At 37.7% G+C, this 121,896-nt stretch overlaps 7 protein-coding genes, 1 long non-coding RNA gene and 1 pseudogene across 16 annotated transcripts; 3 read left to right on the top strand and 6 right to left on the bottom strand.

Moving 5' to 3' along the window:
• Positions 1 to 273: 273 nt before the first annotated feature.
• hlk (hulk) lies at positions 274 to 41,062 on the top strand. Of its 5 annotated transcripts, XM_089729620.1 has the most exons (28): positions 274 to 542; positions 10,453 to 10,635; positions 14,651 to 14,791; positions 15,025 to 15,057; positions 16,264 to 16,446; positions 16,930 to 17,073; positions 17,323 to 17,505; positions 17,744 to 17,875; positions 18,170 to 18,484; positions 18,654 to 18,968; positions 19,103 to 19,417; positions 19,803 to 19,991; positions 20,383 to 20,523; positions 20,888 to 21,208; positions 21,656 to 21,838; positions 22,102 to 22,152; positions 23,063 to 23,320; positions 24,972 to 25,103; positions 25,849 to 26,172; positions 26,683 to 26,871; positions 27,083 to 27,220; positions 28,015 to 28,113; positions 28,652 to 28,966; positions 29,046 to 29,202; positions 29,992 to 30,158; positions 36,297 to 36,623; positions 37,421 to 37,600; positions 39,154 to 41,062. In XM_089729620.1, exons 1-28 carry the CDS (start codon positions 365 to 367, stop codon positions 39,339 to 39,341), a joined length of 5,481 nt encoding a protein of 1,826 aa, XP_089585746.1. In that variant the 5' UTR covers positions 274 to 364; the 3' UTR covers positions 39,342 to 41,062. The 5 variants fall into 5 exon arrangements, with proteins under 5 accessions (XP_089585746.1, XP_089585745.1, XP_028043779.1 ...); XM_028187978.2 differs by lacking the exons at positions 22,102 to 22,152; positions 23,063 to 23,320 and having other exon boundaries at positions 277 to 542; XM_089729619.1 differs by lacking the exons at positions 15,025 to 15,057; positions 22,102 to 22,152; positions 23,063 to 23,320 and having other exon boundaries at positions 276 to 542.
• On the top strand, positions 30,308 to 31,826 carry LOC149502280 (uncharacterized; annotated as a pseudogene).
• Positions 41,063 to 42,425: 1,363 nt separating the features above from the next.
• On the bottom strand, positions 42,426 to 53,735 carry LOC114253298 (2-acylglycerol O-acyltransferase 2-A). Its single transcript, XM_028188122.2, has 5 exons — positions 53,478 to 53,735; positions 49,041 to 49,268; positions 47,973 to 48,416; positions 45,940 to 46,139; positions 42,426 to 43,046 (listed from the first exon to the last, which is right to left on the bottom strand). Exons 1-5 carry the CDS (start codon positions 53,504 to 53,506, stop codon positions 42,889 to 42,891), a joined length of 1,059 nt encoding a protein of 352 aa, XP_028043923.1. The 5' UTR covers positions 53,507 to 53,735; the 3' UTR covers positions 42,426 to 42,888.
• A 3,237-nt stretch (positions 53,736 to 56,972) lies between these two features.
• Positions 56,973 to 65,906, bottom strand: LOC114253280 (2-acylglycerol O-acyltransferase 2-A). The gene is made up of 5 exons (XM_028188088.2): positions 65,802 to 65,906; positions 61,713 to 61,940; positions 60,809 to 61,252; positions 59,566 to 59,756; positions 56,973 to 58,802 (listed from the first exon to the last, which is right to left on the bottom strand). Exons 1-5 carry the CDS (start codon positions 65,852 to 65,854, stop codon positions 58,645 to 58,647), a joined length of 1,074 nt encoding a protein of 357 aa, XP_028043889.2. The 5' UTR covers positions 65,855 to 65,906; the 3' UTR covers positions 56,973 to 58,644.
• Positions 65,907 to 77,255: 11,349 nt separating this feature from the next.
• On the bottom strand, positions 77,256 to 80,657 carry LOC114253413 (uncharacterized). 2 transcript variants are annotated; one of them, XM_028188287.2, is made up of 5 exons: positions 80,606 to 80,657; positions 80,225 to 80,464; positions 79,424 to 79,561; positions 78,103 to 78,304; positions 77,256 to 77,506 (listed from the first exon to the last, which is right to left on the bottom strand). In XM_028188287.2, exons 2-5 carry the CDS (start codon positions 80,436 to 80,438, stop codon positions 77,350 to 77,352), a joined length of 711 nt encoding a protein of 236 aa, XP_028044088.2. In that variant the 5' UTR covers positions 80,439 to 80,464; positions 80,606 to 80,657; the 3' UTR covers positions 77,256 to 77,349. The 2 variants fall into 2 exon arrangements, with proteins under 2 accessions (XP_028044088.2, XP_089585748.1); XM_089729622.1 differs by having other exon boundaries at positions 80,602 to 80,651.
• Positions 80,658 to 82,534: 1,877 nt separating this feature from the next.
• On the top strand, positions 82,535 to 107,028 carry ash2 (set1/Ash2 histone methyltransferase complex subunit ASH2). Its single transcript, XM_028188280.2, has 10 exons — positions 82,535 to 82,834; positions 83,073 to 83,251; positions 83,836 to 83,983; positions 91,332 to 91,528; positions 97,248 to 97,465; positions 98,360 to 98,537; positions 102,071 to 102,227; positions 102,851 to 102,974; positions 103,168 to 103,422; positions 104,208 to 107,028. Exons 1-10 carry the CDS (start codon positions 82,686 to 82,688, stop codon positions 104,310 to 104,312), a joined length of 1,710 nt encoding a protein of 569 aa, XP_028044081.2. The 5' UTR covers positions 82,535 to 82,685; the 3' UTR covers positions 104,313 to 107,028.
• LOC149502279 (uncharacterized) lies at positions 85,173 to 90,281 on the bottom strand. 2 transcript variants are annotated; one of them, XR_016323508.1, is made up of 4 exons: positions 88,510 to 90,281; positions 88,111 to 88,221; positions 86,732 to 86,852; positions 85,173 to 86,640 (listed from the first exon to the last, which is right to left on the bottom strand). It is a non-coding gene; the product is annotated as an uncharacterized LOC149502279 (long non-coding RNA). The 2 variants fall into 2 exon arrangements; XR_016323509.1 differs by lacking the exon at positions 86,732 to 86,852.
• On the bottom strand, positions 107,025 to 108,594 carry LOC114253412 (bolA-like protein DDB_G0274169). Of its 3 annotated transcripts, none has more exons than XM_028188286.2 (3): positions 108,509 to 108,594; positions 107,740 to 107,933; positions 107,025 to 107,373 (listed from the first exon to the last, which is right to left on the bottom strand). In XM_028188286.2, the coding sequence occupies exons 2-3, from the start codon at positions 107,917 to 107,919 to the stop codon at positions 107,224 to 107,226; spliced, it is 330 nt and encodes a 109-aa protein (XP_028044087.2). In that variant the 5' UTR covers positions 107,920 to 107,933; positions 108,509 to 108,594; the 3' UTR covers positions 107,025 to 107,223. The 3 variants fall into 3 exon arrangements, with proteins under 3 accessions (XP_028044087.2, XP_028044085.2, XP_089585749.1); XM_028188284.2 differs by having other exon boundaries at positions 108,431 to 108,586; XM_089729623.1 differs by having other exon boundaries at positions 107,740 to 107,858; positions 108,431 to 108,576.
• Positions 108,595 to 118,463: 9,869 nt separating this feature from the next.
• On the bottom strand, positions 118,464 to 119,525 carry LOC149502278 (uncharacterized). Its single transcript, XM_089730089.1, has one exon. It carries the CDS (start codon positions 119,490 to 119,492, stop codon positions 118,695 to 118,697), a length of 798 nt encoding a protein of 265 aa, XP_089586215.1. The 5' UTR covers positions 119,493 to 119,525; the 3' UTR covers positions 118,464 to 118,694.
• Between the last annotated feature and the right edge of the window lie 2,371 nt (positions 119,526 to 121,896).

The raw sequence follows: 121,896 nt of genomic DNA, 5'->3' as shown, positions 1-121,896 counted from the left end.
ATACATTGAAGACTAATTTAAATATATTTTTAAATTAATTGTTGTCTTTCATTTTGAGTTTGGCGTCTCAAGATATTGGTGGACACACTTTAGTGCTTTACGTTTAATATTTACGGTTGTTTCGTTCAAAGGATGTTGGCAAAGTCGTAATAATTTACAAATAATCGAAGCTCATTTAGTAATGTAAGAGGCGAGCAGGAGGGTACGATCAGAGCACTTGGACTGTGAGACGAGACGCAGCGTCAGGGATGGGATGTATCAGTAACGGCGTGGTCGTCGTGCGCATGCGCGGGGCGAAGGCGGCGCGGACGAGGCGGTGCGCCGGCGCAGGGCGGGCGGCGGTCAGTCCGCGCGCGCCCTCAGCATGGCTCGGTGGCCGGTCATTCTGGCGGCAGTGTTGCTGCTCGCCGCCGCCGCCGCGAGGAAGTCGCCCTCCGCGCCCGCGCCCCCGCCCCCGCGACACGAGCCCCGCATCGAGGAGGTCACAGCCAAGCAGCTCGACCGGGTACTGGCCGAAAAGGACTTCGTCGCGGTCTACTGGTGTAAGTGGCTGGCTCGCGGCCAGAACGTCATTATGCAATATGCCCACGGAGACAATAAAACTTGACCCGGCCGCTGCGCTCGCCGGCGCCGCCTAAAATGGTTCCGAGGCTCGTTTTCCCCCGGCCCGAGGTCGGGGCGCCTACGCTCGCGCCGTGAGCCGCTGAAATAAACTCTGTTGCGTGATATCGGAGTTCTGAGTGTTTTCATTTGTCGCCGCGCCGAGACCGAGTCTGACTCCCGGCTGAGGTGTCGCATTCCTCGCGAGGAGCCGTGGAGCGGCGTCGGCGCTCTGAGCGCGTCGCCCGACACCTGCAACATTAAAATTTTGGCTCGACTCGAACTATCATCTCTAGGACGTCCCTACTAAAATTATTTAATCTTTATTAAACACAATACATACGGCTCTTAAAAATTATGTCCTAAATGTATAAGTACTCATGTCAAGAGTTTTCTGTCTCTGTTAAAATGCAAATAATAATTTGAGTCTTTACAAGCAATGCATTTAATAGTTGCATTTACAATGTAAACAAACAATCTCGCAACACAGTTTCATTTACCACTGGAATAATTAAAAATGATAATAGTAAATCGAAGAAGTTAATCTATTTAAAAAAAAACTTAATTCTCAGACAGTCACAGGATTCATCCTAAACACATTTTGTTACGATTGCCTTAAAATTTTGAGACTTCAGATTCCTTGAAGCATATTGTTCTATTTCCGAGAGCGCGTGGAGTACTCGTACTGCAAAATACTTTAGCGTTACAATTCGTCAGCCTTGATAGCATTGTCGTCATAAAACGCTTTCTACTCAAACAAAAATAGTCCCCGGTCGCCTGGTAACTTAGTGTTCGAGAAATACTCACGAAAATGAACCCAGCTACAAATGTTTCTATTGGATAACATCCAAAGCCACGATATCTGCCTTTAATACAAAGAATAATTAAAAATTGAGGTAATTTCGTATCGGCAGCTAAAATCATAGCTTTCCTTTTCTGAGTAAATGTCGAAATACTATAACTTTAGACGGTAATCAATGTCAATATTAGTATTATGTTTGACGCACTCGTGCTCTGCTGATATAAACATACATTTATAACGGTCGCCCCGTCCTTTAAACCGAAACGCATTACTGCTTCCCGGTAGAAATAGGCAGTGTGTAGGCTCATAAGGCGCCCTTCCACCAGTACCAATGTGTCTCGCTTCGAATTAAGTTTTAAAAAGAATCATTCCTTGTCAAGTTAACCTAAAATTCCCAACAATATTAGCATTGCTAGGTGTCTCGCAGATTGCTACACCTACATTTATTTAAATTACAAATATGTGCTAAATATTCGAGCGCTGGATTCAAGATTTACGCCGCCTTACTTCTCAAGATGAACAGCATCTGATCGCATAAATTCCTAGAGATATACAACGGGAAAAAATAGACCAAAATGTGATCCAAAAAACAACTTCTTAACATTCTGAATTCGGAGGCAATAATTTCTAGTAATTGTTTTGTCCTGAAAACAAGAGAAAGTTATTGCTGCTACTGAAAAATTTGTACAGCGTCCAAGTAGATCGCTTAAGTCCCACATGATTGAACTCCTAAATGATATCCAAATACAGGCTCTATGTATTGTGTTCAATTTCTGTTAATTGAACAAAGCCCCCGAGAAGTTTGAAAACTACAAAACCTTATTGAAATAGTTCAATTCATTTGGAACTGCCCTGGGCTTGGACCGAAGCGCCCGTGTCGTGGCACTGACCTATTCGTAGGTATTTATACGATTAGGTATGCCGTGTTTATCTCACACATGCACCATTTGTTCAGAGTTGGAAATTGACTGATGGTAGGTAAACGTCTATGGAAGATTTATTTTCTTATAGTATAGTTGGCTGGACGAGCTCACAGCCTACCTGATGTTAAGTGGTTACCGGAGCCCATAGATATCTATAACGTAAATGCCGCCGCCCAATTTGAGATATGAGTCCTAAGGTCTCAGTATAGTTACAACGGCTGCCCCACTCTTAATCCTAAACGCATTACTGCTTTACAGCTGAAATAGGCAGAGTGGTGTCACCAACCCGTGGAGACTCACAAAAGGTCTTACCATCAGCTCAGCAGTTCAAGTTTGTTTGAGTTTCGCATTTAAAAAAAAATCATACTTCTATATTATTTAACAAATAAAGATCAGACGGCGTAAACTATACTATTATTGGCAACAAAGTAGATAATTAAAATTTCTAAAATGAATTCCTATAAAATTTATTAGCATTCTGTAATCTGAGATTTTATTTAATTTATTCAGTGGCGTCGTGCTCTTTCGTATGAATTCTTGCTGGTATACTTTCACCTCTGTTCTTTTATTTTTATTTTTTTGCGTAAACTTGTGACGGTTTACGGAACAGCTGGAGGTAAGTGATTACCGGCGCCCATAGATATCAGATCGTGAATCCTATCGCCCGCCTTGAGACATGAGATCCAAGTCTCATTTGTATACTACAACAGTTGTCCCACCCTTCAAACCGGAACCTATGAGTACTTACTTCGCTGCCGAAATAGGCAGAATGGTGGTTGGTACCTACTCGTGTGGGATTACAATCCTCCCTACCAGTAGTAAATGCTGATATGCGATCTCAGTACGATGGTATTATACCCAGAGAACGCCGATGTCTATTTTCTGGTGAATCTATTTTTCTGACCTGCGGGATGTGATGGGGTGATGCCATTCTAAGCCAACACTAAACAGCCGTAATATTTGTCGTTTGAATGATGACATTCAAAGCAGTGGAAAACAAAAGAATCTTTGTTATTTCTATTTGGAATCCAGAGTTTGGATGTACTTGTTTGTTTCTTCGTCTTGTGTATTTTTTCGGTAGGTACACAGAATCCAGAAGGATCGGATATCCCAGCTTCTGTTTTTTTTTATTTATTGCTTAGATGGGTGGACGAGCTCCAAGCTCACCTGGTATAAAGTGGTTACTGAAGCTCATAGACATCTACAACGTAAATGCTCCATCCACCTTGAGATATAAGTTCTAAGGTCTCAAGTATAGTTACAACGGCTGCTCCACCTTTCAAACAGAAACGCCTCACTGCTTCACGGCAGAAATAGGCGGGGTGTTGGTACCTACGCGCGCGGACTCGCAAGAGGTCCTACCACCAGTAAAATGTCCGACATCCGTGAAAACATTTGTTTTGTACTGACGTTTCGTTGGTAGTTCGAATAAACTGAAAAATATTTTAAGCGTAAACAGAAAGCTACATAGCTACTATACATCCTCAAACACAGTTACAGTTCGACACGGAACGCATTCTTTCAGCACAGGTCATCGTTCTCGTCGAACCCGTCGCTTGCGACGAAGGGTTCGACGAGTAAATTAACCCTCAGGCATAGCCCACTGAGTTTCTCGCCGGATGTTCTCAGTGGGTCGCGTTTCCGATCCGGTGGTAGATTCTGCGAAGCACGACTCTTGCTAGAGTTCGTGTTAGCAACGTCGCCAGGTTCGAGCCCCGTGAGCTTACCTACTAGTTAATTTCGACGCTGATATAGCCCCTCAAGGCTATCAGTTTAGGTAGGAAAAAAATTATTTCAGCAACCGGCCAATAGTCGCTTGAATACTATTCAAATCCAAATCTAAAGTTAATACGTTAATATTGAAAAGAGTAGAGAATTGCCTTATAGCCAATAATAAGCACAATTTACAGTGCTGCTGATTTAAATTTACTCTTAAGTGCCAACGATTGTGCAGAATGTTAGTGCCCATCGTAATAATCGCCTGTCGTATTAAAGTTGTTCCCAACTCTGAGTCATTCAATTTCTTTTTGGATCAAAACCATGAATCGCGATCATGTTGCTATATAAAGGATTTCATAATATGATCACTCAGCGAATCTGAATCAAATGATATAGAAATCAACTGTGAGCGGTTTTTAACCATTATCACGCGAATTGCATCGGTTAATTGAAAAGTAGGATAGGGGACAAAAAAAATGATGGGGTTGGCATGATGTAGACGCATGTCGCATCGACTATGGCCTTAATGTGAACTATCCCTACCATTAATTTTTGAGAAGAGGGTGATGAGAGAGATGTACCCCGCACTAAACGCTTTACTCTCCCCAGTTTGCCTTTTCATGAGTTCTGTCTCATGCGGGGTTTGGACGTGGGTAGTTGAGCGACAGGAGGCTTTAGTCGGTTCGACTCCGACATACCCAATCGCCATCCCCAAAATCCGACGATTTCCTCCTGACCAAAAACCAAACAGTACAATATTTAAAAAGTAAAATTTGGAATAGCAAAAAAATTTTTTATATTATAATTTTGTCATATAGAAATAGAAAGTAAATAGAAGACAAAAATATTTCGTTTTTTGCGTGTTTTTATTAGCACACAGAAAATCATAAAAACAAAACTTTTTTAAATTATATCCACAATTGCGATATTATTAATTAAAGAAAAGCTAAAAACAACAGAAATCAAATTTTCCAAGACAAAAAATAACACACTTGAAAATGGAATTAACAAACATAATAAAATGCATATAAAACATAAATCTACAAATAAGACAACAATAAAAATATCAGCAAATTACATTAATAGCAAAATACCAAACTTTTTGTCGCCAAAGCTGAACTGGCACATAAATGATATTTAAGGAAGTTACACGGACGTCTTAAAGCCACTATTTGCGTATTTCCACTACGAACTACTACTACGCATGGGAGGGAATCTGGTTTTTAGGTTGGCATTAGTATGGTTGACAGAGCGTCTTTACAGCAAGATACGAAGAGTTACCCAAAGCACTCACGCAGAAAAATGGATGCGCTGGGATTGTGAAGAATAGAATTGAGGAATGACGTGATTGTTTCAATGACACTAAATTGGCCCCTAATTCCAGCTCTTTTTGTCATTACATTGCTCGATCTGACTGACTGATCTGACATCATTAAATTACTGGTGGTAGGACCTCTTGTGAGTCCGCACGGGTAGGCACCACCCCTCGCATATTTGTACCGTGAAGCAGTAATGCGTTTCGGTTTGAAAGGTGGGGCAACCTCTGTAACTATACTGAGACCCTAGAACTTATATCTCAAGGTGGGTGGCGCACTTACGTTGTATATGTCTATGGGCTCCAGTAACCACTTAACATCAAGTGGCTTGTGAGCTCGTCCACTCATCTAAGCAATAAAAAAAAACTGATGTTTTATACGTCCGAGATTATATCTCATATTAATATTGATATCATCAAAGCCAGTGCAGGTACAGGGGTATTACAGAGTATTGAGTATTCTAATTATTCCTATTATACTGAATAATTAAAATTTTAACTATGTAAGGTTTTTAATTAAATAAATAATAATTTAACTTCTAGCATTCTTATGTTATATTATGAACAACTCGTGTGATGTTAAGTGATTGCGGGAATTTATAAACATCACAACGTGAGCCGTACATACATTGAAGTCTCAACTGTGTGCTTAGTGTGAGTTTTTTAACGTTCTCGATAGCGTAAAAGTTAACATAAATTTGTATGCAGTTGGAACAGCGCACCTAGCGGCAAACGTAGGCAAACTTTCTAACTCCATACAAGTTTAAGATAACTTTTACGTTAGCGAGAACGTTAAAAAACTCGCACTAATCACACAGTACTCGTGTCGTATGAGTCCCAGTCTTTAAGCCGAGACGCATGACGCATGACGCCTAGCAGCAGAGGCAGATGGAAGCTAGCTACCGTGTACATCATTTAAATTTCATTATTATACTAAACTAGCGACTCGCCCTCGCTTCGCTTCGGAAAATGTAATTTATTATTGATTTCTCCAATATTTAATGAATGTTATTATACATATAAACCTTCCTCTTCAATCACTCTATCTATTAAAAAAACCGCATCAAAATCCGTTGCGTAGTTTTAAAGATTTAAGCATACATAAGGGTATAGGGACAGAGAAAGCGACTTTGTTTTATACTATGTAGTGAAGTACTCATACAGTTTAATCTCCCGTCGTTTTATTATCATTAGATTAGTTCCGATGTTTCTAACACTTCAAAGTGTTCCTGGTCGCGCTAGTTTTAATTATATCTACGAATCGCGAGAACCGAAGAAAATATTCGAAATTTATTATTTAATTACATTCTCATACCTTCTAAAGAATATTTAATGAACCATTTTCCCCTGATAGCGCTTTCGCTGATAGCCTAAGGGGCTATCTATTCCGGCTACACCCGGACGGGTAATTGAGCTAACGGGCTCTCTAGCCCTAGCAGGAGTAGTGCTTCGCAGAATCCATCACCGGATCGGAATCGCGACCCGCTCAGACGATCCGCCCAGAAACTCAGTGGGCTGTAATTAATGAACGTAAAAAGCGATTGACACACAAACAGACATACGGATGTGCGATAAAGTATAGCCAACTAAAACGAAATTAGGTCAAAAAATGTAAAAAAAAAATACGTTTATTCATCTCGTCGCCGATCCAGAATCCGAGATGGCCGGTGATAAATAAAAACACAGAACGAACGTGTAACAATTAATACAAAATTCTAGAGAATGTGCCAAACCCGATGCGGATTCAATCGACTCAACGTTACAAGGAGACGAACACGAACGGAATGAACAAGATAAAATAAATTTAGTTTACCTTGGATTTTAATCTGCGTTTATTTTCATCGGACGGAGTTATCTGATTCATAGGTAGTCCTGACCCGGCTGTGACACTACATAGTTGTTTGTTAGAAAATTTTCCAAGATTGAGCGTTCACATTTGAAACAACACGTCATGGCTCGATTCATTGGAGTAGATATTTTGACATCCTCTCACAGCAGATATGAACACGAATAACAGAAACAATTTGTAGGCAATCTTATACATTGATTGTTTTTTTATTAAAGCAATACAGTGTACAGTGGTTATAGAACGTGTTAGGGATTGTGCCCAGTCCTTCTGAGTTGGCACCACGACTCAACCTGCGTTCTTCTCTCTGGGATCTTCTGCCTCAAAGCAATAATACGTTTCGGTGTGAAGTATCGTATAGATAGTTAATCCAATACAATTGACGCTTATATCTCATGCCTAGTGCGGCTACGATGTCCACAGTCCGCAAGTTGCCCATTTCGATGTTAAAAATAAATAATTTTTTTTTTTTTGTTTACTTTGTGAAACGAATCTGCCCACAATAATACATATCTTCTTGAAACTGATTTAAAAAATTATAAACATTACAAGGAACTAATAAAGATGTCTTTTGAGATGCTCTGCAACGTCTGGGTGTGTGTAAACATTGTGTGAAAATAAGAAAAATTTGAGAACCGCTGTTTACTCTACGATATATACAAGGGATAGAATATTACGCTCAAAATAAATACGACCCATTTCCGCAATGAATTAGAGGCTCATTTGATTTTATTTAGGATAATTAAGATGCTGATATCTTGAATTACGTTTGATGATCAGCATTTTTGAGAAGTGAAGTCAGTATTAGAAGGGATTTGAATCAGGGTACTGAAACAGGTGGTAAAATAAAAACTAATATATATAAATACTGCCTAAGCTACCAACAACGCTCCGACGACGAGGTGTCACCATTGTGGACACGACCTGGACACGGCGGAGCATACGCTCGCTGTCTGCCCCGCTTGGGAGGTGCAGCGCCGTGTCCTGGTCGCAAAGATAGGACCTGACTTGTCGCTGCCTGGCGTCGTGGCGTCGATGCTTGGCGGCGATGAGTCATGGAAGGCCATGCTCGACTTCTGCGAGTGCACCATCTCGCAGAAGGAGGCGGCGGGGCGAGTGAGGGAAAGCTCTCCTCACTACGCAGAAACCCGCCGCCGCCGAGCAGGGGGTCGGGACCGGGGTCGTATCCGTGACCTGGCCCCCTAAGAGCTAGGGGTCCCACCCGTTTTGTGCGTGGAGGGACCCAGACGTGGGGTGGCGTGCTCTGCACGCTCACCCGCAATAGGAAGCCGGGTGATGGTAGACCGCGTTCCCCCGACCGCTCTGGGGGAAGGTGTAACGCGGCGCCATCAAAGCGGGCTCTCGGCCCGCTGAACGAGGGAACCGGTGGTCGTGTCGCTGGCGGCCACCGGTCCGGCGTCCGTGGGACGGTGGGATGGATGTAATGTGCTCTGCGTCAACCCTGTCCCGCCGTTTCAATAGCCCCGACTGGGCTCCGGCCCGGTCCGAGGTAGGGCGCCGGTTGTGAGCGGCAGGAGTTTTTAGTGAGGTTCAACTCCCACATACCCCACCTGCCGCGCGGGTGGGGATCCGGCGATTTTCTCCTGTGGAAAAAAAAAAAAAAAAGCTACCAACAACGCTGCGTCAGTAAACTGATTAAGTAATTTAGCATTATCCTCTTGTCATATTATTATAGAGATTATAATCGTTTGTAGGCTTGTTTGATGCCGTTACCATTAAGACTGGCGTTTCACAAGGTTCGGTTTTCTCGCTTTTCATCCTGTATATCAATGACATCTATTAATGACACCCATTGTTGAGCACAGAGGAAGCGCGATTTTTGTTGTAGATGAAAGGCGCTAGTATATCCGGTCATCGTTCTCGTCGAACCCGTCGCTTGCGCCGAAGGGCTCGACGAGTAAATTAACCCTCAGACACAGCCCACTGAGTTTTTCGCCGGATCTTCTCAGTGGGTCGCGTTTCCGATCCGGTGGTAGATTCTGCGAAGCACGGCTCTTGCTGGGGTTCGTGTTAGCAACTTCGTCAGGTTTGAGCCCCGTGAGATCACCTACTAGTTAAGGTTACGCTGAAATAGCCTCTCAAGGCTCTCAGATTGGGTAGAAAAAAAAAGCTAGTGTATGATATCTCGCTTATCGACTCCAACCGGAGACAAGAACTTTTTCAATCCTCGGGTAACGGCATTCGGCAAAGTCCAGTCCTATTTGCCTATCGCCATATAAGAGCCGTAAGGTTTCAAATATGATTACGTGATAGTAACATCGAGGCCAGTTTCATTAGTGAAAATATTAAGAATTGTGGTTTGGTTAATAGTAAGAGCGGGTGTTGAAAATATGTTTGTTTGTTATGATTTTAATGAAAATGATTTCGTTTATGAATATTGCATCATTTAGTCTCATGTCTGAACCATCTACTATCTTATAGACTTATGAAGAATAAGATATTTTATTGGAAGATTAAATGTATATTATGCTGCAAACTAATCGTGCGAAAACTGGAAACCTTAACTCCGTCGTCTCAAGTAGGGTAACGGGTGTCATGAGCTATCATGAGCTTGCTCTCCCCCAGCTCGGCCTACTGTCCTGGTCAAACTGGAAAGGCCTTCGGGCCACGGTAATTCTTCCACCCAATAATACCAAAAAAAAAATTAAAGAAAAGGATTTTACTGATATAATTGGGGATAGATACACTGGGGTTGATTAATTTTTTTTTATTGCTTAAATGGTTGGACGAGCTCACAGACCACCTGGTGTTAAGTGATAACTGGAGCCCATAGACATCTACAACGTAAATGCGCCACCCACCTTGAGATATAAGTTCTAAGGTCTTAGTATAGTTACAACGGCTGCCCCACCCATCAAACCGAAACGCATTACTGCTTCACGGCAGAAATGGGAGGGGTGGTGGTACCTACCCGTGCGGACTCCCAAGAGGTCCTACCACCAGTGATTACGCAAATTATAATTTTGCGGGTTTGATTTTTATTATACGATGTTATTCCTTCACCGTGGAAGTCAATCGTGTACATCTGTTGAGTACGTATTTCGTTAGAAAAAATTGTATCCGCCTGCGGGATTCGAACACCGATGCATCGTTACACACGAATGCACTGGACGTCTTATCATTTAGGCCACAACGACTACAAAAAGTCGTCCTACCACCAGTAAAAGGTTTAGAGTAAAACTAGTGAGGAAAAATGTGTTAATCATAATGTTATGTTATCCGACAGACGCAAGGAGCTGTGTGACGTGCGACAAGGTGCTGGATGAGTTGGAGAAGATCGACGACGACACGGACACGTTCGGCGTGGACTTCGTCAAGATCAACGACAAGCGGCTCGCGAAGCAGTATGGCATCACGAAATTCCCCGCCCTCACGTACTTCCGTGAGAAGGAACCGATCATTTACGAAGGCACGTTAACATCATCTATACTAATCTACTATAGCCAATACGCATCATAACACGAAAGCCCCCAATTACTTTTCAAACCTGACGCAATGCTCCTCATTAGAAATAGGCAGGATTGGAAAATTATGGTTTCCATTCGATGACGAACGCATAGGTTTTGTCATTTTAGAACGTGCCCTTGTGCATGACCCACAAAACTGTTTAAATCTATTTATATTATAAAGAGGAAATATTTGTTTGTTTATATTGAATAGGTTCCGACACTGTTGAACCGATTTGAAAAATTCTTTCACTGTTCGGAAGCTACACTATCCCCAAGTGACATATTCTAGAATCTTTTTTTTTTTAAATTAGGGATCCTTACTAAAACTCCAATAATGTAACCCAAGGTGTAGAATAATTACCTAAAATATTCTTTACGTCGCGTGCCCTGCGAAAACTATTGATGATAGAATAAAATAATGTACTACGACTCTGTAGAACACATTATTATTTACAAAAAGTGTCGAGACAGCATATGTCTCTTTTATGGTACAAAAGCGAACAAATATTCGACATTTAAAGGCACTCCAATATTTTATTTTTGGTTTCTTGAAATAGTATAACAATTCATAAGCACACTGGTCAAAACAAGGAGTTAGACCACAGAATGCACTTAAAATGTACTCATTAACCTCACGGAGAAGTCGTTATGTCTAACGAACAAACAGCTGTGAAGCTTTCGTAAATTAGCCAACGCCAGATCCGCCATTAAACTAAAAAACTATGTTTACCTACAAACAATAGATCAAAGAGTGTATTTGTAGGTAAGATTGTCTTAATGCCAAGGTTGCACTGAGGTTTTGTTAACTAATTTGGATCGCAGAACGTAATCTAACGGCTTTGGACTAAATTCGTACCGAAATAGAATGAAAATTGGGTTGATTAGGCCATGTTTAAAAATGTGACGTTGGCATTAGAAATTTGGTCGTGTTTGAGTGGTGACAAGGTGGTTAGCGATCAACGTCGGGTAATCATTCTGAGAGCGTGTTTGGTTTTAGTCTGGATGTTTAATATAAGAATAAAAATTAAGTATGTATGACAGTCTCTGGTTCTCATAGTAGTAGATTGGTTGGCTAAGAGAGTTGAGTAACTTGTCTCTGACTATTCATTATTATTCAATTTTTTATTGCTCTAAATGGGTAGACATGCTAACGCTCCTCTTTGTGTTAAGTGGTCAGCGTAGCCAATACAGATCATAACGTGAAAGCCTCCGACTACCTTTGAAACCTGAAGAAATTAGTGCAATAGGCAGGATTGGAAAATTATGGTTTTCATTCCATGACAAACGGTCATTTTGGAATATGCTCTTGTGGATGACCCACTTCTTTCTTTTTCTTCTTAGTCGCATACTTCATTCCTGAAGGACGTGTCCCTGAGAGCCCTTCGTGGCTCTTTGTACCATCAGCTCCCATTTCCTTCGGTTTTCGGCTTCTCTCAGGGCGGTCGCAACAGAGAGTCCAGTGAGCGCAGTTATCTGATCTGACCAACGGCTTGGTCAAAAGTGTTTCAATTATTATTAATTACACAATAGTGTGTCCATTGGATATTAATTTAGTATCAGTCAGAAAAAATATATATTAATTATTTATCCACTTCACAAACGTGGGCTTCACAATCAGAACTAATCTGCATATTCCTATAGTTAATTTTTAATGATCACTCCAAAATAATAGAACAAAATGTAACAACGTTGGTAAGGATAATGTGCACGTGTGACGCGTAATTTTAATTAAATTTATCCGTACATTGAAAGCGCTGGGCGTCTTCGAGCCCGCACGCGCTGTGAGAATGATTCCGTATCATTGACGAATGATTTATGACGACGCAGATGCCAGAGTTGTGTTGACACCCGCGCCGCACTCATGACGTAGTCATTGGATCCAGAATGCAGTGTAGAATATGTTTTTATTGTGACGAGTGCTAAAATCATGTATAGCGGCTCACAGGGAATTGGGTACTCATTATAATAGGAAAAACAGCGTTTTTATCCTTCACATATCGTCTTCTCGCATTAAAACTGTATAATCTCAAAACTTACTAATTTTACAGGAGAGTGTTTTAAAGGTTTAACATGTGATATTTTTAATACTAATCATCTTTGCAACATTTATTTTTTATCTTTTACTAGTAATTACATTATCTGTCTCTCAAAGTAAGATAAAATTATGTATTAATTTTGTTAATAGCAGTCAAAATATAGGTGAACTAAAAAAAAAAAACTAAACTACGCTCTTTTGACAGTACTTTTATGAAAAAAATACTTACTGGTGATATTAAATGATTCTGCATATTAACTCAATTTCGTATATTTTTGGAAATTGTACACTTTTAATGCGAAAAAACGATATTATAACATTTATTACTGCAATATGCTTTATATGTTTTCGGTAAGCAGCGGCTTGGCTCTGCCCCTGGCATTGCTGAAGTCCATGGGCGACGGTAACCACTCACCATCAGGTGGTCCGTATGCTCGTCTGCCTAAAAAGGCAATAAAATAAAATTTACATTGATATAATAGCATTTTCATTCAAATTCTTAAAGGACTATGTGTCTTCTACGTGCTGCAATTCCCAAATTATCTTTTAGAACACGAGTCGTGGTTCAGAGTAAACCTAGCACACGATAATGTTCTTTTTTTAATTTCAGACAGATTTTTTCGGATTCCTTAATTCATTTTTACTTTTATTGTTTTCTATCATAAAAATTACAAAGAAAAACATAATTACATCAAAAATCCAAGTCTGTGAGAGACTATTGCCTAAATTAGACCCAATGTCTGTAATACCAGCTCTTAGATTAAAATGTGTTCTGATTAAGCAAATAAATAGATTATAAGTGTTTTGCAAAAATGCAGTGTTAGTAAGGTGTCAATAGTACTATCGTCTGTCTTCGTTTTCGGAAGTGGTCTCCGAACACCCAGTATACGTTTAAATATATACATATACAGATAAAATAGATAACCAGACAAAGAGCAAACAAACCTGTTCATCACATGAATGTTTGCTCGATGTGGGTGTCGAACCCGCGACCCTCGGCGTAACAGTCAGGGACGTTAAGTATTGCAACACCGAGTCAGTCAACAGCAATATTCATTGCCAGACTTTGTATAAACCTCCACTCCCAGCTCTGCTGCTCCCTTGTAAAGGGTTTGCGGTATGATGCATTCTTCTACCTGGTCACTCACGAAACCCAATCAACTGCATACTATATTCAGATGACAGCAGTTATCTTAAATCAATAATCTAAAGACAGTAATCTAAAGACAATTTTGTGTAAATTGAGTGATACACATCGACAAAACTAGAAACAGAGACCCTTGCAAAGATATAACTTTGAAAATACTGTTTAAATGGTCGGTAGCTTGAGCTCAATGCCTAACTAATGTTAAGTGACTACCGAAGCCTTTATTTGGGTTTACCCATTTCAGCAATGAAATTGTAGAGCATTCGAACAAATATTTTCCTAGGTTACAGGAAACAGTTAGCAGGTTAAATGTAAAATAAATTAGTATTGTTCTGTATCCACGTTTGTTACGTGGTTAGTGATTATAACTATTGCAAGGAAGCATCCAAGTACGATTCCCGGTTAAGGATATTGAAGTGGGTGGGATTAAGTCTTGTAATACTGAGGCTGTTCAATGTGGTCACAAGAAAACATTGTGACGTTTCAAACGGCCGTCTGGTGTAGTGGTAAGTGACATGGTCACTACACAAGGGGGTCGCGGGTTCGAATCCCGCCAAGGGAAGATATTTGTATGATAAATATAAATGTCTTTTCCAGGGTTATGGATGTATATTAAATATATGTATGTGTATAATAAAAATCTTACATTTATATCCGTTATCTGGTACCTGTAACACAAGTTCTTTACGAACTTATCACGGGACCGGTTAACGTGGTGTGGTTGTTAGTAAAAAAAAAAAAAAAAACTAGATTTATTTTATGTCAGTAATTTCAAGATACGTTTTAATTTTAGGAGATCTCATGGACGAAGAAAGTGTTCTGGATTTCCTGACGAGCTTAGAAGCAATGGACCTTCCTGACCGGATAGAAGAGGTTAACCAAAAGATTCTGTCGAAAATTATCGAGGAGACAGACTATGTAGCAGTGCTTTTCTGTAAGTATTGGAGTGCTTTTCATTCGAGTCACTATGAGTTTTCATTCATTCAGATACGAAAAAAATGTGGTAAACCCGAATCATTTTATTTCAACTAACAATTTCTAAGATGTCAATTTTGTTTTTAATGTATGTAGATCTATTGATTCGTTATTCGTCGATTCATTGTAATTGTCGGTAATGGGTAGAAGAAACGTTTGTAAATTGTGTGTTTGACTGTGTTTTTGGCGTAGGTCCGGATCACAAAAGTTGCGGTCCCTCAAACAGTAAGTAAGAGCTGGGGCTGGCGTGCCTGCTGTGAGCTGTCGTTGTGGCTGTAATTCTTCTCGCTTACTAGAAACAGATTTACGAATGAGACGCGCTTTTAGCTTGATACGCGAATTAAAACGTCTGCATAAATAATTTGTGAATATGGAGTGTCCACGATCAGTTTACGAATAAGAATATTTATTTCGAACAAACTTATGATTTAAGTACAGGTGCTCACAAACTAAGCACGCATAGTATTTATGATCTACAGCTCGATCTTTAAACTAGAAACAAAATAATAACACTCCTTACGGTTGACTTGGCTCAGATATAGTATAATACAGCTTAGAGAGTAGTACAACGATTGATTGATCGCACTCGTAAATCATTCCAAAGAATCAAAACGTACATATAATAATTCTAAAGTATTAATATTAAATATCAATAGTACTGAACCACGGGGGCGGATACTGATTGATGAATCAATCTAGTAACGGTCATAGTTTCATGATTAGTTTTTCTACCAATCAACAGGCCATCATGTCTGGACTGGAAACATTATGTCTGGCTGGTTTATAGTCTAGAACCAAAAACGTCTGCACTATCGCTCCGCGTGAGCTATTTTCGCAGCTCTAATTCCGTCTCGGCAGCAAGCCGGGATTGACGAGCGATCCGATCGTGATTACGCTGTCAAACGTCGCTTATCCGAATGCAAAATGGATTTACAGATCCCGCTAATGAACAAACGCTACAAAGTAGTCTTAAAAACCCAACATTAACAGTAAAAATATCCGTATTCTTGATGACCTTGACCCAATTCTCTGATGGAAGGCCGTGTTCTGACAACTGGCATTTGACGACGGTCATCTATTTATAATCAACAGCAGCCAAACGTTCAAAACATCTGACAAGCTTCAAATCGAATACACAAACAATGTTTAAGTAGTACATTTCAAATATCCAAGAACAAAAATAGATGCAAACTTCGAGTCTATAATAACATCAAAAACGATTCCTGCTTTACGTTTTATTCCAGCACAAGTGACTAGTAAAATGCACGAAACACGCTTTTATTTTCAAATGTTCTCTCTCACACTGTTTCTCTAACACACAAAAGTGGATGTTTAGGCGATGCACTTAACTTCACTGCTTCAAGGAGTTGCCGGAGCATGATCCCAAAGAAAGCCCGCCACTTAAACTCATAGATTAAATCGTATTTCCAGACAAGCCGGAGTGTAAGAAATGTGCGAAGGCTCTACAAGAGTTGGAGAACATTGACGACGAGGCCGACCAGCTCGGGATTGGTTTCGTGAAGATCCACGACGAGGAATTGGCCGAGGAGTACAGTCTTGGAGAACTGCCAAGACTGGTCTACTATAGGCATCAAATACCTATTATCTATGAAGGTTTGTGAGTCATTTTTACGTTCTCTGACGTTTGGATTGCGAAACCGGATAGCTGAATCCAGACTCTTGCTACTGGTTTACGTCAACTCCTCTTGATACGCTTCAACTGCCACTGATTGAAAATTTGGTACTTCTAGAGAAATATTAGCTTATAAACCATGTAATGTATTGTCTGTTTAGTTTGATCGCTTCACGTGATTGTAGCCTGTATCTGTTGTAGAATCTTAAAATAACTTGAACTAATCCTTGCCTTGGATTCATCTAAAGTTTAATTTAAGCGTATGCTATTTTTTAAACCGGAATACATATTGTATCAAATAAATTATAGAACTCGTGTGACGTAGATACATTAAGTCCGACTTTAAAATAGAGTATTAATGAAAAATCTATTTTGTACAACGGCTCCGCTAAAATTCCTCAAGAAATGGATTTTGGGTAAAGTTTACTTGCGGTACTTAATACGGTATATTGGGTTGGTCTCAGGTGAATTGAGCAAGGAAGAGGACGTGCTGGAGTGGCTGATTGCCAACAAGTCTACTGGCGATGAAGAGGACGTCATCGAAGACGTAACAGCCAAGACCTTGAATACTCTGATTATCAACGTCGATCATCTTGTTGTACTCTTTTGTGAGTATAATCTGATGCTTTCCTTTCATCGGCTTACTTTGTACAATAAATATTTGGATTAATTAACATCAAATTTCTTATTCATAATTAATAGGCTATTCATGCAATTATGTGGTGAGTTTGTTTACCTATTGAATTGAAACTTTTGTTTTATGATTTTGAAATTATATATTTTTTTGCAAGAATTTACTCCTTGTTTAGAAGCTTTATAAGTTTGATTTGATTTGGAGATTTCTGTAATATTTCTAGACGACCACGGCGACGAAGAATCAATGACTGTTCTGAATGAGTTGGAGAAGATAGACGATGATTGCGACCGTCACGGGATCCAGTTCGTCAAGATCGACGACCAGAAGGCGGCGCGAGCTTTCGGCATTGATGACCTACCCTCCATCGTCTACTTCGAGAAGCAAATACCAAATGTTTATGACGGTGAGTAAAAGTTTTCCAATGAGTTTTCACTAGAACTCACTTTCACTAGGTTGTTACTATACGTCTTCAGAGACTAAATTGCTTCAAAATTCACCAGGCACTTTGCGACATTAGGTCGAATTTTCATTGATATTGTAGCAAGCCAGAGGGAACGCCTTTCTTGTTAACATTGCCACAAGTCGCAAAGAGTTTTATCAAATTCAAATGTAATAACCATTATATTAATTATAATTTGCAGGAGACCTTGAAAACGAAGAAGAAATCTTAGAGTGGCTTGTAGACCAACTAGAGAAGGATGAGATTGAAGATGTCACCGATGAAATGCTGGACCGGCTCATCAAGGACGGAAAAACTGTCGCCGTGTTGTTTTGTCAGTATAATATTCTTATTTAATAGCATAGGTACTTACAGTTACTTAATTTTATGTGGTACCTATAACCCATGTAGAAGTTTGAAGTCTTCTTTATCTTAGAATCACGACCAAACTTTGAACCGGCATAACTCTTTCATGCAGAAATAACTAACAATATTTAAAATCCGAATTAGGAGAAGACTATGTAGGAAAACAAAATGGATGTACTAGTCCTACAGATGCGGATAGTTTATCCGTATTCTTAAACTCGTGAAGCACAATGAAATGAAAACTATCTTTGTAATTCAACAGATGATAACAACGATCGTAGGTCACAGAAAGTTCTCAACGAATTGGAAAATATCGATGACGAATGCGATCAGCTCGGCATTGCGTTTGTGAAAATTGACAACGACGAGGAAGCCAAAGAATACGGCATCGAAAAGATACCGACGCTTTTGTACTTTGAAAAGGGAATACCCACGTACTACGAAGGAAACCTTGAAGAAGAGGAAAAAGTATTAGAATGGTTGCAACACCAAGCCGAGAGCGACGAGATCGAAGACATCACCGACGAGATGCTGGACCTCATCATTGAGAAAATGCCGTACGTGGCCGTCTTGTTCTGTAAGCATTTTTCTTCATTCCACAATTCTAACATTGTCGCGCTTGAAACGATGCCAGGTTTTTATTACCTCACGGTTCCATTATTAGATCGCTAACTCTATATTTAAACGTGTCTGTTTTATCAAGAACTGACATATAAATGAAATACAGTTCTTCTAATTAATTTCAGACGACAAGGACCAAAAGAAAAGCCAAAAGGTCTTGGTTGAGTTGGAGAACATTGATGATGAATGCGATCAAAATGACATCGCCTTCGTGAAGATAGATGACGACAAAGAGGCCAAAGAGTATGGCATTGAAACCATCCCTACCATGGTGTTCTTTGAAAAGGGTATCCCACATATTTATGAAGGTGATTTGATGAAGGAAGAAGAGCTTCTTGGATGGTTGCTGCATCAGAAACGGCACAGTGAAATCCCTGAAGTCACGGACGAAATGATGGACAAACTCATCGAAACAACTCCTTATTTGGCGGTTATTTTCTGTAAGTCGTTATTTATAACATTATCTTCAAATTAATAAAAAATCATAGTTACATTTTATAACGAATATTTAACCTAATATTTATTAATAAAAAATATTGCAATTAAATATTTCATTTGGTAAATAATTTTACAGATGACAAAGACGACAAGCAAGACATCAGGATCCTCAACGAACTTGAGAACATCGACGATGAATTAGAGAAAGAAGGCATCGTTATTGTGCGAATGGACAACGATGCAGAAGCCAAAGAATACGGCATAGATCATCTGCCCACGCTGGTCTACTTCGAGGAGCACATCCCGGCGATATACGAAGGCGACCTCATGAACGAAGACGAAGTGCTGGAATGGCTGATCGAACAGAAGAACAGCGCGACCATCGAGGAAGTCACCGATGAGATATTAGTCGATCTTATTGAGGAACACGAATATGTTGTTGTGTATTTCAGTGAGTTGTTTGGTTATTATAGTTATTCTCATTCGTAGCGCCTCCTATCCACGCAACTCGGTTGAGCGTTTGATTTGCCAGCCACATTAAAACTCTAAGAACACCCATCTATTCAACAAATTAAAAAGGGCTAAATGGTTCTAATGTATGACAAATATTAACGCAAATACTTAAGGTATGAGTTAAATGTTTCATTTAAAAAAGATGTGACTAAAATTAAATTTGTGACATTTCGTCCTGTTAGCCACAAGTGTCAGCCAACAAGTGTCTTCTTTCCGGATATCAGTCCCTTATTTGGTTTAGGTCTGCCTAACCTCGACCCTGCTAAAAAATTTAAGAAGATTCAATTCTAGAAAATAGTTAATGTTTTATTTATTTATTTAAGGCGGTAACTGCGAGGAAGGCGAGGAATGCGACAACATCTTGGATGAACTGGAGAATATCGACGACGAGCTTGATGAGACCGGCATTATCTTCGTGACCACCGAGGACACCAGCTTAGCCAAGAAGTACGGCATCAAGACGTTCCCGACCCTCGTGTTCTTCAGGAACAAGGACCCGTTAGTCTACAAAGGTGAACCGTTTCTATGTCTATAAGCTCTCGGGATCACCTTCTAACTTCTTCGATATTTTGTTTGGCCACATCTATGGCGGAGTCAATTTCAGACTATAAGGTTCATTACCTATTTAAATAGTTCACACTAAAGAAACTTTATAAAATGAAGCAACTACGAATTTATAAGCTTTATGAATAGACAAAAATCCATTGGGCTTAAATTCAACGTGTAAATTAGCATAACTGAGCTATCCCATTTACTTCTATAAGACACACTACAGAACAAATGTTTAAAATATAGCTACTTATAGATAAATGGTAAGTGATTCATACAATATCTACACATAACAGAGACTTGGAAAACTTGTCTATTAACGTTTGTTTTTCTTAATTTCTTTTCATGAAACAGGTGACATCGAAGACGAAGATGAAGTATTGGCGTGGCTAACCGACGAGAACACATTGGAAATTCCTGGCAAAATTGAAGAGGTCAATTCTAAAATGCTTGAAAAGATTCTAGAAGAGAACGATCACGTCGTTGTATTCTTCTGTAAGTTTCTCATTTCAATTTGTGAGATCTCATCCACAATATATATATGTGTTTGTTTGTTCGTAATCTATATGCTCGCACGTATTTTATTCGATTTTTATCCTTCCCAAATTCTCAGTCCAATTCTTACATTGCACGCTATTAGTAGAGCGTGTTCTGAGCCAGCATGGCTTGGTACCGCAATCTCAATTATTTAATTTGCACAGTAATGATGCTCTTCTACTCAATAAGCTCTGTTCTGCTGTACCTCGAAGGGCTTTTGGAGGGACAGCAACCCTTGCATCCCAAAAAAAAACTTCAGTAAAAAAAGCTCTTGATAAATCAAATATATCTGAATTGAATGAACATCATTGCTTCTTTACAGACAAAGAAGGTGACAAGAAGTCTCAAAAGATTCTAAGCGAATTGGAAAACATTGACGACGAGTGTGAAGAAAAAGACATCGACTTTGTCAAGACATCAGACAACGGCATCGACAAGGAATACGACCTCCCAGAATTACCAGCCTTGGCTTTCTACAGGCACAAGTTCAGGACCATCTACGAAGGAGACTTGATGCACGAAGAAGCTATCTTAAAGTGGGTTTTAGATCTGCACGATTCACAACCGGATATCATTGAAAACGTAGACAGGAAGACTCTGAAGAACCTAATCAATGATGTTGAACATTTGGCCGTTTTCTTCTGTAAGTTTTTATTTCATTGTGTAACTTTTAAATGAATTGTGAGCAGGAACAAATATTTTGTACAGGTAATATCCATAAAACGATAGTTAAGACAGTAAATAAACGCGACAAAAAGAAACTTAAAAGTTAAAAATTTTTTTCAAGGAAAAGTTTTTATTTATCAATCATTTAAAGTAACTACTCTATAGCGATGCGTCGCCGCCAACATTTGGTTTGACCCACCGCTTTAGATGTACACATCAAAACTGTATGTATGTACACGCAAACGCAGTTTTGCCAGAAATTTAAGATTTGTAAAATCTCCTAGTTTTAGATTTTTATCTTGAACGTATTTTTGGTTTTGATTGATTTTTATCCTTCTTTCTTTGGCGAGCTAATAAGAAAATGAACCTTAGATCTTTAAGTTAACAAAGTAACCAATTAGTAAGTTGTATTTCTCACTTACAGACAGTGAAGACTGTGACACGTGCGACGACATCCTGGTGGAGCTGGAGACTATTGATGACGACACTGACAAGCACGGCATCCAATTCGTAAAGTCAAAGGATTCTAAGCTAGCTACCGATATAGGAATATTCAGTTTCCCGGCTTTGGTTTATTACGAAACTGGTGTTCCAATTATGTACGATGGTAAGGATTCCACCGACAGGGAGTCGAACGGTTCAGTCTCCTGGTCCACCTCTGACCCTGAGATGAACCTTTCCGCGGAGACTGGCCACGCGTCGAATGTTTCAAAATTTACTAAAATTATCAGCTCAGATTTGACAAACCGTTAACAGTGTATTAATATTGGTAATGGTTTGATCAACAATTAAGTTTGGTTTGCTCATCTGCCGAGCTAAACTGACCGATATGTGTTTACATGTTTTAATAACACCATGTTCTATTTATAGGTGACTTAAAGAACGAAAATAAGGTTCTCCAGTGGCTTGTAGATCAAAAAAGTAAGAACCCACATCCGCATAGTAAAATAATTATTTAATTTAGCAATAAAATACGTGCATGACATCATTCTCTATTGACTTTACGATAGTAATAAACAAACTGTTATTTATGCCTTAAGTGCTGGATGTTTGAGCTGTGTCATTTTGCATGACAGTTACTAATGCCTGCAGGTGAAGATAGCAACAGACGTAAAAATAAAGCTAGTATTCAATCGAAGACCAATGCAGATGATGATAGACCTTCGGGGCATCGGCGCACGAGCGAGCACGATACCGCCCACGCTTCGCAACATGTGAGGCGCGAGCGTCACCAACACTTGGGCGCTGACAGGAGTGCGCCTTCCGGAACCGATAAAGCACTGAGAACTGCCTCTCGAAAACAGAGCAAAGCTAATGGTGATGAAGACAACGGGGACCACAGTGATAAGATTCAACTTCAAACTGCACACGTAAAGGAAACTGAGAAGAAAACTAATAGCTTTTATTATAGTTTCTTCGAGGACGACGATGATGATGATGATGATGAAGATGATGAGGAATATGACGACAGTGATGATGACAGTTTCTTTGCTCGCATAAAACGAATGTTCACAGGTAACGAATATAACGAGTAGCACTGGCCCCGAGAGATGAGCCCCGCACGGAGATGCCCCGCCGTCACATCTGCATGGTCGATATGTTGTCCGCATGGAACCCACACTTCACTCTAGCTATCGCCTGCAGTCATTCGCGCTTACCGATTTTAAATGTTTTCAATTCTTGTACTTACTAACAAACTATTTAGACTTAATGGCGCTTCAGTAATAGCGCGCAAATTATAATCCCAAAATATGCACAGTATTAACTATCAGATAACTTATATATTTGTCGTGTAAATACGGGTTGTAAACAAAGATTTTATTGACTGCAGGCGATCGCTGTTTCTACATTGGATTGGGGGCGAAACCGGCCGTCCCAAAAATGACTTACGAACCATACCAGTGCTGTCCCACTAAAGTTCAGAGCCCGACTAAAGTAGCCAAGGCCACGCCGACCAAGGTGCCACCCAAGAAACTGGAGAAACAAGAAAAGGGAAAACCCAAACAGCAGGAAAAGGAAAAAGAAAAGCCGTCTAAAGGGAAAAATAAGGCACTCGCCAAGCCCGACAAACCTTCTAAAGGGAAAAAAGGTGTAGTGGAAGAGGACAATATTTGGTGGTGGTAGAGACAGAGCTATCATGGATGTTGTAATTGAGTTCGATGAAACCCAAGATGCTAGAGATAAGGAAAAATTGCCTTTAAAATCAAAATGACATCAGGATTGTGTTACTTCACTGAATTAAAAATCGACAATAGTCACGCTTACTGCGACCTCTCTTACAACATCCATACTAGAGCTACAGTCTACGTCAGTGGAAGAATGGGCTGTGCACGCGAGGCATCAAGTGGACACGAATGTTATCTTAATCCTAGTCTGTGTCCCCTATCAACCTTTTCACCTCTCTATAGAAATTAGTTCATTCTAACTTTGCATCGAAAAATTGTTGTTGTAATAACATAACTAGCTTCTCGAATAACCTCGTGTCCCTTGAACCCCTGCGAGCACTCAGCAGGGTTGTCGTTACACTGCAGAGGGACTGTTTCAACAACGGCTTCTGCCGGCTAAATTGTGTAGATGCACTCCGAATTAAATTTGTCGAAAAATCGTCTTAAATACCAATAACATTTGAATGAGTGAAGGCTCAATATTGGAATAGTGATTTTAGGATCTGCTGTACAAATCGTTAATTGATTGTAAATTGATTCCAATATTTAGAATTTTAATATCGAACGATGCAAAACCCAAACCTGTGGGCATTTTATCTTGTATTTTGCCGTGTCATCTTGAAAGACTTATGATTGTTGTAAGGATTTCATGTTCATATAGTTTTCTAGTCTTCATTGAATTTCATTATTGTAATTATTATCTTAACGTTTAAATGGAGTCTTCAAAGAGAAAACGGTTTAATTTCAGGCAAAATAGATTAAGATTTTTTGAAAAGCTCAGAGCCGTATTTCAGAATTATTATGAATTACTTGAGTAAAAATTCATTACCATTTTTATTTTTTATAATTAATTATATTGTTTAAATGCTGCACACGATCACAAAAGCGGTTCGTTTCCATGTTACCGTGTTGCTTTAGATTTGGTCGTGGCTTTTTTTTTCCTTCTTAAGCTGATAGCCTTGAGAGGCTATGTCAGCGTAACCTTAACGTGTAGGTGAGCTCTCGGGGCTCAAACCAGGAGGCGTCGCTAACAGTGGCCCTAGCAAGAGCAATGCTTCGCAGAATCTACCGCCGGATCGGAAACGCGATACACTGAGAAGATCCGGCGAGAAACTCAGTGGGCTGTGTTGGCTATGGGTTAGTTTACTCGCCGAACCCTTCGTCGTAATCGACGGGTTCGGCGAGAACGGTGACTGGATCGTGGCTTAGTGACCGTGTGCAGCGTCGACCGGGACAGTGCCGGCGCCGTGAGACTGTCGTCTCGATGTGTAAGTTGCGATGTGTGATCGGTAATCCGCATGGATGTTTATAAATTATATATATATGTTTCGTTGTATTTTTGAGTCGGCGCTGTAACTTTTTTTTGTTAAATAAATGCATTTTTCTATAAAAATTGTCATTAATGAATTCCGAGACGAATGATGTCAGCATGCTGATGGCGTACTAGTTATACCCGCGCATGAATTTTGTCGGATTTGGATCGGTGAGTCTCTTCATTTCCAATGGATGTGGTTTCTTATGAATGTGATAGAATAGTAAATCTTTTAGCTGAAGATAATTATGAAAACTTTTTAGGAGATCTTTTGGACGAATCTGAGGTACTCGACTGGATGGTGAAACAAAAAGAAGATGAAAGCATTGAAGAAATAGACAGAGATGAATTGTTCAAATATATCGAAACGAAAGAGTTTTTAGCCGTTATATTTTGTAAGTGATTTCAATATAAGTTTGTTCTTGGGCAATGTCCGATCACGACAGTTCTGTCAATATCATCATGCAGTAGTCAATATAAACGCCGTTTGATTATGCTGTGTTCAAAAATCAACAAAATTCTCGGTTTGGTGTATTCTTGTGTGTTTATAAGTGATTTTATTTGATCCATTGCGTGGATAGCCACATTACATAGTTATCTAAAGACTTTAGCTAAATCCTATATATTATGTACTTATTTATATGTTTCTCCTTTTACACTTTTTTTTCGTTTCGTCACGTTTCAAATCACAACGGTGCTAAAGAATTCACTTCAAAAATATCTTCGGTTTGATCTGACATTTTAAAATAATCTTAATCCTTTTTGTACCGGGTGTAAGACAACCGACACTGAAAACAAAGCTAGCGCTGGTGAACTTTGACTCAAAAGCGTAATAAAAAAATTCGTTGCTATTTTTACTAAGTTTTCTCTCATGCACTGTAGGTAAATTATCTGAATTCGCGGTTTGCGTTACTACGATCTTGTACGAAGCAATCTAACGTCATCTGCTTCCATTTTACATAATCCATTATGAGCAACTGAGCTTAGCTAACGAATATTTTTAGTGCATAATTTATATCAGGAGCGATTGAATTCCTCCCTGTAAAATAAATAGGCAGCGTTACCTATATATTACCCGTTATATTGCTGTTACGTAAATACTAAATGGTAAATTGTAAAGTTCTCTTCAAATCAACTTAGATAAAGAAGACGACCCAGAAAGCCCAAGAGTTCTGAGGCACGTGGAGCTGATAGATGACGAAGCGGCTCAGTACGGGATAAAAATCGCAAAATGCAGCGACAAATTGATGGCCAAGAAATACGGCTTCCGCAATCCGCCGGGCATTACCTATTTCAGAAAAACTAAATACATTAATTACGATGGCGACATTGACGATGAAGAAGAGATACTGGACTGGCTGACGAATCCAGAAAACATGGAGCTGACTGATCACATCGAGAAAGTTAATAGGAAAATGTTTCAGAAGATAAGACAAACGTCGGATTACGTTGCTGTGTTCTTTTGTGAGTGTGCAACATTTTTTTTTTATTTTTTAATTGCGTAGATGTAATTTCCGATCTACCTCGTGAAAATTGGTCATCGGAGTCCACATTTCAACGTGAGTACTTTTATTAGGAATAGGAATTAATTTTAAATTCTATTCGAGGTATAAAGAAAATAATTATTCGGGTATACATTTTTTATTATGATTTTTTTATTGATAAAAAAAACTACTTTACAAAGTTATCAACTTTATTTTATTCACAATGATATTTATAAAATATATAATGATAATATACAAAGAAACAGCTATTTATATGAGTAATAACCGTCATCACGTAGATTATACAATAGACACTGTATAGTCATCATACTAAGACCATACATAAATAATAAAAATCTTACGTTACGGACGTTTTTTCCCGGTTAGGGTACCCCTTCGCATCGTCCCATAAGGAACTTCGTTCCAAAAAACTTTTAAATCTTAAAAGCAAATAAACACGAGCCTGTATTGCACATACCACATGTTTTAGACAGTAATGACTGCAAGCAATGCCCTAGAGTGCTGGCCGAGATAGAGCATATCGACGACGACGCTGACGCTGCAGGAATCAACTTTGTGAAGATCGACGACAGACAAATGGCCAAAGAGCACGGCGTGTTCGCGCTGCCGGCCGTCCTGTTCTTCAAGCTGGGCTCCAAGGATCCTGTTATATACGCTGGTAATGATCACCTCATGTTCATAGATGGAGCAGCGACCTTAAGCAACCGTTCGTTCATTGAATAGTACGAGCTCACAGTTTATACTATGTATGTAACATAAATGAAAGTACATAGTTGTTGAACGTCAAAAAGTCTGTCCTAATACTGTCCTGCCTCTGCCCTAATACTGTCTTTTTTATTTAGCGTACTTTAAGGTACTTTAATTTGAAGGTGATCTATACGACGAGCAGCAACTGTTGAGTTGGTTGCTGACCCAAAAAAATCCAGCCGGAGACGTGATCGAGGCTCTCGAAGGTCAGGAGCTACTCGATTTGATACAAGAGTCAACATCATTGGCGGTTTACTTCTGTAAGTACCAATAGAAAAAAGAAATACTGCACACTTCTACTCTACACGCATTCACATTTTAACACAACGCTAAATTTCCAACGTTAAGTGCTTCATTCTAAAACGACTGTGATCTACTGGTGGTATACCTGTTGAGACCTCACTCGAGTCGTTATCTCTGTCATGCCTATTTTTGACGCGACACAATAATCATCAGTCCAAAGTAACATATGGATTTTCACCCCAAGACGACTCGAGGTGGCTTTTTCTCGTTGCTAATTTTTATGAGTTTCGGCAAGAGACTTTAGCTGTTGGCGCTTCTAATCTAAATCTAAAAAGGCTAGTAACAATAAGATCTAATGCACACCGTATTTTGATTTTCAAGTAATTTTAAACTGCGCAATGTGTATGGCTTTTGAAATAAACGAATAAGGTCGTGTTAATAAAATCCACAGAACAAAAAAATGTACGAAGTACGCGGGATCCAGTACCGTCGCTTGGCTAGTCTATGCCGCACAGACGGAGAATTACGATAATTAATATTTAACTAAGATAGCATATCCACCAACCGAACAACTCGAAGTCAATGCTGGTCGAATACCTAAACCCATGGGACATCGCGCCACGGATGCCGCTTCCAACCTTCAGACATATAATCGATATCTCAACTGCATTGGTACAGCGATGGTTCAAGCGGAGCACCAAGATGTTTCCCGGCTAAGAAGATAGTAGTGACCACCTGTGGGGCCGGTGACGTGCCCTGCCCTCAAATGTTAGAAAGTAACATTATGCTTATTAATCATTACTTTTAATAGGGAACAAAACGATGTGCGAAATATGCAATTATAGAGCTATGAGAAAATTGAAAAAGAAAGAGAGGGAACTTCATGAGGATGAAGGACTGGAAACAGAGGGTACATCTATCCCCCTTGGAATGTCTTCACGTTTACTAGATGTAGTCTCTTCAACTCCTGCATGTTGCATGGACTGCACTAGACTATCATTTATTGGAACTGTTATATCCTCCTCTAAATTTAGTATTAGTGCATTTAGAATCCCACAAAAAATATTTTTATGATTTTTTTTCATAGTGGCACCAAGCTTAAATGCGTTTTCGTTATTGAGAAAAAAACGTTAAATAAAAAAGGTTTCTACTTCACGTTAAGTTAAAAGCCACAAGTACTTGAAATAAGCCGTAAAGAGTTTTGCGTTAGGTGGCGACTTGGCTGCACTGTTGGCATTACTGTTTTCAATTCACGACCGCAAGCATTTACGTATGTACGGGCTGTGTTCTCGTCGGCCCCCGATGTCAATATTATAAGTGAGTTAATTGGTCACAAAAACAAATTAAATTGATTTCATTTAGATAACACTGAAACAGTGCTTCCGCCACTTGTATTAACTCACAGATTTTCGTAACACTATAACTGGCAATAGATCTGGAACTTCCAGACGGTCCTGACTGCGAGCAGTGCGCCGGCATCTTGGAGGAGCTGGAGAACATCGATGACGACTGCGACAGACACGGCATTAAGTTCGTTAAGACCCAAGATTATTCCATAGCCGAGTCATACGGCGTAACAGACTTTCCAGTATTGGTCTACTTCGAAAACAACATACCTAATGTGTACGAAGGGTCTCTGACTGAGGAAGAGGAAGTTTTACAATGGCTGATTACACAGAAGACTGAAGATCGTATTGAACTTATTACTAGGGTGATGCTGGAAAAAATGGTTGAAGAAACGCAATATCTGGCCGTTTACTTTTGTAAGTCATGTTGTTTATGAAACTGAAAATTATAAATAAGCTACAGTTGTTATAGATATTGAAAGCAAATTTATTTCAGACAAAATTAATTGCCACATATGTGAGCACATACTCGAAGGCTTGGAGAGCATTGATGATGAATGTGACGTATATGGGATACATATGGTCAAGATCCAAGATCCGCAACTAGCCAAGCGATACTCCATCAAAACTTTCCCTGCTATGGTCTATTTCAGGTATAAAAACATATTTTTACAAATCATCAAAAGATTATCAACTTGATGGTCAGTAGCTCCCCTTCGTCGAGTCCACCTGGAAGCGTCCGTGGCATACTGGGTTAAGCATGTTCATTCCGAGTGCTGAGTTTTTGTTTGTTACTCAGGCCATATTCATAGGCTTAAGCATTACAGGCTACTGTCGACTGCAATAAAAAAAACCCAAGGAATCGGTATAACTACATACCTAATGCTGGTCACTATACTATTTCCATTTCTTTATTTTCTCGATGACAGTTCTAATTTGATAGTTGTAGTGTTGTGACCAAATAAGTAATAACATCGATCGCATATATTTTTTACTAGCGACCCGCCCTCGCTTCGCTTCGGAAACATTAAAACACACATGAAACCAAAAAAAAAAAAATAAAAAAAAAATTAAAAAGTAGCCTATGTTCATCAGGGACAATGTCGGCTTCTAATGGAAAAAGAATTTTTCAAATCGGTCCAGTAGTTTCGGAGCCTATTCGAAACAAACAAACAAACAAATCTTTCCTCTTTATAATATTAGTATAGATGTTTTGAACATAGACAAAGACAAATACCATAAAAACAATCAACGTTACGTTACGTTTATCGATAGCTCCATCCCTATCAGCTTCTCCAACTCTGCTATGACCTTGTACGTGCGTGCACATAATCTAGAAAAGACGCACGTTCAAATTTTCACAAAAGTTGTCCTTGAGAAAATAAAGAAATGGAAATTGTATAATAAAAAAGTTAATAGTAATTATATCGTTGGTTTGGCAGGAACGGCAATCCGTTGCTGTTTGAAGGTGACCTACAGAACGAAGAGTCTATCCTGGAGTGGCTCATCGATGACGACAATCGGGAACTAGCTGATGAAATTGAGTCCGTCAATGATCGCATGCTGGAGAGGCTGCTGTACGAGTCACACTTGCTCGCTGTGTTCTTCTGTAAGCTAAGCTATGCTATTATTATTTTCTTACTGTCTAAGAGACCGTGGACTTAAATACAAAAATTTATACAGTTACACGTACATTATAATTCGAAGTCAAAGAATTTGAAGTCGTCCTGGCCTAAAGGATAAGACGTCCGGTATTCGCGTTGAGCGATGCACCGGTGTTCGAACCCCAGACGGGTACCAATTTTTCTAATGAAATACGTGTAAAGAAAAACCTTCATAGTCTAAAACTCTTTAGTTTTATAAAAAGGATTTTTCTTAAATGTCATTCAGTGAAGTTTGACATTAAGTAAAAAGAAAGTTCAGTTTGTTAATATAATAATTTTATTAAATTAAGGGCTTTAAATGTTGTTTTCTCATTATACACATAACAGAAAACGCAATTAAGTCTTTTATTGTTTATTTATTCTGGAGTACCCAATATCATTATAAAACAACATTTTTTGCAACACCATGAATAAAATGGAAAAATTAAGGTTTGATTTTGCTGTGAAATCAACGGAAGATGGAAAATCAAATGTTATATGCATAACTTCAATTGCTACACCTGATGGACAGATTTTTGGGATACCAACCGAATATCAAAATGCCAACTTTCATGAAGAAATTACAAAAACTTCAAATTATGCAAAGGTAAAAAAATCTTTAAACAAAAGACACCAAACCAGAAAAGTATGGATTACTTTGACAAATGATATGTCAAGAATTTATTTAGACGAGGATCAAAATTTACAATTTGATGATTTTTATTTGGAAGAAATTTCGGAGAGCAATGCTAAGTCTATTGACGATTCGAATCAGAACGTTGAAAAATTATTAGAAAAAATGCTTGAAGAAAAAATAAATAAAACGGAAACTCAAAATTTAAACAAAATTTCTAAGGAATTCATCATTGAAAATTTTTCTGGGAGAAATCCAAACGCTTCACAATGGATTAAAGATTTCAATAAGGAATGTGAGCGTTTTAAAATAATAGAAGACAAAAACAAAATAGAAATTTTAAAATTTTTTTTGGAGTACAGTAGTGTAGATTGGTATAATTGATGTTAATGAAATTGAATATAGACTCAGAATGGAAAAAATGGGAAGAAAATTTTTGCAGGACATTTGCAAGCAAAGGCTGGTCACCCGTTAAATATGCTCTAGCTTTCAAATATCAAGTTGGATCTTTACTTGACTATGCTTTAAAGAAAGAAAAATTGTTGCTAGAAGTCAGGAAGTCGATTGATACTGGGACACTCATAGACCTGATAGCATTCGGATTACCTAATTATGTTGCTGACAAAATAGATAGGGAAAACATACAGGGAACAGAAGATCTTTATAACGAAATCGGAAGACTAGAACATCTTGTAGGGAAAAATAAATTTGATAATAAATTTGATATTAAATATTCCGATACTACATATTATTATAGAAAAAATAAAGAAATAAAACCTTGCTTAATATGTTTAAAGGAAAAAAAAGGTAAACGTTACCATCCCGAAGAAAGCTGTTGGTTTAAGGAAAATAATAAAAAAACAGTTGTACGAAACATAAATAATTCTGAATTGGAAATCGAATTAAATGAGAAGAATCCAAAAAACTAGAGGTGCCACCATTAATAAAAGTCAAGTTAACATTAAATGATACTTTAAAAGTATCTGGAATTTATGATTCTGGGTCAAACGTGTCTTTGATCAATGCAAAATTATTGAAAATACAACCCAAAGAAAATTCAGGTGATATAGAAAAAGTTAATTTGAAAATTATTAATGGTGAGAAGAAAACAAAAGGTATTGTAACATTAAAAATAAAAATCTATAATATTGAAGGTTTTATGGATGTATTTATAATAGATAACGTCAACTTTAATTATGATTTTTTAATTGGTTTGGATTGTATAAAAAAATTCAAACTAATACAAACGGAAGAACTAAAAATTAAACAATGCTACAATTCAGAAGAAAATCTGAAAGATAAAAAAAGCTATAATTATTCTCCTACAACTGTCGAAATTCCTAATGTACTAAGTAACAGAAATGAAGGAGGTTTTTCAGAACCTGAAGTATTAAAAAAAGAAATTAATTCTACATACAATGGTGAGATTAACTTTAATGAACACATAAACTCGGAAGGATTTGAAATAGTTGTAAGCCATCTTGATGCCTACCAGCAGTCGGAAATTAATAAATTAGTAGAAAAATACAAAGCAGTCTTCGCCAAAGATAAGTATGACGTGGGGACAGTAAAAGATTATGAAGCTCATATTGACTTAATGGTGGATAAGTATTGTTTCAAACGCCCCTACAGATGCACGGTTGAAGATAGAAAAGAAATAGAAACCCAAATATCAACACTATTAAAAAGAAATTTGATCGAGGAGTCTTACAGCCCATTTGCTGCTCCAGTAACTCTGGCATATAAAAAAGAAGATGGGAGAAAATCAAGACTATGTATAGATTTCAGAGAATTGAACAAAATAATTGTACCCCAATTACAACCATTTCCATTGATAGAGGATTTGATGGTAAAAACTGTAAATTGTAAATATTTTTCAACCCTTGACATAAATTCAGCTTTTTGGTCAATTCCAATGAAAATTCAAGACAGATACAAAACTGCATTTGTTACACAAGAAGGCCATTTTCAATGGACGTGTCTTCCATTTGGAATAAAGACAGCGCCTGCCATTTTCCAAAGAATATTGAGTAACGTAATTAGGAAACATAAACTTTCGAGTTTTGTAGTGAATTTTATAGATGACATTTTAATTTTTTCGAACACTTTTAAAGAGCATTTAATGCACCTATCAAGACTATTGGAAGCAATACTAACAGAAGGATTTAGACTGAAATTTTCGAAATGCAGTTTTGCAAATAATTCCGCCAAATATTTAGGTCATATAATAGAAAATAATTCAGTTAAACCTCTAAAAGATTACTTAACCGCTGTAAAAAAGTTCCCAGTTCCAGAAACAAGAAAAAATATACGTCAATTCTTAGGAAAAGTAAACTTTTACCACAAATTTGTACCTCATAGTGCAATTATACTAGACCCGTTACACAATCTGTTGCGAAAGGATGTGAAGTTTATCTGGTCTACAGAATGTCAGAAGTCATTTGATAAAATAAAAGAACTGCTATGTTCAGAACCAGTTTTAAAGATTTTCGATCCTGAATTACCGATAAATATTTACACGGATGCAAGTATCAAAGGAGTGGGAGCGGTGCTAAAACAAGAAGAAAAAAATGGTATAAGTAAACCTGTTTCTTATTTTTCAAAAAAACTAACAGAGGCCCAGAAGAAAAAGAAGGCAATATATCTAGAATGTCTGGCAATAAAAGAAGCTGTGAAATATTGGCAGCACTTGCTTATGGGAAGAGAATTTATAGTATATTCAGATCATAAACCATTAGAGAATATGAATGTTAGAGCCAGAACTGATGAAGAACTAGGGGATTTGATGTACTATTTATCTCAATATAATTTTGAAATAAAATATTATCCAGGAAAATCGAATCAGGAAGCTGATTGTTTGAGCAGAAATCCTGTTCTAGAGTCTTATGAAAACACTGATGATTTTTTAAGAGTGGTAAATTTAATAAGCCTAAATGACATAAAAAATGATCAGAACACAAATACAGATCTACGAAATGGAAAACATATCTTCGAAAATGGAATATATTACAAGTTAAACAGAAGAAGAAAAAAAATCATACTTACAGAAGAATTTAGTAAGAATTTCATAAAAGCTGTTCACAACAGCTACTGCCATATAGGGAGATCGCAATTAATAAAAAAAATTACGCCTTTTTACGAGGCCAAAAATATGATCGCAAAAATTAAAAATATTTGTGAAAATTGTGAAATTTGTATAAGGAATAAGTCAAGAAGAAAGTCAAGATTTGGATTAATGTCACATTTGGGTCCAGCAACACGTCCATTCGAGATAGTATCTATTGACACAGTTGGAGGTTTTGGAGGGTCACGATCTACAAAAAAATATATGCATCTTTTAGTAGATCATTTTACAAGATATGCATTTATTTTAACATCTAAGAACCAAAGCTCTGGAGATTTTATAAAACTTATACAAAGTGTGACACAAAACTATAATATTGACATAGTATTAACAGACCAATATCCTGGCATAAATTCGAAAGAATTTAAAGATTTTCTGAAAAAGGAAAATATTACAATGGTTTTCACTGCCGTAGATGCACCATTTTCAAATGGGCTTAATGAAAGATTGAATCAAACTTTAGTTAATAAGATTCGATGTAAAATTAATGAAAATAATAAAAAAATAGCATGGACATCGATTGCACAGAAATGTGTGGAAAAATACAATGAAACTGAACACATGGTCACGCGGTTTGCCCCTAAATACCTTTTGGAAGGTAAAAATGTGGATGTTTTACCACTGGAACTAAAAGCAAATGGTACAATTGAAGATCTTGAGAGAGACAGAAAATTAGCTTTTGAGAATACAGTTAAATCTCACAATTATAACAAAAAAGCATTTGATATTAATAGAAAAGAATGTGAACTGAAAGTTGGAGACCAAGTTTATGTAGAAAATGGAAATCGATTAAATAGGAAAAAAAATGGATGAATTGAGAATTGGACCCTTCAAAATTCTAAAAAAGATTTCAAATTCAATATATTTAGTTGATATCGGACACAAAAAAATGGAATCGAACCTCTATCACATTACAAAATTATCTCCAGTATCAGTTCCTACATGAACAATTACACGTAATTGTTTCCCTAAGGAGGGGAGATGTAAAGAAAAACCTTCATAGTCTAAAACTCTTTAGTTTTATAAAAAGGATTTTTCTTAAATGTCATTCAGTGAAGTTTGACATTAAGTAAAAAGAAAGTTCAGTTTGTTAATATAATAATTTTATTAAATTAAGGGCTTTAAATGTTGTTTTCTCATTGTACACATAACAGAAAACGCAATTAAGTCTTTTATTGTTTATTTATTCTGGAGTACCCAATATCATTATATACGTACTTAACAAATGTTCACGATTGACTTCCACGGTGAAGGAATAATGTCGTATAATAAAAATAAAACCCGCAAAATTATAATTTGCGTAATTATTGGTGGTAGGACCTCTTGTGAGTCCGCGCGGGTAGGTACCACCACCCTGCCTATTTCTGCCGTGAAGCAGTAATGCGTTTCGGTTCGATGGGTGGGGCAGCCGTTGTAACTATACTGAGACCTTAGGACTCATATCTCAAGGTGGGTGGCGGCATTTACGTTGTAGATGCCTATGCGCTCCGGTAACCACTTAACACTAGGTGGGCTGTGAGCTTGTCCATCCATCTACGCAATAATTATGTTGAATCTTATGTTGATAGGGCTAAATATTTTAAAATGCAAACATTGAGTGATCGCCGCGATATGTTAGGTTTATGTTTTTTACATCAAGTTATGAGCGGTACTGTCGACTCCCAATCCATCAATAAATTCTCTTTGAAGGTGCCATCCAGGTTACCTCGTCGCCCCGTTGCTCTTTTCAGCACCCGCTTTAGCAGAACCAATCTAGGCAAGCACTCACCTACTCCTCGTCTAACTAACCTTTATAATAATCTAGTTAGAAAAGTTGAAAACCTTGACATATTTGGCGATTCCCTTCCAATATTCAAGAACAAAATTATAAAAAGTTGTTGTTGAACCTCAGCCTCAGCCTTGGTCTGAGTACTCGGATATTACTGTCCTTGTTGTCTTTCTTTTGTTTTTAATTTTTATTATTATTAATAGTATTGTTAAATCTCTATTGATATATTAATGTAATGCATGCTGTGATTGCCTCTAATTAGAGTTGCAGTTATCAATTGCTCTATACATGTCAATGTTATTTTATGTCTTACTGTAAACCCTGTCGGTAATCCTTAAATAAATAAATAAAAAAGTCCCAAATGTATTGCGACTCTTCCGCCCGTTAAACCCACAAGCCCTTCACGTTGAGATATGTAAAATTAAAGCGTTATCAGAGTACATTTAAATTAGAAATTAATATTTTATTTTAGAAGATAAACTCTTTATACTGATAAAACTATTCTTGCTTATAATCTTAATACGGAAATAATAGAAAAACCGAATTCACTACAATCATTTTGGTTTTTGAATTTCTAGATGACGATGAAGATTGTCCCGAATGTCACGAGATCCTAGAGGCTCTGGAACAGATAGACGGCGAGGTGGACCAGTACGGCATCGACTTCGTGAAGATCGCCAGCCCGGAGGCCGCGGCCGCCCACAACATCATCAACATACCCTCGCTCGTGTACTTCCGGAAGCAGGTGCCGATGCTGTACGACGGTGACCTGCACCAGGTCGACAAGGTCCTGCAGTGGCTCACCTCTCAGGACGTCTTCGAGATTAAGAACGAAATCGAAGAAGTCAACAGGAAAATGTTAGACAAACTCTTAGAGGAGAACGAGTTCTTGGCGGTTTATTTCTGTGAGTAATTTTCTAATTTGAATGACGACGACTGGAAGTTTCTAGTAATCGACGCGAAGTCAAATATGAGGCTTATTTTATTTTCTCACTAGCTGACTCGGCAGACTTCGTTGTGCCTCAATCGATAAATAAAAGACCTAAGCTTTTGTGTAAAATAAACTTAAAACAAACAAAAGAAATCCGTACGACGGAGGACACATCAAAGGGAAAACAAAATTGTTATTTTTACTAATATTCCGAGCATTTTCATATTTATAAACCTACATACATTTTCTTAACTCAGTTATCATATTAATTTTATTAAGGAAAGTGAAAGATACGTCAAAAGCACATCTTGTTACTAATAAGTTTTACATTTATTATCTCTCAATTATCTTTAACAATATGTAAGCTAATGTTACGCGCTGGGGTTCGGGATAAATAAAAATGTTCCACCAAAGTACAAGTTAACACTGTATTTGTACTTAAAACACTTCACAAACACTTTTAAATTCTGAATTCACTTCTTCCGCTTCGCTTCAGGTGATCCGTTCGCTGTTTCGCTTTGAGTAGTTCCGATTACTAATTAACTGCGTGCCATCTCTGCAACGCTTTTATAGCCGATACCACATCCCTAGAATTATCGAGAATATTCCACACATCGCTAGTATTGTGTTTCCGCTATCTGACAATAGATGGCGTTGTACTTCTCGGGCGTTCTAAGTGCTACTAAATCCTTCAATATTCATTCGACTATTCGGCGATAGATGGCGTTACTATTACCTAATTAATATACCTAAATCAATAATAAATTTCAGATGAGAAGTCAACAGAAAGTCGCGCGGTTCTAGACAAGCTGGAGAACATTGACAGCGAAACTGATAACTTGGACATAACCTTCGTTAAAATGCAAGACCCGAGATACGCTCGGAAGTGGGGGGTGACTAAACTGCCAGCCATAGTCTACTTCAGGAAGAGATTCCCCAGCATCTACCGAGGTACTCTAGAAGCTTGTGTCATGACAGATGAGCACACGGACTACCCAATGTTAAGCGAGTACCGGTGCTCACTGACACTCCATGGAGCTAGAGCACAGTGGTGACCGCCGACGTGTGCGCGAGAGCACGGCGCGGCCTGAAGAAAGCTTCATATAATTTTTATAATTAAAAGCTTCCTACATTTATTAATAAGTAAATTTAATTTTTATACTAATATTATAAAGCGGAAGAGTTTGTTTGTTTGAACACGCTAATCTCAGGAACTACTGGTCCAATTTGAAAAATTCTTTGAGTGTTAAATAGCCCATTTATTGAGGAAGGCTATAAGCTAACATCACGGTAAGATCAATACAAGTGGAGCATCAATAAAGAATGTTTCAAAATAGGGGTTTAAATAGCTTCCATAACATTTCATAATTCAAAAATATTTTCACTTTTCACTTTCTACGTAAATGAAGTGGGGGGGGGGGGTAAAATTTAGCGTTATGCCAAAGTATCTATTCCACGCGATCGAAAGCGAAAGCTTGTATAATATAAAAAAGTACACTTAAACATTATTTGAAAATTGATTTCGATTATCTGTCGTAACGATGACCGGAATTGGCTCAAACACAGTGTACAGTGTGCTTAGTGCGAGTTAATTCAAATTTGTATGGAGTTCTTCTCTAAGGGACTTTTACGCGATCGAGAAATTAAAGAAAAACTCGTACTAAGCACAATGGTCGCTCTGCGGGCTCACTGTTACCTAAAGATTTTGATCTAACAATTCTATTGCTGTCTCCTTCACTAAGGTTACCCCGAATATAGAATGAAAGGAATAACTGCAGCCCGAACTGAAAATAAACATATCAAGAAGTCAACGTTTCCCATTTCATAATTATAACTGGTTTTACCATTTAATTTCGCGCCTTTATTTTCGTTATATTATTTGAGACGTTTAAAACACCTTATAGTTCCCGTGGTCGCGGATGACTACGAGAAATGTAGTTTTACCGTAAATATAGTTTTTATTTTGTCTATGAATTTCTAAAATTGAAGATAATTACTCATTGCCTCGTACAAAACTAGATCAATTGATTGATTATTATTAACTAGCTTTTGCCCGCGACTTTGTCCGCGTGGAGTTCACAAAATATAATGCTTTATTTTAGAATTTGGTTAGCTTAAAAAACGTTATAGTGAGGCAACCTTAACATATAGACATATGCTGTCGCGGACTTTTTTTAATCTTTTAAAGGGGAACGATTCTGTCATACATTATTTTAGCGAAACTTTAACTGTTTCTGCAGCGGAAGCTCTCAAAAGGTAAAAATAACCCCAATTTTGAAACATTCTTTATTGGTACTCCGCTTGTATTGGTCGTAGCGTGATATTATATAGCCTTCCTCAATAAATGGGCTATCTAACACTGAAATAATTTTTCAAATCGGACCAGTAGTTCCTGAGATTAGCGCGTTCACACAAACAAACTCTTCAGCTTTATAATATTAGTATAGATTAAGATTTGCAACGCGTGCGAACATTAATGAGTACACATAGACGTGTTGCTTCAGGTGACCTCATGTCAGAGGAGGAGGTCCTGGAATGGCTGCGGAAGAACAGGTTCCGTCAGCCCGAGCTGAACATATTCATGTACGCGCTGCTGGCGCTCTCCGTGGCCTTCATCATGTACACCGCCTTCCTGCTGCAATGCTTCAAGGCGACGCCTCCAGCTCAAACACAGCACCCGAAACAAGCGTGAGGTCTGGTCGGTGTCTCACGGTGGCCTTGTCCGTGAGGCCTGTTGTGTTACTGCATCGCTCCTTCGTTACCAATGATGGTATTTTGGAAGTTCTAAAATTGAATGTTTGTGTACAATTTTTTTAATTCTTGTTAAATGCGTGGAGCGGTTATTTCTATTAGATTCTTTGAATTATGTTAGTTATACAAGTTCTTGGGATCAAATTAATAGGAAATAGATTTATTAGACATCGTGTGCTTCGCAGAGAACTGTTGTAGAAACAAAATGGCCATATAATGTAAATTGATGTTGTTCGAATGTCCTCTTTAAGACTGTCTTGTTCTTCAATAGCTGAATTTATCTTTAAGATTAAGTGTTCGTTTTATTTTTACCTTAAGTACTTGTATTATTTTGCAAGGTGTAGGAGTACCTTAAATTATTATCTTAATTATTTTTTCTCGAATAATGTCTTGAGCAACGACAATAGAGTCATAACATAGATATGTTAACATAGTCTATTTCAAAAGTGTAATTCGTTTTACTTATTATTTTGTACACTTTGTGTTTAGACTATTTAATCAAATAATTACTGGCGATGGTTTGTTTTACCCCTTGGTTTGTCGATATTTGTGAAGGATTACAAGTTTTGGTCATCAATAAAACAAAACTTGCGACATAAATATTTATAATCGTAATTATATTAATAGTCCCTCATTTTGATCCACTTTCATACCACTTCAAGACGCGTTGTTAAAATTAGTTTTAATATTAGCGTATTGGTCTTCCGTGAATTCACTCGCAAAGTTTTCTTGCTTTTGTATTTACGACTGTAAATGTATGCTGCAGAAATTAGATACGTTAATTTAAGAAATCCTGAATTTTTTTTTCTTTTACGTCAATTTCTTAGTTAAAATGTCCAAATTACTTGTATTTTTGTTGGTTGGAGTTCAGTTTCTGCGTGTCTGTCCAATGGGCGGGACTTGGACGCCCGCGTGACCGTTTCACAAAAAATAAAACAGAGTGAAATGGGAACACGCCCGAAACATTCTATATCATTCCCGCTCGTGTATAATATCGATTTTTAATTATATTTAAACCTTCAGGTTATACTCGTATGTATTATATCATAGTTTCATTTTAAGATCGTGTGAAAAACGCATGAAAAACGACAATTAATATACTTTACAACTATGACACATTTGACAGGTTGCATGTTTTTTTTTTAATTTGACCACACGTAAGTACATTATTTTGAGATCTATCACGCAATTTTGCTAAAAACAGGCGTTTTAAAAGGAAGATCTCCGATCTACTGTTTTGACAAACTGAAGAAGATTTTAAAATACATTAAATTTCCAATTTAATAACTCTTTCATCACTTTCATACCACAACTCCGAACGGATCCAAAACTATTGTATTCATAATCTCTACGACTCAATCAATTTGATTTAATATTTGTATATTTATAATTGCGTATCAAGCAAGTATTCCGAATGCATAGGTGCTCGGACAGAGGTATCGGAGTTGCTAGGTTCCTATTAATCTGATATAAAGTTACACAAAAAAACCTTATAGCTAAAAGCGTTTAAAATTAAAAATTGTTTTATAGTAACATAAATAAGTAATGTACGTCGGATCCCGTGTGACGAGCTCAATCGAGTGAAGCGTCTACATCTGCGCTGTTATAATTATAATAATGTATATAAAAATTGTAAATATATAAATAAATGAATGTAGTAAATTCGTTTTTTTTCTATTATTTCCGTATTAAGAGTATAAGCAAGAATAGTTTTATCAGTACAAAGAGTTTATCATCTAAAATAAAATATTAATTTCTAATTTAAATGTTTCAATTTAGCGTATCGTTTCAATGCTGCAATTAAGATATAAACAAGACGATAATACGAACTAACTTGGCTTACTATGATAACGGATAATTTTACATATCACAACGTGGCTTGTGTATTTAACGGGCGCAAGAGTCGCAATACATTTGGGACTTTTTTTTTATTGCTGAGATAGGTGAACGAGCTCACAGCCCACCTGGTGTTAAGTGCTTACTGGAGCCCATAGACATCTACAACGTAAATGCGCGACTCACCTTGAGATATGAGTTCTAAGATCTCAGTGTAGTTACAACGGCTACACCACCCTTCAAACCGAAACGCATTACTGCTTCATGGTAGAAATAGGCGGGGCGGTGGTACCTACCCGCGCGGACTCAGAAGAGGTCCTACCACCAGTAATTACGCAAATAATAATTTTGCAGGTTTGATTTTTATTACACGATGTTATTTCTTCACCGTGGAAGTCAATCGTGAACGTTTGTGAAGTACGCATTTCGTTAGAAAAATTGGTACCCGCCTGCGGGATTCGAACATCGGTGCATCGCTAGATACGAATGCACCGGACGTCTTATCCTTTAGGCCACGACGACTAAAATCTGCCATCGACCGCCATCTCATATTTCAAGGCGGATAGGATATTTTCGGGAAACATCCGGTAAACATTTAACATCGGATGGGAACGAACTATGAACTAAACAAGCCACACGCCCTATCAACAAACAGGTGCTGGATTCCTAAAATCCACAGGTTTTAATAATGCGATATTACTATTACATAATAATCGTGGTAGTGATTCTGTGTGAATTACAACGCTATGACTCCTTGCCACCAGCACTTATAGCGGTAAGAGCAGTGATTACCTTTACATCTGATGCAACAGCCTGACAAGTTTCTCAAAGCAAACAACGAGAAAGGCCAGAAAATACTATTAAAGCCTCGTCAGGAAAAGTACGCGATACGAAATGGCCATCGAGAATGATGATTATTAACCTAATGACTCCTAATAACCAAATGAAGAATTCGTTTTTAGCGTTTTTGTTAAACATAACTAAACAGTATCAATTTTTAACCAAAATATTGTTAAGGTGGCGTGAAAAATGACATCTTATTTAATAAACTAATCGAAAAAAGCAAGCTTGATAATAAGCCTGATTACCTATTCTTCTTAGGACCTGACTCCGTTTAGACTGGCGCAAGAGTAGAGTACATTTTACAGGTAATTCAAAACCTCCATTAAAAAATAAAAATCATCCAAAATTTTATTAAAACTATAATAAAAATTATTAACGATACAAAATAATGTAAAATGATAACATTAATCAGTCTGTAATTAAGGCACATACATTGCTAACACGTCCGTTTTTACTTTCAAGTTTTTAAACGCTTCACATGATCGCGACAGCCGCATGATGTCCATGAACATAAGCTTACATTAAACGCAGACTGATATAGATATGAATCAAACGTAAGATAAATATTTTCTGTTTCAGACGGTACTTAATTCAAATTTTTTTTCATACAAGTTTTTTTTTATCATTTTAGAAAATAACAGAGCTCAACATTCAGTGGACAGCATTAAGAGAGATCTTCGTCCAGCCGTGGGCTGTTGCGGATTATGATGATGGAACACTATCATTAAAAGCCTTCTTGTAAAACATTCCTAGACTCAACAATTAACAGTTACTTTGTGCCGAAAAATTTAATTGTGATATAAATTCAACTAGGTGATAACAAGCTGCACTTCCTCGTGATTCTTCAAGTACTTGGACTTCTCGTTCTCGAAGAGCTGGACGAGTCGCTTCGTGAACTCCGCGTGGACCTCATCCACTTCCTCGTCTGTGGGCTCCAGGTTCCTCGTCACCTCCATCGGAGCACCCACTGAAAGGAAATACTTTTCTTTATTTTGAGATGCATTTCATATGGTTTTATTAAGCCATCTGATATACAAAATTGCATTATGCACTAATTTATGTAACACCACACTCGCGTAAGTTATGACGGGCCTTATGCAATCTTTGTAAAGTGTTATTTTGTTCCGAAGGGACATTTTACTCCGCTTACAGATCATTGGATAAAGTCGGCCGAGAGTAAACGTGGCACGGTGGCGGACTGATTTAATGTGCGGTCGGAATGTCATCGATGCATCCAGGATCACACAGGTCGTTAGTAAAAAAAACAAATAGGAGCGGAGAGAGAACGGAGCCTTGCGGGACTCCAGTCGTGAGTGTTCGCGGGGAGGAGCGGGTTCCCTCGATTCGATATCGAAAAGAGCAGTTCGACAAGAAGTCCCGTATGATGAGCACGAGACTGTCCGGTACGCCCATGTTGAATAGTTTGAAAATCAAACCGCTGTGCCAAACTTTGTCGAACGCTTTTGCGACGTCGAAGAAGAGGGCTCCCGTGTATAACGGTTTTGGTCGGTTAAGCCCTACGACAATGTACTCCGTGAGGCCGTGCACGCATGACGTATTGCTTATAAATACGAGTACCACCATTCTGCCGATTTCTGCCGCATATAGCGACGAGTTCCGGTTAAAAGAGTTTTATACTATACACGTCGACTTCGACCTTGTCTAATCCTAAGTGTATTTAATTGGTAATTAGTAGCTTTAGTTCTTTACACATAAACTAAACAACACGTGCTAGATATGAACGAGCAAAGTCTAGATTACTATGTCTAGGTTACTAAATGACCTTATCTATGTTATTACAAATACGACGCGCTGGCAACAGAGATAAATAAAGGTTGTTATTGAGATCTGCAATATTATTTTGTAAAATGTAGGTATATGTATTTGCATTGTAAAATCTTTCGCTCCCTAAGCTTAGCAGTCAAAAAGGATTTATCACAATCTACTGGTACGGTCGCCTTATCTAGAGTAAAGTAAATTACCTACATCTTTATTGTAGAACGATAATAACTTCAAAAAGAAAATATGCGATATTTAAAGTATAAGCTGCGGTCTTAATGTTAAAAGTGATATATTCTGAATATTACTGGACCACAATCAAGTATAAAGAATATTGATTGCGGTGTACCTACTACATAATAATATGTACAATACGCAATTACTTAACTAAATGAACAGAGAACAATTACACCCTATTGTTTAAATATATCATTCCGAAAGATGTTAACAGTGCAGTTACTTGCGGTAGTACTGTTAAGCTAATCAAATCAAATCAAAAAAAATTATTCAACTAAATGAAAGTACATACTTGTTGAACGTCAAAAAGAACTACCGCCAATTCACAAAAACTAGCCTCCGTCCTGAGAAGAACTGGCAAGAAACTCAGCGGGCATGTCTTTTTTTATTTAAATATCAGTTTTTTTTTTTTAATATTAGATTTTTTTTAGAATATTGATATTCATATAATAAGCTGGTGTTGCCACACTGTCGATTTTATCACCGATTCTCAATTTAGGTTCACCACTAAGATGAACCGGCGAGAAACTCAGGGATTCCTTTTTTCTTTTGCACACATTATATAACTGAATAAATTCTTCATCAAAACTAAAACGTAAATGAAAAACTTATTTCAATAATAATAAAATTAATTCTAAACTTGTCCGAAATGTAAGTTAAGGTTTGGTACCTTTGCCATGTCCTGGTGAAACTGGAAAGACCTTCGGGCCACCAGTAATCTTTCAATCATAAAAAAAAAACTTTGCCATATAAAGAGTCTCGCTACAAAATTAGCAAGACTGTTTTGTGTGATTTAATTAAGTCATTGTGATATTGAATCTTATGTGTGTGTACCCTGTGCAGAGCATTAAATTAAAATGCTAATAGAATAGCTTTTTAAATTACGTTCATTTGATTGTAACAACCGCAACACAACACTTTAGAACACGGGAATTACAAATTCTAATAGGTAATGTTGCAATCCTATACTCGGCGATTAAACCGAGTAATACATCAGCGTATCGGTCCGTCTGTCTGTCTGTCCGTCTTACTTTCAACCCACAGACGTTCACTACTAGACACAGGTCTCCCCCAAGTCAAGCCACAACGACCGGACTAGGGTGGCCTTCGTCCAGCGGATTCCCGCGACCTCAACGGGTCGTCGGTGCGACTCAGGGGATGCCTTCCCGCGCTGCGTCATCCGGTACGCGGTACCATCACCACGATACATCATCACAGACATTTAACGAAATGAAACTAATATATTTTGAAAATCAAATTACAAATACTTTTTTTTTTAATGAGCGATTACTGGTTGCCTAGAGGCCTTTCCAGTTTCACCAGGACAGGTGGGCTACCTAAAGCTCAGCCAGGAGGGGTCGGATTTGCTAATAGCTGCTTGAGTGCTTCCAAAGTAGACCTATCAACTCAAGAGCAGCTGTTTCGCGAATGAATCTACTACCGGATCGGAATCGCGACCCGCTGAGAAGATCTGACGAGAAACTTAACGAGCTGATGCATGGGTTAAGTTGCACGTCGAACTCTCTGCCGAGTTCGACGAGTACGGTTACCTGGGTCCCTAAGCCTGCTCCTAGTGTTAGAGCTGAAAGCGTCTAGTGCAAAGGTTATTGAATCTGATGAATCCGTAAGAACGTGTTGTTTCAAATACTATTAAGTATAACAAAGCTTTCAGCCAGTACAACAATCAACAATTGTCAACAACAATCGCTTTCAACAATATTCTCGTGAGCTCGGCCGGTCCATATCCAGTCTCAAGCCTGCTGTTCTGCAGCATGGACGAAGAGAACGCACGCTGGCACTGCAGTACAAACGCGAGTAGGAACAGGAAAACGCAAATAACTCACCAACAGTTGTAACGGGACTCCTGAGAGGTACAACCCCGAACGAATACTGGAACATGCCCCTCCCAAGAGGGAAGACCGGTGACACTCCAGTTATCTGACGTACTTTTTCTTGTATCCTCCTCAGCAGGCTGTTCTCGGGGTTATTGAGAGGTCGGAAAACGTCAGTTTCACCAAACGAAAAAACGGGTACAAGGGACGCTCTGGAATTATAAAATTTTATGTCAAACTAGCTGACCCGGAAGACTCCGTAGTGCCTCAATCGATAAATAAAAGACCTAAACTTTTGTATAAAATTAACTTCAAACAAACAAAAGAAATCCGTCCGACGGGGGACACATCATAGGGAAAACCAAATTGTTCTTCTTCTATATCGTTCCCTCACTACTGAGGATCGCGACCACATGCGATGTACTTCCAATGCACCCGATCATGGGTGGCATGGACTGCATGGTATAAACTACCACCGAGTGCTTCTCTTGCTAGATCCGACCATCTGGCTGGTGTTCTGCCCACGGCGCGCTTGCCTTCTATTCGACCCGTAATTATGAGCTTCTCTAATTCATGTCTGGAAGACCGCATGATGTGTCCGAAGAAGCTCATAACACGTTCCCGGCAGATAGAAGAGAGCCTTTTTCGGATGTCTAGCTGCCTTAGAATGGACTCGTTTGTTCGCATGGCAGTCCACGGTATTCGCAGCATCCTCCGCCACACCCACATTTCAAAGGCATCGATCTTTTTGATATCCCGGCTTTTTATGCACCATGTCTCCGCCCCGTAGAGGAATATGGGAAAGATCAGTGCCCGCACCAAGCGCACTTTGGTTATACATCGGATGCTACGATTTTTTCATATCTTCCTGAGATTTGCCATCGCACTTTTAGCCATTCCGGATCTTCGGCGTATCTCCCCCATGCAGCCACCCTCGGATGTTATTTGCGACCCAAGATATATGAATTCTGCTACTTTCTCGTAGCCACTGAGTGCATCAGAACGTGGAAGAAGTTGCGCTCTATCTATTATCATTATTTTGGTCTTGGAGTGGTTGATTTTAAGACCGAGTTTAGCACTTTCTTCCTCCACACGGTTCAGCAGAATTGCCATTTCCTCCTCATCTGATGCAAGCATGGTAGTGTCGTCAGCGTATCTCAGGTTCGTGAGTGTTTCACCGCCCACGGAAATACCGCCATTCCAGCCTTCAAGTGCTCTTCTCATTATGTATTCGCCGTAGATATTAAATAATTTGGGTGACAGAATGCAGCCCTGACGTACTCCACGTTCTGTATGGAAGGGTTTAGATCCTCGATTATCCAGTTTCACGAAGCAAGAACCATCAAGGTACAGATTCCGTATCAGTAGTGTGAGATGAAATTGTTACTTTTATTTAATTCCGATATTTTTATATTTATCTACCTTTTAAACCTTCTCTGGACTTCCACAAAGAATTCATGACTAAAATTAGCCAAATCGTTCCAGCCGTTCTCGAGTTTTAGCGAGACTAACGAACAGCAATTCATTTATATATATAGAATAGATAAATAATGCAATGCAATTTAACCATTATTTAAAGATTTGAGTAGTTTTCCTATTTATTTAATCTGTTAACCCAATTGAATTACGGCAATTTTAAATTTTATTAACTCTTAGGTATACCTACTCCCTTATCGTTTCGACCTTTGCTTTAGCTTTAGCTTGCTTTAGTTAATATTAGATTATATATATTGTATTATTATATTTATAATATCCTACAAATATTTTTCAGAAAATTATTATTAATAAGCTAATATTTTCGGAATGTGTTGTACATTAATACGCAAAATCAGATTTTATTATTGCTATGAATATTAGTCCGCAGGGTATGTGCAGACATATAATATTATTATTTCCTATAGATTCTAAAAAATCTAACTTATCAAAAAATAATAAAAAATATATATGTATAAGGACAAAACAGCTATGTAGCATTCGGATTGTTAACCGACTTTCTTGGTTCTAATTTAGATAATTGGGCCAATGCTAGCATAAATATGACATACCCTGACTTCATAGCGATGCGAATAAATCCCTTTCGTCGGCTGAGAATGATTTTGTACTTTCCAGGATGCGAGTCAAGCGCCTCAGCGGCTCCTCCTACCATTATAGCCACACAATTCCCTTGAAACCTCTTCGGGTTCAGTAGGTGGAGCAAGCTCTCCTGTGACGATGCACAGGTTCCTAAGGAAAGAATTAAATCCCTGAAGAACGGGAACAGGAAATGTCCCCCGAGCACTATTAAATGAGGCGTCAAGCCCGGGAATAACTTGTGGAAGTTTAAAGCGTTCGTGGCAAATGAACAATATGCTCCTGACGACAACACTCCGTGAGGGTAGCAAGCGAAGAGGTAGTTCTTGGATGGCTCCAAATCTGCCGTCTTGACTAATTTGATAGGGAAGTAATCGCGGAAATAGTTCCACCAGCCCCAATTTCTGACCCACTGTATTCTGTAATAAAATACACACCAAATAAAATTCACGGAAATACTGCCTGTGCCGCAATTAGGGCTTATGTCCAGCACTGAATTAATTGACTTAGAGTTATGTTGATATTTATTGAATAAAAAAAATACAATTTAATAAATGCACTTCTTTGAATAGCTGTTTTTATTGATTGCACGTGTGGATGAGCTCACAGAACCCCTTAATTTGAAATGGTTATCAGAGCCTATAGACATCACTAGGCGAGTGTCGCCATCTTGAGAAGACGGCGTTTCAATCAGGTGTATACTGGCGTCTTATTCTTTAGACCACGACGATTTCGAAATTATTATTTAACATTAAAGAAACATCCTTTATATGTCATTCAAAAATATGATGGTAAGACATAAAATATATGTTGTTTTTCACAGAGTTAAGCTTGTCCATTTAGAAAATTTTCACCAGAATTTTTTTATATTGCTTAGATGGTTGGACGAGCTCACAACCCACCTGGTGTTAAGTGGTTACCGGAGCCCATAGGCATCTACGACGTAAATGCGCCACCCACCTTGAGATATCAGTTCTAAGGTCTCAGTATAGTTACAGCGGAAAATGAACTATTTTGAATACGTAATAAGGTTCTGAACTCACGTTCGACCACCCTTGTGGCAGACGTCAATGTCGTTTAGCATCCAAGCAGCGTACAGTATTCCAAGCCACCAGTAATCAGAGTACAGCAATGTGAGGAAGAGGTACAGCAGCGTGCCTTGTCCGAACAGCGCCAAGCACACCCAGGCGGTTGCGGCCAGGGTCTGGAGACGCCGCGACATGGGCACGTTGAGAGGAGCCCATTCTATCCCCACACTCCGTGATATTTTTCTATGGAAACGAAACGTATTATAGAGATTTATTTCTATTACTTGGTACTACCATTTTTACTGGTAGTAGGACCTCTTGTGAGTCCGCACGGGCAGGTACCACCACCCTGCCTATTTCTGCAGTGAAGCAGTAATGCGTTTCGGTTTGAAGGGCGGGGCAGCCGTTGTAACCATACTGAGACCTTAGAGCTTATATCTCAAGGTGGGTGGCGCATTTACGTCGTAGACGTCTATGGGCTCTAGTAACCACTTAACATCAGGTGCTAAGCACGTCCACCCATCTAACCAATAAAAAAAACTTTTTTATTGCCTATGTAGGCAGACGAGCATACGGCCCACCTGATGGTGAATGGTTACCGTCACTCATGGACATCAGCATTGCCAGGGACAGAGCCAAGCGGCTGCCTACCATTTAATACTTTCCACAAGCCTCGCTTGAAGAAGGGCATACTTCTAAAATACCTTCATCAGAGTGTCTGTGCCCAGGGACCTTGGATACAAATCACATACTATGTATAAGCTTATACTGGGAGTGACAAAACTATTTCTTTCCGTTTGATCTCGGTAAAACAGACTGCTCTCTTGGTGTAATTGCTTATATTCAATAACTGTATCAAGTTTCATAAGAAGACGAGTAGTTTAGGGATATGTAGATGAGAAACATACATACATTTATTTTTATTTCATTATGATAATAACAACTGGGGACAAAACATGCACGGTCATCCGGCCCTAATTCAGGATTCCCTGTGTCTTGGCTACCAGAGACTGACTTATATACGTTTAAGTGTATGAATATATAGATAAACTAGCTGTACCCGTCCGCTTCGCTGGGCATTTAAAATTAACAATATATTTTTTGTCATTATTATTAGGGAGTAGAACACTCATATAAATATTAGCCTATCCATTAAGTACATGTATTTTCTACATGGATACCAAGTTTCAAGTCAATCGGATGCACGGTTCAGTAGTTATAACGGAACAACCGTAAAAACCACTGTAGATTTATATATTAGTATAGCCAGACAAATAGCAAACAAACCTGTTCATTACACGAATGTTTGCCCGATGTGGGAATCGAACCCGCGACCTTCGGCGCATCAGTCAAGGGCGCTAAATACTGCACCACCGGGTCATTATGCAAATAGATACTTCGTGTCAGTCTAGCCATCAATTTAATTAATAAATGGCTCTGGCTGAAGTTCAAAGAACACGTTAATTAAACTGTGGAACGAGACGCAAGTGAATGTTCGTATCGCGAACTACCTTGAATATAGTCAATGGCGGTGTTCAAGGGAATAATGATGTACAATTGAAGCCGTCAGCGCAAAAATGGCCTAAGCTTAGCATAGCTATTATGGAGCAATGAGGTTTAAGTTTTCATGAATTTGAATTTGAGTAGACAAAAAAACAAACCGCACAAAAATAATGTTTACAAAGCCATCTGTGTGCTTAGTGTGAGTTTTAAACGTTCTCGATAACGTAAAAGTTAATTCAAATTTGTATGCAGTCGGAACAGCGCCCCTAGCGGCAAGCGTAGGCAAACGCTCCAACTCCATACAAATTTAAGTTAACTTTTACGCTATCGAGAAAATTAAAAAACTCGCACTAAGTACACTGTTATCTATGGGTGAAAGTATGGATAGGGCGATTTTGCATCAAAATATATTATATCAATACATTTTAAATAAATATAATAATAATAAGCATGATTATGAAAAATTGTGGGTTAGGCCACTTTTGCGCTGACCGCCTGAATTATTATGTGCTTCGGCCTTAGGTATTTGAAGTGCCTTTCAATCGCGAGATTACTGATCTGTGACTAGACATACGTGGTTACCGAATGCCGTTAGCTTCTGTAAATCATGTGAGGTGTGTTAATAGTTGTCCAAACAAGTGTCTTCACGGGTACTGTAGCCATGAGCCTCTAAGTAATAACAGCTTATTCACATTGTCGATATTATAAATGAAGGTTTGAATTTAAAACCGTATGCTGTTTCGCCAACATCATCATTATGCGTGAAATCAGGTACTCTAAATAATGCTAGCCCGCTGATCGTAAATCGACCTTAAGCTGACATCTTAAAATTTAAAGTCATGATTTTTATTATCACTATTAGTAACTTTTTCTTTGGTTTCCTTACTAAAGTAAAAGAAAAAACTAATTGTTTCCAATTGCTTTTATTGACATCTGTATAGCACTTAGCAAAACATTTGAAATTCATCTCTTCTTCTTAGTCGCATACTTCATTGCTGAAGGTCGTGTCCCTGAAAGCCCTTCGTGGCTTTTTGTACCATTAGCTTCCATTCCCTCCGGTTTTCGGCTTCTCTCAGGGCTGTTGCAACAGAGTCCGGTGAGCGTGGTTATCTGATCTGACCAACGGTTTGACGGCCGGTAGGTCTTTTCCCTTCTACCTTGCCCATCACACCCAATTTTTCAAGGCTTAAAATTTTCAAGGTTAAAATTCATAATTATCTTTAAATTTCATTTTCCTCCAACGAATTTTGAAGAATTTATATTTAATTTATTTCATTGCAAAATAATTGACCTTTACCCTTATTTTCCTCGTAACTGTACTCTCGATAATTCGTTGGCGTAACGATCATGAGTAATAGTGTGGAGTAAGTATGGATATGTCTCCTCAAATTATTTTAACTATTGTAGCGAAGGAATAAAGGCGTGTTATGATACAACGGAAAAGTATTAGATTGATGACTGGCTATCTTGTTGATCAAATGAGATACATCGCATATATTACACTTATATTATAACAAGCTGGGCAGAGGCAATCACTATGTGGTGCTTGATAATGAAAAAATCAAACACAAACATTTTTATAGATATCTCTAGAGCAGGAAGAAGATTAATAAAATAATAAAAGAAACACAGAGAAAACGGAAAACAAAAAAAATCGTGCCTTTTCTATGAAAAACTCTATGAGTTCAAACACTTATGTTGTGTTTAGTTAGAAAATCTGATGACATTATTGTAATAATACAGCCCATGGTCGAAATTGAATGGATATCCGTTATTTCTGATAAATACTTTTGGGTTAACTTGTAAGAGCCTCTCCCCATAAACTACAGATTGAAAATGCGTGTCTTTATCATAAAAATACAAAGTACGATGAACCTTTGAACACACACAAAATTTATCAGTAAAAATTTAAAAGGTACCAGTTTGTTTGATAAGCTATCAATATTAATTCTATATATGTTACAAATTGTGAAACGTTTTGGCTACGACACGCTATGATTTGATTTGGCGTGTCCCCAAGATAGCGTAAGTTTGAAAGTAATCAGAGATACCAATTCTACATTAGGTATTTCAAAAAAACTAGCATCATTTTGTTTTGTTATTAGGACAGTAAAATCTGTAGCTCAGTTCATCTCAAGAGGTAATAGAGGCTTTTAGAATCTACCGTCAAAATCCGAATTCCAGCCATATAACAAATATTCTACCTTCCAATCCGAAATAAATGACTGTTCTGCCACAGAATAACATAAGACGCGGTAACTTCAACCATACGAACTCATCTTAAGATCTAGTAAACAATTGCCGTGACAAATACAAGATTTTTGACAGTAACTACAAGACCGGACTGGATTGAATATCGTTCCTCACCTCTAGTTATGAGGTCGGAGTCTCAAAATATCACAATAAAGTTTATTCTACCCTTTAAACGGAAATGCGATAGGGATGCACGGTACCTAACTACTCGTATGGCGGTACTGGCACCAGTTTTGTTACTTAGCTGTAATAATTATCAGCGTCCGCAGTCTGTACACAGTTTATTTACATTAAGAGGATAGGCGCGAGGCCTCGCTGTGGATGTTAGCGTTCACAAACAATACATCTCCAAACAAAAGTTCATATAAAACACGGATTGAAACATATAGCTTCGTAGCAAACGTTGCATTACAACTACAATATGAAAACGAAAGAACTCGATTTGTATTTATCGTAATCACTGTTCAAAACTTTAATTTAATATTATTGCGTTCATCATCGTGTTAGGATATTGTGCACTCTTGGGATATGTACATTTAGATACCTGTCATAATAATAATAATGTCTGTCCTCTATTTATTCAGGCTCACATGAATATAACACGTTTTTAAATGTTTGCAGTGTAAATAACTAGTTCACACACCATTTCCAAATATTTTTAAAACAACAACTACATAATTATTTCATTTTACATACCTAAACATGTCAGCCGCCGTTTCAAGCATCCCAATAACAATAATTTATTTCATACACGTTGACTCGCTAATAATGAACACGCGGGCACACGACCGAACATTTCTTATCTCGGCGGACGACTGTGGGACGGGCCGAGGACTAATCTCGAATCATTTGGTGTCTAACCACATTGATTGTGTTGTTGTCTATGGGATTAAGTGTTCACTTGTACTTAAAGGAGTCGTTTGACACTGTACTGACCTCAACTTCAACCATAAAATTTCTTCGACCATAAAAAAACAATATCTTATTACATCCCACTAGGGTTACCAGCTACTTTTTTTACCTACCTATGCTGATAGCCTTGAGAGGCTATTTCAGCTTCTCCTTGACGTGTAGGTGAGCTCACGGGGCTCTAATTGGGAGTGCTGCTAACACTGGCCCTAGCAAGAGCCGTGCTTCGCAGAATCTACCACCGGATCGGAAACGCGACCCACTGAGAAGATCCGGCGAGAAACTCAGTGGGTTGTGTCTATGGGTTAATTCGCTCGTCGAGCCCTTCATCGCAAGTGACGGGCTCGACGAAGACTGTGACTTGCTTGCTGCTTGCTGCTTGTTACCACAAGCACCGTTAATGGATCGGTAGGATCCGTAATGACGTGTTTAGGGCGACGTCGACTGTTTACCATTCGGTCTACAGGATTGGGTATGAACTAGCTGCAAGACTATTGATACGTAAGCATTCAAGACATGAGTGAGTAAATGAGTCTTGTATTTTGTATATTGGGTGACAAGCTTACAGTCCATCTGGTGTTCAGTGGTTCCTAATGCCCATGAACATAGCAGCATGGATACCTGCAAAAGCTATCCCACTCTCCGAACTGGAACGTTTGACTGTTTCGCGGCAGAAAAAAGGGGGATAGTGGTAACTGCTCGTGCGGGCTTTCAATAAACCTGAACACCAGTAATAAAGGGTTTATATAAACTTCCCTTGTAATGTGTATATTTTTAATTTTGTCCACGTGACTGTAAGAATCATTGTCGCTCAGGGACAAGAAGGGTGCTGAAGCCGCAGTCAGCCCGCCACCTGTCGGTAATATGACGAATACAAAAATAACATTCTGATTGTTAGTATATATGTGATGTAGTACATATTAACGAACGGCGGTAAATTATGTAACATCTTGACAACACTTGATCAAACAACAGCATTTAAATCAAACACGAAATTTATAATACTATTCAAATGCAACTCGTCTGCATTTGAATAAATCAAAAATAAATTATCAAAATCCATACAAATATGTGTTTGTGATTGACAGTGTTTTGTTGACTTGTTATACAATCTAATGTAATATATTATGTGGTCATATAATTTTAATACTCGTATATCATGTCAATTAGGTCGAGTTAAGAGAACAATGAGTTAGTAAAATGAGCTGCGGTAAACCAAAGATTAAGTAAAAACCAAATTAACAATAAAATGAAGGAATGCCTCGGAAACAAGGTTCACCTAATAGTTTCTAAATGAAACTAACGGGTTTTTTATTGCATAGCTGGGTGGACGAGCTCACAGCCCACTTGGTGTTAAGTGGTTACCGGAGCCCATAAACATCTACTACTTAAATGACGCCACCCACCTTGAGACATGAGTTCTAAGGTCTCACTTTTAACAGTACAACGGCTGCCCCACCCTCCACACCGAAACGCATTACTGCTTTACGGCAGAAATAGGCAGGGTGTTGATACCTACCCGTGCGGACTCACAAGACGTCCTGCCACTAGTAAATGTAGTAAAATTCAGAATAATTGAAGCCCTCACAAGGAATTTCGAGGAATTGGGGGCATCTGCGTAAGATGAGTCGGCTATGACCTGCTCATTCTGCTTCGAAGAGTTCAACCCTACGCAATACACACTCCGTGAGCCTGACGGCCAATAATATAAATATAAATAAATAAATAATATAAATATAAATATTTACTAACAATCACGCCACGTTAACTGGTCCCGTGATAAGTTCGTAAAGAACTTGTGTTACAGGTACCAGATAACGGAAATAAATGTAAGATTTTTATTATACACATACATATATTTAATATACATCCATAACCCTGGAAAAGACATTTATATTTATCATACAAATATCTTCCCTTGGCGGGATTCGAACCCGCGACCCCCTTGTGTAGTGACCATGTCACTTACCACTACACCAGACGGCCGTTACGTTATAAAAACAAGAATGAGCGTCTAGGGCAATGGTTACCTCTGCCAATATCAATCTGGGCCCTAACTTTTATACCTAATTGCAGTGTTTGAATATCAGTAGCGGAGTAGGTATAAGGAAGCGATACAAACAATGCTCAGGGTCGAAACGACAGGCAATTGTATGCCTTAAGATATGAGAAAAGATCGAGTTTTTATGTATTATAGTACTAGCCGTACTCGCCCGCTTCATTGGGCATTTAAAATTAACATTATTATTTATCGTCGTCAACATTATTATTTATGTGGTCGTCGTGGCCTAACGGATAAGACGTCCGGTGCATTCGTGTTGAAGCGATGCACCGGTGTTCGAATCCCGCAGGCGGGTACCAATTTTTCTAATGAAATACGTACTCAACAAATGTTCACGATTGACTTCCACGGTGAAGGAATAACATCGTGTAATAAAAATGAAACCCGCAAAATTATAATTTGCGTAATTACTGGTGGTAGGACCTCTTGTGAGTCCGCACGGGTAGGTACCACCGCCCCGCCTATTTCTGCCGTGAAGCAGTAATGCGTTTCGGTTTGAAGGGTGGGGCAGCCGTTGTGACTATACTGAGACCTTAGAACTATATCTCAAGGTGTGTGGCGCATTTACGTTGTAGATGTCTATGGGCTCCAGTAACCACTTAACATCAGGTGGGCTGTGAGCTCGTCCACAAAGCTAAGCAATAAAAAAAAAATAAAAAAAATTCTCATTATTATTAGGGAGTCCAACACTCATATAAATATTAGCCTATCCATTAAGTACATGTATTTTCTACATGGATACAAGTTTCAAGTCAATCGGATGCATGGTTCAGCAGTTATAATGGAGCAGTAATGCGTTTCGGTTTGAAGGGTGGGGCAGCCGTCGTGACTATAAATGAGACCTTAGAACTTGTATCTCAAGGTGGGTGGCGCATTTACGTTGTGGATGTCTATGGGCTCCAGTTACCACTTAACACCAGGTGGGCTGTGAGCTCGTCCACCCATCTAAGCAATAAAATAAAAAATAAAAACATCCGTAAAAACCACTGTAGATTTATATATTAGTATAGATTCTCGTGTCCTAGTCACAATAAAGTGAGCAGTTGCAAAAGAGTCACCTCAAGACGGACCGCTCCGCGTATCAAAAATGAGCCCATTTTATGACGACATCAAATGACAGTGAATTTTTTTAATGACGTTGCTCATTCGTCTGCGGGTGACTGCGCTAATGTCGACTACACACATTGGGCCACTAGGAAATAATCAAAGGAAAATACACATTTCAACAAGAAAACATTTATTAAATTTCTCTTTCGTTGTGCTTCGTTGTTAAGTCACTATTAATAAGAGCGTGTCTGAAGTTAATATCGAAACTACTAGAAAATAATTCGGCTGTGCCCGGCTTTGCTGACCTCCACGGGTGACGGTGACCACACACGGTTAAGTGGGCCGTCAGCCCGTTTGCCAAAAGGCCAAAAAACGATATTAACCAGCTTCAAGTTCGTTACAATAAATGTTTGTAATAAATACATCAATAGCACAATCACACCCAGACTACAAATAGTTAAGGTAATTAGTGCGTTATATGTGTATTCCTCGCTTGTGTCAACTGATGATTACTTAACAGAACCGATTCTGGCTACAGCTCAGTGACCCCTCGTTCCAAATCACTAATCCTATCGCGGTTCTAGTTATTGTTGGGCGATCAATTAATTAAGTGAACATATAAATATCGAACTTTTTTATTGGTGGTAGGACCTCTTGTGAGTCCGCACGGGTAGATACCACCACCCTGCCTATTTATGCCGTGAAGCAGTAATACGTTTCGGTTTGAAAGGTGGGGCAGCCGTTGTAACTATACTTGATACCTTAGAACTTATATCTCAAGGTGGGTGGCGCATTTACGTTGTGGATGTCTATGGGCTCCATTATCCACTTAACACCAGGTGGGCTGTGAGCTCGTCCACCCATCTAAGCCATAAAAAAAAATCTTGAGTTTAACATACAAGTATTACCACTACCACAGCAAATGGGCCTTTCCCGCCCTGTCATTTAGGAAGATTTACTTTTATACTGAGTTACATAGAAACCTCATTCTACGAAGCGCTTAACGCGGTCAGAGACATAACAAAAAATGAAACCCTGTCTAAGCACGATACTCACGACCCTCAGCAGTGAGGAAACGACGCGAGTAGGAGAAGGAGACACGCGCTCCTTTTATTTACTATTCACTACTTGTATTTTACCAAGAAAGCTTCATGAGGCCACGACCCTCGGCACTAGAGATTATCGACACAAGTAGGAGAACTTATATTAAACTTAACAAGATACAGATCTAAAAATCATAACAATAATATAATAAGTCGTTTTTTTATCAAATTCAAGAAACGAAACCGCCGGTTGTCTAAGGTACGTTTTGAGAAAATGCATATTGGCTGCATCATTATTTTCTTCCTTTAGACATGTAGGTAGGCGTAGAACGGAATTTGAATGACAATGTCACTACAATAACCTTTACCACCACACACGCACCACTATATTTAATTAGCAAAAAAAAACAGCCTTATGAGTACTGAACTTAAACTTAAAAACGTTTCTAAAAAATTATTTTCTTCTCAAAGCCAAACATTTATATTTATTTACCAACTCAGATCATCTGCTGATACGCAAAACAAAATAAATCAACTATCGCTAGGTAAGCATGATCTTGCTTAAGTCAATGCCTAATGTTTCTCATTGCAAATCATTCGAAAAATCGTCCATATTACTTTGCAGGATTTTCTAAATATATGAACTGTTTACACAGATCTTATCGCATAGAAATTACACTTAAGTTGTAACAATAATTCAGTTTTTAAGTGGCCTATTATTTTTTTTTTTTTGCTAATTAAAAACTTGTGGTGATTAATACAGCTACTCCAAATTGTTTCACAATATTCCCTCAGCCTTGTACTAGGTGATGACAAGCTGTACTTCCTCGTGATTCTTCAAGTACTTGGATTTCTCATTCTCGAAGAGTTGGACGAGCCGCTTCGTGAACTCCGCGTGGACCTCATCCACCTCCTCGTCTGTAGGGTCGAGATTCCTCTTCACCTCCATCGGAGTACCCACTGCAAAAACACGTTTTGTGAATCAACAATTGTTCAACAAGCAACAGTTAGCTGCACACCTAAAATTCTTTCAAAGTATTCTTTACGACCAAGCGTCACGGTTTATGTTGCACAATACATGATCACCATCGAGATATTATAATCATCTCGATGATGATCACCTAAAAAAAGCGCCCGGTGTGCTCGTATGAATTTTATTTTTTCATTGTTTAGATTTGAGGACAATTTCATTCACCTGGTATTAAATGGTTACTACACAACAACAAGGTAAATGCCGCTACCCACCTTGAGAAATGAGTTTTAGATCTTAGTTCCATAATACAAGTATTACCCCACCTGGGGTTTACTTATGATAGGACCTCTTGTGAGTCCGCACGGGTAGGTGCCACTACCTTGTCTGTTTTTGCCGTGAAGCAGTAATGCGTTTCGGTTTGAAGGGGCAGCCATTGTAACTATACTGAGACCTTAGAACTTACATCTCAAGGTGGGTTGCGCTTTAACGTTGTAAATGTCTATGGGCTCCAGTTATAAGCAATAAATAAATAAAACTGATGGACTATGTGCGTCCACATAAGAAGGCACCACAACTGTCTTGTCTATTTCTGCGGCAGTCGCTATATGATCTAAGACTTCTAACTCGGCTCTAAAGATGCATGGCAGTCAATAGGATCCGGTGACCAATGAATAAAGCGGGGAGAGGTCAATTAGCTGGTTTCAAATTCATAATAATTCCTAAAAACTTGACAATCAAGTGCACACTTACCCACTGTTGTGACAGGGTTCCTCAAAGGTACAACACCAAAGGAATATTGGAACAAGCCCCGCCCCAAAGGAAATACTGATGCTATTCCGGTGTGTCGGCGCAGCTTCTCCTGAAACCTCCTCACTAGACTATTGTGAAGAGGTCGGAAAACTTCGTTTTCGCCAAATGAAAAGACAGGGACTAGAGACGCTCTGAAATGTGTAATGTTGATCAGAATAATACTATTACATAATGTTATGTCAGTATGAATTTAGTACCAAGCTAAAGTTTATACTCTCAATGTAGCGTGTTCTAGCACGCATTGCTTAATATAAGCCCATCGTCTAGAATTTACTAACGTATCATCCGCCATTGAAGCAGATAACTGCGCGCATCCACAATGCGTTTCCTGAGATCTTGTTTCCTTACTAAGCTGATAGGCTATGTCAGCGTAACCTTAACGTGTAGATGAGCTCTCAGGGCTCAAACCGGAGGTGTTGGTAACAGTAACCCTAGCAAGAGCAGTGCTTCGCAGAATCTACCTCTGAATTGGAAACGCAACCCACAGAGAAGATTCAGCGAGAAACTCAGTGGGCTGTGTCTCTGGGTGAATTTACTCATCGAGTCCTTCGTTGCAAGCGACGGGTTCAGCGAGGACGGACCACGGCAGTAAAAAAAGCTGGATCATAACGTATAAAATAATTTGCAAAAGAAATATGCTTCGTGCGATAGAAGGAACACGAGGACTTCAATTTGCTGTAAGGGATTATCTACGTTTAAGTCTTTACCTACGAAATTACTGTTTAGTTAATGTCGTTTCTATACACTATATGTTTTTTCCTATGAATCAAAATATGACCCATAGTATCGATGCTTCAGTGCCAGCGCAGTGGTCATTTCTCAATGCCCTTATTGAAGAAGTCAAGCATACGATTCCGATCAGGTATACGATACGAGATATTCCGGGCCGCACATGAATTACGTTTGAAAAGGCCAGTATTGTAAAATGGCAACTTCATAGACCTATTATTAACCATAAAGAATATACGGTTGAGTTAACGACAAATAGTAGTCAACATAAGTTATTAATTTAATTTGTAGAAAAATCAGTATGCTCAGTGCGAGTTTTTTAACGTAGCTTCCATTCGTTCGCCGGTAGGGGCGCTGTTTCAACTCCATACAAATTTGTGTTAACTTTTACGCTATCGAGAACGTTAAAAAACTCGCACTAAGCACATTGAGTGCGAGAAACTCATTCACTTACCCCGACTTCATGGCGATTCTAATAAATCCTTTTCGCCTGCTGAGAATGACTATGTACTTCCCAGGATGTGAATCCAGCGCCTCAGCGGCTCCCCCGACCATCATAGCCACGCACTGCCCCTGGTATCTCTTCGGGTTCAACAGATACAACAAACTCTCCTGTGATGGTGCACATGTACCCAAAGACAGGATTACGTCTCTGGCAAACGGAACGAGGAAATGTCTCCCGAGGATCACCAAATGGGGCGCCAGGCCCGGGAATAGCTTGTGGAAGTCGAGCGCGTTCGTTGCAAAAGAACAAAACGCGCCCGACGACAGCACGCCGTGAGGGAAGCACGCGAAGAGGTAATTCTTAGATGGATCCAACTCTGCTGTCTTGACTAATTTGATAGGGAAGAAGTCCCGGAAATAATTCCACCAGCCCCAATTTCGAACCCATTGAACTCTGTAAGCGTTGAAGCTTGAAATTATTATTTTTAGTAATTTTGTCGGAGTTTAACCTAGATAAGCCCAGCTAGTGTCAGGTAGTTTTCAAAACATCAAAACTTGAAATTATTATTTTTAGTAATTTTGCTGGAGCTTAGCCTAGATAAGCCCAGCTAGTGTTAGGTAGTTTTCAAACGTGGAAGCTACCACTCGACTTGAGACATGAGGTTACAGTTACAAATGTCATTCTGTTCAAACTGGAACGCTTGATGATGCGATAGATGATGATAGCTATTCTTTTGAGTTTACAATAACCCCGTTGTTTTTAATGCACTGTATTCTGAGAAATATCAACTCAGCCGGTGGTTCACGGTGAGGTCAGTCAGGTAATCTGATCCATAAGGCGACAAGTGGACGAATACAGATTTCTCGAGAAGTCGTTTGTCGATTGTATACAGGAAAGTGTCTCACAAACTCACGTTCGGCCGCCTTTATGGCAAATCCCAATGTCGCTCATCATCCACACAGCATACATAAAGGCGAGCCACCAAAAACTGGAGTACAGCAGCTTGATGAAGAGGTACAGCATGATGCCTTCTCCAAAGATAGCTAGAAATACCCAGGCGGCCACAGCAAGGGTTTGAAGCCGACGATGCATTGGCACGTCTAATGGCGCCCATTCTATTCCGGCTGATTTTGACACTTGTCTGTGGAAAGTGAAAATTATAAATTAAATGTTGTATTAAAAGTCATCGACGTCTATTGATTATTCAAAAGTGAAAACGAAATACAGAATTGTTAAGTAATTATAATAGTTGCAATAAAGACCATGGTGCTTAATACCTGATATTTTTTTATTTATTTTTTATTGCTTAGATGATTGAACGAGCTCACAGCCCACCTAGTGTTAAGTGGTTACTGGAGCCCATAGACATCTACAACGTAAATGCGCCACCCACCTTGAAATATAAGTTCTAAGATTTCAGTATAGTTACAACGACTGCCCACCCTTCAAACCGAAACGCATTACTGTTTCACGGCAGAAATAGGCAGAATGGCTACCCGCGCGGACTCACAAAGGTCAGGACCAGCTTAATTAATTATTTGTTAATAAGTTATCAATGAACCAAAATCAGTTAAAATATTTTATCTGTAAAATTTGTTCGTAATTCGACGACAGAATGCTCTAACAACTTTAAAAAAAGTACTACACGCTTTTGTTACGACTTACAAATTACATATCTCACGTCACTCTTGACTGAAAACTAAAATTACAAGAATCGTCCCAATAACAAGAATTTTAGTTTTTGTCTGAAAATGTCACAAAAGATTTCATGATTACTTGACTTTGGCACATTGAAGGTTTTTTTTCTATTAGTATTTGGTATTTTTTCTAGTGTTCGTATTTTGAATAACCAGCTATCAAAGTCCTAGTTTTTTGGATATTGCATTCCTAGATGTTCCTTCTCATTTGTAAATATGTAGCACGAAAAGACGCGGATTTCGACAAAGTACCTAGCTGAAGCCGAATATTATTCAGATTGGTAGGACCTCTTGTGAGTCCGCGCGGATGGGTACCACCACCCTGCCTATTTGTGCCGTGAAGCAGTAATGCGTTTCGGTTTAAAGGGTGGGGCAGCCGTTGTAACTATACTTGAGACCTTAGAACTTATATCTCAAGGTGGGTGGCGCATTTACGTTGTAAATGTCTATGGGCTCCAGTAACCACTTAACACCAGGTGGGCTGTGAGCTGGTCCACCCAACTAAGCAAAAAAAAAAAAAAAAAAGATGCGCATTTTGGCAGAACGTCGTGTTCGTATGTGCAGCAATATTTGAGATAGGGGTGAAGATGATGATGATGATATTATTAAAATGTCAGGAATATTGTTTTATTTTATTTAATCCACTGTACTTCATTAAGCCCGTAGTTTTGAAAGAAGTACGAAACTATTTTTATACACTATCGATGCATCAGGTACACGATAAAATAGGGAAAACAGATACATGATAACATCCCTTATCATATATTACCATTACTGCCGAATGATCACGATAAACCTTTCGTCTGACTCATAACAAAAAATCCGATTATCAATGAAAAACTTTTATCTAGGTTAATTTATAAATGTCGTACAATTTGCTACACCCAAACTTAAGGCTGATTCACATAAAGAGTTTTTTGAATTCGAACGGAGCAAATAATATTATAAGAGGAAATGTGATTTGTCATATCAAAGTGAATCGTATGATAAATAATTAATCAGCCTTGACTGTTACCAGGACGATAAAAACACGTCAACGGCGATATTCATTTTGACATTATTAACCGTAACTCGCCTTTAGTCGTCTTATTCCACACCTTCATCGATCAAAGTGAAGCCCTGATTGTAAGTCACCATTATCTTAGTTCAGTGCCAGAGGGAGACAAAGTCAAGTCACGGCTTCTTCTCAAGCTTAATTTGAAGAAAAGCATCTCGTAGAAACGTCGGGGAGTTCGTGGCGGGGCTTAACGCTGTTGAGTCCACGGATAATTTTAAAAGGATAATAAGAACAAACAATTCGGAAGTTTGCTATGCTCTTTGTTGTTGAGTGCTATGACAATGGCTTGTCTGTAATGAGAGCTCAAATAAATGATGTTTTAATAAATTAATAGTCCCTGTATCAAGTGTGTTGTATTTATAGACCTGTCCCAAAACGATATTGCAACGAAATTAAGGAAACCTGAAAAACCGGCCTTATAAACTTTCTGTCGCTCTTTTCAGATACCACATTAATCAGCAGCTGCTTAAGCCGTCTGGCTTGGGCTAAATGGGCCCATCCCCGACAGCTCTAAACCCCTAATGGACTCATTCAACATCCATGACTGATATTCCACACACCGTAGAGATATAAAACTACGTTCAGGACAGCCTGCAGCGTTTTGAAACATTATCATCGTTTTCAACTTATTTGGAATATTTCATCTTCTCTCACTTTTTAATTTTAGCATTTTATGACGAGGTCGCGCAGCGCGGTGTCGTCACTCTAACACGCGGTAGACTTAATATTAAAAAAAATATAGTTTAAAAAAACTAAGAAAATGCGCTATTATAGAAAATCCAACTAAAAAATAGAAAATAAATTTTAATAAATTAGAATTAAAAATAGTGTAAGAAAAAATGATTTTATTGTAAAAAAAGCGTGGGGTGCATGGTATCAGTAGTTCTAAATATTTAATGAGCAGATATGTGTAGAAAAGGGTTATTTTGATAATATCCTGAAAAGCACCCCATGCTTTTTTAGAATAAAATCATTTTCTCTTACACTATTTTAAATTCAAATTTATTTAAATTTATTTATTTATTTGTTTGTTTTTTTAAATAATTTTTTATTTTTCATTTTTTACTTGAATTTCAATTTTTTTTTCGTTTTTTTTTTTAAATATTGAATTGTCATCGGTCCTTAATAAGTATACCAAATTTCGAGTTAATCCGACGTTTTAAAGGGGATCAAAATCATGTTCAAAGATTCCGTTACAAACATACGTCTGAAGCTAATAAAAGCGTATTAAAAAAACGACCGGATAAGACTGTATCACGTTCTGACAGTTGGTTAGCCTGTTAACCTGACCACACTAGCCGATACCGAGTCGTTTCCACCGACGACTCTGTCGGTCAGACATCCTTGAAGTTTGTCGGGTTACTGTATTGACCGTGATCGCCCCCTCCTACCTGGTTTTAATCCCGGAGGAGACTCGGACGTTCGGGTGAGGATGCAGACGAGTTGTTTATTGTATGCCTTTTAGTCAAGTAGGGTAAGGGCAGCTTGCAACTTTACTTCTCAATAGATAAGGAAGAAAAAGAGTACTCTTATTTCGCACAATAATTCTTTGCCTATTGAACTTTTCTAATAATTATAGTTGTGATATTGCAAGCGCTTAAATATTTTGTAAAGGAATCAGTTATTTGAAAAATTAACAGCTACAATTGGGTTGACAGCTACAATTATTTTCGTAGTTTGTGATTAAGCAATACAATAATAACTAACAATTAAATGCTTCGTGTTAAGAATCCGTGAACTACTAATATGCAATAAGCAGTAATGCGTTTCGGTTTGAAGGGTGGGGTAGCCGTTGTAACTAGGATACTTGAGACCTTAGAACTTATATATCAACGTGGGAGGCGCATTTACGTTGTAGATGTCTATGGGCTCCAGTAACCACTTAGCACCAGGTGGGCTGTGAGCTAGTCCACCCATATAAGCAATAAATAAAATAAAATAAAAATTATAAAAACTAATAAATGAATCGTAGTAAATTGTTTACTTACACAATTTTGGATTTAAATGTATTCAACATATTATAATAGCAAAAATAACAGAATGTACTATTTATTAAGGTCTTATATATTGAACATTTTCATAGATTTGCAATAAGTGTTTCTTTAAAATTTGAAATGCTATTGATTTGGCCAAAGTCAAAATAAATAATTTAAATAAATAATTTATAAACAGAAATTAGTTTACTGTTAGAATTAGTGTAAATAAATGACATTTTTGCGTTTTTAAACAAGCTACATCAGTCACATACCTGAACATTTTTATGAGCATTTCAAACACAATTAAACTTCGTAAGTCCTCCATTTTGAACGCGTCCGTGCATTAGTTATCGTGACGATAGACTGAATAATAAAATTCATCAATTATACTGATAATAATCTAGTTTATCCAATATCGTAGGGGTTTTACGCTTTTATTGATTTAACCAAAGATTTATATGCAACATGTGTATATGTCCTTACATAATATTAAATTGGCGTTTTGTACGGGAGGAACATAAAGTCACTTTTTTTTGTAAAATATATTTAACTAGCTGACCCGGCAGACTTCGTAGTGCCTCAATCAATAAATAAAAGGCCTAAACTTTTGTATAAAATAAACTTAAAACAAACAAAAGGAATCCGACGGACGGGGGACACATCAAAGGAAAAACAAAATTGTTATTTTTATTTAATTCCGAGCATTTTCATTTTTATCTACCTTTTAAACCTTCTCTGGACTTCCACAAATAATTCAAGACCAAAATTAGCCAAATCCGTCCAGCCGTTCTCGAGTTTTAGCGAGACTAACGAACAGCAATTAATTTTTATATATGTAGATTAATTAAACAAAGTATGCACCGTTGTTATCTATGCACTTTTGCCATCTCTTAGGTAGTTCATTGATCCATTTACTAAAAAAAACCATGGGGGCGATAATCAATAAACTATTTCAAGCCGGCTTGGACTGCCGCATCGGAGTTGAGATTTTTTTTATTGTAAGGAGTTATCCAAATTCCGAAAAATATGGTCATCTGTTGAAAAAGGTCCGGGGAGTACGGTGGATGTCGCAGACATTCCAATTGTAGCTCATCTAACTTAGTGATTGTTTGTTGTGCAGTGTGTGGTCTTGCGTTGTCGTGGAGCAGCAGTGGCCTAGAGCGATTGCCCAATCTCGGTTGTTTAGCAGCTAGTTCTTCATTCGTGGTTTGTAGTTGCTAACAATAGATTTCTGCCGTAATCGTTTGGCCAGATTTTAAAATGCTGTAGCGAAAGACGCCGGCGCTAATCCACCAAACACTCACAAGTAACTTTTTCTGAGTCAATTTTCGTTTAGAGTAGGATTTGACTGGGTCTCCAGTGTTCAGGCATTACGACGAGCGCTTCGGATTATCGTACAGTGTCCACTTTTCACCACAAGTAATGATTCGATTTAAAATTCCTTCGTTATTGTGTCGGTTGAGCAAAGTAACACAGCAGTCGACGCGCGTTTGCAAGTTCGATTCACTCACTGGTAGGTAGCGGCTTGGCTCTGCCACTAGCATTGCTGAAGTCCATGGGCGACGGTAACCACTCACCATCAGGTGGGCCGTATGCTCGTCTGCCTACAAGGGCAATAAAAAAAATTTTAAAAACTCAATTCATGAGATAGGTAGGTATAGTCCCCGGGCGGTCGATGGCACTATACGGGGCTCCCGTATGGTGCCACGCCCTGACCCGCAAGAACGTCGCGGCGCTGCGACGTCCGCAGCGCGCGATTGCGGTCAGGGCGATCCGAGGATACCGCACCGTCTCATTCGAGGCGGCGTGCTTGCTCGCCGGGACGCCACCCTGGGACCTGGAGGCGGAGGCGCTCGCTGCCGATTACCGGTGGCGTAGCGACCTCCGCTCTAGGGGGGAAGGGCGCCCCGGCGAAGGAGTAGTTCGAGCGCGGAGGCTCCAATCTCGGCGGTTCGTGCTGGAGGCGTGGTCTCGCCGCTTGGCGGACCCGTCGGCCGGCCTCCGAACCGTCGAGGCGGTCCGCCCGGTTCTCGCGGACTGGGTGGGCCGCGACCGCGGATGCCTCACCTTCCGGCTAACGCAGATGCTTACCGGCCATGGTTGTTTCGGCCGGTACTTGCACAAGATAGCCGGAAGGGAACCGACGGCGCAGTGCCACCACTGCGCGGACCGCGACGAGGAAGATACAGCGGAACACACGCTGGCGCGTTGCTCTGGATTCGACGAGCAACGCGCCGCCCTCGTCGCGGTCATTGGAGAGGACCTCTCGCTGCCGCGCGTCGTGGCTACGATGCTCGGCAGCGACGCGTCCTGGAAGGCGATGCTCGACTTCTGCGAGTCCACCATATCGCAGAAGGAGGCGGCGGAGCGAGAGAGGGAGAGCTCTTCCCTTTCCGCACCGATCCGTCGCCGTCGAGCCGGGGGCCGGAGGCGGGAATACGCCCGTACGTCCCGGCCCCTGTAGGTGGCGGCCTCCCCCCGGTGAAGGTCAAGGGGCGACCTGAGGGGGTGAGGCCGCGCGGCGCGCTACCAGCACTCTAGCGCGCTGCCGTGGAGTGATTAGAGCGACCGGTCGACGGTGTATCGCGTCCCGACCCGGCAGGCTGGTTCTGGTCCAGCGGGGTATTCCGGGACACCAGTGGCACCGTCTGGGCGGCCCGACGGGCTGCCGTACCGAGACGGCCGACGTTTCAGAGCCTTCGATTCGCCTCGAAGGCTCCGTCGGCTGGGCGTCCTTGGGGTGAGCCGCGCCGTCTGGTTGTAGTGTTGACCGCGGTAGCCCCCCTACCTCATCCGGGTTCTGACCTCGGAGGGGATCGGACGTCGGGTGTAAGAGTGCAGGGGAGTCGTTTAGTGGGTGGGCTCTAAAATCCTTGGGCCCGCGGTCTGCTCACAACACCATGCAGATCGTTGAGTCTCACATACCCCGCGCGCCCCTTTTGCGCGGGGACCTCGTAGGAGGTTCGGCCCTCTACCCGAAAAAAAAAAAAAAAAAAAAGGTATAGTCCCCGGCACGTAACTTGGCAAGAGTCGTTAGATGCGCAGAAGTCGTTTGTTAGGTCTCTTTGGTTGTCAAGCGGGACGCGGGGAAAGACTTAGCACCGTTCCGAGCGCGCGATTGGTAAGTCAGTCGACCCTCCCCTCCCGCACCGCGTCCACGTTCCGTTCGCTCCTGATTACACATGCGCCTACTAAATTGTAGGAACCCTTTGTTTATATTGAGTTTTTGTTACGAGTTGTTATTATTGTTTAAAATTTAGTTTTTGTTACGAGTTGTTATTATTGTTTAAAATTTAGTTTTTGTTACGAGTGTTATTCTTTTAAATTTGTTTGCAATGCCAGGACCAAATACCAATGACCATATAGTCGATTCAGTCACTGAGCGTTTTATTATTTACGCCAGTGACGACAGCGACTCTTCGTTATGTCAACGATGAGGAGCCAACTCCTTCCACCAGCTCAGGTGCTACCATAAATTTAATCCAAGGGGTAGCACTATTATAAAATGATAGTGACGACGGCGACACATAATTTTTAATATTAAGTATATTTTTTTAAATAAACTTCTTAACTTTTAATTGTATTTTATTTATAACACCTAATACACTTCACGAATTCCTCTCTTTTCTTTAACGTTCTTCTAAACACACAGGCTTAAAAACAAATTATGGCAAATAAAAAATTAAATAAAATAAAATAAAATTATATGCGGGCAATAAAAGTGACCATTTTTTGTTGCAATGTGCACTATGCGCGACATTACCCCCACACCACCAAAACCTTGCCAACTTACGTGCCGCTTACTATACCCATCGTCCAAGTTTTTTTTACTTTCCCGATTTGCTTGAAGTAGATTAATATTACGGTTTTACATAACAATAAAACCGATATTATGTGCCGAGAAGGAAAACATACAGCATTGTATTATGAAGAAGCAGTGTGTACTTAGCTTAAATTCCTTTTCTATGTCCAACCATAGACAGTCAATTTAGTTCCATCTTTAGCCGCTAGGTGCTGCCAGCAAGTATAGAGGAAGCGCAGCCATCTTTGATCTTCATAGTCTTCACCAGGAAGAACTTCCTGCAATGCTGTATGTTTTCCTTCTCGGCACATAATATCGGTTTTATTGTTATGTAAAACCGTAATATTGATGTGCCTTTGGAAAACATACATCATTGTATTATGAAGACGTGTTTGTTATCTGCTGGTGAAATTATTAAGCACAACGCCATGATGAAATAGGTAAAGCCATAATAAAATTATGAAGCGCAATGATAATGTTCATAATTTATATAATTATTAAATCGAAAAACACAGCTGTTAACTTTCATGTTAATTCAATAATTAAAAAATATTTATAAGTTTGTAATAAACATTTTATCTTGTTTAAACAAGAAAATGTATAAATTGTATAAATGATGTATATACATCATGTAGGAGTAAATGTTTTGAAAAAAGAATCTTGAGGATCTTTAGGAAGCTCTATTATTCGGCAATAATTATTGTAAACGTTTGGATGATTTGCAATTGCCTCTAGAAAGTATTTCGTCCATTGGTTCATTATCAATCCATCTCAGAGGCTACTGCTGATCTACAACTTCTTAGAGATGCGTTGATGCCACTACCTCGTAAGGTTGAACGAAGACCAGTTTCCAATTACAGTACGGGATGTCGCTTTTGTGACAACACACATGGTTAGAAAAAAGTCCTTACGAATCTAACTGGGCATGTCTTTAGTTTCATGTTTAGAAAGCACTTATGCAAATTATTGCCGAAAATGGATTTCAATTTTAGACCCAAAGACTGGTATCAGAAAGATGTTTTTCTCTGTTATCAAAGAAACTGTCTTTAGAAATGTTGAGCAAAGTAAGGTCATTAACTCTGCGTCCAGTAGCCAGCAAGATGGTTGTTGGTGTCCTTCAAGCTACATTGAGGCGTGATCTGGTGGCTGGGTTTGAAGAAAACCAATTTAGAACTATTCTCGGATCTCATGTGAATGGGACTATACTTAGTAAAGTTGTAATAAGTAGTTGAATTTTGTTTAGCTATTCCGATGGCTTTTTTAGAATAGCAATTTTTATTAGAGAGCTTGAGAATGTTTGCTGTCCTACATGTCTGTTGCCCACAGAAAGTCGACAGCGCTGCTTTATGCAGAAGGATTTTTTTATAGGCAAAATTTTCTTTTTGGAAAAGAAAAAAGAATTTGGCAACATCTGCAGACTTAGGATCAATTTTAAAACTGTAGCACCATATGCACCATCTTCTAGTTGCTGGTAAGTATGCTGACAAAGTGGATTGACACCAGCTAATCTATACTAATATTATAAAGAGGAAAGATTTGTTTGTTTGTTTGTTTCGAATAGGCTCCGAAACTACTGGACCGATTTGAAAAATTCTTTTTCCATTAGAAGCCGACATTGTCCCTGATGAACATAGGCTACTTTTTTTAATTTTTTGTTTTTTGTTTCATGTGTGTTTTAATGTTTCCGAAGCGAAGCGAGGGCGGGTCGCTAGTTTTCAATAAATCTTCTCCTATGCAGACCAGTCTATTATTTATACAACCTCCCCCCCCCCCCCTTCTGTGCTTTCAGGGTTAATGTTTACCCTGTGGAGGAGGCAGGTTTTGGATTTCGTGCGAGTTATCTAGCGTTCGGGATCTGAGGGCTTGGAAACCCAAATGTTTTCGCTCAGTCTGGGAACACTACCAGGTAGGTTCCCTAGACACTGTTGAAGTGAGTCAGTACTCTGGGGAGAAGGTTGAGAGGAGGAATTCTTCATACTAGTTGCATTCTCTACGGTCTGCTGAAGGTATCCAATCTTGGTCGGCGAATGGGTTTATATCCGGATGACCCCACTTTCGAAAAACTTTTGTGGTCACTTGTGGTAAAAAGTGCCATTTCGCAGGTCGATTTCCTCGTGATAGCCTGTCGGCTACGATGTTGTATCTCCCCGAGAGATTATAAGCTGACAGTTCTCTTGAACTTATCGCTTAGTTTTAAAAATCGAAAGGTAACGCTAGTGAAATACTTTCAGATTCATTTTGATTGTCACTACCATTGCAAATAGCTCTTTTGTGACTGAGCCGTTTCAGTTGTTGAGCTGACCATAGACAGGACGTTAATATTTTGTTTAATTGTAACCCCTGCCCATGTCCGAAGCTTCCGTTGCCAGGAAATGGTTGGTTTTGTGTCTCGTCAATGTTTGACATGTGGCTCCGCGTCAGCACTGCATTTGTAACCCCTACACATGTCCGAAGCTTCCGTTGCCAGGAAATGGTTGGTTTTGTGTATTGGCAATGTCTGACATGTGGCTCCGCGTCAGCACAGCATTTAATTGTTAACACATGCAGGATGGCCTGTTTTTTACAGGGGTGTTTTTTCTTGAAACTTCGCAAGAAAATTTGCAAGTTAACATAGATTGATGTAATTCCGTCAGAGTTTGAGCTAGGATGTTGTTGAGTGGCCACTTTATTTCTCGCAATTGTCCATCGAATCCCTAGACATGTCATCTCTTGAACCAGTGTACTAATTGATTTCTTGTAAGGCTGACTTGGCAGCCCAAATAATCCAAGAGCTTCACAGCTTATGTGGCCTGAGGACTCAACTTGGACTTCTTTTGATGGACCAGGAGGGACTTGCGTAGGTGGGATAACACTCAACATCCCTTTGCATGCAATGTTTCCGTGACCGAGCATGCTATGCAAGCAAAAAAGGTGTATTTGTCTTCATAGACCAAGAGAAAGTCGCGTAGGTAGGTTAACATTTGACTTCCCTATGTACGTAAGGTCTTCGCGACCGAGCATGCTATGGGAGCAAAAACGTTTATTTGTCTTGGTGAAACAAGATCAAGTCGTGTAGGTAAGCTAGCACTTCGACTTTGCACGCAATGTCTCCGCGACCGAGCGACCGAGCACCCTATATAATGGAAATTGACATGCCAGCCCAGATAATCCAAAAGCTTCACAGCTTCTGCAGCCTGAAGTTTAACTTGGATTTGTCTTGGTCGACCAAAAGGAAGTCGTCTAGGTAGACTAGCACTCGAGTTCCTTTTGCACGCAAGGTCTCTGCGACCCAGCATGTTATGGAAGCAAAAAAGGTTAATCCAAAAGCTTCACAGCTTCTGCAGCCTGAAGTTTCAACTTGGATTCGTCTTGGTCGACCAAAAGGAGTCGTCTAGGTAGACTAGCACTCGAGTTCCCTTTGCACGCAAGGTCTCTGCGACCCGCATGTTATAGAAGCAAAAAGGTGTGGCGCTGAAGCCAGACCGAAGGGTAGGCATGTCATTTCATACTAACTCTTAAGAAGGTACCGATTCCTTCCTCAAGGTACTGATACTGGTACCTTGGTACTGATCCTCAAGAAGTATCGACGAAATTTTGCGACCGATACTAGAAAAATATTCCTGAGAAATGTTCAATTTTATCATCCAGTCCCCTGGTTGGAGAAAGTTTGGTACCGAGGTGTCCGAAAACAGTTAAGTGTTTTATCTTTACGATCTTGTTCAACTCTCGAAGATCGAAAATTGGACGCATTGATCCGTCGCTTTTCTTCCGCAAAAAAAAGCTAGTTTTTTTTTTACGGTATTTGGTAACCATACATGGTTTACAAATTATTACAATTTTGGTGGCACTCAGTGCCTCCCGTCGGTGTCTTCAATTGCCCCCCTCTGGATTGTGCCAGATGTTACAGACTATAATTGTTTATAATGTTTGGCTTGCCTTTTGTACGAGGTTGTGACAAATAGGATTGTAGGCCTCCGAGGGACTGAATAGATTTCAATTTAGTATTATCAAACAAAAATTCCTCAATGAGTGGTGCGTTGGCAACAGGATACTTTGTTAGAGATCACGGAAATTAAACTTTGACGTCTTATTTTTATCCATACGGCCCTTTTTTCCGCATACAATTTAAAACGCTTTTACGGATAACTTGTACGACGGAGACGATTTGCCAAAGTTTTCAGTAATTATGTTACAAAGATTATTAGTTTAAATCGGTTGTGTTTTTGTCAAAATTTCCGTATTGACGAGATCAATTTGTTTACAACAAATTTCGTTACATTAATTGTTACACACAGTTGATGCATTATTAGATTGGCAACGTCACTGACCTGGTGGGATAACGAGCCGATTCGAAGATCGACCGTTACCTTTGAATCCAGTCGTTTCTTACGCAGAGACTCCTTTGGTTCTTTTTCGCTTGACGAGCTGTTCGAACGCGAGGCGTCTCCATCGCGTCTCGCCTGGACATCTTCCCTCTCGGAAATTATGGAGCTTGACTCAACATCACCTCCAACAGATGACGCATGATTCATGGCGTCCGATGATAGGAATGGTAAATAATACTCGTAATGATTGCAAAATAGCACTCATAGAAACACAAAAAAATATTTTTTGCAATTAATAAGAAGTCGAATAAATATTTGTGGATTTGCGACTTCACAGTACGAAAGTACACAACGCTATGAAGATCATTTTCTTTTTTTTTTTTTTTTTCCTGCCTAAGCTGATAGCCTTGAGAGGCTATGTCAGCGTAACCCTAACTTTAGTAGGTGAGCTCACGGGGCTCAACCTGACGATGTTGCTAACACGAACCCTAGCAAGAGCCGTGCTTCGCAGAATCTACCACCAGATCGGAAACGCGACCCACTGAGAAGATCCGGCGAGAAACTCAGTGGGCTGTGTCTGAGAGTTAGTTTACTCGTCGAGCCCTTCGTCGCAAGCGACGGGTTCGACGAGAACGGTGACCGGTGCTTGAATTACCTAAAAGCACCGTTAGTGGATCGGGAGGATCCGAGATGACGTGTTTTGGGCGACGTCGACTGCTTTCCATTCTGTCCGCAGGATCGGGAATGTAGTTACCGGCGGCCACGATGAGAGGGTTCTCGTGTCGTGCCGCTTTATCGAAGTGGCGCATGGACGCCGACTGCAGATACTTACTGATGGACTCTAAGTCCAGGTCGTCATGGAGGTCGACATTCCTGACGAACCACGGGGCTCCGACGGCTATCCTGCAAAAACGGGATTGAATGACTTGGAATGATTTCAAGTGTATGCGGGCCGCGTGAGCGAACACTACACTTGCATAGGTCATGACGGGGCGTATGCAAGTTTTGTAGAGTGTCACCTTATTTCTAAGGGACATTTTACTTCGCCTACATATCATCGGGTAGAGACGTCCTAGAATGAAGGCGGCACGATCGCGTACCGTCTTGATGTGGGGGCGGCATGTCATCCTACTGTCGAGGGTGACGCCTAAATATTTTACCTTCGGGGCCCACGGTATGGGCTGGTCGAACATCGTGATCGGGCGAACGGCGGGGGCGGGGGTATTGACGCGCCTAGTCGGGAGGGATGAAGATCAAAGATGGCTGCGCTTCCTTTATACTTGCTGGCAGCACCTAGCGGCTAAAGATGGAACTAAATTGACTGTCTATGGTTGGACATAGAAAAGGAATTTAAGCTAAGTATACACTGCTTCTTCATAATACAATGCTGTATGTTTTCCAAAGGCACATCAATACAGTTTTATCACTTACCCCGAAGCCTGCAGCTATCTCTGAAATGATTTGTGTTGGATCCGCTTCCACAATAGCCTTTAATTTTTCATTTTCCACTTTGGTCTCCGGCCGTCCACGGGGTTGGTTCTGAAGGTCGAAATTTCCAGAACGAAAACGTTGCAACCAAAAATGTACCCCGCCTCTTTTGCGAAACCAGCGCCGTACACATAATTAATCCTTCGAGCTGTTTCTGCAGCACTGGTACCTCGGTAGAACTCGTACTGGTAAATATACCGATATTTCATGTTTTCCATTGTGCAGTAATAAGCGACGCCAACGAAAAAAATAATGAGGAAAAATCTGCAGTAGGCAGCGGCTTGGTCCATGAAGTCCATGGGCGACTGTAACCACTCACCATCAGGGGGCCCGTATGCTCGTCTGCCTAAAAGCCTATTATTTCAGTATTAGATAGCCCATTTATTGAGAAACGCTATAGGCTATATAACATCACGCTAAGACCAGTACAAGTGGAGCATCAATAAAGAATGTTTCAAAATCGGTTTTTTTTTTCCTTTTTGAGAGCTTCCGCTGCGTGCGCTGCAGAAACGGTTAAAGTTTCGCTAAAATAATGTATGACAGAGTTGTTCTCTCTAAAAGAGAGTCTTTTTAAAAGATCTAAAAAAAAAGTCCGTGACACCATATTGTGAACTATTCCACGCGGACGAAGTCGCGGGCAAAAGCTAGTGAATTTATAAATTTGAATTGGGAATTCTTAACCAAAGAGGAGATATTTCAGACCAGGGTGGTCTACTGACCGACAAAACGCTAATTTCATATGTAAGGACCTAATAAATATATTCATTTAATTATATATTTGAATACATATAATAATATTAAATAGAGACGAAGGATTGTCGAATGGCGAGTGTAGGTAGGTCTCTGACTGATCCCGAGGTGAACCGACCAAGGCACTAGGTGGAGGATTAGTCAATCTATCGAACCTCAAGAGAATCAAGCTGATAATGATCTTAAGCAGTCCACAAGTCTTGTATGCGAAATTCTGTTTTTTTTTCTTATTTCTTTATTTTAGGAAGGAAGGATTACTGTCATTCCGGATTTCCTTCCAGTTTCACCAAGACTATGTAACTATACGGAGACCTTGGAACTTATATCCCAAGGTGGGTGACGTTTTTACATTGTAGATGTTTATGGGCTCCAGTAATCACTTAACACCAGGTGGGCTGTGAGTTCGTCCACCCATCTAAGCAATAAAAAAATTAAAAAAAGGACACGAACAGCTACCCAAACATCTCCAAACGAGGCCTAACAACTCAAAAGTAGCTGCTTCGCGAATGCATCTACTACCGGATCGGAATCGCAAGAAACTCAGCGGGCTGACGTATGGGTGAGATTGCACGTCGAACTCTTTGTTCCAGCACTGCTAAGGTCACGGATCAGGCGTTCCGCATACAAGTTGAACTGGCTCGGTGGTTGTCAGGCCGACCTACCTGACAACCACACTCTAGCTGTAAATAATAATAATCTAAACATTGAAAAATAAAAAGGCATATTTAAATTTCGGTAGACAACGGCTTGGCTCTGCTGAAGTCGTTCGGGAACGGTAATCACTTAGCATCAGGTGGGCCGTATGCTCGTTTGCTTACAAGGTCAATAAAAAAACTTTCTTGAGAACTGACACGCCTACTTTTTCTCTTGCCTTACTTATTTGTAAGTATGACGTTGACATATATACATGCATAGATAGATATTAAACACAAAAATAAAAGAGCAAACAATCCAATTCGTCAGGCGAATACTTACCTGAGGTGGGAACCGAACCCACGACTGTCGCAGCAGTCAGGAGCGCTAACGGAAATCAGAACTCTTTTATAGCCTTACTTCCCGCCGACTCAATTTTCAGGGAATTTATTTAGACACCCCAAGAAGCTTGATTCGCTTGGGCTCGTAGCGAAATAAGATTTCTCTACTCTAATCTCAGGTTTAATTTCCCAAAATATACGCGACATTGTAAAGAAGGATTTCGTGTTTGTTGCTATCAAACTTAACCTCTATTAAACAATTACGAATAATACCTTTTGTCACTTTCTTATAGCATGCGTTTATAACTCTAATAGCTCGTTATCAATCAAACAGTAAATGTTACATGGCTAAACAATTTTCTAATATTTCTCAGACTTGAATTATGAGGTTTATGAATAAAATAGGCCTTGATTATGACAAAAATATATATATCTAAATATTCTAACATTTGCTTTTGAAAAAGTAATTTCATTTTACAGTTAATCTGTCTTCATCAGAGTTTCAAGCAAAGTCACTCTCGATGATGCTTCTAAAATGTTTAATCCGTTCTTCTGTTTCAGTAACACTCTCCTTAATGTCCTTGTGCACTTCAGTATAGGCTTTGATAGACTGATTGGTTTCTGTGAAGATGTTCTGGAGTATTTGTAGATGTAGTATCCTGGCAATGAGTTATGATTTCATTCTAATATGAAATAAACTAATGAATATTTACATAGGAATTTAGATATATGTAAAATTTGATTTGATCAATGCTGTTTCGATAAAACTAGATTAATGAGTTTCTTTCGCATTTCAAACACGGCTAAACATGGCATCTTTTATTTGCACAGCAGTTACACAATAGCACAAGTAACAAGATGGCATGTTGACATATTAGTGCCTCTTGTGCAAGCTCACAAATAAGTCCTAACATGAATAATTTGATCTTGTTTTCACTGCACAATGTTATTCCTAATCACAGAACAACTACTTACTATTGCTCTGTTACACCCCAAGGATTTGAGCCACAGCATAGTCACATCACTAGTACTTTTTTTTATTGCCTTTGTAGGCAGATTAGCATATGGCCCACCTGATAGTGAGTGGTTACCGTCGCCCATGGACTACAGCAATGCCAGGGACAGAGCCAAGCCGCTGCCTACTACCACTACTACTACTACCACCATATTTTACTGATTATGCCACAGATGCTTTGCCAAGTTCATTTTGGGGCTTCATTAGCATTGTCTTTTAAATAACATTTAAAAAACTCACTTAGACTTCAGTTCCAGTACCCTAGTCTTCAGAGTCAATAGTTCACTGGAATCATCATTGAACTTGGACACTTCTAAAAGCCTATGGTTGAGCCACTCCATCATCAGTTCTACTTTTTCATTCTCCTGATCTTTAAGCTTGTTTAATTTAGTGTCTATACTCTCTTTCAATGCTTTGATTTGTTCTTTTTTACTTTCATTTGCTGTAAATTAGAAATTGGTGATTTTGATTGGTGAAAACAAGCAGTACTCCTGTGAAGCAAAACTTATGCTTTCTAAAGCAGAAGTCTTTGTCTAGAGGTGAAGCATCAATTCAATCTGTTGAGGACTTTTTTTACTTGGCTTTGCCCTCACACAACTCTGATATTGAGCTTCTACCCGAATAACACACACTGAATTGCTGACCTATAACAATTTGGTGCTATTTAACCATTATAGTGCAAGCCTGTGTCTTCAATGGCTGAACTAATTTAAATTAAATTCAACTCATTTAGAGCCAAGGCCTAGTGTCATCCATAAAATGTACCTTTGATCATTTCCCCTCCATTATGCTCCCAGAGAGACTCTAATTGCTGATATATTATACATCTCTAGTGCTGTCATGCCTTTGATATTTAGGATAAAACGTATGGGTAGGGCTTTGTGGAATGTCACAGTTAATAGTCATGATGTTGGAACAGTAATCAACAATGATGATTGTGATGCTCCATCCAGCCAAAAGACTTGCAGATCTACTTGCAGATTCCCTTGGATATTCTGAAAGCTGGTTACTTTTATAGAAGTCTTTTTTACTAAACTACATCTAAGACCTTTTGAGATATCAAGGCTAACAACAAGAGTTTCCACCTTGCTCTCCAAGACTTCAACAAGCTCGATATTAAGGTATACAAGAAATTGCATGCAAAGCAACCATAATGGAAATAATATTGATATTCACAGATCAACTGTTTATCCTCAAGATACTCATGGAGTTCCATATTTATAATTTACTATAATTTAATGAAAAACAAGGAAATTATTGTCATAGCCCTGTAACTCAACTTACTCAAGTCTGAACATTTATTTTGTAGAGATAGGGTGGACTTGGACTATATTCCACAAAGAACCCTGTTGGTTTCCTAAGAGATGCGATATGCATGGGCAGTTATGAGGGGTCGGGGGGGGGGGGGGGGGGGGGGGAGCGGCTTGGCTCTGCTCCTGGCATTGCTGACGTCCATGAGCGACGGTGACCACTTATCATCAGGTGGGCCGTATGCTCGTCTGCCTACAAAGGTAATAAAAAAAAAAAAATTCCTAGATTAAATTTAAAAAAATTATCATACATGTGTGTCTTGACAGTTTAAGTTGTTCCAGTTGCGTGACTAACACGGGTAATTTGTTTTGTATCTTCTGTAAAAACACTTCATTTAGTTCAATTTGTTCCTCAAATGTTAGTTCAGTTGAAATATGTTTTAGAACACCTGAAATTATGTTTTTCAAATAATATTTTTTGTCCTTATTTCTGTAGTAGTAGCTCACTTTCTCCATTCATTAATAATAAAATCTTCGCTTTATATCAGAGCTTATTAAGTGATTCTATTCTTGTTAGTAAAAAAAAAAACAATAGTGTAATATTTATACTATATGAAGAGGTGAACTACAGTTTGATTTAAGCAACATTTTGCTTAATATGTGATATTTATCTTTGTAGTTAAAGGTCAATTTTATTTGGTATCAAGAATTCGATGTTTTTAATTGAACTTCAACTAAGTTTACCCCAAGTAGCTGAATAAGTTTTTTTGTTATAGTGTATTTTTGAAAATTTAAAACTTTAAATGGCTCTTGTGTAAATTGCAACAAAATAGTGCTTAAACCAAATAGGCTTTCATACCTCGAAATATACAAAAAACAATTTGTTTGACAATTCAATAAATAGAAAACGAAAGATTGCAAATATTGTTGAATAAGTTGGCGTTTATAATTTTTTTTATCCATATTAAGAATTATTTTGGATCTATACTTATTTAACGCGCAGCCATTTTTTTGTAACTGGTTCACATTGTGGTGTGTAGGGGCTCCGGCAATCATATTTAAAAACATTGGGCCTTAAATTCGTTTATCTATCAATACAGTAAAAAAACTACCCAGTAAAGTAGATGTATTTTCGTCTGCCGTGCTCATTTTGTGAAGACTAGAATACTTCTCGAGATTACATTCTTGTATTATTTTGGTGATTTTGGATTTAATTTTAGTTGATAAAATTTGTTCAGAACACACTTCTTTGATCATATCTAAGAGAAAGTTTTCTTTAATAGAATTTTTCTCTGCTGAATACTCTGAGTTCGTCGTTATTTCCATCTTGTTCTTTTGTTTTATTGCTAAAACTTGAATATATATATTAAATATTAAAGAACATGCAAATTATATGATGATACATGAGTAATAAACTTCTTTTAGGAATTATTTTTCGAATTATTTAACGAAGGAGAAAATATTTCTAATATAAACTTAATATTTTTACCTACGTTAAAAACTTTTGAACTGTTTTGTTTGAACCAAAATAACAAATTCAAAAACTTCAAAACGAACAAAGATTTTTTTTTGTACAATTTTTCCTTATTAAGTAAGGCAAAGGGGAATCTAAGCTCATACAGCTTCGAACATAGATAATACAGAATACCTATTTAAGAGAACGAAGTGGGTACCTATTATACCTAAAACCATACGGTTTAACCATATGACCATTAGCAACTCAACTTTTTAGCCCATCGTGATTGATCTTTAATAATAGATTGGTCACATCTGAAAGGGCTTCAGAAGTGTTTTCGTAGAATTTTGTAAATTTTGTTCCATTAAAATAGTTTGAATTTAATTTGCTACTCTAAAATGTTGAATGGTTCATAAGTAGAATAAAAAAGAAACATAATAGCTGGTAATAATAACAAATAAAACAATTCGTGAAAAATTATCATTCCATTTCTGTCAAATCAGTGTTTTTATTATTATATGAAATGTTATAATTGTTATTATAAAATATGATTTGAGGCCCGATTTCACTTAAGTGAAATTATCAGAGTTATATCTATTATTTATGTATGTACGGCTTTAAAGCCTTATTACACTTGGCTAAATTTAGTCGACTGAAATAGTAGGACGACGAAGTAGGACGTGTCGTGTGTGTAAGAGGATGGCCCCAGTATTGTCTAGACAACAAAAAATTAGTCTATTAGTCTTGGTGTAGCACTCGCTGTCGGCTCAATAGAAACAAAAAAAGAAAAAAAGAATATGGGTAAAGAAATATGTATTTATTGCTGCGCGGGAAGTTAGCAAATATGAAGATTATGAGTGATTTAGAACCAGACTTCAGATTTCAGAAATTATCTACGAATGTGTGAAAAACCTTGTGACACCGTTTCTTCAAAAGCAGGATACTATCCTACGAGTTATTAAAAGTTCAAAAGAAAGATTGGTTGTAACATTAATTATGATTTCTTGCACCAGGAAATTGGTATCAAGATTTAAAATTTAGTTTTTTAATATCCCAACCCCTGCTTACAAATAATATCCCTGAGACATGTCAGGCTATTTATAAATGTCTGGCATATTAAATAAGGGTGACAGAAATAAATACTTTTTATTCGAACTGAAATCATTATGTAAGTAACTAAATGGGATTACACCTTCCCAAATGCATTTTTAATTAGGCTTCTAATTTAGTCAGTCAGAAACCATCCTTGCTACTGAATTTAGTAGGCTAGCTTACTGAATTCTAGCTTACGCTTCATTGAATTCAGTAGCGGCTGAATTTAGTCGACTAAATTTAGCCAGGTGTAATAAGCCTTCAAAGCAAACAGCACTCTTCTTCTCTTGAAACTACGATTTCAAATGATATCTGTAATTTTAGTGTTTAGATCACGTTGGCATTCAGGTTATTGTAAAGTGACGGATGTTTTTGCTTGTTATACTAGCACTTTTAATAAATTAACTATGTTTTAAATTGAGTAATAAATCAAAACTGATAAATATTGTTATAAGCCGAGGATCCAAAAACACTGTTTTATCAGTTTGACATTTTTACAAACAAAATGCAGAAGTTACAAAAATACTATTTCATATTAATTATCAACTACATACTATATTCACTTCAGCTTCACCTAGAATATTTTCTCGTTACATGTGATTTTCAGCCCTCAAGAGTTAAATTTTCATTTGTCCGCCCTTCTTGGCCTTTACATTCATCTTTGTTCTTTTACCCTCAACAACGGTTCGTTTACACACAATACAAAGCGTGAAACGCGAAAACAAACTCTTGCCTGGATATAGCTTTTATAAATCTCCAAAACGCTAATTAAACTTTCAATACTTTTTCCGCCGTTACAATGAGATGATTTTAAAGCATATATACAAGAATGGTAGATTTAAAGTAGGCTAAAAAGTAGAGAATCCAATGGCAATAAGCAATAACCATTTAAAAAAAAAGTTGTGCTGAATGCTATTTGTATTTTAAAAATGCTTTTGTGGAAATAAAACTATGATTTAGGAAACATCTATTATGTACACCCAAGAAATGATTAGATCTGATTTAAAAATAGCGTTTTGTTAAGGATGTCTCTGTCTTATAATCACAAAAAATCTACGGAGATCGATACTTGTTTCAATAATTATTATTCTTCTGAATCTCATAAAAACGGTGATAATATGGATAAAAATAAAGGAAATAAAACTTCTGCTGAATCTCAAGGCACATGCTACTGGTATGTAAATGTATTTCAAATCGTAATGAAAAAAAAACCTCGGTGATAACCTCTTGTTGTTTTGGCGGCAAGATCCGTCCAACAAAAAAAGTGTTTATCTTTTATTGAACACATAACAATGGTTAAAGATTTTTTGTTCAATTGTAGTATGTATACCTATGCTGAATATACACATTTTTCTTAATAATGTACTTCAATAGTATTGTTAATAAATGAATTTTGACGCATTTGTTTCCAGCGGTAAAGATCGTAATCTGAACATAGCTGAGTTATTATGTGCATCATGCAATAGATGGTTTCACGAATCCTGTATCGGTTATCAACTTGGCAAGCTGGTACCTTTCATGACAAATTATCTCTTTATTTGTAAGAACTGCTCTCCTACTGGTTTGGAAACATTCAAAAAAAATCAAGCACGTAAGTTAATATTCAATAAAATTTTAAATTTTCAAATTGCATTGCATTGCTTTAAATTTTCAAAATGCAAATTGCATTGTGTCTTACATTCTGTATTAGAGAAATACAGAAACAAAAATGATAGGTATGATAAAAAAGACCAATTGTTCCACATTAAGTGGCCTACCTACAGTCAGTACAAGACCACTAATTGTGGCGGATGAGTTTTAACAAGCTCATAAGCTATTGTCTAATAGTGTTCATCTTTTCAATTATAATTTTTTTTATTCAAGTGAATGAATACAATGTCCATTTGTTTTAGCCCTTTGGTATAGCTTTGTGTTTTAAATTCAATAGCTGATTCAGTTGAATGTCCTCTTAGCCTTTTCTGATATATCTGAAGTTTTATGCATAATAACATCCTTCTGTAATTTTCTTCAATATAGGTAAAGGTCAGTGTAAGAACAAATTTATAAAACTGCACAAAACTGACAGTTGGCTTTACATTCTACATCATTAACTGATTTTCCCATTTTGGGATTAAAATTTCTGAGCCTTTCTAAACGCCAGATAATATTGGAGTAACCATATTTTTCTCCATACAGCATTCCCGCAAATGTGTCTAACTGCAATTGCTAATCTTCAACAAGATAGTGTGAAAAATGGTAGCAATAGACGTCTGTTCAGCAAAGACCGAGAGATCATACCATACATTGACCAGTATTGGGAAGCTATGACCACAATGCCCAGAAGGTAATGTAAATTGAAAAGTACATTGTTATTGCTTATGGTCGAAAGTTCATAAAGATTCACATCATTTAGGCATGTTATAATACTTAACAAGTTTATTATATTAACTAGTTGACCCAGCAAACTTCGTAGTGCCTCAATCGATAAATAAATGACCTAAACATTTGTATAAAATAAACTTGAAACAATCAAAAGGAATCCATCCGACGGGGGACACATCAAAGGAAAAAATATTGGTATTTTTATTTTAATTCCGAGCATTTTCATATTTATCTACCTTTTAAACCTTCTCTGGACTTCGGCAAATAATTCAAGACCAAAATTAGCCAAATCGGTCCAGCCATTCTCGAGTTTTAGTGAGACTAATGAACAGCATTTCATTTTTATATATATAGAATAACTGGAGTATTTAGAGTAAGGCAGTCAAAATGAAGAAGATGCTCTCATATACATTGAAGTATTACTAGTACTTTTTTGTAATATTATTTTGTCATATTCAATGTATATATGTCAAATACAAGAAATTTTCACTTTTGACACAAGTGATCAAGGTGTTTTGACACAAGTGATCAAAGGTGAAGTATGTCTTTTACTGATTTTTATTAATTTACTCACAGATAATTGTTAAATAATAATGATAGGCCAGAAAGCTATTATTACTTTGAAATAATTCAATTTAGAGAAACTGTGTTATAAGACTTATGTGTTATTTATCAACACATGAATACTTGCTCAACTTATAATTTTATAAAAAAGGTTATTAGTCTTCTAATAGTAGTCTTTATTAAATATACTCTTTTCATGAAAATGAAATGAAAAAAATAATAATGATAACCTGTTCTGGCTTAGAAGCCAAATGGCAGATGGGCATGCACCCATAGATTATACACTTAATATATTTGAGATAGATGCGCAACTCTCATTTTTATTTTTGCTTTAGTTAGAGCCCAGGACGGCAGGCGTCGCTGCTGTCGATTATTAGTCTCCCTACCCCCCACCAGGTGGCTTTTTTAGTAATTTTAATATTTTTTATAATTAACTCTCTTTATGAAAAAATCTTATCGTTTAGAATCGCTGAAATTCCCGGTAGTACTTATGAAATATTAAAGAACGTTTGATTGTGTTCAGCATTCTAATCGATAAGACCTTTTCATACAGAGAGAAAACAGTTTTTTAAAATAAAAAGCTGTAATTCTCTGTAAGCTATTTAATTTCCCTATATTACAAACAATTTACTGTTAAAAGATAGTATGAACGTACAATTGTATAAAATTTCGAATAACAATAACTCCTCTAGATTAATCCTACTAGAGTACTTAATAACATTAAATCGAAAGTTATCTAAAAGTTAAATAAGTCTAGATAATCAAATCATTCCATCTCAATTAAGTCATTCGTGCGAAATATAAACATGTCAGCTTTCCATTACAAACATAGTAGACAATTTGAATTAAATTTAATAAATTTGTTTCACAATGATAGCAGTTCTTGCTTAAAGTTGATCATGACAGATCATGACCTTGTACGAAAATCTTACATCTATAAACACTACCTATGCTTCGTCATACAATAATTGTCATTTAAACTAGCATTGTAGAGATAATACACACACTAAAGTGAATACTAAATTATTCTTAGCACTCTTATAAATATTTACACATTTAAGAAACAATTAACCCACAATTGTTCATAATATGTGACATTTTGTTCTGCACAAAACGTTTTTTACATAAATTGAAAAAAAAAAAATGTGGAAAAATTGTAATGATGATTTAAAGTACTCTTAAATATTGATAGTTTGTACTTAATGACGCTTATAGAAATCTTAGACATGATTACAATAGTTATAGTTTTATTTCCCTTCTAATTTATTTCTATTCTGACGTTTCTGACGCTTTAGCTTTGGTAATACTAGATGAAACAAACAGCAGATTGTAAGAAAATCATCTTAAAGTTAATTACATTCATTGCAAACCATTAGTTTGAATTTTGTTACAAAAGAAACTGATGTTCGTTACATGCAAATGAATTATAAACATACACATGCAAACATAAAATGTAAATTTATCTTTTAATCCAAATTAAATGTACATTAATATTACATCTAAGGGTTTCGAAAATTTTTATTGCCCTCAACGGCAGACGAGTACGCAGCCCGGCTCGTGATAAGTGGTCACCAGTGCTTATAAACTTTAGCGGTGCCATAGGGGTCGCTGTCTATCACTTAAGTTTTAATAAATTTTTAATATACTCAGTCACAAGCATAATGATTTCACAGAATGAAAATGTAAGAAACGTAATCATGTTTGGGCATTTTCGTTTATATCTGCTCATACAGAAAACACGACTTAGCTAATATATTCCACAATAATGCTTTTGAATTACCATTAATTAAAATCATCTTCTCGTAGAATTTACAAAAGGTTATTTACAAAAATTTATATCAGTGTTTTCATATATTACTAACTTACTAATTACAACAACTATTCAAATGTAATATACTATAACTATAAGAACTAAACAACCTATTTTAAAACAAAATTGGTATCAATTTAGTTCATATGAACTATTTCAATTATTAATTTATAAATTATAAACATATTTAAAAAAAAATTAAGATCCCTTGTGAGTTCACATTCCTTGCTGAATCAGTTCTTCTTCTGAAAAGGAGAAACAAAGTATCTTAAGTATGTAACAAATATTGAAAAAATACGACCATGAAAAATTTAGTGTTAATGTAATCATACTTACAAATTAATATATTACATAACACGTTCTGGTTCAAATATAGTGCATCAATCTTTTCATGTTTCAGACATTTTAGTGCTCCTTATAATTTTTCCATAAAATTTTGTCATTATCAAACCTTTGTCTACAAAAATAAAAACATTATTTTATATTGAGTAGAAGGATGAACGTGGTCACAGGCCACTTGGTGTAACTTGGTTATCAAACACCAGGAAACAAAACGTGAATACCATCATCTAACTTTGGATGTGAGATCAATTGTGCTGTATTTTATTTAAATAGGAAACCATGACTGCTTCCCGACAGAAATAAGCAAGATGGTGATACACATCGGTATAACTTTACAATATGCCCTACCTCAACCATTTATATTCCAGTCAGAAGGTTGCAGTATTCTTGTATAGTAAAAATATTCTCTTTTACCACCAAGAAATCAAAATGATTTATAATTATACTAACCAAGTTAATTTAACAAAATCATTTATTTTCTATATTTTTTGTTATAATAATAATATAATCTCATAGATAAAAGAATTAATGTCTAAATTGTTTTCAGCTAAATCATGCATGCAGGCAGTACATCCAGTAAAAATCTTTGATTAACATTTTTTTATAATATATCCTGATACATATTTCTTTAATTCAGCATAAATCAAACAATCGCTACTTTTTAATTGACCCACCACTATCAATTGCTCAGTATCAATAGAATAATCTATTTTGAGAATGTCATTAGACTTCTGATTGAAAAACTTTGTAAAGATTTTCATTGGATTAGTGTTGTCTTTCTCACAATTCGCTCCTAGAGAATGAGGTGAACCAAAATTATTAATGAGCAATGTTTTAAAAGCACTAATAAATTAACTACAATTAGGATTAATATTTCTAAAACCGTTACTTCTATTACTACTAAAGAAATTCTCCAATGGATCTTGATTCAAATTTCTAGTTAGTAAATTGCAGATATTGTGGTATTGATTTAAAAAATGCCACAATTCTTTAAATACTTTGATGTTATGGATCCAGTTTTGTATTGAAATAATTGATTTGTGTTTAATATTCACTACATTATTTTTTATAACAACTGATTTGAATTTAATAGACTAATATAGGCAGTAAATCATACCATAAATTAAAATGAGGAGAATTTCTTTTTAAGCAGTTTTTGTATTGTTTTGGAGAATTTTGATAAGAATGACCATTAAATGAATCAAATAATTTTTCAAATTATAATTTGAGCTCCTCTAAAATTCTGAAAAGAAAAGTGTATAATTCAAAATCAAATATACTTGACAAACTATTCAAATATGGGTTTTAGTCATGAATAGTTTTATGTTCAGTATTAGAGTAGTTTATTAAAAAAGACAGATATTGGCACCTACTTCTGTATGATACACTTTCAATTTTTGTCATATTATTCATACTTGAAGTCAGCACAATTCCACTCAACAACTGTGGCTGATCAATTTCGATGTGAGCTGCATAATTTTGTTCTGAAATATTTACAAACAAATAAATTAATATTGTTATAAGTCTATTTGATGGTAGTATGAAGCACTTTTCAAAATGTCTGTTGCAAAGGCGAATGTTGTTATACATATATTTTTCACTGTTTTCCTGAGATTCTGCACTTAGTACAGATTTCCATTTATTAAATCTCTCAATTTGTTCTATTATAAACTATTATTGTTATTATTGTTCTATTGTAAACTTCATTCAAATATATAATTAATAATATTTCTGTTAGCAAATGATATAGCGGGAAAATAGTGCAAACTCACCGTTACCAAGGCATCCGAAATAAAATTTCATTCTTGATCTTCGAGGCATGCTGACTATTAATAATAAACTTTCTGTAAGTAATGAAAACAATATACACAGGCATACGAAACTTTATCGAAGAAAAAGTATTGGAGCCAAGTTATGTCTAAAGAGAATTCGAAACAGTTTCTTAATGCCTAATCGTCTAATATTCTCACAAACTAAAAGTTGCTCCAAATTGGTACTAAATCGTAAAATAGCTCACAAACCGAGACCAAACCAAAAACGATTTAAAAAATTAAAGCGTCAGGTACGCCATTTTGAAAACTACAAACTACTACAAAGTTGCCAATCCAAAGTAAAATATTTCTAAAATTTGGTTTTAGTAGCAGTTTATTTCCATGATACTGTTTATTTTCCTAACAGAAATATCATTTAATGTAACATAAGACATGTTGGATTTTTGTTAAAAATAAAAAATATTGATAAGTACGGTTTATGTTTCTAACATATATTTTTTTTGTTTCTGAAATAATTCCAACTTCTACCAACGATAGCATTTTTTATTGAGTCAGAACTCATATCCGCCATCTAGTGAGTTTATTAGATCATTAATGCCTAAACGTTACAAAAATGACGTCGCCACAGGAGTAAGATGACGCTAGTTGTATGTTATTTTCCTTTGTATGGGAGTTGCACCCCCCTGCATGCACCCATTAATCTATAATGTAAACGGATGCTAGGTCCTTAAAAAACATTTATCTAGCTACCCATTCTGACATATAAGACTCAATGGCATTGTTATAAAGATGGTTTATTGTTAAAACCCTGATACAAAATTGCAAGGTTCTATCTATCTCTTAGGTTTATGGCGTTTCCTTTTAGATTTCGCCAATGTCAAGTGTATTTAATACTCTGCTTTCTATAGCGGGCTTCGTGAACGAGCAAGGTCACATTGCAAGGTTCAGAACTGAACTAGATATCAAATCAAATGGTCTAGTATTTGTAGTGATATGATTTAGAAAGTTTAGTTGCAAATTTGGTAAACATACTGATACTATAGATTAGTATAGATGGATTATGGAAACTTATAGCAGTAACTACTAAGATTACTTATATTTGACAAGAGCCATACAGAAAATTATTGTCACTAGGAGTTAAGAACTTAGGACACGTAATTAAACTAATATTTGAATAGTAGTCAAAGTAGGGGACTGAAAGAATACAAAGGATATTGTGCCATAGATATGCAAACAAAATCATGTGTAGGGTAAAACCTGGATAGATGCCGCAGCGGGATAGATGCCTCATGTTCTAAAAACCTAACTTCCCTCACTCATGACAAAAAATTAATTTAATAAGTAGGAACCACAGTCACTCTATACCTTATGTACCATTTGACAATCGCGTGGTGACGAAGTGTTTTCCTCGTGCACGTAATTTTCTCCGCGCGGAATTTTACGAACACGTCAAAGATTGAAAGGTTAGTATTTAGCGTGGTATAACTTTATAATTAGTGTAAAATTCCATTCTATTTTTTGCTACGTGAATATATTGGTTCATTGAGTCTGCATCTAGGTGTAAATAAATGCTATTAAGTTTATAATTTATTTACAAAAAATTTGGGCATCTATCCTTATCACAAAGGATAGTTGCCCTGATTTTTTGGGGTATAGGTGCCTTTAGAGGCATCTATCCCTCCATACTCTGCCATTTCAGAATACAGCAGAAATATGCCACGAAAACATAAAACACAAACAAATGATTTACAGTTCAAGCAGCGAAGATGAAGATAATCCACTTAACTATAAAATGAAAGGAAATAAAACAATAGATTTGCCCCTAAAGAAATCCAAGGGATAAACCTAAAACGCATGTAATAATATCGGCATTGAATGTTTTGAAAACTATAAAAATACGAAGTCGCAATCCGACTGGATTCAATGTTTAATGTTTCAGAACCAGCTACATGAAACGTGTTTTTTCAGAAATGATGTAGAAGATGTGGAAAATTTAAAGCACTATCCAGTTAAACTTCAATTGGACAAAATAATAAAGATATCTTTATTGTGTTAATTTAATATAAAAAAATATGATTTTGCAATGTACACATTGATACTTAATGTGAATATTTTATAAACAATTAAGAGTTTATATTTTTGTTGAATAAATATTTGTAAAATTTAATTTAATAAAACAATAGGATAATGCATGTTGAAACTAAAAAAATTGTAGTTTAGCTTACGCTTACCTAACGCTTTAAAAATTAAATTATGGTCATTTGTGTCATATGAGATTTATCTATTAATTATAAACATTCAAAGACTTAAAAAATACAAAATATTTTTTATTATTAACATGGGTCGTTTCTTGGAGACAATTATTGCTCTGTTAGGAATAGAACTTCTTAATATTTGGTTTGGTTTTTTCGTTTACACGATATAAAGGGCATCTATCCTGCACTGCAGGCATCTATCCTACTCAGTATTTTCTTGGTGGGGCAACTATCCATACAGGTAGGCATCTATCCTCCAAAAAAAGGTTCTACGAAAAACGAATTTCTGCAAAATCTGTATTTGATAGGTTAAAAAAAAATTATATTAATTAAACATAAAGGATTGAGCTAACTACATTAATAGAAATTATTCGTATAAAATTAATATTTTCAAAATTACATGACTATTTCAAAAAGTGGGGCATCTATCTCGGCTTTACCCTATTTGGTGTATGTGTATGGTGCATATGTGAGTAATAAGATGAACTATGACTTATGATGTAACTTGTTGATGTATGACAAGCTGAGTGAGCTGATGAGTACTAAATATCTAATGTTTGTTATCAGGGTGACCCAGTCGTGGTATGCTACAGTACAGAGAGCTCTAATCAAGGATATCCAGGTTTTGTTCACATATGAAGAAGATTCGTCTGATGGTCCCATGTTTGGGCTCTGCAACGCAGAACTGACAATTATTAAACCTAACTACGAAGCCATGATCAAGCATGGTCAGCTCAAAGTCACCGATATGGGTATAGCTACAAGTAAGTCAAATTCTGAAACATGATTTTTCAGTTAACTGTACTGGCTTACGTCGCTGAATTGCAACTAAAATGTGTTATGTCATTACTTATATGGGTTAACAGTTCCGAGCTCACTAGATCCAACACAAGTGGAGATTATGTAATAGACTTCTGAACATGTGGCACAGTGAACATTGGCACAGTCGCATCGCTGGATACCAGTACTCCTGACGTAGCTTGTCCTTCATGCCACAACTACTGCCTCACCACATGATCAATTTGCGCCAGAAATATGCAAGACGGTTGCACATACTTAATCCCAAACTCAATTTTATTTACAAATACCGGATCTAGTAAGGAAAGTAATCAGTTTACGTAATTGCTCCCTAGTTGGCGGATCCCTGTGAAAATTTAGCTATATACCCTCGCACGTTCTTATATCTTGACTTGTTTAGAGAATAAAGCCGCCGGTACACAGTGGCACATAACTGGATTGAATGTGTCTCACAATACAGTAGTGATAGCAACTTGCAACATGTTGCTATGGCAACAAACAATGTCATTAGACGTGTCTTCTCATGTAGCTTGAAGATAGTTCTTTGCTCCGCTTAGACGGTGGTAACCGAAAGACATGGATTGGGAATGTGTTCAGTGTGATTAGTGCGAGTTTTTTAACGTTCTCGATATCGAAAAAGTTAACTCAAATTTTTATCTTGGAACGTTTGCCTACGTTTGCCACTAGGGGTGCTGCATACACTAAGCGCACTGAAGAACATTGGGTGTGTGCCATATAAGGAAACACTTTCCTAGTTGATGCTGTTTGCATATTAAAAATGTTTGGGAGAGAGCTCGAGCTTGCTTATCTGCGAATGTCTAGTTGAAATGATGTTTGTAATATATTTTACAGTAAAAGCTCATTAATCTTTTTTTATTATTATTGCATAGTTGGGTGGACGAGCTCACAGTCCGCCTGGTGTCAAGTGGTTACCGGAGTCCATAGACATCACAACGTAGATGCCGCCACCCACCTTGAGATATGAGTTCTAAGGTCTCATTATAGTTACAAAGACAGCCCCACCCTTCAAACCAAAACGCATTACTGCTTCACGGCAGAAATAGGCAGGGCGGTGGTACCTACCCGTGCGGACTAACAAGAGGTCCTACCATGCACATCGCGGGACATATGGTTCGTAAATACTCCGCGAATACGGAAACCATGAATATGGTATCGTAATTTACGTATGATATTGAATTATAGGGGATACAACAACATACTTTAGGCATAATTGTAATAAGGTCTATTTTACTTTTGTTTATAAGTCAATTTAATTATGTGTTTACGAGGGATATTCAGTTGGATAACTACATACTCTAAGTTATTGGAATCCTTTTTATCAACGTGTATGTACTGATTAGATCGGCGAATAAATAAATATTTAGCCGCGAAAGTAGGAATAGGATCGCATTTTTTTAATATCCGCGAATACGTCATATAATATCGTCGTCTTTGCAACATTTATTTTTTACTTTTTACCAGTTACATTATCTGTCTTTTAAAGTAAGATAAAATTGTGTATTAATTTTGTGTTAATAGTAGACAAAACTTTGGTAAACTAAAAAAAAAATCTAAAACTAAACTACACTCTTTTGACAGTATTTATGAGAAAAATACTGGTGATACCAAATGATTCCGTGTATTAACTCAATTTCGAATATTTTTGGAAATTGTACACTTTTAATGCGAAAAGACGATATGTAGTGAAAACGGGAATGAAGGAAGCCCGAACTAGGAGCTTGTACTGTGTTCAAAATGAAATAGCATTTAATTATTATTATTATTATTATTATTATTATTTTGTTCCTCCCTAAGCTGATAGCCTTGAGAGGCTATATCAGCGTCGCCTTAACTAGTAGGTGAGCTCACGGGGCTCAAACCCTGATGACGTTGCTAACACAAACTCTAGCAAGAGCCGTGCTTCGCAGAATCTACCACTGGATCGGAAACGCGACCCACTGAGAAGATCCGGCGAGAAACTCAGTGGGCTAACGTTTAACCTAAAATGTCTCGTCTTTATATGAGTTTTTTAAAACATCTAAAATATTGAAACGTAAACAAACAGCTAAAATCAAATCAGAAAGTAATTGCTTGAACACAATTCAAAAGCACATTTATTTTAAAGTGTCATTCATTGGAACAAACAATGTTATTGAATACAAAGATGACGTTGCGAGAGCTAAAGTTGCATACGTATAAAATTAACATTTTTAAAGATGAATCGTATGTCTATTTCTTCGCTATAAATAAAAATGGAATCCTGTTCGTTGGTAATCCGATCATTTCAAAACCATTGGATAAATTTGCCTATTTTTTATCTTAGAAAGTTCGTAACAGTCCAAGGTACTTATGGTACTAATGGAAATGGACTGGACAACATTTCTCACCTTTAGAATTATAGAGACCCATTTCGAAATTTTTGGATTTCGACTTTAATTAAAAAATGGACGACACTTTTCAGCGACGCTTAATCAAATGACCAAAAGTGGCTTATAAAGGGACAAACTTATCCTCCGTCTTATCACTACGTCCCCTTCCTCTACTTCTTTTCGGTTTGAAAACTTTATTTGATGTGAACTCATTTTTTGGATTGTGTGTCTATAATTCTAAACATGCGATGTGTCCAGTCAGCGAGTTCAAAATAAATAGGCACAAACAAAGCAGTTGTGCGTCGTTAACTCTTCCACCGTTTGTCAACCGATTTTCCTTTTTTTAACTATTTACATACTGACTAATAAATAAACTTAGTAAATTAATTGATAGAACTTTTTGGTAAGTTGTGGTAAGTTTGGGTAAGTTGGTAGAGTTCTTAGGTGAATATGTCCTTAATGCGACGTACTTATGATTTCCACGATAAAATAATAAATGTGGTGTAGTAATAAAAGTACGCTACATTATAAAAGTTAAAAACAAATGTGTAAGTAGTAAAATGCTTCGATCACCCAAATAAAATAAAAATAAAGCTTAAAATATGTAACATGTTATTTAGTTTCTTAAAATATAACATTACAAAAAAAACTATATTTCTGGAATTTCATATAAAATAAAATAATAATATATTTTCGTAAATCATTAGTTACACCCCTTGTGTACTCGAGCCGTCTTCATTACGAGAGCGGTCTAGTTCAGTGACGTGTACAATTGGAACGCGGCCAATTCTGAAATATCGATACCGCACTCGGGCGCGAAACAACACCGCCTCAATCGCAACGTGGTCGAGGTCTAGACGTACGCGGCGACCCGCGCGTCTGTGTGCGTGCGTGCGTGCGTACACGGCGCACACGTGCACGCGCTCAGTTCGAACGTTTGTTGCATTAGTGTGTCGTACGTGTCGATGACTAACACACAACGAACGGCTCACAAGGATTTTTTAATATTGATTATACGTTGAAAATTACTGCACCTTGAACTTATTATGGCCGGTAAGCGAGTTTGTTTAGTATTCCCTGAGGTAACCGCGTGGCCCCGATCGAATTTAAAATTAAAATTAAATCTAGAGTTTCTCATTTTTGTTTCATTATTCGCGATGCATCGAAGACTAGCGTTTCCGCGAACACCGCCAAATACGGTAAAACGGTAATTATCGGGAGCCTTAACCCGCAATAAAAGTATATTATTAGTATCTTTTAACGTATGTCTATATAAATTGTTGTTTTTTGAAATAAATTACGGTAAATATTGTATTCTGTGTCTCAATTTATTATTTAGAAGCGTAATACTGACCTCGAAGCGTACGATATGTCTTATCAGCGTTTACAAAATATTTGTCGGGCTCGATTCGTGTGTAGAATGTCCGAAGCGACTTCGAAGCGGTAAATGTAATTTGATATTACGCATTTATGATCGTTGACTTGTATAAAATCTACAAGGTCGAATTTACAATACATGGAACTACACGACAATCGATATACATTTGATATTCAATATTATTATAATTTTTTTTTCAAATATAGAAAGCTGTCCTTTTTTTTTGGTTAATGTAAGTAGCTTACATCTGCAGTGTTTGCGTAAGTTTGAATTGCGACATAAAAATATATACTTTAAGAAATTAAAAGCATGATCTCAAAAAGCATTAGTCAATTGACAGCATAGCGCGAATGCATCGCCTTTTAGGCATGAGAACCGTAATATAATTATCAAAGGCTCCGCTAATTTGATTGGAGCATTTAGTTGTTTATACACATCGATGTTAATTCATAACAGAACTATTTAAAAAAAAAAAAAATAGAACAGAACTATAAGGTTGCATGTCTAGTGTAATGATCAGTGTTGCAATTGTTCAATTTGCCTGAGTTGACACGTGGTTTGTTAGGTAATAACTTTGATCGGGCGACTATCTCATAGACAGGGCACGCGGAGGCTGATAAAGTTGAAGCATAGGTTTTTATTTATTTATTCTACTACTCATTCCTTCCCCAAACATCAGCACTAAAGGGATAGCTTCATCTCGGTCTAAAAATACGTATGAAAAAAAGAGAAACAAACATTTTGTATTGTTTGTTCGTCTAAAAGTGGAGCAATTTCATTTTAGAGATCTCCGTGTTTTTTGACTGTGATTCTTTACAGTAATCTGTTTGCTTAAAAAAATCCAGAAAATCCGGTTTGCTTAAAAATCCGGAAAATCTTAATAAAAGTCTCGGTAAATAATATAAAACAAACAACAAACAGTAATGATTACTCCGCAATGCGAATGAGTATGCGTTCTGTGTGCTTAGTGTGAGTTTTCTATCGTTCTCGATAGCGTAGAAGTTAACTGAAATTTGTATTCAGTTGGAACAGCGCCCCTAGCGGCAAACGTAAGCAAACGTTCCAACTTCATACAACTTTGAGTTAACTTTTACGCTATCGAGAACGTTAAAAGATTCGCAGTAAGCACACAGTTGTCACGCGTGTCCGTATAGCTAAAATAACCAAATTAGTACAGGTGACTCTGGAGGAAACTCCGCAATAAAATACTTCTCATTATTCTTGTTTGAGGCATCGTCTAATGAGCTTGTTAATTAATTAGTTGTAGCTCATATTCAATTATTCGTGAACGTATTTGAGAATGTATTCTTATTATTTTATTTCTATACTTATTATTACAGAAAATGAGCACGGTGGTAACGCATTGTTGCTATGCTCGTTTCCTCTATAGTCATGTTCTATGGCAAATACATATTGTTGCGGAATTTTACTAATCAACACGAAAAAAGTAATAGACATCTTGTAACAGACATCAGGACGTTTATTATCTAGTATTTGTAACCTATCGAAACGTCGGAGGTAAAAGGACTTTACAGAAGTTAGAAGATGTCTGGTTATTGATTTGTCCTCGGTGCTTTTAGGTAGGTACCTCAAGCACCAGTCATCGAATCGTCCTCATCGAACCCGTCGCTTGCGACGAAGGGCTCGACGAGTAAATTAACCCTCAGACACAGCCCACTGAGTTTCTCGCCGGAACTTAGTGGGTCGCGTTTCCGATCCGGTGGTAGATTCCGCGAAGCACGGCTCTTGCTAGGGTTCGTGTTAGCAACGTCGTCAGGTTTGAGCCCAGTGAGCTCACCTACTAGTTAAGGCGACGCTGATATAGCCTCTCAAGGCTATCAGCTTAGGTAGGAAAAAAAAAGATCTGTCCGTGATAAATTTGATGTAAAAAATTGTTGGTAAAATAATGAGGATTGAAGTAAATAAATATTGTCGTAGTTCCACTAGCCGGCAACGTGAAGGGCAGGCAAGGTAAGCGCAGGCCCGCGGTCGGCAGCGCGGCCGAGACCGGGGCTCCCATCGGCAAGAAAGGCCGTAACGCCGATGTCACCGCTCTGAAGCTGCCCTCGCACGGCTACCCCACCGAGCATCCCTTTAACAAAGACGGTTACAGATACATCTTGGCGGAACCAGACCCGCACGCGCCCTTCAGACAGGTGAGGAAAACGAATAGTGATCTAAATGTTTTTGGGTAGTTTTAACAATGAGTGCATAATAGCTAGTGTTTTTGTCTGCACATTCTTTAGATATAATTTTTAGTGGTGGTAGGACCACTTGTGAGTCCGCGCGGGTAGGTACCACCACCTCGCCTATTTCTGCCGTGAAGCAGTAATGCGTTTCGGTTTGAAGGGTGGGGCAACCATTGTAACTATACTTGAGATCTTAGAACTTATATCTCAAGGTGGGTGGCGCATTTACGCTGTAGATGTCTATGGGCTCCAGTAACCATTTAACACCAGGTGAGCTGTGAGCTCGTCCGCCCATCTAAGCAATAAAAAAAACCTATCCAAAATGATGCAGTTGAAATTTGTTATTAGTTTTATAGACAAAAGCGTGAGTGTCACTATGGAGGGTAGTCGACAGTTGCACGTAGTACGTTTGCACGCGTTAGTATAAGCCCCGCACGTTGATATTGCGATGGAACCTTGTCATAATAACAGCTGCGTGACGTTATCCACCGCAAAAAAGTACAGTTAACAAAAATATTTATTTGTTAGTATCGAATGAAGTTGACCTACCTAGTAGATAAATAAGATATATATAATTTTTATTAATATTTCCTATAAAATTGCCTATAACACCTATTATAAATGTGAAAGAAGTCTTGTCTGTTTGATATGTATTTTCATTTATAAACCTCTCAACCAATTTTAATGGACAAATAATAAATAAAACCAAGTGTTAAAAAAGCTGTTTATTATTACTATTAATCAATTTTATTATTTTACCAACGTTGCGAACGGTACTGACAGTTCGATGACGTCATCAAGATGGCTGCCAATCGCAATATCAACGTGCGGGGCTTATAAGTGTGAGTGCGGGGTGTTTAGGAGTTCGACGAGAGCAACGAGTGGAGCGGCAAGCCGATCCCGGGCTGGCTGTACCGGCCGCTGTGCCCGGGCGGCGTGCTGCTGGCGCTGCACGACCGCGCGCCACAGCTGCGCGTGGCCGAGGACCGGCTGGCCGTGACGGGCGACCGCGGCTACTGCACGGTGCGCGCCACGCACGGTCAGCATCAGCCACTCACACGCGCTTTACTTTTTAATATTATGTGTTTTGGTCTACGAATAATAAAACTATAGAAAAGTAATTGCGCTTCAAAAATGGTTCCACGTAAATAGCTACCGCGGAGGGCGGGGCTTAAAATAGCTACAGAATGGCTCGCCAGTTCGCTGTGGCACGTGTCGTGTGGTCGTGTTGCGTCAGTTTTCGGTTGACCAGATAATTATTATTTTGCGCTTTTTTATTTTGCAAGTATGCAATCGTGTGTCGTGAAATGGTGTAAAAGCCATACAGATATGAAAAACAGTGGAATTAGCTTTCATAAGTAAGTATACAAACATCGTAAAATTTCATACATTGATGATGGATAGTGTTATGCAATATGTACGATTACTTTTTCTATGCAGTAGTAGTTCTTTATACTGCTCAGATAAAACAAGTTTTATTTAAGTAGCAAGTATGATATTATGCAGCGATAACAATTGATTTTATAACTGCAGATTTCCGACAAGTGAAATTCAACGTAAAAAATGGATAACCGCTTGTGATAGTACGCTTGGAAAGAAATGAAACAAATTGGACGCATTGCAAAAATAGCACAATATGCAGCATACACTTTCTAAAAGAGGCCATGTACATACTTGAAAGGGGAAGTCGTGTGCCTTACACCTTGTATACTAGTAGTAGTAGTAGTAGTAGTAGGAGTATTGATTTTAAGTTTAATTATCATATTTTATTTCATGAATTCATTACTACTGCATAACGTCATCGTCATAAGGGTGCGCTGGGTGGACTTGCGAACCGTGACCTTGGCGCGACCAATCGCGTGCAAGCGTTTGTTTATGAAAGAGTGTGAGTGTTCGTTGTATTTGCTTTTATTTGTGTGTGTAAATGGAACCATAATCTAAAGTGCAATTGTAGGCGAGTTACTGTTCCATAGTTTTATTATTCGTAGGTTTTGGTCCTTTAGGTCCCTTAGAAATAGGTTCGTCTTTCGTTTACTGGTGGTAGGACCTCTTGTGAGTCCGCGCGGGTAGGTGCCACCAACCTGCCTATTTCTGTAATGCGTTTCGGTTTGAAGGGTGGGCAGCCCTTGTAACTATACCGAGACCTTAGAACTTATATGTCAAGATGGGTGATGGCATTTACGTTGTGGATGTTTGTGGGCTCCAGTAACCACTTAACACCACTGTTAGCTCGTCCACCCTCATAAGCAACTAAAAAAAATGAGTACTAGATATTCCGGCGCCTTAATAGCAATGTGCTTAGTGTGAATTTTAAACGTTCTCGATCGCGTAAAAGTTAACTCAAATTTGTATGGAGTTGGAACAGCGCCCCTAGCGGCAAACGAAGGGAAGGAGTCACACAGAATTCGACATAATTTCTTCAGTGCGCCACGTGGGCACCGGTGACCTACATGGTAGTCAATGTGGTAAGGGAGTCACAGAGCCATTTGGCTACGGAACCCTAAAAACAAATCTTTCGATTTCGTATAAGGTATTGAAGTTTGAGTACCGTAGTTTGGGGGGGAATCGGGACCCTTTCCAAATCCAACACAAATTTTCAATTATTTTTCTTAGGGATTAAAATGGTTCCGGGGGCTTAAATTATACACAAAAACTAGCTTGACCCGATTCACTTTGGCTTTAGTGTGAATCAGGTTACGTATGGGGACAAGAGAGTTTTTCAATAGGGCTGGCCCTATTTAGTTTGTTAGGTAGGTACCTAACTTTAGGTAATTAACTTTTTCATATCTATAATGAGTTACAAAACTTAGATGCCTATTTAATATTCTTAAACACTAAATAAAAGTAATTTTCAGTTCAACAAAGTTAAATCTAACAAGTCAACAAAAGAATTGTGACATCCCAGATTTGTCCCTATTCTAACTCTAGTCTCTATTCCGTCCAATCTACTATAAATAAGATCTCATCGTATTTAGGAACCGTATTTTTGTTTGGTATGTTTGCCCAGCTGTGCGGCCACTGCGCCGTCAGTATGTGTCCGCAGTAGTCCGCACATGTTAACGTCTCGGTACCCATCTATCGCAGCCTTGGCACGTACATACAAAAGTCCCATAAATGTGAAAATTTTGCAATACTCCATACGCGTGTCTGTATTTCTATTATTTCTTAACAAATATGTATGTAAAACATTTCCAGATACTTTTATATTTTTTAGATTATTCCATGTGCTCATTATGACGATAATAAAATTATGATGTTTGGTACTCCAATATTAAGGTAATAAAGGTATTCCTTCAGAAAACATAATTTAACATTAACTCAATATGATGTGGCCCAATAAGGAGGTTGCCGGTTGAGTATTTTTTGAGTGGTGAGGTCTAATCGGCGGATTGTCACCTCACAGGCTGGAGCTGTGGTGTGTGGGAGTCAAACCTTAACTTAGCAAATCGTTCGTTGCCATTCAATCTAAACGTGCGGTCCCCACCCTGGAGACGAACTAGGAAAGAGTAGGGGCGTGGGACACCGCTGGCACGTGTAGCCATGGTAGTCCCACGGTCTTGTAAGCAGTGTCACATGCATCTTTTATAATTAAAACAGCTTTTACGGTTTTCTTTTTGTTTTTCTTAAATTCAAATACTCGCTAAAGGAAATCAATGAATTTCACGCCAATCCCACCTTTAATAGAGAAGATATTTAGTGCTTATCGAAAATCTGGGATCCTCTTGTCGTGAACATGAAAACACGTCAAATTAATTGTTCGTTTTATGCGAAATAAAATGCACAAGCCTAGAAATATATAACTGAAACTAGACGGTAGTTAGCACAATATTCAAATGTCGTCAAATAACAACGCAGTTGTCCGTGACAACTAAAATTGTATAGTGTTAGAAACTTCGAAAATAATATAATGATAATAGAAACGCAAGAATAAACCGCGAAAGTAGTTTTTGCGAATAACTCGCAGAAACTTAACCTTGCTGCCTTTTTCTTAAGGGATTTTATGACCTGGTAACCTAAGACTAAATAAGACCTTTAGGTCAAGTCTTATTTTAATTTATATTCTTATTGTTATGAAAAATGATAATGTGGAGTGAAATGAAATGAAATGAAGATGATTAATTTGAGACATTAATCAACTGAGATGAAATGAAATGACATGATATGGGATGAAATATAATCTCAGTAACATGGTGGTCATTTACCGAGACTGGACTTTTTGGAGGATCCTGACAAGTTACGTCCAGCGGCTTTGTTTTATTTTCTTACATTTGTGCACTTTCACAGATACTAAACAGTTAATAAACCACCGTTATTACACATTTAAACCTGGAGAAACACTAAATAGACAAAACAAAACAAATCATACAAGTTCACTCTTCGCGTTCCCGCCAAAAAGTCCTAACCTTACTGCGGACCTCCTGGAGGGGGGAGGGGTCCGAACCGTGTCCAGAGCTGTGTGGTCTGGCAGAGCTTTTGCTCGCCCACTTGTCCTGGTGAAACTGGAAAGGCCTTCGGGCCCAGTAATCTTTCAATCATAAAAAAAAAGAAAAATTTGTGTGGTGTTGGGTGCAGGCGTGTCGCGCGGCAGCTGGTACTGGGAGGCGTGCGTGGAGGAGCTGCCGGAGGGCGCGGGGGTGCGCGCGGGGTGGGGCCGCCGCGTGGCCAACCTGCAGGCGCCGCTCGGGTACGACAAGTTCGGCTACTCGTGGCGGAGTCGCAAGGGGACCAGGTACAATCGAACACAAAAATCGTTTGCGTTACGGACATATAAAAATAATATCTCATACTATAACCCTATGGTAAGAATGGTCAGGCAGTATAATGCTTTCGCTAAATGTCACGGTAACCTTGATATCTTTGAACCTAGACTCAGGGGGTTTGTCAAATGTATGAAGAATATCCTATTTTGTTTTGTGCATCAATAAAATAAATTAAGAAAAAAAGCTTCACCCAAATTTAAATAGGTTTCTGGGATCACCGAAACATTATTATTCGAATTTATTTTATGTAAATGTACCTACAACATGATTTTGGCATTTCTCATTTCTATTCTTCGAAGCTATCACGACATTAATATGGTTTTATAATAGTACTGAATATATATTTTTACTGTGTGGACGAGCCCCCGGCCTATCCAGTCAAAAGTTACCGGAGCCCATAGACATCTACAACGTAAATGCCGCCACCCACCTCGAGACATGACTTCTAAGGGCTCAGTTTTTACAGTAACACAGCTGCCTCACCCTTCAAGCCGAACTGCATTACTGCTTCACGGCTGAAATAGGCAGGGTAGGGGTGCACACTCACAAGACGTTCTGCCATCAGGTTTGCAAATGCTAGTGAACTGTGCAGGTTCCACGAGTCCCGAGGCAAGCACTACAGCGGTGCGTACGGCGAGGGCGACACGCTGGGCTTCCTCATCGTGCTGCCGGACTGCGCCTCCACCAAGTTCACGCCTAACACCTACAAGGACCGGGTGAGGCTGTCACCTCGTGTGGATGCAGCAAAATGAGCTCACAACTCAGCTGACTATAATATTTGGCTCAATATTTGGTTCAGGCTTGTAGACCGTGGGATCTCTGACGGACCCGCGCGTGGCCACTTGCTACTTGGTCTACTCCCATTGTGCTGTAAAAAGTATTTAAGAGCATTTTATGTTTCCTCGCCAGCCTCTAGTCAAATTCAAGAGCCACCTGTACTACGAGGACAAGGACAACATCCAGGAGTGCCTCAACAACCTGAAGCAGCTCCCGGGCAGCAAGATCATATTCTTCAAGAACGGCGAGTGCCAGGGCGAGGCGTTCAGCGACATCTACCGCGGCTGCTATTACCCCGCCGTCTCCCTGCACCGCACCGCCACCCTCAGCGTCAACTTCGGGCCCAGCTTCAAGTACCAGCCCTCCACGCACTACCCCTACAGACCTGTGAGATATACCGCCTATTCATAACCAATCTATTGAAGGGGTGCCCACTAATCTACAGTACAGTATAGTAGTAACAGTGTAGTATAGTAGTAACAGTACAGTATAGTAGTAACAGTACAGTGTAGTAGTAACAGTACAGTATAGTAGTAACAGTACAGTATAGTAGTAACAGTACAGTATAGTAGTAACAGTACAGTACAGTACAGTATAGTAGTAACAGTACAGTACAGTACAGTATAGTAGTAACAGTACAGTACAGTATAGTAGTAACAGTACAGTACAGTGGTAATAGTACAGTACAGTACTGTAGTAATAGTACGGTACAGTGGTAACAGTACAGTACAGTAGTAATAGTACAGTACAGTACAGTAGTAATTCAATGACGACCTTTCGACTCACTATTTTAGTTCAAATGTGAGTGACCGAGTTGCCCACTTACTAGGTGTCAACTGGTTACTGGAGTCCATAAACATATTGAGTCTCTATATCGGACAAGAATTAATAAGACATGTGACAGTTAAGTGATTAAAGTGTATTTGGATTACAACCTAACATGGTATCGATAACAGGCTGTCGACAGCCTGACGATCCCGAGACAGATATAGCATCACTGCAATATAATTATCGCTAACACATACATTTTTATAGATGATATGGGAACATTTGTGGTCCCTACAAACATATCAATTTGAATTGGATGTAAAAAATAAAGTACAAATTATGTGTTCACGTTGACCTAAATCGTGAGATAAAAATACATACCTAGTTATGGTTTTTCGTTACAGATGTCAGAAAAAGCGGAAGAAGCAATATGCGAACAAACGATGGCCGACATGCTGTATCTGACCGAGAACGAGGGCAAGCTGCGCCTGGACAACTTCAACATTTGATACAACTAACGCCGCTGAGGCGAAATTATTTTGCATTTAATCGTGTTTAACTTAAGAATTAAACGGCGCTCTAGAATTGTCCTACATACGACACAAAAGTGTGCTCAATTATTATAGTAGACAGCGGCTCGCCCCTGGTGCTACTGATGTCCAAGAGCTACAGCGACCACTTACCTTCAAGCTTATAAAGGGATCTTATGAGCGGATACTTGTGCATCTTGTCAGTCTGTATACTCATCATGGTAATATATAGTCGGATTTTTTATTAGACGAAGTAAACTGACGTTTACTGTGTTGTCAGTTTTTGATGAAATAAAAATAGTGTTGTGACAAAGTGAACGATTGAAAAAACTCCTGAATTAATGAAATTGCCTCGATTGTCTAGTGAATAGTTAGTGTGCCGAACTGCCGATATCGGGCACGGGGTTCGAATTTTAGCCGTGCTTTGTACATACCAACGAGTTTTCGACGAAACATTATGTTCCTATGGTATCTACCTGTACTGAATACCGAGTGTTTTAAACATTAAGAAAAACATTGCGAGGAAGCTTGTAAGACTGTCCTATTTCCAATGCATCATATAGTTGAAACTATAGATGTATAAAATATAACAATTATAGGTACATAGGTAATGAAAATAAAAAAAACTGATTGTAGTTACATACTACTAGTAACATATTATTATATTGGATCACTTTAATACAATTTTATTGTAAAATATAAATAATATTCTTTTATAGTTTGAAATTAATGAGTAACTCTTCACACTCATTGTTCATTTATGTGATTGAACGAGAACTGAACGCATCACTATTACTTTAAATATAGCAACATTATTTCACAAAGTGACATTAGCTACTGTCAGCTGGCTTCGTCTAATTAAAAATCCGACTATAGATAGGCCACCTCTCTGTCTATCAGCCTTCACTGCGGAGTGCTGCAAGGTAGTCTTGTAGCTTTAGTAGTAGAATCAAGGTGCAGAAGGCATCCATGTTGAAGTACAATTTGTGTGTTGTTAATTATTGTCTATAAAAACGATACAGGATACGAGTGAAAGTTCACCTTGCAACGCGTGCGAATAGGCATGATGACTAATTTTCAAAATCTATTCTATGATATTCAGAAGTATCTATTAAATCAAAAATATATCATATTTCTGTGGAAAATAAAGGTTTTCATGAAATAAAATGAAATTAAAATTTAAAGTTTCTATTTCGCGCTAAAACGCTGTTCAGTGTCATGGCGTCTGTCATTACGTCACGGCTCAGTAAACTTCAGTACCTACGTCAATAGTAAACATTAGATGCTTGTATAATAAATCATTTTGCTTAATAAATATGAATTCAAAAGTATTCATGTGGTGTGTGGTTCCTCAGTGCAATAATAAATTTATAAAAACTCCGAACAACTTAATTTGTTTACGTCCCAAATAACAAAATAATGAGAAATAAATTGTTGACTCTCTTGCACGGCGAGATCCAACAGGTTTAAGTCTAAATATTCCAATTTATTTCTGTGAAGATCATTTTGATGTAAGTTTGTACATATTTCGTAAATTCTACAATGATGACCTTAATTGAGGTCTAAAATTTCATAAGTTCAATATTTTTTGAGATTACAGTTTATCTCTTGAATAACCAGTAATCTTAAGCAAATCAGCTGGTCTGTACATATGTACGTTTATGTAAAATAGTTTTTGTCCAATAGATGTGCATTGAATTCTTATAATAATAGATTTCCACAAATTGTAATAAAATTAAGTATTTTGCATAGAATTTAAGACTAACATACCAATGTTTAATCATGAACGTAATATTATATAGCGGTCGTCGGGCCCTTCGGATTGGTTCGTATGACAGTGTCGCGTCAAAAATAGGCGGGGTGGTGTTACCTACTCCAGAAGGCCTACTGTATGCTTTATCACTGGTAAGCATTTAGATAAATGTTAGTTTTCTAAAATAGTATATTATTTTCTATAAATGCTTAGCAGCTGATTGTATAAGTGTAGTTACAAAAACGGTATTTTTCAAAACTATTTTTAGGGATATAGTGTAGCTTTTATATTGTCACAGAAGGCAAATTCTGATTTCTGATTGAAGCTTTGGCTTGTTGTATGAAGTAGTTTTATGTCATAGACAACAACTGTACATATAAAATAACTAATGAATGAAAATAAATTCTACATCTAGAAATACATCAAATTTGGAATGATTTATTATACATAGTCACAGTTCTCCCACCCCCTGGGAGTTTTCTTATATGCCATCTGATTTGTAGACAGAGGCTCCACATAAAAATTTCAGTAAATATAGCGTAGGCGAAAAACAAAATATAATTACCGATTATAATTCATTTTGAGTTCATTTGTTCAGATCACAAACTGTAACAAAACAGTATTAAGACCTTCCTACCATGTCAAATCTGTGTTATGTGTCTCTTCAGTGTTATCGACCTTACTGTTATTGGAAGGATATTGTGGAGTCTGGTCATTGATTTATATTGCATAATTTCAAATATGCTTAGTAATTTAGAAACCTGATAATTATTTTGTGCATTGTAAAAGGGATATAATAAATTATAAAATACATTTTGTAAATTAAACTATGTTTATAATAAACATTCAGGCAGACAACAGCAACCAGATTGTGATGTTTAACTGCATCTGGATATTTGGAATTTTACAGGACTAGATCAAATAAATAAAAAATGGAACTAAGGATTTTTTTTATTTTAATAACACAACAATGAATAATAATCAATAATTATAAATAACCTTTTTAAATCATAGTAGTAACAACCATCTTTACACCACACACAACCACAGATTTTTTCTGTTGTCTTAGTCAATAACTAGACAATTGGTCTAGGCTTGATCAACTATGTGACATCAAAAGCATTGATGACTTATAGTTTATTTACCAAATCCTCCTCTACAGTTGGGACTCTTCTCAACCAGTTTATCACTTTCCTCCCATTGTTTAGGTGTTTTTGCAACTATTGATAGTGCATGTACACCATTTTGAAGTTCTTCTGCCAGTAGTTCATTGACTAAATGATGTCTCTGGAATTAGTTTTCAAATAATATATTTGTTGAATTTGAATATAAAAATGCATCCACTGATATGCCATGAGTAAGACAACCAGTTTACTTATATCAAGTGCTGTAATTTTCTTGGAGATTAAAATTAAATCGAAACTCCTTTATGTAGGCAGTGTCGTTTGCATTGTGATTTTGATAAGTTTTAAAACAATGTTAGTAGGCCTTTTAAATTTATAAGAAGAAGTTAAAGTTCATTTAGTTTGAGGTCTGATACTGGCATGATACTACAAATATATTAAATTAATAATTTAATTTTTTTGTTAACTCAAATGGTAGGAAAAAAGGAACACTTCTGCTAGTATTAAGGGCAAAGCTCAGAAAACTCACTTTTATAAGAGGTAAACCATCAAATTTTTCTGAAACAACTACTACTTTGAAGTGTGTTTCAGCTCCTTTCGGTACATTGTGCATGTAGGATTCATTTATGACTTGGACATGTTTTGATTCTAAAATTGTTAATAATTTATTTCTTATTGTACTTTCGACTATTCCTGATGCAGATGACATGTTTCTGATTGTTCCTGGAATGTATTAGTGAACCACAAAAGTTACAGTGAATTAAGAAAATCAGTTTCCTCAAATCTATTAGCAGCGAGAAATGAATTGCCACAATTTCTGATGAATCAATTATATTTTAGTGTAGTGGAGACGTGTCTTATATAGTTTAAAGTTGTTATATTGAGAATGGAATTGATAAGCTTGTAGTACATATTTATGGGTTAAAACGACAATATTCGGACAGTTGATTTACTGACTATAATCAACCGCTTGATGGAAATCTCTCCCTTGGTCTTTTCCTCTTATGTTTGTTCTTAGGTGTCTTTGTCTATCAGATATTTTGGTCTTGTTTTAACGCCTTCATAAATTATATACTTTTTTTCTGGCACAGTAACCCGAATTGGATGTTAGTTAGCGACAGGGTGACGTATTAATTTAAAATAAAAGGTTTATTTGGTACATATTATAATATTTAATATCGAGTATATTATTTAAAGAGCATATAATAAGCGGCACTTACGGTGTTGAAAAAATCTCAACATAGATATAAAACGATACGATTTTAAGAATAAAATTTATTAGTTACGTATGTATGTACCTATGTGTTTTATAAACTTTTTCTTTTACAAATGTTTTTGAAATGTTTCTGGTTTTGGCACTTTTGACAGTAATTGTAGTTCCATTTTTCCAAATGAAACGGCGAAGATATCACATCATACAGCCAAATCTTTTGTATATGTTTTATGAAATGATACGGTGTGAAAAATGAAATGAATAAAATAAATTCTCAGTAGAGTAGTGGCTTTTTCAAATACCTTAACGGATTTTTTGGAAGAGTGAGAAGCCACGTCCAGCAACTTTGTTTCATTTTCCCACAATTGAGTACTTTCACAGATGCAAAACAGTTAATATAGCCCAAGTTATTTCGTTACATTTTCACACAACTACAGTCTTCTCGTTCCCGCCTTTAAGTTTGTTTTTGACAATTGCGTTTTTTACAGAGTACCTTTGTTCCCCTATTCGCTGGTAGCATAAGAGGCGAATCCAGCTACATTGAGGACTTTTTGGCGGGAACGCGTAGAGTGAAGTTGTGTGATTTGTTTTATTTTGTCTATTTAGTGTTTCTTCAGGATTAAATGTGTATTTAATCCTTATGCCCATGGCATTAAGTCCGCCTGTGTACAAGTTTTGTTTTGTGCATAAAGTATAAATAAATAAATGTGTAATAACGGTGGTTTATTAACTGTTTAGTATCTGTGAAAGTGCACAAATGTGGGAAAATGAAACAAAGCCGCTGAACGTAACTTCTCGGGATCCTCCAAAAAGTCCCAGCAAATGACAGATAATGAATATTATCTCGTCTCGTCTCGTCTCCTTTTTCATTTCATTTCATAATATTATTTTTCACATAAAAAAGTTTTCATTAAAATTAAAATAAGACTTGATCTAAAGGTCTTAGTCACCAGGTCATAAAATCCCTTAAAAAAAACCAGCTACGCCCTGACGGGTGCTTGAGGGTCCTAAAATCCCCAAGAACGAATCCGGGAGATCCGACAAGACATGTTTCGGTTGACAGCGGCTTTGCGTTGCTCCGTCGCGGTCGGATAATTTTTTTTATTTCTTTAGATGGGTGGACGATCTTACAGCCCACCTGGTGTTTAGTGGTTACCGGAGCTCATAGACATCTACAATGTAAATGTCGCCACCCACCTTGAGATATGAGTGCTAAGGGCTTAGTATAGTTACAATGGCTGCCCCGCCCTTCATACCGAAACGCATTAAGTACCTCTTCTCGGCAGAAATAGGCGGGGTGGTGGTACCTACCCGTGCAGACTCACAAGAGGTTCTACCACCAATAATTACACAAATTATAATTTTGCGGGTTTTGATTTTTATTACACGATGTTATTCCTTCAAGTGGAAGTCAATCGTGAACATTTGTTAAGTACGTATTTCCTTAGAAAAATTGGTACCCGCTTGCGGGATTCGAACACCGGTGCATCGCTAGATACGAATACACCGGACGTCTTGTCCGTTAGGCCACGACGACTTCATAGTCAGAGTACCTACCAAGAGATGCTTAATGTTAGTATGATGATACGGTTCGACTAGTTTCTTTATTTCCCTACCTATTCGCTGGTAGCCTAGGAGTATAGATAATATTATTATACTTAAAAGCGGTATTCCAGCTACGCACGGACGGGTAGGTGAGTTCATCCTGAGAGAATTTGCTTACACTAGCTCCAAATAGAGCAAAGCTTCGCAGAATCTACCACCGTTCTAATAGTAATCTATATTATGTTTTCGCTTGAATAACAGAGGTTAGCGTGAGAAACATGTGCAGGCACGGCTAAATGTTTGTTAATAATCACATGAATATCTTAAATAATCAAGAATAATGTTACAATGTTTTTGCGCATGACCTTTTTATTGCACAGGTTAAAGAATTCACCGCTCACCGACTGTTATGTGTGTGTAATGTATTTCTTAAAGTTTGTCCCGCACTAATAGTCGAAATGCCTTCATCTTTAAAGGAGAAATAGTCAAAATCGTGGTTTTTACCACAAGGGTTCAATTGAGTGGTGGCATTCGCGTTGTGAATTCTGTGTGCTCCAGTAAAGAATGTGAGCATCTCAAGCCACGTAGAGGAGCGTGATACCCTTTGCTATGCCCGGGGGTAGCATTCAGACAAATAGCTATAAAGCATCACGAGGCATCTTTTAAAACAATTTGGTAACCTGCATTCCTCCAAAAGCTTAGGGAGCTCTATACCCATTGTTTTACTAAAGTGGACTTAATATCATGTGGCGAATTCAAATTGAGACACAAAATTTACTGGATTTACACAGAACGAAGGAACCGAAATCAATTTGTTTGAAAATTGGTTTTTACGAAGACAAAAGAAGTTTATAAACTCTATAGATCCTTACTCTCTAAAGATCTATAGATCCTAAAAAATTGCATCTTTTACAAATTTTTATTTTGTTTTAATTTGCCAAGTCTGTATATTGTTTAGATCTGATTTTGCAACTAATTTAGAACCATTTTTATTTACCATTATTTTGCCATTAATTACGTTTAGTACGACTATTAAGCGATTATGCTCAAGACAAAGGAAAGTTTTGTATAGATACGTGGGTATAAGTTTAAACACCAGTGTGCTTAGTGCGAGTTTTTTAACGTTCTCGATAGCGTAAAAGTTAACTCTTGTATGCAGTTGGAACAGCACCCCTAGCGGCAAACGTAGGCAAACGTTCCAACTCCATACAAATATTAGTTAACTTTTACGCTATCGAGACCGTTAAAAAACTCGCACTAAGCACACTGGTTTCAATATTCACCATGACATGGTTGCTAGGCCTAGGGTTGAGTCTTGGTTGTAAATTCTTCAACAGGTAGGAGACATATATGAAATGTTGCATAAGCACTCAATTAAAACTCATCCAAAACATCATCATTAAAAGCTTGTTTTTAAAAGCGTTTGCTACCATAAATTTCTCCTTGTAGATATGTACTTATTTCAATTGTATAATATTATATTAGATACTGGTGTTACTATAATACTATTTATACTATAATAGCAATACGTAATGCCTTTTGATGGACAATTTTGCAACTTAAAAGAAACTCAATATCTTCTTCTCGACTAATCGTTAAATTTTATAGAAAAAAAGTAAAAGGAATGGCATTGTGTCTTTCCCAATGATTTTTTATACAACAGATATGTTATCTTCATAGTAACTGACTCTTCAAATCTGATCGCGCCATATATATCTACATACCTACTGATATAGTGCACACACATGTTGACAAGTAGCATTAATGAAAAGTACAAAAGATGGGATAAGCGCGTGAGTAAAAAAGATAGCTATAATTGGAACGATTGCACTTGTTATATTATTATTGCATTTGTTTAGACGCGACTAAAGACGAAACTTCCCAATTGGCCTGTTTTCGAATCTTCACTTGACGTGCGCTTGAAACATATCTGCTTCTTTTTATTTATAAAATATCATTGGTCTTTCCAGAACAAATACCATGAACCAGCCGTTTTGTCAAAATCGGTTCGGTGTCTGATCTGTTGAAATATCGCCCAATGACAAATAGTATCAGTTCTTTTTCACTTACACCTCATTTATATCGAATTTATCGCTTAGGGATACCGTAGGAAAAAAATCTGTTAAATTTCATAACTTTAAGACAGCAATATTACAGTTTCTAACCTTCTAGGGATAATATTCCTGATGAAGTCGTCGTGGCCTAAGGGATAGGACGTCCGATGCATTCGTGTTGAGCGATGCACCGGTGTTCGAATCCCAAGCGGGTACCAATTTTTCTAATGAAATACGTACTCAACAAATGTTCACGATTGACTTCCACGGTGAAGGAATAACACCGTGTAATAAAAATCAAACCCGCAAAATTATAATTTGCGTAATTACTGGTGGTACGACCTCATGTGAATCCGCACGGGTAGGTACCACCACCCCGCCTATGTCTGCCGTGAAGCAGTAATGCGTTTCGGCTTGAAGGGTGGGGCAGTCGTTGTAACTATATTGAGACCTTACAACTTATATCTCAAGGTGGGTAGTGCATTTACGTTGTCAATGTCTATGAGCTCCAGTAACCACTTAACACCAGGTGGGCTGTGAGTTCGCCTACCCATTTAAGCAATTAAAAAAAAATTAAGTCACGTGCACCAAAAAGGAAATTCTTTTTTTATTTTTTTTATTGCTTAGATGGATGGACGAGCTCACAGCCCACCTGGTGTTAAGTGGTTACTGGAGCCCATAGACATCTACAACGTAAATGCGCCACCCACCTTGAGATATAAGTTGTAAGGTCTCAGTATAGTTACAATGGCTGCCCCACCCTTCAAACCGAAACGCATTATTGCTTCACGGCAGAAATAGGCAGGGCGGTGGTACCTACCCGCGCGGACTCATAACAGGTCCTACCACCAGTAAAAGCCTAAAGCCCTATCACAATCTTATTGATATATCTATCTTACGGGACACTTGTCTGCCTTTTATGTTTTATTTTTACGGGCTGGCGGCTGAATGTCCTACGCAGTGCCCGCGCCCAAAGTTCCCTGGAGTCCTGGTAGCGTGTCGCGTGGTCTTTCCCTCTTAGATCACCTCGTGGCGCCACCTACAGAGAAACTTATCTGTCCAACTAATACAATTTTTAACTAGATCAAAGTAAAATAAATTGTTTTTATTGGTATAATTTTCTTGTTTTTTAAAATCCTGAATGGAGTAACTCCACAATGTGTTTTGCCTTCTTTTTTTTCTTAAATTTTGACAGTAGGTAAGTTATGTTTTTTCGCACCGTGTACGTACTCAATTTAAAATTTTACAAATTTTGAGTATAATCATCATTTTGCTATATTTTGTTAGAGCACACTACATAATTTATTAGGAACACAACTTAGAGAGTAGTAACTATTACTAAATAAATTTCATTGTTTAATTTGTTTGCTCGTCACCTGAATTTAAGATGGATTTTATAGTTTTAAATATTATGTTTGAAGTAAACAGAATGCTTAGAAAATGTAGACCACGAATTTAAAAACTTATTCTATCTCAGTTAGAATTTTTTTAATTGATGTAAATAGCTACGAAAAATTCGTAGCTATTTACACGCTTTTTTTGTAGTCAAGCAACACAATTTCTTTTGTTCCTTTATTCATGGTTGATTGAAATGTACCTAGATATTGGTTTTCTGATTGTGCGTACATACCTTCGTGACTTATTTATCGTAAAATCTTTGGAAACAAACGTAATGGCCTTATTTATGTTTGTAGTTGACAAATTGTGGATTCCGTTGTTTTATTAGTAGACATAGGGACGGGCAAAGGATTATACAAATTCAAATTCAATTCAAAATCATTTATTTCCACTAAGATGTCAGTATGACACACTTGTTGAATCTCAAAATATAAATAACAATGCTAACTCTACCACCGGTTCCAAAAAAGCCACAGTCCTGAGAAGAACCGGCGAAACAAACTCAGCGGGTATTTTTTTGTTTTTTCTTAATTTTTTTTTTTTTTTTTAAATAAGTACAATATTACATGATGATAGTTCAACTGGCCATTATTAAGAAAACATTCAAAACTACTATAATCTAATAGGTATTCGCTTTGGATGATGCGATAGATGATGTCTGGGCTCACATTCTAAGGCAAAGGTCCGTGATAAACAAAGCTGACTAAAAATAAATAATAGCTTAAAAAAAACAAAAAAATATGCTTTTATAGAAAATCCAACTAAAAATACAAAATAAATGTTAAAAAATTTCAATTTAAAATAGTGTAAGAAAAAATGATTTTATTGTAGAAAAAGCGTGGTATTTTCTTTTCTTGGTCTTGACGCATACACACCGGGTCTCAGGAAAACAAAAAATCGCTAATCCTGATTATCCTAGTAAGGATAACGGATCAAACTGTTTAAAAATATTTAATTGTCATCGGTCCTGAATAAGTATGACAAATTTCGAGTTAATCCGACGTTTTGAAGGGTATCAAAATGATGTTCAAAGATTCCGTTACATACTAACATATATACTAACATACGTATGAAGCTAATAAAAGCTAATAATTTTTTCCCGTCAATATCAATCAAGTCAACAATAATTTTAAAAAGTAGCACCACTTCGACACCTTGCTATTAGAACGCCAACTTTTAAAGTCCAATTAAGAAGTATAAACAAGGTCTTCAGGTAGTGCATTAGAGGGCAGACAACTGACAGTAAGTTGCGTGCGGATAACGTTCGATCCAGTTGCTGAACAATTCCGACACGCGATTGACAATCACGTAAGGGCAGCACCACATTCACGAGCGTCGCGGGTCAAGTCGAGAACAAAACGCGACTTATAAAATGGAAACAGATTCTAAAAGCCGTTTCTTTGAGAAACTTCGCGGAAAAGGGTGCCGTGGAAACGTGAATTGAATATACTGAACTGCACGTGTGAATCCTGGGGACAGTTCGGACCATAAATCGCTCTACGATCCGTAAAGATAACCTTATTGCAATTGTTGGTTTTTTTTTTGCTTAGATGGGTGGACAAGCTCACAGCCCACCTGGTGTTAAGTGGTTACTGGAGCCCATAGACATCTACAACGTAAATGCGCCACCCACCTTGAGATATAAGTTCTAATGTCTCAATATGGTTACAACGGCTGCCCCACCCTTGAAACCGAAACGCATTACTGCTTCACGGCCGAAATAGGCAGGGTGGTGGTACCTATCCGTGCGGACTCACAAGAGGTCCTACCACCAGGTTAATTCTGATTGCAGCTTACTTGATTGGTAGAAACCATAAAAACTCAAGCTGATATTTAATAATATTATAATTTAAGTAAATGTTATAAAATTAATTTGGAACACCACTCACTCTACAAAATAAATGTAATGTTCTTATTAGCTATCTGGGCGGTTAAAGTACCTAGTTGTCGCAAATTATTTTATGTATATACAAGTCTGTCGCTTAATATAATTATTTTATGAGGGATTCTATACCTGCCAATAAAATAAAAATCATCTTAAAATCGGTTCAGTTGCTTCAGAATTTAGGTTTGACAAACCAACAGGCAGACGACAGTCGGAAAAAGCATGTATTTGTTTTTAGTGTTACTGTTTTTTTTTATTAGTGTTTTTTATTAGTTTTTTATTAGTGCAAACAACCATAATGAGCTTAAATAAGACTACACTTCGAAGTCACAAACAGAAAGATGAATTTTATTTATAGTTTAATGTTATATTTGATTGGTAGACAAGAAACAAACGTTGCGCAACGAACGCCCATAGATTTGATTGTCTCTTGTATTATAGGTGCCGTAAAATCATACGAAGTGGATTCAAATGCCGGACTGCAAGTATTTTTTACAAAAACACTTACTCTGAGCGGAAATACAGCCGCAGTGTAGGTATATTACATATTACATAGCTACAAATACGCTAAACCAAAACTTTCAAGTAGAGTTTTCCTTTCTGTTTGTCAACCTAATTTCTTTTTCTTTGTTTAGAAGCTCCATACTAGAGCTTTAGTGTTATCAATAAATAAAATGGAAAATCGTTATTTTCGCCCTACCTTAATCTTAAAATTGAAATAAATTTTTTTTGCGGGTTTAATTTTTATTACACGTTGTTATTCCTTCACCGTAGAAGACAATTGTGAACAATTGGTAAGTACATATTTCATTACAAAAATTGATACCAGCCGGCGGGATTCGAACAGCGGTTCAGTCGCATCACTAGATACGAATGCACCGGGCGTCTTATCCCTTAGGCTACGACGACTTCAGACTATAAGTAATTACACAAATTTCTTCTGTGTTTGATTTTACTACATGAAGTAAGTTAAGAATAAGTAAACACGACACGTATTTAGTAGGTGAGTATTGTTTTCCGTATACATTCAAATATTTTGTTGCTCTCTCAATTTCCTAAAAAGTAGGGTATCAGAATTTTGTTTGACATTGCCGAACTTTTGTTGATTCATGTTTTATTTTGAAATAACTATTGTTGATTTGCTAATTTAAAAAATATGAAAGGAAAATTATACGCGACACGAAACCGTAAATGTATTTCTTGCTGGCAACACATTTAAATCCTAGCTCTCCTGTGTACAGTGTACACAACACTTAAGTGCTCTGCACGGCGGCAGGAGTACACGATTGACAGTCCGGATATTGAAAGCACCCTGTCTTTGCTAGCGTTTACAGACTGAACATGCCTACATTTATTGAAACATCATTCTTGAATGTGTTACTTTTAAACCTTATTCTTGTTATCCTACAGAAATTGTTATTTAGAAATTATTCTATATCAATTCTTCTAAATCTGCAATCGTCGCAAAGATCATCGGAATCAAGTAGAAAGATTTAAAAAATTAAGCTTTTTTTTATTGCTTAGATGGATGGATGAGCTCACAGCCCATCTGGTGTTAAGTAGTTACTGGAGCCCGTAGCTATCTGCAAGGAAAAACTGCAACCCACCTTGAGATATGAGTTCTAAGGTCTCAGTATAGTTACAAAGGTTACCCCGCCCTTCAAACCGAAACGCATTACTGCTTCACGGCAGAAATAAGCAGGGCGGTAGTACCTACCCGTGCGGACTCACAAGACGTCCTACCACCAGTGACGACCTACCATTATCAATGAAATTTTATACATCATTATTAGTATAGAATTATTGATTAGAAAATATCAAGTTGTGAAAGCCTAATGTTCTAATCTATATGGTGTCGTATTATAGCCAGTATATTTTCGCGATTTTTATCATCGTGCTTCCCTACATTGCCAGTCGCGCAAATGTTTATGACCTACGTCTCTTGGAAGCGCGATGCATATCTTCCGAGGGGTGTCAACGTTTTTTTAGTGTATGTGTAGTTTTCGTCTGGTGATGAATGTCTTTGTTGGTTAAAAAGCTAGGTACAGTTTCAACGTGCGAACTGCAAAGAAGAAACAGTAATTCAAGGAGAAGTCAAATACGCAGATATTCTAATTGGATTCATATTCTGCCATTGGTCAGACTATTTTCATTAAATTCCACACGTTTCTATGAAATAGCAATATAAAGAGATTGCGTTTGGGCCCCATTCAGTATATGTCGTCGTGGCCTAAAGGATAAGACGTCCGGTGCATTCGTATCTAGCGATGCACCGGTGTTCGAATCCCGCAGGCGGGTACCAATTTTTCTAATGAAATACGTATTTGACAAATGTTCATGATTGACTTGCATGGTGAAGGAATAACATCGTGTAATAAAAATCAAACCCGCAAAATTATAATTTGCGGAATTACTGGTGGTAGGACCTCTTGTGAGTCCGGACGGGTACCACCGCCTTGGCTATTTCTGCCGTAAAGCAGTAATTAAGTGTACTGAGACATTAGAACTTATATCTCAAGGTGGGTGGCACATTTACGTTGTAGATGTCTATGGGCTCCAGTAACCACTCAACATCAGGTGGGCTGTGAGCTCGTCCACCCATCTAAGCAACAAATAAAAAATATATATGATATTCTGGTTTAAAAATTGAATTAATAAACTATTCTGTAGAATATCGTCCCAGTTAATGATGAAGATTTTCATCAGTAATCTGAATTTACGAGCGATGGCTTACGTTAAAATTTCTTCGTTTGTTTGTTGAATTAATTCCAATCCTATTTACGGAAAACAGTCCCGTTGCTGGTACGCAGCTTGGGTACTCACTCGTGGAATAATCGCAGTACCGGTACCTGCTACACAAAACAATGTTCTACGATGCGCAATGAAGGGTAATTATGAAAGCCAATGTCTTTTTTTTTTAGCTTTGGATACATTAGTCAAGATTCAGTGCTCTAAAGAAATATTTTGAAACTAGCTGACCCGGCAGACTTCGTAGTGCCTCAATCGATAAATAAAAGACCTAAACTTTCGTATAAAATAAACTTAAAACAAACAAAAAGAATCCGTCCGACGGGGGGCACATCAAAGTAAATAATAATAATAAAACATTTATTTGAGAAAAAATCCATAAAATAATAATAATACAATAGTCAGCACACAAAGAGTTCAACAATACAAATAGAAAATGAACAATATACTAATTCAATTAATTAAATATACAAAGGAAATGAATTAGAAACACATAATTATATCAATACAGTAGTAACCACTCTATGTCAATATTAGCTATCATTATGTCAATCAGTCAATTAATTTGGAGAAAAAATAAAATAAAAAGAAAATCATACACATTTCATAATGAAGAGTAAAATAATAATAATAAGGATATGTCAGTCTTGTCCGGTAATTATACACATCCATTTATGTTGGATCGGACAATCAGCGCGAGAAGCAATCATCCCGAGGATGCCATTACTACTGTCTCTCACTCGTCTTAAAAAAGAGGCAACCTTTTTTCGGATTATAGCTTGATAGCCATCCGTCCGGGCATCAGCAAACATTTGCGACGCACTGCAGTAGGGAGGCAGCCGCAATAGCACCCTGAAGATGTTGTTATACTGAACGCGCAGGACCCTGGCAGCCCGCTGAGTATGATTCACCCATAGACTGCTCGCGTAAAACGATTGGCAAAATGCCTTAAACAAAGAAATTTTTACTGGGGAGGAGCACCGAGCGAATCTACGGGCAACCATGTTTCCTCGGACCGCCAATGCCCTGCGCTCCCGCTCCAAATCTGCGTCATCGGACAAATCATCCGTTACAATGTGGCCCAGGTACTTAAAACTGGTCACTCTCTGCAGTTCCTCATCATATAATTTAATTGAAGGAACACGAACTGGAACGGGTGCACCTGACTTACCCTTGAAAAGCAGAACTTTACTTTTTGCTTTACTGTAGGTCAGTCCATGTTCCCCAGCGTAGGTCTCGCATATAGCCAGCATCTTACGAATAGCACCTACCGATGGTCCCAGCAGCACCATATCGTCCGCGTAGCTAATATTATTGACGCATACACTATCAATATGACAACCGGTATGAGTGCTGCTGAGCTCACCGATAAGGTCATTTATGTACAAGTTAAATAACAAAGGAGAGGTCAGCCCCCCCTGCCTCACGCCACACTCCATGCCATATGGCCCGGACAAAGCTCCCGCCCATCTCACCTGGTTCCTGGCAGTGGTACCATTCCTGTAAAAACAAAATTGTTATTTTTATTTAATTCCGAGCATTTTCATATTTATCTACTTTTAAACCTTCTCTGGACTTCCACAAATATTTCAAGACTAAAATTAAACAAACTGGTCCAGCCGTTCTCGAGTTTTAGCGAGATTAACGAACAGCAATTAATTTTTATATATATAAGTATAGATAGAATAGATAGATTATCCCATCATCTCGTTTTTACTATCTTCAATGCCTGTGTTCATCCACGTTGTCTCTAGATATCTTTTTTGCCACAGGTTATCCGGCTCTGGAATAGATTTCCCCTCCACGGTGTTTCCTTAGTGCAGTATCCTGGTTGTGCACTTGGCTTTGCTGAAGTCCATGATCGACGGCTAGCATTTACCATCAGGCGGGCGTCAGTGAGAAAAAAAGAGATGAAAATCATGAACAAATCAGTTAAAATAATTATACGGGAAACTATAGACGAAATATTATTGTAACATTATTGTTAGTTATTGTTCTGTAAGATTAATAAATGGTAGAAGATTCAATAATAAATAACAGGAAAAGTTAGTTACTCTTCGCTTCAAATAGGCTAAGAAAACTTCTAGCTAAGAGATGTTAGGATAATACTTAAATTAAATATACAGACATAGATGTAGTCATGAGAATATATTATTGTATTGAATTACTTCTATATACGTTGACAAATAACAAGTTCGGAGGACAGATCATATTTAAACTTTGGTTCAAAGTTAAATATAGCCGGCTCTTATCTTTTTTTTTGTGCTTTTTAATTTATGGTTAACTTTTGTTAGTCGGTATCCTTAGATGCGATCTTTTCGTACCGTGAAATTAAGGCCCCTCGGGAGCTCGCATCCTCCGAACCTTTCCTTTTTATTTTAAAAGAACATTATGAATAAGTAAGTGTTTTGAGATGTATTGCGTTTTAATATTACATAAAATTATGGAAATTCTTTATGAATTGATGACTTCCGGATTGAAACAGCGCATTTTAAAAATCACCTGTTACTAGTTAGGAATGGTTTTTATATGTGTGTTTGTGTGTAGTCAATATTTAGTGCAAGTGAAAACATATAAGTAAAATAAACGCATTATAGACATTTAAGATTTACTTTATCATCTCAATTTCGCCTAATTATGGCAAATAAGCATATAAATAATATGTGTGGTTTGTCATTTGTACTTTTTTATAAACATAATCAATATGTTTATAATATCTACATATATGTAGGATGGCGGAATAACGAGAAATGGATCTCACCTTATTTATTTTTATTTTTTACACAAAGAAACAACAACATATCACTTTTACATCTTACCACCACCACACACACTAATCTTTTTTTTTCTGACTACCTCCTGACTTTGACAGCCCATCCACAAATTGGGGTTGTCAGATTTAAATAAAATTAAATTCTAAAAAATACTCCACACGGCCGTCCTGGTTAATCATCTGACCCAGATGAATAATTTTCTTCCGACGTGACCCATGGTTTCATGAAATCAGCAGAAGAAGTCGTGTTGATTGGACCTTCTGTATTTCCAACTTTCTTCACAACATATCGGTCATTTCCTTTGTTTTTTAAGACTTCATAAGGTCCTAGGTACTTAGGAAATAATTTACTGCCTTGAGAGAACTGCGTTTTCTTGATTGCAACTAAATCGCCAACTTTGTAAGACGTCGCTTCTTTTCTCTTTCTGTTATAATTTTTTATGTTTTCTTCTTGTATCTTCAGTAGCGATTCTTTAGCTTTTTCTCTCAGCTCTTGTCTTTTTTCTTTAAACATTTGTATTTCTTCTTCCTCTAGTAACTTCTTAAGTTCATCATCGTCTTTATCTTTTATTTTAGTGCCAAAAAGTAGTTCAAATGGCGTCATTCCTATGCTTCTTTGGTAGATACCATTCAGACAGCGTTGTACTACAGACACACGGCGGTACCACTTGGTCGGATCATCAGCGCTGAGCTTGCTCAACACGGCAATGATAACCTGATGAATCCTTTCGACCTGACCATTTCCTCTGGGTTGTCCTGTAGTAATCGTATAGTGTGTAATATTTTCATTACGGCAGTACTCTTGAAATTCATTTGCAGTAAATGCGGCGTTTCGATCAGTAATAATCCTTTCTGGTGACCCGAAAGTTTGCTGTTGCAGTCTTAACTTTTCTACCGTCTCTAGAGCGGTAAGAGTCTTAACAGGGTAAATCCAGGTAAATTTGGTATAAGCGTCAACAACGGTGAGGATATACTTGTAATTTTTATGAGTAGATGTCAAAGGTCCGAGATGATCAATGTGGTATGTTGATAATGGAACATTGCCTTTGTCTATCGGGTGTAATAGTCCT

The sequence above is a fragment of the Bombyx mandarina genome, chromosome 09, assembly GCF_030267445.1.
Source record: "Bombyx mandarina strain Sakado chromosome 09, ASM3026744v2".
Classification (NCBI taxonomy): domain Eukaryota; kingdom Metazoa; phylum Arthropoda; class Insecta; order Lepidoptera; family Bombycidae; genus Bombyx; species Bombyx mandarina.
Note: the sequence above shows the minus strand (reverse complement) of the source record. Positions and strands in the feature narration are given on the sequence as shown.

What these genes read in the sequence shown, in the direction of transcription:
- hlk (XM_089729620.1), top strand. Translation starts at nt 365, where the DNA reads ATGGCTCGGTGGCCGGTCATTCTGGCGGCAGTGTTGCTGCTCGCCGCC. An exon ending in TGTTCCAATTATGTACGATG is followed by an intron (nt 21,839 to 22,101) that starts GTAAGGATTCCA and finishes TTCTATTTATAG; the next exon opens with GTGACTTAAAGAACGAAAAT. An exon ending in GTTTTTAGCCGTTATATTTT is followed by an intron (nt 25,104 to 25,848) that starts GTAAGTGATTTC and finishes AAATCAACTTAG; the next exon opens with ATAAAGAAGACGACCCAGAA.
- LOC114253413 (XM_028188287.2), bottom strand. Translation starts at nt 80,438, where the DNA reads ATGGAAATAACGACGAACTCAGAGTATTCAGCAGAGAAAAATTCTATT. An exon ending in AAATACATCTACTTTACTGG is followed by an intron (nt 79,562 to 80,224) that starts GTAGTTTTTTTA and finishes ACATAATTTCAG; the next exon opens with GTGTTCTAAAACATATTTCA. An exon ending in TAAACTGTCAAGACACACAT is followed by an intron (nt 78,305 to 79,423) that starts GTATGATAATTT and finishes TCTAATTTACAG; the next exon opens with CAAATGAAAGTAAAAAAGAA.
- LOC114253412 (XM_028188284.2), bottom strand. Translation starts at nt 108,452, where the DNA reads ATGTTGAGATTTTTTCAACACC. An exon ending in GTTGAGATTTTTTCAACACC is followed by an intron (nt 107,934 to 108,430) that starts GTAAGTGCCGCT and finishes AATACATTCCAG; the next exon opens with GAACAATCAGAAACATGTCA. An exon ending in ATGGTTTACCTCTTATAAAA is followed by an intron (nt 107,374 to 107,739) that starts GTGAGTTTTCTG and finishes AACTAATTCCAG; the next exon opens with AGACATCATTTAGTCAATGA.
- LOC114253298 (XM_028188122.2), bottom strand. Translation starts at nt 53,506, where the DNA reads ATGCTTGAAACGGCGGCTGACATGTTTAG. An exon ending in ACGGCGGCTGACATGTTTAG is followed by an intron (nt 49,269 to 53,477) that starts GTATGTAAAATG and finishes TCGTTTCCATAG; the next exon opens with AAAAATATCACGGAGTGTGG. An exon ending in TGCCACAAGGGTGGTCGAAC is followed by an intron (nt 48,417 to 49,040) that starts GTGAGTTCAGAA and finishes ATTTTATTACAG; the next exon opens with AATACAGTGGGTCAGAAATT.
- LOC149502278 (XM_089730089.1), bottom strand. Translation starts at nt 119,492, where the DNA reads ATGGAGTGTGGCGTGAGGCAGGGGGGGCTGACCTCTCCTTTGTTATTT.
- ash2 (XM_028188280.2), top strand. Translation starts at nt 82,686, where the DNA reads ATGTCTCTGTCTTATAATCACAAAAAATCTACGGAGATCGATACTTGT. An exon ending in CGATATGGGTATAGCTACAA is followed by an intron (nt 91,529 to 97,247) that starts GTAAGTCAAATT and finishes ATATTGTCGTAG; the next exon opens with TTCCACTAGCCGGCAACGTG. An exon ending in CTAACACCTACAAGGACCGG is followed by an intron (nt 102,975 to 103,167) that starts GTGAGGCTGTCA and finishes TTTCCTCGCCAG; the next exon opens with CCTCTAGTCAAATTCAAGAG.
- LOC114253280 (XM_028188088.2), bottom strand. Translation starts at nt 65,854, where the DNA reads ATGGAGGACTTACGAAGTTTAATTGTGTTTGAAATGCTCATAAAAATG. An exon ending in TGCCATAAAGGCGGCCGAAC is followed by an intron (nt 61,253 to 61,712) that starts GTGAGTTTGTGA and finishes CAACGCTTACAG; the next exon opens with AGTTCAATGGGTTCGAAATT. An exon ending in GAACCCTGTCACAACAGTGG is followed by an intron (nt 58,803 to 59,565) that starts GTAAGTGTGCAC and finishes GTGTTTTTGCAG; the next exon opens with TGGGTACTCCGATGGAGGTG.